We start from the raw sequence: 119,311 nt of genomic DNA, 5'->3' as shown, positions 1-119,311 counted from the left end.
CAGTCTAATCCGACCAGCGCAATCTGCAAAGAGGACTTACGCTGAATTTCATTTTGCTACTTTTCAAAGAGAGCACATTTAAAGAGTCATAGCTAATGTTTGTCCTGCTGACAGATTCTCCCACCTGAGCTGTGCGTCTCTTCAGCTTCCCTTCAGAGTTACAACCTCCTTTGTTGCCTTTTGGAATAATACAATCTCAAAATGTGGAAAAAAGCACTTTTTCAAGGCACTGTTATTGTATATTGTTGTCCTATTTTAGCAACAATGTACAAAGAACCAGTTTCAAGAAACTTTAAACTGACTCACAAAAATATGTTTTTTTTTTTTCTTAAACATGATGTCAAAATTTTTTATACCCCTACATGAGGAGCACAGAATAGATCCCTGTGGGAAGGACAGAAAACTTTAAGTGATCCCCAGACTCCTAGTGCTATCCAATGTTCTCTAGCTTTCATGTGCATTCATAAAAGTTTGAATTTATGCTTATCCAGCATCATAATTTTGCAGAGGCATCACCGCCTGCAGCGGGCTTCTTGAACATGAAGGTTATGGGAAGGTCCTCGGTGGGGAGTGTGAATGCATCATCCATTTACCATCAACTAATCTTATCCTCTCATGCCATCTCTTCTTCTTTTGCTAAAAAAAAGAAAACATATTTCCATCTCTCCTCCTCTCACTCTTGTCAAATCCTATTAAATCCTTCGAAAGCCTATCCCTTGTATATCAACACGAGAACGTAGTACTTAACATCTTACAAAGAGAAATCTTGAGTTGCGGCTTCAGTAGTCCAAAGAGCAATTAGTGTGCTCCAGCCAGCTTAAAAAGTGAACATGACTAGTGGGATCATGAGCAAAAGAATCCTTAGAAGCATTATGAAGGACCGCTATTCAGTGTTCATGCCGACATGGGGTAATTACTGATCCTCAAGTAGAGAACAAGATGTCCCTTTTGGGATAGCAACCTTCCAATTTCACCCTCCCATATGACAACTTTAAAGGATGATCAGAAGAGAGGCAAAGTTTACATAATTTAGATTTAAAGGAGCAGGGTCACATTTTAGAAGCTGTCTGTCTGCCACTGGCGCTGCTCCAGCCTGGCAGATTTTTGCCCCTCAGTTGGGCCATGCTACCGGTGTGTTTACACAGGGAATCCCACATCTTTGACTACTACAACATCCCGCTTGGCTCGGACCAGTGCAGCTGTCTGCGAAAAGAGGCAGAGTTAGACTTCAGGACAACAGCTCAGGGAGGGGAGCTGCTCTTATCCACCCATTCCTTCATTCATTATTAATTGGATGACGAAGGGACATGGAAGAACTTCCAGGGCGGAATATTCTCTGACATTAAAGGAACGCTTCTGATTGGGCTGCTTAAAGACCAGTTCAAGACCACTAAATCAGCGCCGTAACAGTTTCCACACTTTTACGTGTTAGCATAAAAGTGCACAAAAAAAAAAAAAAAAAAAAAAAAAAATTCACGAAAAGATCACCGTGTCTTACTCAGCGCAGCAGGCTGGGATCCGAACTGCTGTCTCCGAGAGGGGTCCATCGGTCTTCACCTCTGCTGAGACATTGCATTGCAGTTGATTACAGCCGCCTGTGGATGACGAGCCGCTTCAGCACCTGAGCGGCGGACAGCTCCCGGAAAACCGGAGACAAGCTGCTCAACATCAAGCACACATCGATTCGACGAGCACGCCAGGAAGCGAAAGTGCATCTTGTGTGTGAAGCTCAGAGTGTGCACGAGACGAGAGGAGACTCTCTGTGATGCTCTGCACCTGAATCCGTCTCTACCTGTCCGCACTTAGACCGGACCAAACCGCCGCATTTTGCTGCTGTGGAGCGAACTGCTAAAATTTGCGGGGCAGCGAGGACGAGAGAAATAATAATTAAAAAAATAATAAGAAGAAGGAGAATAACAACTCACCGAGTCCAGCTGCGTCTTCCCGGCGCGGTAAGAGTTAATCTGCAGTGCGGGCGAGAAGCTACAGCTTGTATCCGAGCTCACCGGTTTGTTCCGCCTTTTCTCCCCCCACCCTCCCCCTCTCCCTCCCTCTGGTGACTCCAGCCCTCTTCTCTTCATCTCCCCTCCCCGCCTCTTCCTCGGAAACAAGGGAAGAGATAACAAATTAAAGATTCTGCGGCTCTTCGTATCAGCTCTGTGAGTGTTTGAGGCGGAATTACGAGCGCCCTGTGGTTTGTTGACAGGCTTGCAGCAAAATCGTCCACACTTCATCCTCTGCAAATCGATATTATTAAAAAAAATACATATTGCTGTAAATATTAGAGATTTGCTAATGCGTTGCAAATTAATCACGTTTTAGAGCTGTATTCTGTACAACACAAGCATTTAGCGCTCCACTTGGATCATTATTGACTCTCTAAGTACAAGCTGTGCGGTTCAACTCCTGTTTATTCGGTCCAAACCGCACGGCAGTGTCTTCTTGCCTTCCTCATAGGTTTATCCAGCCTGCCTGTCATCTCAGAATGCGGGACTGACCGTGGACACATGCAAACAAGGACTGGAAAAGACGCGTGTCATTCAAATCTTATGGGTGTGGCGAGCATCTTCACCCATCTTCTGTTTGTAGATGAGTCATTAACAGGTGGTTCAAGTTTCCTGTTTAGAAGAAGCGCTTTGAAATTACACAAGAGGAGTGGTGAGGGTTGGAGTTCTGGCAAGAAGATTTCATCACGACAGTGATAATAATTAAAAGTTTTAATATATGAGGAGGGGTTTTAACCTGTGCTTTTCCTGATGGTACAACAAGTTCAAGGATTTCTAAAACTGTCTTAACTAAGTTTAAAGTTATCCTAACGAGTAGGATTTTACTGTAAATATTCACTAGTCATCCTGTGTGGTTTCCTAACATCTTTGGACGTACAATCCCGAGCATTTTGAGTATTTTTAAAATAATTTACAATGTGCAGTTTATGGAGAAGTACGTTGGGACATCTCCACATTCACTCCCAATTAAAATAGCTAAAAATCAAACATCAGTATTTCTCCTACAGAGCATATCAGTTGAGAAAGTCATTATGCTGCTTTTTGAAGGAGCTTCACATGTAGATGTTTAGGGTGTGTTGAAGAGAGAGTGAACACAATGGTACTTTGAAACAGCTGTCGGGATCCTTCAGAAAGAAGATTCTAGCTTATGTCTTTGCTAAGAGATTTAAAGACGTCTTATAAGAGTTTGAAATCAGCCATTCCTGTCCAGAACAAGTGACTAATACTCAATGCCACTGGGCCCCAGTCTGGCTTTCTAAGCAGGTTCCATCTGAGCAGTCAACAAATGGTAAATGAAATCGCTGAAAACCCTAAAATCTCATCACAGGATCGACAGCAGGTTTTTGCCGCAGTCAATATGAAAGTACACTCACTGCACTGTTAGAAAAAATAATTCTGTGGTAGATGAAGAAAAGATTTGCTCTCTTGAAAAAACACAGAGAGCAAACTAAAGTTTTCCAGACAAAGACTGATTGTAGAGTAATGTTCTTTTTATGGATGAGTCTAAAATTTGACACCAGAACATGGAAGATGTTTTGCCTGTTGTAAATTTTAAGCGAGCACAGGATTTTTTCTAGGTTGGTATCCTTTCTGTGTAATGATGACAGACTCCTCTCAGTGTGGATGGAGATGCTGAGGTTCAGCATGTTTTGATTCACATAAAGTTCAGATTTGGGTGGTTTCTTGTGAGTCCGTGAACACACTCACTGATTGTCCTTCATTTGAGGCCGACAGGATGGGTCTGCTGATTAAAAACTGAACATCTTGGTGTTCCAGCAGGATGACGATCCGAGCACACTTTAAAACTAGTTGGAATGATAAAGCAGAATAATATTAAGTTTTTGGAACCCACTTGATTTTAATCTGATTTCAAATACATGAAGCCAGACTGTTTTACTGAGCTCTTGCAATTCACAATAAAAGAATAAAAAGTGCATAGATATGCCAGATGGAATCGTATCACAAGCTTCTTGATGGCTTCAAACTAAAACTATGAAGTTTCTCTGCAACTTTCAGGATAGTTCATAGCAAAATGGGAAATGACCTGTACTTGTACAACACTTTATCCAGTTCAGAGGACTCCAAAGCACTTTGGAGCTTACTACCATGTGTGTAGCTTACTACACACATGGTAGTAAGCTACATAGCAGCTACAAGTGGCCAGAGGCAGTGTGACAGAAGGAAGGCTGCCACTCAGCTGGCGTCACTGGGCCCTGTGACCAGCAGCAGCAGGCGAGGAGGTGAAGTGTCTTACCCAGGGACTCGATGACTGATACGGACAAAGCGAGGGTTTGAACTGGCAACGCACTGTCGCCCCACAATGTGTTGAAATGTCAGTGGTGGTGCATGGAGACGTCACGAAATAGTAAATACATGCACTAATTAATTCCCATCAACACTTATAGGTCTCACTCATAAATCAAATCAAATATTGCACTGGACACATGGGCAGTGGATATGTTTAATGGTGCTTTCTTACTTTTTTTTTTTCCGCCTCAGAAAGATTTTTGGCTCGCCGCTGGGATCATTTTGCTTCCGTCTCGCTGTCTTTGCGTGTCAAAGTGGGGCACACCCATCAGACTGAATGTGCCAGCCCCTCCAAGCCAGTTTCTGCCGGCAAGGGAACCCGCTCCTTACCACGCATTGCTTCCAAATATAGACTCCTTCCCTCTGTCTCATCCCTCCTCCTTCCTCATACTTATGTTGCCTACAACAAGCAAGCTGCAAGATGTAGTTCCCCATCAGCAAGAAACACAAATATATAAAATCAAACACAATGCTTTCTAGCAAAATTTCACAACCTAAAAAAAAAATCTATTTCAGTTTGTAGTGTAAATATTTGGGCCTCTTCATGATTTAGGTCTTGAAATGAGAAATAAGCTGATTTCTATTTGTTTCCCCCTTATATATACCATTTCAGTAAGATATAGTTGTTTTGTGTCATATGTACATATTAAAGCCATGAAAAGGAAAAAAACATCAGTATTTTTGAAGTGTTAAAGCTTATTGAGCTTGTCACTGGAAAGGGCAGAAGATGCAAATGTCGCTCTTCAAACCTTATCCTGACAAACAGCAGTCACAGACGCCTCCAAGCCTCCTCCTAGAGCTCTGCAAGTAAAAGCAACTTGACGTCCATTATCAAGGCCGGAAAGACTGTAAGAGGATAGTAAAGGTTTTTCAGGCAGACTGTAATGTGATTAAGAAACTGAGGTTACCCGTAATGGTGGAAGTCGAGCTTGGCTTTCAAAACCACACAAAATAAATCACAATAACAACAACAACAACAAACTCTCACTGTGAAAAGAGGAGGCTGACTGGAAGAAGTGCTCGTCCTCAAATGCTCTTTGTATTTACTCAAGTTTTTTTTTAACCAAAATAATTTCTTTGACGATTTGAAATTTTTATGTTTAACCCAAAAAGAAGAAGAACAACAACAACAAAAACCCCAGAAGAAATCTGTAAAAGCTAGCTCAAATGCTTTTTCGATCAGAGTTAGCTCTGTGAGCAGAACAATGTCTTGACAAACAATGGCCTACGCCTTGAGATGTTGCTTCAGTATTACTCCACCCTTTGCTTCCTTATGATGTCATCTGTTTTGACAAGCGCACCAGTCCTTCCTGCAGCAAAACACTCACACAACACGACATGATGCAGCCACCGCCACACTTCACAGATGAAATGGTGCTCTCAGGTTTTGCTAGTTTTACCCTTTTTTTTTTTTTCCAAAAATGTAAAAATGATCATTATAGCCAAACACTTTCCTGTAGTTTCATCAGTCCACAGGAAATGTCTCCAAAGAGGCCTTAATGTTAAACTGCAATAAACTTCAAACTGACAGTTTATGTTCATAAGAATGGATTCTGCCTTACCTAGCAGACTTTCAGCCCGCGTTGGTGCAGTTCTAGACTGGCCATTGCCTTCCTGCTCAATTCTGCTCGATTCATTCCAGGCTTTCTCCCATCCCCTTGGATTCCTCTGGTAGAATTTATACTGGGCCAATCAGTGTACAAAAGGAGAAGTTGTGAACAAAAGTGCAGCTTTTCTATGCTGTTGTTTCGGAATTGTAGTCCACCTGTAGTTTTAGCAATTACAGAGGAGGAAGTTCAATTGTTTCTCGATAACTCTCTTCCTCACATCTTAGCTGATCTCTTTAGATTTTTTTCATGATGTCACTCAGGGTAGCAGTGTGTTTGAAGTCTTACATTAAAATACATCCACAGGTGTGTGTTTCTGTGCAGCTTAATTAGATGCTTAGAAATACATGATGTCATCATCTGAGCTTCCCTAAATGGTCTAAAGGCACATTAATCTCAAGTGTGTGTAATGTAGGCATTGAGGGCATGTGCAGACATTTAGTCATAACAGAATGATTAAACTGGCACCAAATTACCTCAATAATTTCCAAACAAGTTTTATTTGAAAAAATCATCTCAGCCCTTTCTCTGTGCATCACATCGTTGTGCCTGCAATAACACATCAGCTACTTTGTAATAAAAAAGTTGCAACATCTCAAACCACAAGGACAAAGAAGAACAAAATCTGCTAGGATATATTATGAGTCATTATTCTAAATAAGGAAATCAGTAAACATCTTTATAAATATATGTATCACATTAGAGAACAACTTTTGAAATCATTCTTTCAACTGAGGAAAAAAAAAGTTATTGTATGCATCAAAGTGTAATTTCAAATGTCTAATGATGAGTTGTTTGTGGACTCAAGCCACAGAACCACTTGCTGATTACTGCCTCGGTTGACTGTTATACATTCTTAACAATAACGTTTTTTAAAATTTGTGATAAAATACTTTCTAGAAATAGTTACAATTAATTAATGGTACAAAAAATATCCCTAAACCGAAAAGACGAATGCCCACAACATCTTTATGCAAATGAAAAAGAAGAACAACAAAGCTTTTAAAGACTTTCTTATTAGTCTTTCGTTCTTTATTTTCAGCTCCGCTTTTCTGGTTCATTTCTTTTGCTTTTCTCATTCTTATGGGGTTTTCTTCATTGTTCCCTTCTCTGATTTTTCCTTCTGCCAGGCAAACCTCTGTAGACAAGACGAGATTTCTCACTGGGCCATTTGGACCAAAACCGCCTTCCAGGCTCTGTCTTTGTCGTAATCCTGCAGCGTCCCATTGGGTGTTTGCTGCTGATGCATCAAAACACAAAGGAGAAGCACAGAGGTTAAAAGAATGAAATGAAAAACTCTTCATTAATCACGTTGACTTCATGTAGATTGTCAGTTAACTGTCAGGAGGAAAATTTACAGCTGTTAAAAAGAAACAGAAATAAAACTGGATGTGACCTGTGGCCTTTTGTGTCCACAGCCTCTCATACCTCATGGTAATGAGTCGCAGTCTGTAAGCTGTCCTCACACTCTGGAGCCCCCAAGCGGAGCCGACTCTTGTATGTTGCACAGTGCACCACAGTGGCTGAAGTAAGTACTGCCTGCACCAGCAGCAGCACCATCAGAATCAACAGCAGGATGTCATAGGATTGCTGGGAGACACACACACACACACACACACACAGACACACACACGCAAAAAAATCCCCAGATGATTTTATAAAGTTTCTCAAGCTGCTTTTCAAACCTTCGCTAATTTGTTTCACGGTCACTGTGAGTTCAGGACTGCCGCGTTCTAGCTCTGCACATTTCTCAGTTAAGTTCACCTTGGCTGTAGGCACGTCATGCAGAAAAATATCAATAAAACTGATCACGCTGCTAGAAAGAAAACCCGAGGCTGAAAAGAGGAGGGGAGACGTCACGCTGCTGATGGCAATCAGCACCTCCACCTGAGACGACACAAAGAGCAAAAACACAGGAAATGCGACAAAAAAAGTGAAAAGCATAGGAAATAAGAGGAGGCAGACCAGAAGTGTAAACCAATCATAACTTCCAACATGATGATAGTCTGGAGAAAATGGCACAGAATTGTGAAAACTGAAAGTTTTGGAATTTAAATTAATGTCAGAATATAAAAAAATAGTTTAACTGATCAAAATACTGTTTTTATTCTGGAAACCTTTGTTTTGTACTCACCAGGCATTTGTTGGGATATTCTGACACAACATGACTGGCGATTGCACTTGGAAAACACTGCAAAGGACAAGAAACGAGCATTAATCCACATCTGGCTTTCTTTAAAATGAGCTTTAATTTGTGTCAGTGCAAAAGGGCTAGAAAACCTACAGCTACAAGGATCCAGAAAAACGTGACAGACAAGTATGGACCAGGAAGCAGAGCGTCCATGTTGAGGGCGATAATCCCTCCGAACACGGCAGAGATTCCCACAATCACTTCAATAACCTGTGATAACCGTTTTTTAGTAATTAAACTACAGCCAGTAAATGAAATGCAACGTCATTTGCAGCAAAAGTGAAAACTATACTCACAGAATATGCTTTAAGGAGTCGAGTGGGGAACACCGCAGGTTTTACCACCACAGGTCTGTCATAGGACTTTAAGATTGAGAGGGGGTTAGGGCGGAGGCAACAAAGAAGAGGGCTCAGTATTATGCAGGAAAAGAACAAAAGCAATCAGTCACACCTTTCTGTGGCAGCAGCAGTCGTCTGCAGAGCGGGCCGACAGTATGACTGTGGTGGCCATCAACACCTCCAGCACGATCATCAAGATCAGGTTAAAGTTTATCTTAGGACAGGAAGAGGAGTGTGAAAAGGGATGGAAATACAAATGCTGGCAAAGACGAGAAAAAATGTTCCTTAGAAACGACAACACTGAGGATGGATTTACATTGACAGCAGAAGGATTCAAGACCAGTTTGCAGCCAAACCAGACAAGGCAGGTGGTCGTCACGGCAAATGTCGACACGTAGACCACCTGGAAGTCTGACACCTGCATCCGCAGTAAAAAAAACTGATATTGTTGCAATTTTTAAAAAAGATCTAAGTTATATCTTTTTAAATGAAAAGTCGTAGCTCTTGTGCATTCAGCCTTCACTCACTGCAACACGTCGTTTCTTGGCAATAGCAAAGCTTGCTATTGCTGCAGGGATACCCTGTGAGGATTAAGCAAATTATACCAACGGAGATCATTTTAAAAATGAAGATAAGGCATTTTGCCATAAAAAATGCCTCATTGAAACATTGAAACGGTGTTAATAAACTCAATAAAGGTGACAGAGTCCGTGATGGCCACTCACCGAGCCTGCAGCACAGCGCAAGTAGTCCATGGCAACAGGAAAGACATTTCCCAGGTACAGGGAGAAACCAGATGTGATGAGCAGACTCCCCTGGAGATTTATAAACACATACACAGAGGGGCATACATATATGCATATATGCATTCACAGATCAATATTGTACCAGTCAACATAGCAATATGATAGAAATGTGATTGATTTGGGTTTTGAATTATTCATCTGGATCTTCAGGGTGAAATTATTGCCAATAACTTCAATAAACAAAGATAAAATACAAAATTAAGAATTGCATGTGTACATTTACGTTTAAGGTGAATACAGTCTCAAAAATATGCATACAGCTTTGATGTTTGGCTAAGAGTTAAAGTATTATGTTAAAATTCCCTTAGCGAGTTGCAGTTTGTTGGATTACAGACTTTTTAGAGCATCGACAAGCTTCAGGTATCGTGCTGACACAGTACATACCAGATTCTTAGGCAGAAGCAGTAGAGTTTGTTTAAACCGACTGATTTCCTGGCATCCAACTTTTCAGTAAAGTTGAATTGAAGACTCTCCAAAAGCTTAACGTAAGAGGCAAACTTGTGCTGTCCATCTGCAAAATGCTGAGGGTTCTTTAAAGGATTATTGTTCAAGCTCCAAAACAGATTCTGTGAGGGATTGGAGGAAATCTACAATAAATTCAAATGGTTGTATTAATTCTTGGTTATGAAACTCATCTAGGATGATTCTGTTTTATTTTATTTATCATTTATCAAATATCATTTATTTATTTTTATTTATCATTTCACTTTGAGAAAAATGGTGTTAAAATGTATCATTAGAAGCCCTAATGTAAAACGACATTAGGCAATGATGATGCGTGTGTTTAAACTTCTGACCAGCACTTCAAATTTATTTTCAGATAAAAGATTCCTTAGAAATCCTTAAGACATAAAAGCTAACTTGGAGAGATTAAAATAACCCTGAACCTGAGATCCCGGCCAAGAGACAACTTACTTCATTTATTATTGACCACGTTTCCTCACTTGTAAAGTAGAAGCACAAAACAAGAATTTTGTTGCCAAATTTCACTCAAAACTCATAAACTGGGATGTTCACTCCTTAACGGAATAACTCAGTCCCAACTTTATAAGCTGTTGTGATTTGGACTGGACTGGCAAACTCTTCATTGTGCTCCTCTTTCCCTCCTTTCCTGACTACGTCTCCTCTCACCCCTATGAGGACACTGTAGAGCCAGGCCCTGTAGCTGAAGCAGGGATGCTTTAGAGGCTCCGGCTGGGCCAGCTGCAGGTCACTGGCCCTCACGTCCACTGTATAGCTGTCACGCTCCGGCCTCTCCCTCTCCCCCCGGTCTGGCCTTCTCTCCAGACTCCTGTCGCCCCTCCGCCCCAGTGTCCCGTTGCTCCTCTCCAGTGTGGACGTGCGGCTGTAGGTGAACTCTTCTCTGGCAGACAGGTCTTCACGCTGCATCTTTCGAAGGAGCTGTCGACCAACTTTGGGGCGAGAGCGGAAAACAGTGAAAAACAAAACAACTGCAACTCAGAGTGTCCTGCAAAAGTCGCCACATCACATCTCTTTAGCGTTTATGTACTTGGCCGCGTTTCCACCACTGAACGTGGCATAGTTTTGAGGTAAAAGGGAAAAATGCTTTTCAAGAACTATGAATCTGAAAAGTGTGGTGTAAATTTAGATAGCCAATCCTCTTTGCTGAGTCTTCATTGGAAAACGGGTCAAGCTTAGTTAGATTTGAAGATGTTAAAAACCCAAGAGGGGTTCTTAATTGGATTTTTGTCTGGGCTGTTCTAATGCATAGAAATGCTTTATTTTAAACCGCACCGTTGAGGCATTAGCTGTATGTTTGGGGTCATCGTCCTGATGCATCCCCCTTCACAACATCCTGGATGAACTTATATTTAGTCCCATATACATTCCCATAATTTCAAACCAGCTTCCCTGTCCCAGTTAAAAGCATCACCATGGGATGATTTTGCCTCCGCTTTGTGCTAAAGTTGAGTCGGTATCTTCAGGATGAAGTTCTGTTTGTTTTCTAAAACATTACATTTTAAATAAAGCGAGATTTATAGATGTTCTGTAAACAGATTGCATTATCTGAACTCTGGACCTCTGCAGTTCCTCCAGAGTCACTCTTTAATGTTTCTTTGATTTAATCTCTTCTTGTCTGGCCTGTTAGATTAGGTAGAGAACTATGTCTTAGCAAATTTGCAATTGTGCCATATCTATACATTTTTAGACAAGGATCGGTGGATATTCAGAGCTTGTGTTAATGTTGTTCCCTGAGCTATTTGTTTTGTTCCCTGGCCTTCATCCTACTGCTTGTCCACAAATTTCCTGTAACAATTAAAGCACCGAGGCCTTTACATAATAGCTGAATGAGGCAATTAGTCTAAATCACTTAATTTAGGGATATTGGACTGGAAAAGACTGAATACAGAGAAACAACTGTTTTCTATGTGTTTTTAAGCTTCCACTTTATAAAAATGTAATACTTTGCATAAGCCTGTGACATAGTTTCCCAATAAGATAGATTCAGGTTAATAGTTGTAAAATATCAAAACAAGTTCAAGGGATACAACTACCTTCGAAAGGCAGTGCACATCCTCATGTAAGTAACTCTAGACTTTTTCACGGTCAGATGTAGTTTTTACTTGAAGCATTCCAGCATTGAATTTCAGAAAGAAAAAAGAAAAAAAAAGTACATAAAATGCTAAATACACTAACTTTCGGCACACGATAAATTATTGAAAACTAGACAAACAACATCCCTGCTTTTATGTTAAGACAAGGATGACAAAATATTTCTCTCTTTATGCTTACCTGTTGTGAATTCCTCCAGCTGAAGTGTCTTCTATCAAAACATCACATATAAAACGCGGCTTATTTATCTCTCTGGCCTTTCCTGCCTCATCTTCCTCCCACACAGATTTACTCCTTCTTTAAGTTCACTCCCTGTTTCTCTACTCTCTCTCTCTCTCTCTCTCTCTCTCTCTGCAATGCTTCTCAGAACCAGTTCTGAAAAGTTTTTGGTGCCCTTCAAAGCGCGGAGCTAAAACACATGGCTGTTGTGTTGCCAGCCTACTTTGTGCCAGAGGGAGAGCGCTTGTGCATGACAACAAGGGGGAGGATGAAGGGGCTCGCGCTGGGGGCAGAGTTAGTAGGGCAGACACCCCTATTTTATCCCTCCTCCTCTTTGCTCCTGCACACAAATACACACTCAAATATGCGCACGGCAGCCCACTTAGAAAACTGAACAATGGGGCCTTCAGACCCGAACAACTCCGAATGTTTTCACATCAGCAAAATAAGAGTTTCAGAGAAATCTCTTTGGGGACAGTTTGCAGTTGTCCTCTTGCATTACTTTCAGTCACAACTTCCCCCGGTGTTGCTTAAGTGCTTCGCTCACAGTTCACAGCTCGGTAAATTAAGATGCCCAGCAGCGCTTTAGAAAAGCGGCAGCAGAGACATTTCCACGGCTTCGTCACATGCTCTCCCGTCTGGCGGAACTAATACAATGATGGATCCTTTTTCCCCTCATCGTAAAAATGAAATTTAGGAATAAAACCCCGCCAATGAGGACGCGCTTTGAGTGAATGTTAATTGTGTCTACGTGTGGACATGTCCCTGGATGCTGCGCCCCAGGATTCCAGTCACTCTTTAGTGCGGCGCAGCATTCCCAGCTTCATATTGTTCTCAACCAGCTGCAACCATGGTGACGCCTTAACAACTGTCCCTCAATTACAAACACCGCGCACACACACTCAAAGGGAGACATGCACTTTGCAACAGTCTCCAGAAACATTGGAAGGGATCTGTGAAACTGGCTGACGGAAACACTCCGGCATTCGAATACTAATGCAGTCAGTGAAATGATATTTATAATAATAATAATAAAAAAAGCATAAACAAGTGAGTTCAAAATCATAGAGGGAAATGAATCCAGCATTTCAGACTGTGGTTGACGATACTGCCACACTGGCAAATGCTGAAGTTGGTGGGTTCAACTTTTCACAGTCTCAAGCAGATCTGCTGCTTTCAAAAAAGAAAAAAAAAAATTGATGCACCGTGTATAGAGGACAGTTGAATAGTTGTTTTCACAATTTCCTTCACCCTATCCTTAATAACTGCATTAATTAGTGTGGAAAGTTTGAAGTAATTTACTTTTGGGTTACAAAGGCAGCTCAGTTTTGAGACTCACACATGGAAACAGAATCCCCAAACCAGCAATACACCTTGCCTGGCCTTTGGTAGCAACAATGCTAACTTTTATTTTTATGTCCAACTTCCAAAGTATGTCACCGTCCAGGAAAGCCAACGAGTTCCCCATCAACAGCCAACAAGAAAGGCTTTGATCTCTTTTATATTCTGGTTGAGGTGAGAAGGCGATGGACCCAAATCCAGCTCTGAAATTTGAATTCCTTAAAACTCAGAGCTGTAGACTCAACTTTTGATTGATACCAATTTTATTTATCACTTCTATATAACAGAAAACTCTATTAGCAAATTAATTTTCAAGTTGATTAGATCTCTTTAAGTCAGCAAATATGAATGGTTAAAGTCTCCGGGCTAACGTTGTTTATGAGGTTCCAATAATGCTCTGTTCATTTAGGGGCTCCCAAAAAAGAGAATGCTGTTAGTGAAGTGTTTTACGTCTTTATTTTTGTCACAGATTTCAGGCTATTTGGACCCTACTGCCATGAACACTGCTGGATCTCACATTAAACCTACCACCAGCTGAGATCTGACCTTTTGCTGCAGAGAACAAAAAAAACAACAGGGCTGCCCTCAAAACTGCTCTTCAAACAGAATTAAAGATAAAGAGCCACACCAGATAAAGTTAAAAGCAAATTCTCCGGGAGGAAGAAAGAAAAAAAAAAAAAAAACGCCCTGTAGCATAATGTTCAAATAAACATCCCTGCAGCCTCTCGGAACATAACAAAGACATTTTTCCACTGCGACACATTAATAGTGACCCACGCTAATGACAAAAGACAATTCCCAAATGTGAAAGCAGCTCCTTAGGTTCCAACATGCAACACTTAAACATTAATCTTCATAAGATGAACAAATTTCTCTTTTTTTTACAGCAATGTAAAACAGTAAAGACACATGAGAAAAAAAATCTGTGACTATATACATTAACTTACATTATCAATATCTCTGTTTTATCAACAAAATTTACAAAGCTGTTGAGGAAATAAAATTCCCTCTTTCATAAGTTCCGTTTCTTCAGTCTTTTCATTGGTTTTTGTCTTTTGCTCAGTTTGTTTGGCTTTACAGAGTAATCTGCACAGATCTGACTCACAAATATACAAATGATCCTCTTTGTACAGGTTGTAGTAATTCAGCAAACAATCACAAAATGAGGCAGTGAATCGTCCTCATATTCAGGGATATTCTGATGGCTTATCACATTATGTAGAAATTGCTTACTGAGCCATAAGTGTGTTTGATTTGCTATTGGCAAGTGGAGGTTTACTACATAATATGACAGTGGTGTTAGTAGACATATATCAACAATACAAACAGATTTTCTCTTTTGTTTATTTTTTACCATCTGTGCTAAGATAACAAGAAGCATGTTAGCAAGTAATGAAGAAGAAAGATCACAACACGGTAGATCTGTGATTTCCAGATTTCCTTTTTTAACAGGAAATGATCTCCCTCACAGAGATGCTTTATTTTGTGTCTGATCGTTTCGTTATCAATAATCCCTGCTTTTGGGTTAAAAAATAAAAAAATCAGGAGGTCTTGTTGAAAAGAAGTTATTCCAAAATAAGTTCATGTATTTTAAATGTAAGAGTAAAATTCCTCATGATCAGTCTGTTGTAATGCTTGCCCCCAAAATTCTTCTCTCAAACTCAAAAGCTAGCGCTCGCTTGCAAATATGCTTTGCTCAGCCGTACTATATTTATGCAGTCGTATCCAGAGCTTCCCTCCTCCATTTTGCTTCCCCGAGCTCGCGTTCAAACTTTCTCCCTGCATGCATCTAAAGTCTGTACTCGAATCTTTCCTCTCTGCTTGTGTATTAACATTTCCAGCCAATGGAAAGAGTGTGTAACTATCATCTTTGAGGTGCAAATGATTTTTTTTTACTATGGAATGCACTTCATTTGTTAGATAGTGCTGGACCACTGCATAGAGTCCCTGCTTTGTGCCTCAAGTCAATTCAATAGCAAAGAGGAAAGACTTGAGCATGCAAGTTTAAACTGTGCAGAGAGAAAATTTGACCTTGAGGAGAAGCACGGAAGCAGGAGGAAACGATATTTGTGCAAAAATATATTCAGCGTGAGCACAGGAAGATGTTTTGTTCTGTTTCGGGTTTTGACGGCGAGCATTACATTTTAGGCTAAAAATAAAGAATGCTACTTTAAATTAAAATATTTGTTCTTAAATTTTGATTAAAAAAAAAAAAAATCCCTATACAAGAGTTCAGACAATTGATCCTTTGGAGGAAGACAAGTGGATGGACTGGATGCGGATGGCTAGGGTTTTCTCCAAGGCCTGCAGGATGTCGCTGCCAGGGCTTTCAGGAGGAGTGTCATAAAGCAGCTGTTTGAACGGCTCCAGCTCAATCAGCATGACCATGTTCTTCAGGAAGAAGCCTTCTATGTAGGATGCCAAGTCTGGAGCATCAAGAAACTGAAATGAGAAAAGAGTGCCTAATTTTAATCATATTTACTGCTTATCTTAGACAGAAATATTCCTCCAAGCATTAAAATTCTTGAAATGGTGTGTTTTAAATTGCATGCTTTTTAAATAACTTTTTTTTTTTCTTTTTTTTTTACCTTTGTGTGATTGTAGAGCTCAACACAGGTTTCAGTGTTAATGTTCTTGGAGCAGATAATCTCACAGTGCCTCTGTAGAGCTTCCAGCTGGAAGAACTTGGCTGCAGACAACAGCTGGGAAGAAGCCAATGACATTAAACCTGATTAATGCTACCTAAATTGATTTTCGCTTGAAAAGTTTAGCAGCTGAGGGAGTGGAATTTCTCATAGTACATTACAGGGTAGCGGTCAAAGATTTATTGTTCATCTAACCTCCATAATATCTGTGCTCCTGATGTGCAGAGCGTCTGTTCCTCCGAAGTAAAGATACTGCATTACCAGCTGCCAGACACAGTTACATTCAGAACAAACACAAAGCGTAAGTATATAGATAGCAGGATAAATACCAAGGATATTGACATCGGAGGTGTAAATCTGAGATTATTTGAATAGGGTTTTTTTTGTGTGTGTGTGTGCAGCATCCTCACAGCTACACACACAGCCTGCTAAGGGGCATTCGTCTAAATCTTAGTGAGGAAGCATGCATAAATTTATCTTAATATGTAACATTTTCACTGCGGAGGTTTTATTACTATACGTCGCACATACATAGGAACACTTTTAAGGTTAGTATTTACATACCTGGAAGATATGATATTTGACGTTGCTGATTTCAATGCAAGTATTTTCGCCACAAGGTCTGTTTGCTAGAAGAGTTTTAAATCTTGAAAAAAAAAAACAAAAGAGTAAAAACACAGCAAAATTAGAGCTTTGAAATATGAGCTTGATACATGCAGCATTGGTTTTGATTCACAAAATAGCAAATTTGCATTTTTTTTTCTTTGTTTGTTTGTTTAAAGCGAGGCTGAACCACACAGAGTTCTTGCCTTTAGAACGATCTGATCTGAAAATAGCAAGACTGAAAAGGGTAATAGTACCTGTTGGATGCTGTGAAGAGCAGAACTTTGTGGGCATAAAAGGGTTTCCCCTCAACCAAAAAGGTCACATCAGACATCTCCTTATTGTTCAGGAAGTGAGGATCTGAAGAACACGTAAACATAAATGTTATTATTATTATTATTATTATTATCAGTTTGAGAAAAAAAAAATCAAGTAGATACAATACCCGTCAGGGAAGATTTAAATCAACATTTCTGTTCTAGTCTAGAGCACTAGGTGGTGTTATGTGATTTACAGTCGCAGCCATTGTACAGCGCATACAGCAGTAAAACCAGCTGAAACCAATGGCGCTCAAGCTCTGCTGGGGTCACTGGGGAGGGGCAGTGCTGACCAATTGTGACTTAAAAGTCAGGAGGCTTTTGAAGCGGCTCATTTTCCAGATACCAAAAAAAACAAACATTTAGTTATTGCCATAAAGCAGCTGGGTGTGATTTATAGCGCTTGGAATATTTCTTGAAGCGCTAAAGACCCAAAAGGAAATACAAAAATGTGAAAAAATAAAAGTAAAAAATACAATGTTGCATAAAAAGTCCTCTTTAAATAATAAAACTGCTTAAGAGAGATGTTTACCCAGTCGTGATGTCTGTTTCCTCTTGATCTCTGTCAGTTTGGGGATGGGATAAGGACCATAGCACTGAGTGAAGATTGCAGACAGCTGCTGGCTAATCACTTCATTCTGGCGACACATAAGCAGATTGACAAAAGAGGTTAGCCCACCGCACAGGGAGGCGACTTTAACTTGTACACCTCTCTCTATGTTCGAGCAGACTGTTCATTAAGCCTCATGGTCACAGTTACATCATATCTTTGGAAAGAACTAGATGAATATCAGACCTATTTCTAACACCCACGTTACTGTAATGAAAAACAGAGCGACACCTCGGGCAAATGCAAGCGCTTGAGAAAGAAGAGCACTGGAAAAACCACCCAGCCTTTTTCAGTCCTGCACAAATTTCCACTTAGGCATTAGGATTTGTGTTTTTAATGTGGTTGTGTGCGTGGAACGGTCAGCTACACTACAGAACCTGCATGCATAGACAGTCTGCTCATGCTCACTGGAGACAGCAACAAGCATTTATTACCAGGCAAAAACTCCAACAACCACAAGCTCGGACAGACAAAAGGACGGAGCGCTTTGGGTATTGAGAGCCCTTGAACTTTTACACATTTTGCCATGTTGCAACCAGAAAATACAATTTACTATAGATTGTGTTTCATATGAGAAGAAATTTCTCAAAAATCAGACAACGGTGCTGACATATCCAAATAAAAACAACATCGTATGGAGAAAAAAAGAATTGCCATTGGATAACCCTGAAACCTAATGTATTCCGGAAATCATCAACTCTTGAAGTACCTTGCTGGCTCTGAGGATCTGAAACATCAGAGGCAGACCATGTGTGATGAGCTCCTCTGTGTACTCCTCTTCCTCAATGCAGCTGAACTCTTTCAAAAGACCCTGGATCAGAGGTCGGCGGTGCTGCTGGAAACATGTACGCAGAGACTCGACCCAAGTGTGTAATGTCCACGGGACGCCTGAGAACCAGTTCAGAAAAACCTTAACCACGAAAGTTTCTGCACAAAGATGGTGTATATGCTGCATACTGTACACACACACAAAAAAAAAAAAAATGGTATGAACAGAAACCTACCAAGGCTCCGAATATCTATGGTGATGTCGACGTGCCCATGCTCGGCACTGTGGTACATGGCTTCTTTTAGAGCTTTAAGTTTGGCCTTTCCACTTCGGATGAGGTCAACCTGAGATGAACTTCTGCTTTCTAGCTCTGAACCTTCAGCCAGAATCTCTTCCAAGGACAATACATCACCTTTTCCTTTATCCGTGTGAGATAACAACCTACGAAACACATTTCTGGAAGCAAAAACAACAAAAAAAAAAAACAAAACACAAAAACTGAAGTTATATCTGAATGGTCGACACACACTTCAAGACTTGATTAACTGCGTTAGGGAGGATTTTTTTTTTTACCTGCTCTGTTTATAATACAAACAATGCAAGAAGATAAAATGGATGCTTTTAAAAGTACATTACAGTCACTGCTCACCAAAATAAAACTCTTTGGAGAGGAATGACAACAAAATCAATGCAAATTAATTTATAAAAAACTCAAATCATATCACGAAATGAGCAATTTGACTTATTGGGATATGCTATCTTTATTCTGTGCATAATCCAGATTACATTCTGAATAAAGCATGAACTGAGCAAAGCCAGTACATTGCTGCCTGCTGACTGAACATGGACATGTGTCGGCTACCTGTGCCCGTGAGCTGCAGCCAGGCTGTAGGAGTTCATGTCTCCCTGCGGCGCAGTAGAAATCCCGTTACGGTACATGGTTCCCACCATGGGGTCGGCACCGCGCTCCAGCAGCAAGCTCACCAGCTCAAAGTTGCCTGCACATGAACAACCACCAATTGAGTCACAGCACACACAACATTTTACAAGAAAGAGAAATAGAAAGTCATTATTTTTCTCCCTGCCTCTAGATCAAATTATCCTCTAACGAGGGAGCTCTGCCAGTGACCACACTGACAGTCAGGTGTTGTGTTGGGCTGCATGTAGACGGCCTCCTGCTGGGAACAGCATCTGGAGATGGGTTTGAGAGAGAGAGCCTGTGTGCTTGTACCTGCAGCGGCTGCCAGCTGCAGCGGGGTCTCTGTGTAGTTCTCCATCCCGTCCTGCAGGGAGCCCTCCACGTTAGCTTTGGCATCCAGCAGCAGCTGCAGGCGGACACACAGGCATGAAAATGATGGGGATGCAAAAGAAAAAAATAAATAGATTGGGTGGCAGGAATCAGACGGTTACTTTTCCAGAGTTTGACTTTTTTTATTTTACATCCACAAGTTTAAATGTATTTTATAATTTTTTATGAGAAAAAAAAAAAAAAAACGCGCTAAAGAGTGGAAGGAAACAGATGAATGGGTTTCACTTTCTGTCTTTTTTTTTTTTTTGACATTAAAATCTGAAAAGAGTGCATTTGTTTTTACCCTTCTTAAATCAATGCAGAACCACTTGCAATCACAGCAGAAAGACTTTATGGAGTATATCTCTACCAGCTTTAGAAATCCGGACAGTGAAGTATTTATTGACTCTTATTTGCAGAGTAGCTAAATCCCATTAATATTGGATGGACGGCATCAAATACCAAATCCTGCCACAAATTCAAAGTTGCATTTAGGTCTGAACTTTGACTTGTCTATGCACTCTGTATGCTTTGAGCTAAACAATCCCAGTCTAGCTCTTACTGTTACCGTTTTGTTGAATATCAGTCTCAAGTATTTAGCAGTTTCTAACAGGTTACCTCCAATAGTTTACCTGTTTTTAGCTCCATCCATCTTCCCAGAAATCTCAACATATCTTATTACTGTCCCATTAAAAAAAAAGTCCAGCTTTGTGGAACAACAAATAGATATCCTGTGAAATGATTTTCCCACCTGAGCTCTGGGTTTCTGCAGCTCCTCTAGAGTTACCATGGGCCTGCAGCCTTGGTCTTACTGATGCTCTCAGAGGCTTTTACACTACAGTTTATTTGTACTGTGATTATCAGACTCTTATGCTTTTTTTTTTTTAAACTGCCTGAGTGAAGACCAATCAGTTCATCAGAACTGTTTCTGTTCTGATGAACTAAGCCTGGAAAATGTATTATAATGTAAGAAGACAGGGTTTTTTCAGCTCCTGAAACACAGGCTGACATTTTTTACACCGGTTGAAAAAAAATTGACATTTACAAATAAATATACATCTGGGAACTATAACTCTGAAAGTTTCAGTTTATAAGGAAAATATAAAAGTATTGATGGAAAATGTAAGGCCGTCTTATAAAACTGAACCTTCAGTCTTTTTCTATCTAGTTGTACACTTCAGGACTTTACTAAGAAATAACCTTTCAAATTTCATTGTTCCCTTTATTTCATGCACTCGAACACCAAATTACACACGCCTGGAATAATTTCCATTACAATTTAATGATGCCTTAATCCAACTGACAGTCTACTTAGGGCAAAGTGAATTAGTTAAACGAGTTCAATACTAATTAGGCTGCTGAGTTTCCACTTTCCATTTCCTAAATACAGCCTGAAACCATTTGTGTAAAAGTTCAAACTTGTAGCAGGAACTTCTGGATTCGAGTGACTTTTTTTAAATGTCCTTTTTTTAAAATTTAAAAGGCTTTCGGTTTTAAATTACACAGACAGCACTCGAATGTTTGAATATTGAACATTCTGAGAGGATTTGATGGCAGAAATGACAGCAGTGACCAATCAGATGCTGAAGCACAACAAACGGTCCACGATGAAAGAGTCGCAGATGAATGTGTCACTACCTGCACCACAGGCACATGTCCATGTAACACAGCGAAAGTGAGGGGCGTCGCCTGCCGTGTTTCGGGAAAGACTGAGGGGTGCTTGTGCACTGTGTTTGGCACCTGGGAAAGGGACACAAGGAGGGTGGGATGGACAGGCAGAAGGGGTTAGGGGATGGAGGGGGATGGGAAGGAATGGAGGGGAGAGAGATACGGAGCCATTAAAACTACTTCATGGACAACAGAACACAAGACAAGCAGCGGCAGGGAGGACAGAGGGGAGACAGGAAGCTTCACAGGAGAAACATGAGCAATTAAGCAGAAACCCCGAGGCTGTAGAGGACAGCGTGCCCTTCGTGTTCACTTTCTAATGAACACAATCGACTGATTTGTGACGTCAGGCCTTGTTCAAGTGGTTTCACTGTGATCTGTTGTTAGTTTAGGTGCTGGGCCTCTAAATTCATCTCTTTTGAAAGGCCGACCAAAGGAAAGCGTGGAAATTTCAGCGATTTCCACCATTATCAGAACATGGGTGAAAAGTCATGAGCTGAGTTCATACACTAGGACAATCTCACACTCAAAAATCCTGAAAAACAAAAAGCCAATTCAATATTTCACCAAATCACAGTTTTGTGGCACAAGGTTTTGGCACCGTAAAAAGCTGTAGCAAGAAGTGCTGGACTACAACACTTGATATAGTTGAACTTTTATATGATGGCGGTCTAATTTTGTATGTCATTTCAGTTTCAAGTAAGAAAATATACACACATAATAATATATTGGTCTAACACAACACATGCTGTGTTAGCTGCAAAAGACTACAATTTCTCTAACACAAATTATATAAAAAAGGAGTACAGTTGTTTCATTTTAAATACGTTTTGCTGCTGTTGCAAACAAAACAATAAGATAAATGTGCTGTAGGATTCTTATCAAAATTATTTGCTGACAACATTATGTAATATTTCTGAGATTTTTTTAGTTTTTCCATCTAACCAGATGCTGTGTCCTTTTATCTTTTAATATCTGTGTGAGGTATTGTCCTTACAAAATAAATAAGCAGCGGTGCAACTGGTTGTTATCGCAAAGAATGTGGATCTTTAGTGGAGACAGTCAATAGTGTCAGACTTTGTTAAGAGGATGCTAAATGTATTTATTACAGTGAAAATTCTGTTTGTTTTCATGGATACACACAATTTTATTTGTATGCTGTGGATTTAGTACCGAGTTAAAATACATATGTATTTATGATTCACACCTTGAAATCTAGAAAGAACCAGGTTTAATTGGGAGAATAATTGAAGATTTTTCCCAAAAAATAAAAAATAAAATATGATGGAAATTCGTATGTTCCATTGTGTCGGGAAGAAAAAGCCTCCATGAATTTCTCACTGGAGGTTTTTCCCAACTCTGCTTTACTAACCCTCAGTTAAACCAGTGACACAGCAGCTATTCTGCACATTAATGGGACTTCCCAAAGTGCAATCTGGAGGTACACAACACCAACAGTCTTTCTCTGAATTACATTATTCCTGATAACAGTTCATTCTTTCCTCTGTTCACGAAGCAATTATCCACACGATTACACTGCACAAGTTCAACCAATTAACTCTCAAGCTGTAGTTACATCATGCTCAGACATAATAACAATCATTAACTTTTACACATCCTCAGAAGATCGATACAGCTCTTTAATACATCACATACGATTTCATTAAGACAGCAGTTATTGCTGTGTGGTCGTCGGCCTAGTTACACAAGTCAGTGAGAATGCTTTATTGTTTTGATGTTACTGTACTACCCACATCACTGTTTGCCCAGAAGTGCCTATTGGAACTGATGGCAAGAGCACAAAAACCTATGAGGCACGTGGGACAGCAAACTGGGGCAGTCGGCTTCAAAAGACAGGCACAGCGGGAAGCTTAATACATGTTCGGTCTTTAACTGCCAGCTTTATGACTATGTTTAATAGCTTGTACCTATTTGTACCTTTCCAAGCAATTGGGGATCTAAGCATTGATATGGTGATATTCAGGCTGGCTATTAGTCTTCCCAGTGTCAATGATGCCTAATCATTAGTAGGAGTCCTTCTTAGATCGACTTGAGTCTATTAGAAATTCACAGCAAATTCTAGTCTGTTTGAATAAACTGTTGGTAAATCACACTAGCTTTGATCAGCCGTTAGTGGTAAAATATAAATGGATGAAATTTATAAGTTGTACTAAATGCAACTGGCTGCGAAGCAAGTCTGGCAAATGGGATGTGAAAATGCTGCAAAGATCTAAATCACGAGGCTTTAAATGGATGAACAAGTCAAAGAATTTTACCTGGAATCTCTGATCACTCTGACAAATTTCTTTTACAAATGCAGATTATCCTTTGCTGCCCTGACAGAGTAAAAAAAAAAACAAAAAAACGTGACTCCACAGTCAGCCTCACAGTCTCAGTCCCCACTCTTAATGCTCACAGCGGGTTTCATTGACCGTTTGAGTGAAGTCGTGATTCATGAGACGCGACAACAAATGGGAAAGAACATGAGGAGATGAGGGACAGCATGTTTAGTTTTCTCCTAATTTAACAATACAGTATTATTATTATTATTATTATTATTATTATTATTATTAGTAGTAGTAGTAGTAATTATTTTTCAGCTATGAAATTAATACAATTCTTCACAGGTCTTTTCTTGGCATTTTCATGGTTAAGTCAATAAATCTAACACATTAATCTAAGTATTTCGCACTTGAAAATCCAGTCCAAGCCTTTCTAAGTCATCAGTAAGAGAGTCTGTGTTTGTGATTTTCATATTGGTCCAATAGCACACGTGAACAAATCTGCATGGGCAGTATTTAAAAAAAAATCCTTGGGTATTTTGCTGTGCATGACTGACAAGGCTTGTAGGCCACCTTTATTACTTTGTTTATTGGATAAATCTGAGCTTTCCTCGTAACTTATTTCTGTCGTCCTTTACAAAGTGTTCACTTTATCAGCTGCTGCTGCTGCTCTGCCTGTTGGTGTGATGTCTCCTGCTCTGCACTGTGTGTCCCTGTGGGGGGAGAGATGAGCAGAGAGCAGCTGAAAAACCAGGCATTAAATTTTATGAAGCAAAGCGAAGCGCAAGCTTTGTGAGCCAGCACAAAGAAGTTTTTTTTTTCTTTCTTTCTTTTTCTATATTGTCTTTCCTTGAATAAGTCAAACCATGGAGCATGTTCTAAGTGAAATGAATGATGAGTCATATCAATTCAAAAAGTAAAACCATAATCAGACTATGCATTATATACTCTGGGGGCGGGGGCAGTTTTCAGGGATACTTCCTCCCTTCCTGCCCCAACTCAATATTATCTTTAATAAAAATTAATCAACTGAACTCAATTCATATTTTTCATGATATTGAAATTTACTGAGAGGCAGCCGTATTTGTTGCTGTCGAAAAACATCAACACTGCAGAGTCTGGAGCATCATTGGTGGGACACAATCACCGTATTAATGTAACGCTGATGACATTTAGTGTTATTTTACTGCACTTTGGATCCAGTGAGTTTTCAAGCATAATTATTACAAAGATTTTTTCCTAACTGGCTTGGATCAGCACAAAAACATTCTGATCGAGACATCTCTAATGTCAATCGTTTTTTTTTTTTTTTTAAGTGCTGACTTTAATTTGTAAAACCTGAATCATTTGGTGGTATTTTTTTCTGTTTTTAAGCACTTACCTCACTGTTAATGTCAGCCCCTGCGTCCAGTAGCATCTGTACCATGGCCTCGTCTCCACGAACGCAAGCGTACATCAGCGGGGTCATCCCCTACACAAGCAATGACACACAGGAAGACTACATGAGCCATGATTCCTATAAATATTAAATTCTCCTGCTATATTTATGTGGGAAGATCAAACCTTACCACACATTTTCTAAAAGGAAAAAAAAAGCACATAGTCAAACTGTTGCCTGTCCTAAGCTTAAATCCTTAAAACCTCCAGGCTCGTTGATTTTTTTTTTTTTTTACTTGCATCCACTCAATATCAAATGCATCAATATTTCCTCAGGGCCGTCTACAGTGGAAGGCCAGTCCCAGTGAACCTGGAGTTCAAGATTCTTGTTTTGAAAAGTTTAAGCCCTTGACAGTGTGTTAAGTTTTCTCATGGAAACTCTGGAGTTTCACTTGCAGTATTCCCCAGATGATTTACTGCCCAGCAGGTCAGTAGTCATGATATAATGCGGAGTGGCTTGGCAGGAGAGCTGCAGGAAAAAACAAGCCAGAAGAAGATTTAATACGTGCTGCTGCTTTTTTCTCACAGGGTGAGGCAGCCGCAGTTTACAAAGCCAACAAAACATGTCCTTCCACAGGCTGTGTGTGTGCGTGCGTATGTGTGTGTGTGTGCATTTGGGTGCAGATACACTAGGCTATGCATTATTAAATATGTTGACTGTGTCCCTAACCTGCTCATTCATGCTGTTGATTCCATCTGGCCCGAGCAGGTTGACGGCCTGCTTTACCAGGTCTGTGCGTCCACAGCTGAGCATACGGAAGCCCAAGTCCTGCAGGAACTTTGCCTCAGCAGAGGCAGCATCTAGTTTCCTTGAGGCACAGAAGCAATCATCCGTTCTGAAGGGCAAAGCACACCCACACAGATTATTAGCGCAAGCTTAGGGGTATGACTTAGCGCAAGCTTAGGGGTATGACTACTGTCTCCTTAAATGTGACATTTAAGGAGACATTTCTTTTTTCTTTTTACCTTCAAAATGAAAAGGGGGAAATTACAATTGTATAAGAAGCGGTTAGATTGCGGGGTTATTTGCAACACACACTCTGAAGCCTGAAGGCAGGGACGGTTTTCTCTGCCCTACCGGAGCTGGCGCGGCTCACAGTCCACTCCGGGCAGAAGCAGCCTGGCGGCCTGCCGAACATCGTCGCTGTCCACCGAGAAGCTCCGCCTGTGCTCAGTGTGGACCACGGCCACTCGCACCCACTCCATGAGAGGCGGCAGCACCATGAACGGCCTGTAGGGGGAGAGAGAAGCACATATTCTGAACATCACGGAAGGAGTGAACTTCAGTCAGACTGAGAACTATTTGTACCTCAGCTCTGACCAGGAAAATCTGCCTCACACAGAATTTTTGCATGAGATATTTTGCCTGGTGCAGTGGATGCTTAAGGAGAGGATGAACTCTGCAGAAACCGAAGATATGTTGGATGTGAGCAAATATAACTCAGATGTCACCATGTAACATAAATATTTTGCAATTAAAAGAAACATCTACGCTGGAGCAGATATATATAGATATATATACTTAAGTACAACAGTGCCATAGACAGACCGTCTCTCTATGGCACTGAAAGACATCTTGAAACTATAACATTCGTGGGAAGCCATCCATCACACATTATCATTTCTTTCCTTATCACTTTTATGGGGCTCTTTGCAAACATGATGCATGGAGTTGCTGCGTGTTAACATACATTATTTATGAGATCCCAGTGCCTGCTGGAGGTAAACTGAAGGTGCAGTGATATTTTCTTAAACATACAGTGGCACTCGCACAGGAGCGGGAGGAATCCATCACACAGTTCATCCAGACATAAGGGCTTTCGCTGAAAAGCTTGAGAGAGTGTGGCAGACATTTAAAGCCAGACTACAGCACAGAAGAAAACCACAGTCTGGGCTGGATAAGGCAAAGTCTCTGTGGCCCCAAAACCCAAATAACCCTCAGATTTATTCCAAATCATCTCGACCTTTTTGTTTTAAATAAACAGCCAAAATGTACACATGCTGAACAAGGTCACCGGTGAATGCTTCTCAATTTGTTGTCTCAGGCTCATACTGGAAAGGCAGCAAGTGAAGGTGTAAAGTTTGTCTTAATGCATATAGTGGCCTTTATAAATTAGAAAACCCAGTTCTTAAATGCCAGTCGTAACAGAAAATGTCCAACATTTACTCCTGAGGGTTTGTTCTCCTAATGGGCATGATGCATTAACTATAAAAGTGAAGAAAATTACTATCTTCTTATTTTGGCTCCCTGCCTGCTTCTGAAAAGCTCTTGTGATGATTAACCGAAGAAGATTTCCATCTTCTGCCTGTAGTTGTAGTTTGTAGTGAAAGAGGTGGACGAAGCCAGTCGTTCCATGTCGGTCACACTTCCAAATGTTGAGCAATTAAAGTTGGAACAAGATGAATGCGTAAGACATTTCGCTGCTGGCAAAGACGCCGTGGCCTCACTCCCCTTTGGGGTTGTTCACAGCGCACGCAATTTCCGGTGAGCTTCATTGAGCTGGCGCGCCACGTACACCGCGGCCAAATGTTAGCGACCGGGTAAAATTTAAAACCTCAACAGAGTTCACGCCTCCATCAAGTGTTTCTCAACGGCCAGGCCTCCAGACCGTCTGTGCAAAGCAAAGCATAGAACAAGAGGCTGTTTTTATTTCTTTACCAGGCTAGTCATCTGTTGTATGTGTAACTATGCAAAAAAAAAAAAAAAAAAAAAGAGCACAGTTTGTTCAAGGTAAAGTCTTAACCCCTAGAACCCGACGGACCCACCGGTGGGTCCAGCTGCCACTTGACCCCGGCTCGCTCTGTAAACAAAGGCTCCACGTGCCTTTAAATTTTTTATTATCCGCTAAAAGAGGCTTTAATCTTTCAAAAACTATTCCGCATAAAGGTTTTGCCCAAAATGTTAAGATTTAAATTTATTTATACCCCCTGAGGGTGTTCTGTCATTTTCTTTGCATGAATTTGACATTTAAGAGGAAGCATCTCATCACATCAGTGGTCATCTTCTTTCTTATAGATCTTCTTGACTAAATGGGGAAACTTGGGTTCCACTTCTCTGGGATTTATTGATTGGTATATTACTTCACTGTGGGTGAATTAATGCCTAAACTCTCTTTGATACGCACTCAGCGTTAAGCTGTCAGTAAAATTAGCTCCTCATCTCTGAGCTAATCAAGAGCAAGATAAGCTAAGAGCAGCAAACTCCTTTCATTTACGAACTTCAAAAGGAGTTTGACCTTCAGCCATGTGACCTTACTGGTTTCACAGACTTTCTTAAAGCAGCCTCATCGACAGGCAGGGGATGTACAGAGTAAAGTTTATGTATGTGTACAGTGGAGGAGTTGAAGTATCTCTCTGTTTTGTTCACAAATGATGATGGGAGACAGACTGGTGATTCCTCTGCGGTACTGGTGAGGACTGCCATGGTGGAGAAAGAGCCGGGGGGTATCCGGGGGCAGCTTGGAGTCGAACTACTGATTCTCTGCATCAATAGGAGCCTCTTGAGTTGCCACAGGCATCTAATCAGGATGCCTCCTGGGTGTCTGCCTGTGGAGGCTTTCTAGGCATGTCCAACTTGACGGAGACTCCTGGGAAGACCAGAATACGCAGGTGGGACTTTATATGTGCATTTATGTCCCTTTTTGTCGTGGAACACTGTGGGATCGCCCAGAATGTGCTGAAGAGTGTGGTTGGGGAGAGGAATATCTGGGGTTTCCTCACAAAGCTAATGCACCTTGTGACTCAATCTTGATTAAGAAAGAGGACAATCGACAGAAAGATGAACAAAACCAATGGACTAAACAACCTGAGGTCTTGCTTTCTGAGCAATAAGAACAAGAAATGTCTTGTGGAAACATGTTTTATTTTCTAACACCATGCTCCAAAGGGTTGAATTCAATGTACGGAAAGGCAGCAAACCGAGTCAATCCACACATAGGCCGTTCACCTGGGACTCGCATTAGCTGATAAACCGCTCCATTGCAGGTGAAAAAGTCTGAATTCAAGCCCCGGAGGAGGAGTATTCAGGCTCAGCTGTCAGCTCTGTTTTTAACTGAGGGAAACCATCAGCAGAGGTTCAGGAAACTATGAGCACAAAGTGTGTGAAGGGAACAAAAAGGAACACCTCATAAAATCAGCAAAAAATTTGCTTCACGTGTTCAAACTCTTAGATATACAAGAACTCTTTTTGTCCATTTCCCACACGAGGAATGAGGTGTGAATTAACACCAATGAAATCCTGACCTAATCCTGATGTCATTTAAACAAAAAACGACTCCCAAAGGTTCAGTTACTCCGACAAGCCCGATACTAACCCAGAGTACTCTTTTCTTTTTCTGCCCAGCACATTGACAGTGTACTTTTATAAAGCCCAGGTCCCGATCAAAACCCTTGGTGTGCCATTTAAGAGTTAAGCTCAGAGGACCAGAAACGCAATAAAGAGACACGTCTGCAGAGGTGTACAATTGCAGCAGAATGATCTCTCCAGCTCTGATGGAGCTGCGCCTGTAATATGGGGTAAAAAGGACAGACGAGAGACTAAATCTTGGACGTCCGCAGGGAATTTCAACCCTTCGTCACAGGTTTCATAAAGTGTCTCTTTATTGTTGATGCAGAGGACAGTAAAAAAGGCAATATTTTTGACTTCCCTTAAGAGGATGGCAAGGTGAAAGTCTCGAAAGGAATAATCAATACCAGACACTTCTGCTTTCCTTTTTTTTTTTTTTTTGGCTTGTTCTGTGATGCTGCTTTTAAGGGTTTTTGCTTCATTAAAAGCAAAACCATCTTTCACAACTTATATTTGTATCTTTGTGCCTGTAAACCAGTTTTTTTTTTTTTTAGCTGTCTTTTGCAGCCTGAAAACTAATCAATGCTATATTATTTATGGTCTGAGTTTAACATTGCATATTTTGGGTTTGTTTGTTTCTCTCTTAGATAATTGCCTTGGGACAATAGTTCCTAAGAATCTAACACTGGTTCATTTAAAAGCAATAGAAATCAAAGCAGAAGTACCTGCATTTTAACAGCCTTATCAGAAAGCCGGTGGAGCAACAATGGTTTTAATTGCAGCGTGTGCAATACAAACACATAAGTAGTAAATACAATTCATTTGATGCAATGAATTACATCAGATGAATGTGATTCATTTGATGTATTGAACATGACGTGAATTATATATATAAAAAAAATCATATGTTTTCTCTCTTTTTTTAACATTTAGAAAGTATGGTTTTATTTTGCTACCCTGTCTTCAGAGCCATGTTTTTGTGGGTAGCTTTAACCTGTACTTCTTTGCAAAACAGCACGAGTTCAGCCAGACTGGATAAATTCTTGCCACAGGTTCTCCAGTAGAATTGGGCCTGGATAAAAGCATACAAAGATGCTTTAATCTAGGTTTGATCAGCTCTATCAGTATGTTTAGGATTGGGGCCTTGCTAGAAGCTCAGACTCTGCCCCTCATCAGTCTTTTTTGCATCCTCTAACAGGGTTTTCTAATAGGACTGTCCTGCATTCAGCTCCATCCTTTACGTCATAAAACGTTACGGTGCAACTTCAGTACACTTCAGTGAAGAAGAAAAAGAAATAAAGACAAGCGTTTTATTATTATCATTATTATTATTATTATTATTATTATTATTATTATTATTATTATTAGTTTTTTGTTGTTGTTGTTTTTTTTTTACTTTGGTCTAAAAATGTCTTTTAATCTTCTAAAATCCACCAGATTTTAAAATGTTATAAAACTGAAAAATGTGAAAATAACTTTGATTCTGAAGATTTAGTCGGATTTTCATTAAGTAAAACTGTATAAGCAGACACGGTTACTGCATGGTTAGATACGCTTTGCAACCATACTAGCATCTGAAAACAGACGATCTGAATGTTTGAACGTTGTAATAAGACTTTGCCACTCTTTCAAAATAGAGCTGTGTTGTTGTTTTTTAATTAAAAGTATGTGCTATAACGTGTAGGTCTGTCAGATAGTTTGCTAATAAAATACATTTAAGTTTGTGGTTGCAATGCAGTAATGTGGAAAGGTTTCAAAATCCATTTTGGTTTGAGGCAGTTGCACAAATACTGAAAAATTCAATCTCTTTCTTTCCCTTTATTTTGCTCTGTAACCTTTCTTTCAGTTTTGAAAAGAAAACCTGCATTTAATCAAGTTTGTGTCTCACCTCTCTATTTGTAAGGTAACCTTTGACGGCTCAACATTGGGGTTTTCCCACTCCATGTGAGGGCAGTGCATAAAGTAGCACAGTGTGTAGATGGCTTCGGGTGCCCAGTGAATCATGCAGCTCTTGTGGTGAAGCGGCGTCCCGTTGCTGTGATTCTTCATGTACAGCGGCTGAAGGTGGTGCATGGCTCTGGATACCAGGTCGCCTGTACAAAAAAAAAAAAAAAAGACAAAACACAGGTAAACAGGAGAGCAGTGAGAAAGGGATTTATGAGCACAATCATTAGATAAGACAGAAGAAAGTAGGCATTGAGAAACACGGCCTTTAAAAAGACATTATGAACAGAATTTGTTCATTTCACCTGACCTTCCAAGATCTCTCAGGGAAAATTGAGTTTCCACATTTCACAGTGTGGAGAAAGACAACATTCATCCTTTTCTTTTGTAATGTACAGAAGACATTTGGAAAAATATTACAGCCGCCATAGCACCACATAAGATGAAAACATTCAAAGATAAACAGGGGTTATTCTAAGCTGAATCTCCTGCATAATCTGCAAAGCTTATATTCAAATTTAAAAACTAACACTTGATGTTAAGAGCTCAGTTCAGCACAGTTTTGCTCCTACTAAATGCAAGATTGATTTGTCGTTCTGCAGCAAGCAAAGTTCATCAGAAGGAGAGGAACGAATTAAAGGATCCTTTCACACACAGGCCATTCCTTTCATGAAAACATGATGACTGTGGCACCTCAGTTATTCAGCCTTATTGAATATGTCCTGTATTATTACAGCGTGAACTCAAATCCCATTTCGCCGAATCCAGTCAGGTTTCCGTTGCTTCTCCTTCCTGTCCCGGACCCTCAGCCCAAGGAAATGTAATAACATTCAGAAGCACGGAAGGTAAATATATACATTAGAAAAACACGTACTGTGATGAATCACTCAGGACGCTCTGACACAAGGCACAGGTTCTGCGCCTATGCAAAGGAGCCTGGACAAAACAGTAATTTCAAAAGACAAAGCGGTTTGTTTAGCATTAAAATTGCACCCTTTATAGCGTGCCAAGACTCCATTTAGCCTCGACAATGTGTGAGGCAAGTGTGAAAAGGATGCCTGAATGAGGGAGGCGCATTCATGCAATGAAGTCAATCTCTGAGCCGTCCTTTGGGAAGACTGCTGCTGTGCTGATAGAGGAACGTGCTGGATATCATCCTGCGATGCAGTGAGCTGCAGACAGCGGAACAGAGACGGGCGCTTCCCATGCAAAAAGAAAAAAAAAGTAAGCTCCTTGCTTCATCTCCGTCTTAATTTTACAGCGAGTAACATAGCTCTGTGAGATCTGGTGACTCAGCTGCTTGTCATTCCTTATTTATGCCGGTCTGTGGAGTTTGTTATACAGGTAGAGGAGATGGGACGGTCAGGACGCTGTTAGGATTTTAGTTCGGTTTAAAAATAGATAAATAAATAAATAAATAAATACAATGCATTGCAACAATATTCATTCATCCACACTTTATCCAGTTTTTGTCTAATATTTTTTTGTCATGGGTCAGTACAAATAAGCACATACATGTGAAGTGAAAGTTAATCAAAAAAAAATAAAAAAATTATATATATATATATGTATATATATATATATATATATATATATATATATATATATATATATATATATATATATTTTTTTTTTTTTTTTTTTTTTTTTAAGATAGAAATATAAAGCGTGTCGGTGATTCGTATTGAACTCCATTTATTCTGTACTAGACGTAATCTGGCAAGATAAGGCTAAAGTTGAATGAAAGCTAACTGTAGCTAGCCACAATCCCCATCAATAGCTTTACTACCTTTTGATGTAATAAAGCAAGTTGCCTGGCTATGATGATTAACAAACTATTGGTTTAATAAAAGTAAATAAATACATTGGGCTTAACTGCTCAATGGAAAGGTTTAGATTAAAACATATTCCAGTTTTAGTAAGTTCCAGTCAAGGTCCAGACTTGAGCTGAGTGAATTTGTGGCAATTAATTAATTAATGTTCCTGGATGTATTCTGTCCAACTAATTTGCAAAAAGAATGCAAAACTTGCAAAAGTTGCAAACATAAGCTAAGCAACTGGCAGCTGTACTTGAATAATGAATGTTGAGTAATGACCGATGGGGGGGAGGAATAAAATACCAATGCAGAGCACGTTTTTCAGATTTTCTTTTTCAAATCAAATTTTGTTTGCCAATGGAAAATTGTTTGTGTCGGTCTACCACATAAAACACATAGAAGTTTGCCGTTTTAAAAAGAGAATATGGAAAGTTTAAAGGCGTGTGAATACTTTTGTTATAATTTGTACGTCTTTCAGATCAACAATATAAATCATCAATAGATGCGTGCACCTCAAAGCCTCTAAAATGTTATTAATTCACCATGAGGAGAAGAAGATCATGCAGCTGATGTCTTGATTCCAGTTGCCTTTTATTAGTGCCTTTTCAATAACAACAAAAGAAATTCTCTAAAAGTAACACTAGACATAATGGCTCCTTCAAGGTCAGAACTGCAAAGCTGCAGCCACACACACTCAATTAACAATGTCTTACTTTAGAGATTGATGGAAAAGTGTTTGACACAAAGAGTGAATGATCTTTGGATACCTACAAGTTTTCTTTAAAATGCAATGGAGCTAATAAGTTCCTTCCTCTGCAGTGAAATGAACAGATATTAACCAGGCTTTCTCTTTATGTGTTGATTAATGGTTGGTCCCTGCACTGTGCAGCTGCTGAAATGGTCACAGATTCTGTTTCAATTATTTGCCGCCATGCAGCCATGATTACGGCTAATGGGCGCCTGCGGTTGTCCCGCCTCAACAAGATGCAGAGCCATTCCTCCTGCTGCTTGTTTCTGCAAAAAAAAAAAAAAAAGTTGCTTTTTTTTTATTTAATTCTAACCTCAAAATAAACAGATTCTTTTGTGTGTGTTTACTGTTAAACATATCTGCTTTGTTTGTTTCCACTTCACATCAATTTAAAGATGTGCGGTAGGAGCAAGAATACAAACGTTCTTCCTGCCAGCAACGGGACTCGAATCGCAGCATCCAGTTTTCATCATTCTTCAGCCGGGGGTCTCTGGTGTTTTTCATGTCTTTTTTCTCACTTTTACCACAGCCTTCAAGTTTTTAACATGAATACAGTTGGGGATAGGATGCAGGGGGGTTGGGGGAGGGGGCAGTAATAGAGGCTTTACTTGTGAGAACAAAAATATCTGCAACGTTTACTCCAACGTTTGCTCCTCTGTTACCTGGAAAAAATCTCTTAAAAATAACAGCATCTTTGTTCAGTGTCACAAAGACACTGAAAATCAAAGTGCAATATCATAATTACAGGTCAAACTCATCTTGAAATAAAAAAAAAAGTTTAACATTTTGAACCAGAAATTGATTAAAATTTTCATCTTCCTATCGGCCTCTGATGTTTTTCTTTACCTGTGGTTTCAGCATATTACTGCTTCCGCGGTGAAATTATCTTTTAAAAGCCACTACTGAGAGAACTGATGGCCATTAGCAGCTCCTTGGGGAGAAGCTAATAAAAAAAAGTGTCCTTTTTTGTCCCTTTAGACCAGAGGGGGAAAAAAAAGAAGAAGAAAAGCGAAAACTGCTGGATTAGTCTACAGGAGGCAGAGGAATCAATTTTAGCAAATGGCAAAAAACAAGCTCTGAGTCAACATCCACTAAAAGATAACAATGTTAGGAATGTTAAGGAGCCTTATTAAGTGCTCAAAGGACACAGTGGCGATAGAGATAATGCATTAAACTTTTCAGGAAACTCTGATAAATACATGGTGTTAAAATTACATTGTTTTAAAATTACACATTTTACTGCCACTTTTATTTCCCAGTTGTGTCTGTAAGTAAAAATTACTGAAGAATAAGAAGTATTTTATTGTTATTCCAATAACTATCAGGAAATCTTTTTTTTTTTTTTTTTTTACCTTTTCTCTTGTCAACGGTGAATGAATTTGACCTGGATGTCCTCTAAACCACAAAGGGTCAAAAATATACATACAGGCTCGGAAGTATATTTACACTTTCTCACCTCTTTTGACAGAAATTGTGATTTACAATAGCTGGTTTCCTGCGTTGGGCCCCGGTTCATGTTACTCCTAAGCACTGCCCATTCATTTTAAACATGCCGATGTCCAAAAGCTGCATTTATCTGTTAGAAAAGCAGTTTGTATGGACATTGTCCTGTTAGAAAAACCAACTGCAGGTTGAAGATTGAAGAATTTGGAGATGCAAGTAGAAAACATTCAGAAGAAGCAGATTGCAAAACGCTATATGAAGTCTCCAAAAACTCCTAAAATTTCATCACAGGACCTAAAGCAGGTTTTGTTTTGTTTTATTAATTTTGGTGTGAAAATACATTGCACAACATTGGAAAAAGACTGAACTAGTGAACAGTGTGACTTATCTCACCACGATATAAATCCATCACAGTTTCTACTGTGTGTGAAACGGTGTCTGAGGAAAATATGAAGTCATCTACCTCGAAGTTTCTAATAAAAGCTCAAATAAAATGTCAAAAATTAAAGATGAAGCAGGAATGGATTTGGAAGTGAGGAGTGAAGGAAATATCCGCGAGACCAATGTCTGGAAGACGGCTACGCGTCTCACTTAAGTAATTTAGTCCAAAAGGGGTAGCAATTATTTGATGTCTGTTCTTTCATAACTAAAAAAAGATTACTTAAAAATATAATAAAATATCTGCTTTATTACCACTGAATAAATATGGTCCATTCAGAATCTCAACATGCAAAATAATAATAAAAAAAAACTTCAGTATCATCATATTTTATTGAACTTGTATGAACCTTGCGTATAGATTTTTACTAACGTGAAAATAAAAATATAACATATATAAAACATCCACCTTTGTTTATTCGGTTTGTGCAAATTAACTAATAATGTGCAACAATATCAGATGCAGTTTAGGTTGAGTGTCAATGACAAATTTGCACAATTTGCGTGGCTACCATTTTAAAATATGCTAATGTGGCATTTCAGCTGAAGTGAAAATGAGCAAAATACAAAGGCGGGAAAAAAAAAAAAAAAGCAAAAGGAAATTAAACTAAGCCTAAATGCCAGCGCAGAAGACTGTCGAAGATCAAGCTTAACCCCGTCTCCTCCGTTGGTATATTACATTCTTGTTATTATTCTTTTTCTCAATTATTCATTTTGTCTCCACTTGATCTGTGTGACAGCAAATTTGTCTAAGTGGTGGTGTCATCCATCAGCAGCTCCGTAGGCGCACTTTGCTTTTGCAGAGCCAAATCAACAGAACGGATCTCGGTTTGACCTCATCAATAAATAGGACTGGCAATTTACCCTGTTGCGGCTGCCTCTCCGTCCCGAGAAAAAAAACACACAGAGAGGAATTGGCTCCCTGTTTATTGTCATGATAAATGTTTACCCTGCATACACAGGGAATATTTTCCCAGTCGTTTATAGAGAGAGACCCCACAACCCGAATGCTTTTATCTTATTCATGAGGCGGTCTGTTCCTTCGAAGCTCGAGCGACGGATTTTTAACCTTCCCTGAAACAACACGCAGAGTTGCATGCTGGCTCTGAGAAAACGTCTCAAGAGTGCTCTGATTCAGAGATTACAGTTTATTATTTCAAACTGGAACATCTGTGCATTAAATTGTTTGCAGCACAGATTGCAACTCTGGGTTTATAGCAGTGTTATAAAGACTTTCCCTCACAGGAAGGAAGAAACTTTCCTCTTGTTCTGAGTGCTGTCAGCACAGTTTAGTAAATAATAATCTGTAACTTTAGATTTTTAAAATGATGTACAAACATTCTACTATAATCTAAGTGTAAGTCATAAAGCTTATGCTAATTGATTCATACTGCACAAACATTGCCAGAAAGGATTGTGATGCCAATTATTCTTTGAACAATGGGTACATTGTAAGGCGACAGATATTCAATTTATGTTTGGAGGACTTGTCGAATGTATAAGCCAAACTCATTCATTTTAATGAATGCCTGTGATTCATTATAATGGCTGCCGCTGCCAATGCAACTCACTCTAATTCCCATCCATTAAAACAGGCCGGGCTTAGGCCTCTATGATAGAAAACACTATTTAGCCTTTATTAGAAAAATAATTGTATGGTAGTTTGTCATCCCTTCCAAATAGGCATTTTAGTAGAAAACTGGCAGAGGGGACATAATTTATGATCCTCTAAATATAATATAATCTATTGTTTTCAAGGGAGCAAAAAACAATTTATTTTTTACTTTATTTGCTGCCAAACTGTTCCCTCCAGGTCAGGGTCACTTTTGGTCCGACTCAGAATTTTTAGATGTCATTAATGGCTTTTGGAAAGAATTGGAAGTAAGTAGAATAAACTGGAGTGTGCTGGTATCAGGTCCGTTTAAATTACTGTACATAGCAAACTCCTTGTGAAAGATGTGAAATTCATATAAAAACACACACACACACACACACACACCTACACACACACACACACACACACACACACAAATAATTTTCAACCTGCAGGAAAGAAGTTTACTTACTAAAGCTACAAAGTGGAGCAGTTTTTTTGTTCCCTTACACCAAGAAGGTCCTTTGAATCCTGACTGGGGCCTTTCTAAGTGAAATTTGCACGTTCTTCCTGTTCCTGCCTGCTTTGCTCTTACCTGCAGACCAATCTGTCCTGATGTGGAGGTTTAGCCTGGATAAAAATCAAGAACATTCGCCGTTACCTGAGAGCTTCACAACCCTTCCTTACAAGACAGGCTTAGGACTTGGCAGCTTTGCCAAGACTCAGGTTGCAGCTGGTTGTTTTAGTCCATCACAAAGTTAACGATGACTCCACACAGATGGTGCCGTGACCATTAAAGAAAGGGCTGTCTTGCATTCAGTTTGCTTCGGAAATCATTGGGAAATCAGACTCAGAGTGGTTGGAAAACCAGTGGACTTTAAACGCTGTTTCTGCTTCTTTCTCTAGATTATTCTATTTGCAGCATCATTTCCAAATTTTCATTCTGATGTCAGGGAAGGTTTGTGTAATTTACTCCACTTGGAAATTGTTAGGCTAAAAAAAAAAAAAAAAAAAAAAAAAAAAAAGTGTGATTGCAACTACTTTCTCTAAAGTCAGAGTTTTTATGCCATACCCAGTCATCCTCTACCTATATCTCACAAACAAATCCACAAATAAATCTCAAACTTACTGAGTTCAGAGATGCTGCCCACCCTCGTGGCCAGTAAGCATTGTTCAATGGAGCGCAGCTCGGATTGACTGAAGGAGTTTCCCTCCCCGCACTTCGCCGCTCTCTGCTGTTGCTGCTCCTTGTGAAGAGTCAGGCCCTCGGGAAGGCTGAGCACACCTGAGGGCACAAAAGGAATAGACCGAGTGTTACATCAGTGCAGTTCGAGCCGTCAGGAAAAATTTAAATATCGCCCCAGGAATCTGCTGCAGTGATTCGCAAGTGTGCTCATGGTTTTCTAACTCTGACCCCTTAAATCTGATAAGTGCGGTGTGATTTTGTGCTCTGCGCCCCTTGAGGCAATCATTTCTGAGGCCACATTTCACTCCAAACTACATCAAATCTCCTCAGGATTGTCCTGGATTTAGCTCCACCCACCTTCCCATAAAATCTGAACATCCCTGTCACAGCTGCAGAAAAGCATCCCAACAGAATGATGCCATCACTACCGTGTTAGACCATAAGGGCGATGTTTTCAGGGTGTGTTGCAGTCTAAATCTTCTGCCGCACACAACATTTTGCACATGGGGTTAAAACGTTTCATTTCAGTCCCGTCCGAGCAGAACGACTTCGTTCGCGTCTTTGCTGTGCCACTTGCATGACTGTCTTGCTGAGCTCTTTTTTAGTGTTTGTATCGTTTCCTCTCATGAAACAGCAAAACCAATCTCTCTTTGTTTATCCTCGTAATCAGTGAGAGAAAAGCAGCTTCGGTTTCACTGTCTCCACTTTCATAATGTGCTATTAAAATAATGGGCATGCTGCCTGTGGCAAACATAGCCTTCTTTATTCAGTTTGATTCGGTTTGTGAGAAAGGACAGACGCTTATAAAACAGTTTCTCAAAAAAGAAAAAAGAAAAGTTGAGACTCGCAGCCTAAAATCTAACTAAAAACCTCAGGCAATGATCTCCAAATGAAACGGGAACAGATATTCAGTGGAAATTATCTCCTGGAGTCACAGTGCCGTTTATCAACCCGGCTCTCGGTAAACACAGTTTGTCACCAATCGTGTAAAGACTCACACTGTTAAAACAAAAGATTTATTTTTATATATTGGGTTATGTGCAGATTTAAGAGTAGGGACAATAACTGTGTTTGGGGCTGGAATCATTTTGTCTTTGAAGTTTTATTGTAATTTTAATCAATGAGAGAGTGAAGCAAGACAATAAAACAAGTGACATTTGTGTTAAAGTTGTGTTGAAACTAGGAAAAACTGGAGCCTACCCAGCTGCTTCTGGAAGCAATATTGTTTTTTTTTGTTGTTGAACTTATTTTAAATGTAATCTGAATACAAGAACGATTTGAGCTTGTTTAGCAACTACAGAACTTCAGCAACTTGCAGTCATTGACTTAAACGTAAACTCCTACATACATCAATGCTTTGCTTTAAATGCATATAGGAGACCAATACGAGTTCAACGGGACAATGAAACCAACAAATTACATTTTCAGTGAGTCGAGGTTCAAAGACATTTTATATGGACAAATGCTCACAAACAACACAGGGGAAGAAAAGTGGGGCAAAGTTTATCTCTGGAAAAATCAAGCATTTTAAAATCAATTCTTGTCTCAGTCTGCATAAATTCCTTAAAAAAATCTTGGTTAAATCTCCTGCAGTGAAATAAAAATCTTCAGATATATTCCTTTCACCCTCGAGCTCTTGACTGTCAACCTCCTTAACCTTGGTTGGTGGGAATAAGAGGCCCGGGTGACAGTGAAGTGGTGATTGCTATCAGGATGGACTAAGGCAAGGTGACTCACTGACTCTCTGCCTCCTAATGCGAGGCTCAGTCTGCCCTCAGGGAGGAGCTGATGGTGCTCCCCCTTTCTGCCTCTGTGAGTATCCACCAACCTGGACATCTTCCAAGAAATGCATTGTCCTCTGGCTTTTCCAATACAGTGTAATGGCACAGAGCTCTCAGTTGGTTTTACGGCCATAGTGGCGCAGTGACAGGTATTAATTTACCTTTTCGTAATGTGCGTATGGTGAGGATTAAACACCTGATTCTCTTTAAGTGAACCTGGCCTGTTTGCCATATGGCAGATACAGTATTCAGTGGCACTGAAGGAGAAACACGGGATGATCCCTTCAGGCAAGAGACTGTCGCTGGAGAAGAAGTAATGAGTACACAGGAGTTTCCATTAAGATGTCACTGAATGTCTTATTCTTTGATGGACAGCTGCATATAAAACATGCACTGTCTGTTCAAATTACCAAGTTATTTTCTTTATAAAATATGTAATTGAGGGTTAATGACCATAGAAATTGGTGTAATTATTATTTTTGGGCTTCATTTAGCATTTTAATATATATTTTTAAAAAGTTGGCATGATTAAACTACAAACAAAATGAATATATAAAAAAAGAATTGGGTGTAACATTTACACACAAATATGCTGACACATCCATTTCCACATGCGGATAAAATCGGTGGTACGCCTCTGTTAATGGCTCAAGAGCCCACAGTACTCACTGAAATAACTCGATACTGACAAAAATAATAAGACATAAAAAAATGACTGAAAATTAACTGATGAAAATAAGAAAAAAAGCTCCAGTTTTGTCTGGTCTGTCCAAAGGACATTTAATTCTCTCAGAAGACCTGTGGCTTGTCCATGTGCATTGTGGCAAATTACAGTCCAGATTTTCTGGGTTCTTTGGTTGCCATCAGCATCGTCTTTCTCCTCAGTTTGTCGTCAATTTTCCTCCTGAAGCCACAATAAAGTAGAATACATTTCCTGATGAATCATATTTGTCAGATTAAAAGCATTTTCGGAAAATAACAACTTTTAAGCAAGCAGGTATTAAACATACAATTTTTTTTATGAAGACCATATTTCTGTTTTTAAATATAGTTTTTGTATTGGTGTATTGGCAGAAAAGTCTCCTGATTAACAAAAATTAACGTGTTAAAACCCATGTAATTAATACATATAAAGTGTTTAACTTGGTGTTGGAAATTGACTGAAATAAATTGACTCCATCATAGTCTAATGTATTGCATGGGTCTGTTTATGTGGATGTCCTTTAGAAGGTTGCAGGAAAAACACGTCCTCTCTGCAGCCATCAGCAAGCATCGGAAATTATTCTGGCAGGATATTTAAGCATCTTTCTTGGCAGAAACGGTTAATTTAAACTGGCTGGTTTCCAGGCACAAACTCAGCTTTTAAACAGAAGCCATAAATTTTCAAAAGAGTTGAGGAGGTTATTGAAGAAGCTGAATACTGTCCTCCTTTATCATTCTCAAGCTTGTAGCGCTTTTATTTTATTTTTTTGGAGGGAGCTATCTGCCTGTCTTAGCAACCAAATGAGCCTGATTTTCAACATTTTGGCTCACATGATGGAGCCTATTCAGCAAAAAAAAAAAGAAGCTTTTATTATGCAATTTACCAGAAGGATCGAGAGCTGAAAAAAAAAATATTGATCTGGTTGATGTCAGATTAAACAAATAACTAAAAGATAGATTGAGATCTATAATGAGTTGTGCAGAGATAGCTGCAGAGAGTAACATGTACACCACACACACACATTTTATAAATATATTTTTAACCACCTGGATTTACCTAAGTAAATAGGTGCATATCACTTTAAAGCACAGTGGACCTTAATTTTTTTTTTTATTTTTTATAATTGCATGGGTTTAATAGGTTTTTTTCAGATAAATATGACAAAATATTAGTTTCTTGATTTTATTTTTGTCCTTTGTTATCTGTCACCTTCAGTTCTCAAACAGTGTAAGTGATTTATGTGAAGCAGCAAGAGAAAATGATTGATTGCATTGAAGCTTATGAGGCAGTAGCTGCTTCTCAGTTAATTTAATGCACCATCAAACTGTTTTATGATACAGTAAAAGCAGCTAATTAAGACTAGCGAGCTGCTGGTGGAGGCCGAACGTGGAAACAAATAATCATTATGTCAAAAGCTGATAACTTCAAGCTGGAGGTGAGAAATTGGATCTGAATGGTAAATGAATTGTTCATCACTGACCACTTTATCAGCAACTTTCCCAGCATATTATGAACAGACTGAGGCTGGCAATAAGCAAGCGTGGGCAAGGCATCCACAGGACGGGCCAATACTAGGTTTGGAGTGCATCCATATTTAATCCTTAATGCCAAATGCACTGAATGGTACAGAGCGAACGATGAAACGATTGCCTACATATCAGAGTGAAATATTAAATAAGAAATAATAATCCTGCATAGATTGACATCATTTTCACATTTATTCTTCATATTTTTCAATTTATGGATGCATTTAGTAACAATACTTTTTTTTTTTTAAATCCACCTTTCAAAGTTGAGGCACTTTGGATTTTCACCAGCTTGATTTTTCACATATGATAATTTTTTGTTTGTTTGTTTGGCTGCACTCAAAGTTGGACATGTTGTCATTTAAATGTTTCTAATCTTTTCAGTATTTTTTTTTTCCTTTGGACACTAGCGCAGAAAATATCTATTTTCATGCATCTTTGCGCTAAATTTCAATTTGCATCGACTTACAAAAGAAATGTTCTGTGAGAGCAATCAGTAACTGCATCAAAGTGTGGAGCACGCAGCTCTTCCCCGCTATGCTGGCCACATTCTCACAGCTACCTTGTAGGAAAAATAACATTAAGTCGTCCTAAATGCAGCTTTCTCTTATTTCTTCTGACTCCGTCTGTCAAAGAACAGATGACTGCAGTTTAGACGACTTGTCGAAGGGTTGGCGGAACCAGGAGAGTAGAAACCGTGACCTCAGTGTGGCTCCTACCCTGTATTTAAATCTATTTTAGTTGGACACACAGCGAAGTGAACTTCCCCAAAACATGGCTGAACTCTGCAGACGCTCTGGCTTTTGGCTTCATGCAGAGATTAGATGCATGGGCAGGAATTTTGATTTGGCAAACTATGATTAGACTGCATGAGCAGGTGCACCAGAGCGTATCTTTGGGTATATTTGGGAACCGACTTGAGCGCCACATGTGAATCAGTCTGGAAATAGAGATAAAATAAAATAGGATGAAAGTTACAGGATCTTAAAAAAAGAACACTTTAAGCAAAATGGTGGGAAGCATGTGAGTTGAGCATGCGTTTGATGCCGAAAGAGTTAATCATGTTATTGCTGCTCATGGAGCGTAGTAGTGCAACCCACTCCAGGCTCCAGTGCTGTTGTGCCAGGCCAGATGGCTACCATATGCACACCAAGCAAGTGATCATAGAGGGAAACATAGCACTCTGGAAAACAGGAAGCATCGCCTCGACACGATTTAATGAGTTAGAACGCCTTCTATCCACCTTAAAGTTACATACAACTGTATGCTAAAGCGCTGGACAAAAACGTTTGAGGAGAAGAAATCCTATGTTTCTTCAAAACATAGGATGAAGCTTAAAGGAAAGCTGGAATAACCCCTACGCACTGTAAATCTAAAGAGATACGACTTGAGTTTGGGTTCCTGAGGTGACCACAGTTTGGTCTGAAGTAGCCGCAAGCTTTTAATGGTTTAGTCTTGTTTTAGCCATAAGGATTCAAAGGACTCCACGAACATGAGCCCTGTGAGAAAATATGTGCACACTTGCATATGTTTGCTCAAATTAAGGAACAGGCAGATGAAGAAGGCATGCCAACACCAGATAAGCACAACCAAATATAGACACAGACACACATAGCGTGTCTTTCTGTTTTCACACTGACTACCATTCATTTTCATTCATTTTATAGCCTAACCTCGAGATTTACACTAAACCTAATCATTACTGCTGCATGCCTAACCCCAAACCTAACACCTTAGTCCTAAACTCTAACTCAAAATCAGCACCTCTTCTTCTTCTGATGACTGAGCTTTGGGTCCCTAAAAGAGGACATACTGCTCCTTTGTATGTTGGAAAACTGGTCCTTACAACGTAGCATAAACAAGGCCACACACAGACAGACACAGCTCCACACAGTCAAAATCTGCAAACAAGTTAATAACAAGTCATGCTGCTTACAACACAAAAGCGAGTGTACAGAGAAGCAGATACGTTGTGATTACTGCTTGTTAAAAAGTCTTAATTGCAGCCACTTCATGTCTGCTTCAAGTGAGATGTTTGGTGCAGCTCAATCCGAACTGAATATTTCCTCTCTTGCTCTGGAGAAGTTCCTAACAAGCAGGCCTGAAATAGCCTGCAAAATTTCATCATGTCACGAATCGACAGAAATACAAAGACCTCCTGAAAAGTCCTTAAACAATACTGGGGAATCTGCCTAAAGGACGCAGAGAAAGTGCATCAAACCTTTTTTTTTTTAATGATTTTTAAAAATCCTCCTGGATTTAAAAGGTTCAATGCTTATAAAGATCACAAAGAGGAGGTGTAGACAAACTTAGACAAAATAAATAAATACAAAAATGTAATCAGGGACAGAAAACTAATTCACTGGGCACCAAATCAGAGTTTCATTTAGGACCAGTGGAGACCTGGACACTGCTGGGCTGATTAGTGAAGTGGCTGCAGGTGAGCAGAGGGGCGGTAAATGTCTGCAGCTGGCAGGAAGTAGGTCGAGTGAGCAGCCATCTTGAAACAGTATGAGAGGTGATCAAGGGAAGTCTGAGCTCATCAGACTGAATCAAATCAACCAAATCAAATTCATCTGTAAATTGGATTTTCCGGACATACTGTTTGTGACTGATCAGAATAGATCTGAGCATCCAGACATCACAAACCCATCTGCAGACCGCTGCATCAGCGAAGAGAGCAGTAACTTCATATTGGAGATGTTTTTTTCTTTTTTTTTATTCTTCTTCGCCTGCATCCGTCCACACACTTTTATTTCCCATTTTGTGCTCCACGAATGAACTCTATTGCATTATTTTTGTTGCATGCTGCACAGTTAAGTTTGCATAAGAGGCACTTTAAATTCAGTATGGCAGAATGAATGTGATGTGCAGCCATCGCTGCTGGAAATGCTCCAACGTGCATTTGAAATAAATAAAGCAATAAAACGATGCGGAGACACACTTGAATGACTTCTGTAAAAGAATTGGGTAATAACTAAGAAAAAATACACACGGAATATTTCTAATAATTGCAGAATGAAACATAGTTAAAACATGGCTTTAAGAGCACAGATAAAACTATTCATTATTAAGAAATAAACTGATTTACAAATGTAAAATGTTGCTCATGTAAAATCTTTTGGAACAAATTAACTTCTGATCCTGTTGGAAGCTGAAGAAAAAGTTGGGATACTTTATCTGTTGCACTTGTAAGCTGATAAACTTTTTTTTTTCAGTTATTACCACAGATATTAAAACATTATTGGATTTTCGACTTCTTATTGGTGGAAGAACCCGCATGTAACTACAGGGACCATTCCAGTTAATTTTCCAAACTTAGAAGCTCCAGTTTAGAGCGATATTTAGAACACGTCATAAAAACAGCACTCAGCAGATTGTTTTTGTGATTAATGAGAAAATGGTTCACCGAGTCCGCAGGGCTTTTCATTTATAAAGCCCTGATTTCCGATGAAAAATAACAAAAAACGATTTCTGTCTGTTCAACACTCAGTCGTGTTTGAGCAGTGATGTAGTGCCATGATAAAGGATGCAAAAGAGGCGTCTGAACAAACAACGGTTATGACACTTATAAAAAAAAATTGTAATCTCAAATGTTCTCATCAGTTCATCCCTAATAGTTACTCTTCCATAGCTAGTCAACCTAGACAATAACTACACAAAAAATCTGAAATTATTTTATAAAAAATAGAGAGTGCCGCTCTCTGAAAGAAACAAAAAAAAGTGCATGATGCAGTGTTTAGTTGTTAAATTCCTCTTTGGTCAATTTAATTAGATGAACTCTCAGTTTGACAGACTTTTTTTCTTTGGTACCTTTGTCACAGATATGCCACCTGTGTGCACGGTGCACTCTGCCACTCAGGTGTTTCAGCTGAGATGGTTGCAAAAATGTATTTTCTGCTTCATCCATAAAGCATCTTGTAAACATAAGTAGCTGTGCAGCTTGCGCTGTTTGTTCAGTCTTTGGACGGATAAAAAAGCCATCCACTTAGCAGCCACTCATGATGGTGAGGACATCACATGAATAAAAAACTGTCGTATTTCATGCATTACACCAGTCAGTTTAAGAATATGTTGAAAACTTTGACATTTTCATCAATGAAAGCTCCCTGGATGGAATGCGAAAAGTGGACATGTCCAGGGAAACGTGGACGTTTGGTCACCAAAGGTCTGGTTCTCTGGATCAGAGATTTTCTATCCCGTCATCCACACACGGTCTGCAGCGGTGGAAACATTTCTGATTTGCGCGCAGTGAGCGCCAGATGCCCCCACAGGCTGCGTTCTCTCTCCTGTGTTATTCTCTCTTTTTACAAACAAATTTGTGATTAATGACCAAAGCTGAATTTTAATTAAATATGCTAATGAAATGGCTCTGGTTGGATTAGTAAAGAAACATGATCCCACAAGCGAAGCTGTTTATTTGTTTTATATGAAGGCCCTGGTGACGCGGCACTGTCAGAGCAGGCTGGATATGACTGTAGCCAAGACAAAAGGACTAAACAAGACTTTAAAGTGGAGCAATCTTTACTCGATGGCTCACCTGTTAAAACTTTTGTGAATTTTAAATATCTGTTCTGTCAGCTCAGCTTTTTATTTTAAGAAATGCTCTCAGAAACTCTGCCTTTCAGGAAAACTCAGTGTTCTTGGGATCAGCAAACTGTAGCGCTTGTGTACAAAGTGTTTTGTTTTTTTTTTTTTGTTTTTTTTTTTTACTTTTCATCTCCTTGCCTGAGTTGTAAACTAAAAACAAATTTCTGAGAATTGTGTGAATGGCCAAATCACACAAAGCTCTATCACAATTTTTTGCTGAAAGAATAAGGAAGACATCAAAGAATATTTAAGCAGATTGTTGCCATTCTCTTTTTTGCCAATTTGGGTCTATAGGGTCGCTGCGGCACAATTTTAGATTTTTACTACACATTAATATCAGTAATTCCTCATATTTAGCTTTTATATTGGTTTGTCTAGGACCTAACGGGTTGACTTAATGTTCTGTTTCTCTTTCACACTGACCTCAAAATGTTTCAGAATATTCTGTGTCATGAAAGATGACATATCAAACACTGAAAAGTGAAGAAACTAAATGGATCTAAAATCTAAGAGAGGTCAGCCCGGTTGCGATGTCGAAATCAGGACGAGAGCTAAAAAAGGAAGCAACTGTGAGTAAGTCAAAAGAAAACAGAGACGCAACACTAAACAAGCCAACGACACACACACACACACTCACACAAAGACGGACATCTTGTGACGGGTGACCGATGCACAACAAGGCCACAACTGAAGTTACACAATCTTGTCCAATCAGAGGGAAACCAGCCTCCCTGCAGGCTGTGAGCTATTCCACCCCAAGGTGGTGGCTCTTTCTATTATTTCCCTCTTTTCATCTCATTTCTTCTGTCAAGGGTAATAAGTCTGCGTGTAATATCCGTGAGTTGCACACTTCCCGCAGGATGCTTTCAAGAGTACGCCGGCAATCATCAGCAGCAGAGAAAAAAAAAAAAAATCTGAAGCCACTGAGCCGTAATCTCTCTGCTCATCCAGCGATGCGTCTCAGGGAGCTCTTGGTGGTGTCTGAGGGAATAAACTCTACAGTATTTACCTTTTTGGAGCTACCTCCAATAGCCTGGGACAGATAATAACAATAATAATAAAAAGTGTCTTTTTGAGGGCTGTTGCATTGGAGCAAATCATAGATGTAGTTGCAGCGAATTACCCTGAAAAACACATTAAGGTTCCGAACCTCAGACAGACGCAGACTTACTGGTGAATGCAACAGTGCTCTCAAGTAATTGTTCATTTCGTACTTGAGGCGCTGGGGTAATTAAAGGATATGACTAATTTTTATAAAATGAGACTTTCTGCTGAGAGGCATTTTCCTGAGGGTCATTTTAAAAGGGATGGAATCGTTTTGAGTTGCAAGACAAAGCTTTCAGTAAAACACGCTCCTGGACATCAGAATTTCACAAACGTTGAAATAAAGAGCAAAGGAGATACGACGACCGGAGAGTCCTCAAGGCCAGATGCGTACAGTCACTGCCTGTGCAAGATGTGCATGACTAAATGCCTGCATCCCCGTGTGTTTTCATCTCTGAGTCTGTGTGAGGGGGGGGTGTCTCTTTAGTGTGCGTCAGGTGAAGCCACTGCTCTAGATCTCTCGTAATCACATTTAATGACAGGCTTGCAAAAGTTAGCTTTCAAAGAAGATTTCTGTGATATTTTACGAATGCCACCTCGAATCTTTTGCCTTTGGATAGACAACACACCAGGTGCCCCCCCCCCCACCATCCCATGTTACCCGTTATGTTTTCTCTTCTTTTGATATGTTTTGAGAAAATGGCTGCTTTCATGGAAGCAGCAGATGGAAGATGTGACAAAAATGCATTGCAGCGCAGAGTGGATGATTCAATGTATTCTGGGCAGAGACGGATGTAAGGAGCAGTGACGCATGATGACACCAGGCTTTGTAATCCATCAGTAAAGCCTTCCCAGGGGAGGTTTGAACTGTACTTTTTAAAGAATAAATATTGTAATGTTTCTTTTTTTTTTTTTCCACAGTGTTAAGTGTTTTAGAGAAGGACCAGAGTGAAGCAACAGCTGCGAGTCTCGTCAAAACCAAAGATCGTTTTTCTACTTTGCTGAGAGCAAATGATGCTGAGACATTTCACATATTAAAATATCTACTGGAGCAAACTGTTGCTGCAAGTATGCAAAATGAAATGTGAATTTTTGGGTGGAATGAAACATGGACAGACTCAAAAATGCGGCCTCTCCCTCAAGGGTTCCTCATGGGGCCCGTTTCAGAAAGCGGGGTGAGAGAGGACTTAGAGTAAACCCAGGGGTAAACATGTGTGTCCCATAGGTTTCCGGTCTCCGAAAGTCAAGTAGCTGTTACTCTGAGTAAAGTTGCTACTGCAACTTACTCTGTGAACCAACCCTGCTGGGCAGCCGAGTCTATCCTACCATTTAGCTGAGGGCTGGAGCAAGGAGAAAGTCAGAGAAACCTGAACATGTTGGAAAGTACATGATATTCTGCAGAAATCTCCACCAGAAGACGGTGATCAGCCTACGATTGGATGTGTGATCATTTTAGAATTAATATATCTTTCAATAAAAAATCTCACACATTTAAACCAACTAAGCCAATTCCTGTAGTAATGATTGTAACACATTACTACAATCTCTGCATCGACTGTAAAGATGTAATGAAGTCAGAGTTTCCTCATTAGCAAGTGATGGATTTCTCTGCCTGGGGTTCAAGCACTGGCAGGTGTAGTGTCATTGTATTTCTCCTTTATCTTATTATCAAGCGGAAATAGATTAGTTTAGACAAAATTTTATTTCATAGCGTTTTAGGCAGGAGTCTCCCCTCTGTCCCACAGTTGATAATTGTGGCTTGGATGTTTATAAGTGTGCAGAACTTTTTTTTTTTTTTGTTAAAAGCCTTGAAGACTTGACAATCCTTTATAATAGTGTATGAATGAGAAACAAGACCATAAAGAAGAGGAGGAAATTATTTACCTTAACAGAGGTGTGATCCTTTTATCAGAATAACAGTTTTAAACATCTTATTTTCACTGACATTTGCAAGGTACACTAAGCAAAGAATCATATTATTGTTATGATGACAAAATTGAAATAGCTCAGCTGTGGTGAGAATTCAAAACAAAGAGCATAAAACAATCCAGAAGCAGGAATATTTAGTTGATCCCCAATGATTAGTGTGAAACAATCCTCCAAGACTAAACACGTTTGTTTATTTTGCTTCCCTTGCTGCAGTTCTCTTTCCAAACCACAGGCGTCACTGCTAAGAAAATATTGCGACACAGGAGATCAGTCCTACATCAGTTACTTCCTTCACAACCATAACATTCATCTTTCATCCGAAGAGATCGAACACACAACACTTTGCAAAAGCACCGTAAAGTTTGAAAACATGCTCTGCGGCTTGAAGTTTTCCACGAGGGACTGTTGTCCTTTACAAAGTGGCTCAAGGACAATGAATTCAGTGTTTGCAAACATCTCAGGAAAGAAAAACCAAAATTCCAGCAAAACTATAGTGAGAGATTTATGGAAGGTTACCCAAAATGTTTGACCTAAGTCAGAGAGAGAGTGTAGTGTAGTTATACTTCTGCATTTGAAAGAAGTAAAAAAAATGAATCTTACTTTTCTCACATTTAGCAAAGAATTACTATAGAAATGCTAGGTATTTTTATTTTACTTCACCCTCAATTACATAGGTAAATCTCACTGAGACACAAGGTCTTGATTGATATTTAACAGAAAATGTTTAGTGTGATTTAATTTCAGACAGGTTTGGTCCGGCCACAGTTTGAGCACGTTGCATCTTCACTTGGTCAACTCTTTCAACTAACGGCCTCCCTAGTGGTCAGCCATGCAGCTTCTTTTCCTGTTATCTTCAGTAAATGTCCAAGGATTATATTAATCTCTATTGAAAACAAGAAAACCAAAATATCGTCAAAAATAAGTGCATTGCTCCAGGAGCAAAGAGGGCCACAGCCTGTGAGTTTATTTCTCTTCTAAAATGAAACCAGATTCAGTCTTTATTTGTATTTGTCCAAATTTTATATCTTGGGGGGGAAAAAAAACAAAACAAAAAAAAAAAAAACAGAAATGCTGACCTTACTTTCTCCAGCCTTTAAAGTTGAAATGTTCCCTGCTATTCATCTGTCATCTGTTCATTTACGTAATTAACTTCAATAATAAACATTGTTACGCTATTATAATATTACGCTAATGAAACTTGCACAAGATAAGGATCAATCCAGTATCAACATCAAACTCCAAGCTAAAAAACTGAATTCATTTTCCCTTTGCCCCTCCTGTCCTGCCGCCATGCAGAAGTAATCTGATAACTGCTGCCATCCCAGCAGACAGGCAAGACTCCTGCCACGCTGTGCGTCACTGCAGCATCAAACGCAAACATGCCTTCTCGTCTCAGCTCTAAATGTGAGTTTATTGCACACATAGCATGCAGATGACTCTAAATTCAATGGAAACTGCAAGATAAAGCTTGTTGCACTATAAAAGCGCCTGTGTGATGATGTAATTATGTGCTCCTGTTTATATTCGAGTGAGGGTGGTTTTCCCCAGCCTGTGCATAGTGTGTGTAAGACATTAAACGTCATGACAAGTGACTCAGAGTCCCTGTAGTCACAAAGCACTCTTCTACCTAATGATTTTATTATTACCTTCAAAAAAAGAAATTTTGGGAACTTATCTGTCTCTCTTACTAAAAAAGTTGACACGTAACTCTTCCCGGAGTTGCTTCATTGTGTCAGGACACCACCAATTTTTCAGACACAGAACTCCAAACTGCCCCGTGATTGTTTAACATACCTCACGCAATCAATCACTCTGACTTTGCAAAGTGGCCTCACACAGCAGAGGCATCGACTGGAAGCGGGCCATGACTGGCAGAGAATGATGAGGCCCGGTGCTGCGAGCAGCTCCCTGTTGCTGCTCGGCCGTCGGTGCCTCGGTCCTCCCAGCGGTGTCTCACACTGCTCTGGGCTTCGGTTAGCAGACACCCCTTGTCATTTTCCTAATGAGGGAACACTCATATCGGCGATGTAATCTTTCAATTTTCAGCACTTTGCAGAAACCTCAACTGACTGATGAGTCCCAGCGACCTCAACGGTTTTCCTCATATTGGGAAATGCACAGGGTCTAAGGAAAACAAAGCCCCCTTTGTCAAGACTTGCAAGTGAACGATTGCATTCAGACCTGAAGCTAAACACCAGCCCGAAGGTAATTGTGCAATTTTCATTATCACTCAATAAATCAGTAACACAAAAATCTTCACTCAGAACCCATTTAATGGGAAGCTTGTATTTTTTTAATTTTTTTTCAAGTGGGATCCAATGAATCTATCACTGCTAATTGTTCCTTTAACTGTGGCGGATAGATGGTCTATCGCAATGAGCATCTATGAGGACAGAGTGATGGAAAGCCATCAGCTTGTCAGTAGGAGGAACAAACTAAACATAGCAAACATTGAAAATGTTAACAGTGGTTAAATAGGGTTGGAGAATTTTTTGATGCACCGAGATGTGGACTTACAGGTATATTGAGTCTAAATTCTTTAGCAATTTTTCTAACCCATTAATCTTTATGTTAAGTTTGAGGAATGTAAAAGGCAGAACTCAGATGTCCATAAGTGCCTAGAAAGTCTATGTAGAGCTCACAACAGAAACACAAGAGGCTGTCGGAGAACGAAATGCATCCTCCCCCTCCTGTCGGACAGAAAATATGACACGGACATAAGCTAAACCATATGCAGGATTTTCCGACCTAAGCTGAAATATTTTTGGAACAAAGCAAACATTAGGAGCAACCTTACACATTTCCACGCAGTAGCAGTATGAACGGGGATCTTACCTGCTGTTGTAAACCAAATGATAAGGCGGGGCGATTTCCAAATTTAAATGCAGCTCTCGCCTCAACAGATTTGTGATGACAAGAACCGACGCTTTCATGCTGCGGGGAGCTCAGGACGCAACGATAAAGACGCAAAGTTACAGGATCACTTAACGCAGGTAGAATAGCTGCAGCATGTTCTGCCTGGACAGCTGTTTCTACTTAATCTTCTCCCCTTAACTGAGCATTTGCTGATGCGTGGCAGCTCCAAACGAGAGAGTGACAGTTGCACAAGTTCAAATATGAATGAGCTGTAGCCTTCATGTTGATGCCATTTGGCTGGAAAAGAAAAAAGGTTAAATTACTCCAAGGTAAAATGGTTTCATTTGTAAGGTAGTGGAGATTTAACATCTGGAACTACAGTGCTGACCTACAGCAGCGGTGCCCAAGTCGAGACCTCGAGGGATCTTGGAAATTCTAGATCCATCCCTTCTCCGACACACATGAAGCAAATGAACGGCTAGTTACCAAGCCTCTGCAGAACCACATAACGTGTTGATGAGGGAGAGCAGTAGGACAATCGCACCTGACGGCTGGAGTTTGGCATCCCTGACCCCTGACCTACAGGCATGAGAACTTTCAGTTTGAGACATTTTAAATTGCCAAAGTTTAGCTAAAACAGATGGTTCATCTGACTTACAACAAAGTTACACTGGTTCCACTAAAGGTTCAGAAACGATTACTGGTTGTAACTTTAATGAAAGTCATTTAAAAAAATCTGAACGCCGGAGCTAACGACGGGACACACACATCGTTCCCGTCAGCTCATTTTGTATTTCAGGTCATAACCATCTCACTCGCTGTCAACACTTCATCTTATACCGAAAACCTTGCCAAAGTAAATATGTCTCGGTGCAGCAGCTGATGCTAGTGGGCTACAGGGAATCAGCCAGACTGGGTTTCCCTCTGATTCCTCTGGATTTCCCCTACATGTGTTTTCCCTGACCTCTCTCCAAACAGCTCCAGCTATGCTGCTGTAAAATGTATGGTGGGTGGAGGGGGTCTGCTGGGAGAAGGGAACACTCCATTTCAGGTCCAAACACATGGGCAGGATGCACATCACAGTTACGTGCACATGCCTGCACGCTCTTAAAAAATCCTCTTTGCACGTGGAAGCTTTTACTGTAACCCCCTTTTTCTCTTTTTCCTGTCTTACTCTCTAAGAAGGCAATGCATGCATAGCTTATAAAAGAAATACTGTGAAAGAGAACTATGAGTAATTCAGCTCTCAAGCTTAGATTTTGAGGTGTGGTCCACTTTAAAGGCTAAAAAAGCACGAACGCAAACAAGGAAGTTGCTTGAAGACACAAATATTGCACGGAACACCAAATTTAGCTCATATTTGCTCAGGTTTCTCAATGAATCTAAATGGCGCCATAAGGCTGGAACTAGCACTTGTAGAGGATCCTTTACTACTCTAATTCCTCTTAGTGAAACTTCTTCCCTCACTAATTATTTATACACCGTCAAAATGCATTCAGACTGCTACACCCCTCCAAACCAGCCCAGCCACATTCCCTCACATAACCCATCACAGAGTTGCATCCGATGCTCGTCTCTGATCTGTGCAGAGAGTAGTTCATCATCAGGCCACTCATGCTTAACTCGTTAGTGGTAATTAATGGTGGCTCGGTCCCAGGCCGCCGCAGGCACTACAGATTCTTTTTGCAACCCAGGCCGGCTCTCTTCCACCTAGCAAAGATATCACAAGTTGGAGAGCTGTGGCACTTAATGCTCTCACACCTCGATGCGCTCGACTGTAAAGCCAAAGATGGAAACTGGCCAAACCCAGAGACATTGGGGTCAAAGGAAAAGAGACAACCTCCTTTAGAAATAAAGCCAATCTTCTGTGTGATGTACATGAGGGTGTCCTCATGGAGAATGATAGTCTGACTTTGAAGAGAAGCAGCCTTGGAGTGGCTGAATGTGAGATGCACGACTTTGAATCTGTTTGTGTCTGAAAGTGATTCACTGAAGCTTGTCCAATTGTGTTCACACCACTCTTAACAAAACGCTCATTTAGGTATGTTGGGACACTACGTGACCGAAGAATATGCATGATTAAACGGTGCTGGCAGAACACCGGCTCTCTTTTTAAAGTCTCTCCTTCTCCTCCCTTGGACGCCAGCTTCCATAGCCGTAAAAAATCAGTGGGGCTTTAATTTATGTCAACTTCTGGGAGTTCCAGTAAAGATTAACACAGAAATGTCAACATTACTGAAGGTTGACTGCTATTATACAAAAACCCTATTGTTTCTGTCACCATTAATTGGACAAAGTATGTGAGTCACAAGAATTTGTGTACTTAAACTCATTATGCAAGTCTTATGAGTCCATGACTGGCTTGCCAAAATGGCAGAAATGTGCTCAGCTCTTCCATGGGATAATGTCACGCTGTCAAGAGTCTTGTGGAAAAATGTTTCTCTGAACACTTGTGACTCCATTGATTGACTCTGTCCTGTTGCACTGCTTGCAGTTAATGAGTTTTGCTCATGATTTTTCTCTGTTTATGTTAGGCTCCTTGTTCCATTAGCAGCAGTCTGTACTCTTTTCACACTAGACACTCTTATATGGGTTATATAAAGCCGACCAGGCAGCCAGAGGTAGTACAGTCAGGCTCTTGATGGAGAGCACAAGCGTGAATAGTGAACCTACGCCTTGAACTCAAGTCTGCTTTCAAGAGTTTCCAAAAGACCCAGATGCCTCTTTCAATGAGAAACTAGATCAAAGTTTAACTGCTGTGCACTCGGTTCGACTCAAAGTCTTGATTTATTTTCTTTTAGTTTTCTTACTTAATTCCTCTTCTACAGCAGCAACTCTGAGTGACCCTTTATGCGTCTTTTTCCATTAGAGCTGAACGCAGAAAAGTGTGTCATAGCAATACTACCTTTGGGCATGTGTGCTGCTCCTTAAGACTTGGACTTGTTTTCTGACATACAGCAGTTTATTATACATGTTTACACATAACTTTGCTAATCGTCCTTTCGTGCAAACGGGTGTGTGGTAGCTGATGTGAATGATTTGATCCCATGTCACGTTAGCTACCTTTGTGTTATTCAAGCAGAACATGTGGTCCACAGCATTCACCAGGTATGTGAGAGTGAAGATTGAATGACAGTGAAGAGGCCTTTAAATGCACCACAGGCCGTCAACAAGCTGGATTACAGAAAAGTATTTTTACTATTTAAAGGAAGACGTCTAGAATTTAGTGACACCTGAAGACAAAACTGCAAAATGTCAACAACAACATTTTGTATGTTCACATCTTGTGTGTCTCTATTATTTTATTGTGTATGAAGTTTTGGTATTTGAGCTACCTCCCATTAGCAAGCGTTGAAAATAAAATCATAGACTTATGCCGTACGCCAATTAGAACTCCACTACTAACATTTCACGTTATTTTATACAATTTCTTGAAGGGATGTCAGATTTTTTGAGACAATATTTTAGCTACTCCAAATCTTGTGTTGGTTTAATTGCACAGATAATACGAAGAAATAAGATTCAATCTGAATATGATTTCAGCAGTAAAGAAAACATGCTACTGCATCAGAAACAAATCATATTTTCAATACTTGAGCCTAGATCTCATAAAAACCTTGAAATTATCAAAAGCCGTAGAAGGAAACATCTAAGTATGTCTGTTTGGTACCACTACCATAAACCCATCTACTTGCACAAACTGGAGAAAAAAGAAATACTTGTATTTTGTGCAATCGTGCATCACAATTTGCAAGACATAAGCAAGACACTTGTACAAAAAAATAGCCTATATGATACATAATATGTCTACTGCTAAGAAAATCTCACAAAATAGTTTTTCTTAGCACAATCGCTTTTCTACAATTTCCTTTTATGCTGCGGTTCCACCATATTTCCAAATATTCTTTTTCTTTTTCGTCCTGCCATACTAATACTTGCACATTGAGCCTATTGGAGCTTTTATGTGTTGAGCGTGATTGACGTGTAAACAAGTCACGCAATACCGAGAGCAAATTTTGTCCTCAGCAGCAGCTTTGACTAAGTGTGCGGCTGCCATGAAAAGAAGCAAACATGTTACACAGAGTGCTGCACACTGGCGTCTTAACAACAGAGCCAGTTTTCAGGACTGCATGGACCAGAGGAAGGATCATGAAAAATGGAGACAAGTAGAAAAGAATGACTGGTGATATGCTTCCACATGTATTTGTGAAACTGCACAAGAAAGCAGAAAAGCTGTTTTTATGCAGCTACAGTTTGAAATATGTTTTCCGTCTCTGTGCCACTAGTAGCAAAACTGGGGGCAGCTACATCTAAAAGGGAATCACTGTCACAATTTTCTCTCCCCCCCACACACACACACCTCCCCCGGATAAATAAACATAACATTTGTTGACAAAAGTTGGTAAGGTAATTTAAAAAGAATGTAGATGGTGAGAGAGAAAAAAAATCTTAGAAGATAACATGTGCTATACATAAAATCCTAATAAGGTGTGATGTGTTGACAAGCACATCACAGTTTGCTGAAGGGCTGATGGGGAGCTCCAGGGAAAACACAGGCAGAAATGAAAGTGGGAACAATTTGCTGGAGGGAGGAAAATGACACGAGAGAGATTTTCCATTAGGACTTAATGCAGTAAAGGCATATTTGTTGGGCTTTAACATGTTTGCTTAGGCCACCTTCAGGCCAGAGAAGAACACATCATTAAAATTCAGCCTCTTAAGGTCATTTAGAGGCCTTTTGGAGGGTCTTGAGAATGCTTCTTATCATATGTAATGGAGATATGACTGACTCATTGACTGTTTTGAGCATTTCTGATATAATTTTACAACAAGAATTGAGAAAAAGATTCAGAGTGATCAACTGAAAACAACCGGTGAAAAATCATAGGGTGGCTGCTTTGTGCATGATTCCCGTTGTAATAAATAAGCACAAAAAACCCATAGAATAAATGAAGATAGTAATGGTAATTTATCCTCCACATCAGAGCTGAAATTGTATATATATAGGAGGTGCAGAAACCATTCAAAGTATCTACTAGTCACATTTACTTCAGTGACTCTGGGGGAAAAATTACTTTTGGGAGTTGTTTTACTGCACCATACGTTTTACGTTTATTTGAATAAAAATATCATGAAATAGAGCAACTCCTACTTGAGTTCTGATTCTCATCCTACCCACCGACGCTACTGTTAGCATTACAAACCACCAACAATAGTCTGCAACAAGTAGATAATTCACAGAACTATGTGAGCCTCTGATCTAATGACACATAAGCTGTCAGAAGTGCTTAGTTTGTACTTTATTTTTAGTTTTTATGCAGCCTTATTGGATAGTGAACCTGGGCAGTTCACTTCCCAGGTGGAAGGGTTTTTCTTTTTTGCTTTTCTGCCTGCGAACATCAAAAAGCCAACTTCCCAGAGCAAAGATGACACACAGTAGCAGAGCAGTCCTGTCATTTGTGCATTAGAACTTTTGCCAAAACATTTCAGTACAGGTGAACTGCAACCAAATGGTATGTTTGTATATTTGTCTGGTTAAATGTGTTTTTGAACAGGTCTAAATGCTAATAGATTTTGAAAGTTAAAAAAAAAAAATGAGATCATATAATTTTTTGTACAGATGGAAAAAATCCCTCTCTCACTCATCTGCACACAGATCTCTTTGTCTTTCGAATGAATGGTATGGGATACATGACACATCCGAGCTAGAAAACGGTAAATGATTCATCAATGTCTCAATTTTTTTAAGTCCCTACACTCTGAAATTTTAACAAAGGCGCAAAAAATGTTTGAGAGCCGTCAGACAAGTGACAATGACAGGGTGACATAGAGGACAAGAGCTGTATGTCCCATCCTTCAATGAACCTCTCCAACACATATCTGTCTAATTGGCTCTATAACAAACCTTCGCTGCCAGTTCCGGGGCGCATCAGCCCAATACTGCAGAACATCTTCAGCCGGGGATGAAAACAGGAACCTTGACAGCCTGCAAGATGTTGTAGTATTGTTGCTAAGATGAACAGACTGCTGCAACAGTCATACGAGCTGCTCCAATCTTCTCACATTCACAAGTGCAAAAACAACATTTGACAAATGTCTGTCTCTTGATAAACCACACTCAAGGTGACAAGAAGACTGCAGGAAGTTACCGCTCCCTGCTGAGGAAAACATTAATCTGTTTTTATACAGATATAAACACAGAACAGGGGATTTTCTTGCCTCCCTTTCCTATTTGAAAAGCTTGGTGTTTTCTAAAACAATATAATAACTTAAAATTGTCAATATGCTATGAAATGAATTTAGAGCTGACAGTATTTTGGAGGCTCCTCCACTCGACCCGTCCTGGGAATGCACGATGGTTAAAGCTTTTTTGTGATAGAAACCTAATATAAAAACACAATAACAATTGAGTAACAAGCTATGATTTATTTTCAATTTGAAAAATGAGGGCTTTATTTTCTATTTGTAAAAAAAAAAACAAAAAAACACTGAATTATTACTTTATCCAATATATGCTAATTGGCGTTAGACTAAAATCAGAAAATATTTCATATATTGCACACATTTACTACCAGTCAGTGTGTAGAAATGCTCAGTAGGTCGATATTTCTTCTTGTTATCATCCTGAATAGCCTAACTTCCATCTAGCCTTAGTAAACAAAGTAACTGGTAGTTTGAAACCTTTCAAAGAGGCTATTTTTTTTGTTTTCGATTGGGGTAATTATGTCCGCTACTGTACTTGATGCACCAGGCCGACGGGGCTAAAGTGTTTGACTCACTGTACAGGAAGTAGTTTGTATTCAAGTTTCCACCCAAAATGTTTTATTCTGCAAACTGCTTGATCTTTTGGGGAGCATTTTTGATCAATTAGACGCCATCTACCTTATAAAGTCATTTTCTCACATTCCTCTTACCCAGGACATTCCTGGGTGAAAGACAAATTAGACTTCACTCCAGAAATGATAAACAACCAGTGATCTTCACAAAAAGAATAAATGAAAATGTATTGATTTGCGATAAAGGCTGACAGCCGGAACAAGAAAGCACACCCAAAACAAACCATCCTTTTCAAAATGATTATTTCAGGTATTTGTCCAAAGTTGAAAACATTGATTTACCTGAAGCTGGGAAAATAGTATAGTTACAGAGAAGGGAACACTTAATCAAAAAAATTTTTTCTCAGAAGACAGAGGGTTAAAACTGACTAAACCTCCCAAGTTTATTTTATTTCTCAGTTATTTATCTAAACTAAACAAAGTTTTGGTTCATCTGAAGTGGTCAAAAACAAGCCTTGTGTTTCTGCCTCTAATGAAAATATAGATTTTTTAAAATCTTTATGTAACATTCCATACAAGCAAATGTGTACAGAACATGTAAAACTTAACAAGCCAAAAACCCCAGGCTACAAAAGACGTGAGACTGGAACAGAACTTAACCTTCCAGAAAGAAAATGGCTGTAACATGGAGCCAGAGTTACAATAAAACAGTTTAGATAAAATCCCTACCGACAGGCTGACAGTAGATGTCTGAAAATAAGGCAGCATATTACTTTCACTTCACAATAATACTACTTTGAGATTTGTCTCAAAAAATTAGAATAAAATACAATTAAGTATGTGTTTTTATCATGATAAAATGTGAGAAATGTCAAGTTTTGTGCTTTTAAAACGTTTTTAAAAGCCACCAAAAAGTTTGGAGTCACTAGAAAGTCGAGTCACCAGAAAGTCGAGATCACCAGAAAGTCGCGAGTCACCAGAAAGTCGAGATCACCAGAAAGTCAAGAGCCACCAGCGACTGAGAGCCACCAGGGAGCCACCAGTGACTCGAGAGTCACCAGTGAGTCGGGAGCCAGCAGTGAGACGAGAACCAACAGCAAGTCGAGAACCAGGAGCGACTTGGGAGCCACCAGACAGTCGAGTCACCAGAAAGTCGAGATCCACCAGACAGTCTGGAGCAACCAGAGAGTCGGGAGCCACCAGAGAGTCGGGAGCCACCAGGGAGTCGAGGGCCACCAGAGAGTCGAGGGCCACCAGAGAGTCACCAACGAGTCAAGAGCCACCAGAGAGTCGAGAGCCACTAGTGACTTGAGAGCCACCAGCAAGCCACCAGTGACTCAAGCTCCCAACTCAGCAGTGAGTCGGGAGCCACCAGAGAGTCGGGAGCCACCAGCGAGTCGAGAGCCACCACCGAGCCACCAGCGAGTGGAGAGCCACCAGAGTCGAGAGCCACCAGAGAGTCGTTAGTCAGCAGCAAGGCGTTAGTCAGCAGCAAGGCGTTAGCCAGCACCAAGTCAAGAGTAACCAAAAAATCGGAAACCACCGGCGAGTCGGGAACCACAGGCGAGTCGAGAGTCACCAGACGGTCGAGAGTCACCAAAAGGTCGAGAGTCACCAAAAAGTCGAGAACCACCAAAAAGTCGAGAACCACCAAAAAGTCAAGAGCCAACAGACAGTCGAGAGCCAACACAGTTGGGAGCCACCAGACAGTCGAGAACCACCAGACAGTGAGAACCACCAGACAATCGGGAACCACCCGCGAGTCGGGAACCACCCGTGAGTCAAGAGCCACCAATGACTCATTAGCCAATAGCAAGTTGAGAACCACCAGAAAGTCAAGAGCCACCAATGAGTCAAGAGCCAGCAGCAAGTCGTTAGCCAGCAGCAAGTCGAGAACCACCAGACAGTGAGAACCACCAGACAGTGAGAACCACCAGCGAGTGGGGAGTCAGCAGCGAGTAGGGAATCCAGCAGCGAGTCGGGAAGCCAGCAGCGAGTCGGGAAGCCAGCAGCGAGTCGAGAAGCCAGCAGCGACTCGTGAAGCCAGCAGCGACTCGTGAAGCCAGCAGCGACTCGGGAGCCAGCAGCGATTCGGGAAGCCAGCAGCAAGTCGGGAAGCCAGCAGCGAATCAATAAGCCAGCAGCGAGTCGAGAAGCCAGCAGCGACTCGGGAAGCCAGCAGCGACTCGGGAGCCAGAAGCGAGTCGAGAAGCCAGCAGCGAGTCGGGAAGCCAGCAGCAAGTCGGGAGCCACCAGACAGTCGAGAGCCACCAGACAGTCGAGGGCCACCAGAGAGTCGAGGGCCACTAGCGACTTGAGAGCCACCAGTGACTCAAGAGTCACCAGTGAGTCAGGAGCCACCAGAGAGTCGAGAGCAACCAGAGAGTCGGGAGCCACCAGAGAGTCGGGAGCCACCAGAGAGTCGAGGGCCACCAGAGTCGAGGGCCACCAGAGTCAAAAGCCTCCAGCGAGTCGAGAGCCACCAGAGTCGAGGGCCACCAGAGAGTCGGGAGCCACCAGAGAGTCGAGAGCCACCAGAGTCAAGAGCCACCAATGACTCATTAGCCAATAGCAAGTTGAGAACCACCAGAAAGTCAAGAGCCACCAATGAGTCAAGAGCCAGCAGCAAGTCGTTAGCCAGCAGCAAGTCGAGAACCACCAGACAGTGAGAACCACCAGACAGTGAGAACCACCAGAAAGTGAGAACCACCAGACAGTGAGAACCACCAGCGAGTGGGGAGTCAGCAGCGACTCGGGAAGCCAGCAGCGACTCGGGAAGCCAGCAGCGACTCGGGAAGCCAGCAGCAACTCGGGAAGCCAGAAGCGACTCGAGAAGCCAGCAGCGACTCATGAAGCCAGCAGCGACTCGTGAAGCCAGCAGCGAGTAGGGAAGCCAGCAGCGAGTCGGGAAGCCAGCAGCGAGTCGGGAAGCCAGCAGCGACTCGTGAAGCCAGCAGCGACTCGTGAAGCCAGCAGCGACTCGGGAGCCAGCAGCGACTCGGGAAGCCAGCAGCAAGTCGGGAAGCCAGCAGCGAATCGATAAGCCAGCAGCGAGTCGAGAAGCCAGCAGCGACTCGGGAAGCCAGCAGCGACTCGGGAGCCAGCAGCGAGTCGAGAAGCCAGCAGCGAGTCGGGAATCCAGCAGCAAGTCGGGAGCCACCAGACAGTCGAGAGCCACCAGACAGTCGGGAGCCACCAGACAGTCGAGAGTCACCAGACAGTCGAGGGCCACCAGAGAGTCGAGGGCCACTAGCGACTTGAGAGCCACCAGTGACTCAAGAGTCACCAGTGAGTCAGGAGCCACCAGAGAGTCGAGAGCAACCAGAGAGTCGGGAGCCACCAGAGAGTCGGGAGCCACCAGAGAGTCGGGAGCCACCAGAGAGTCGAGGGCCACCAGAGTCGAGGGCCACCAGAGTCAAGAGCCTCCAGCGAGTCGAGAGCCACCAGAGTCGAGGGCCACCAGAGAGTCGGGAGCCACCAGAGAGTCGAGAGCCACCAGAGTCAAGAGCCACCAGCGAGTTGAGAGCCACCAGAGTCGAGAGGCACCAGCGAGTCGAGAGCCACCAGAGAGTCGTTAGTCAGCAGCAAGGCGTTAGTCAGCAGCAAGGCGTTAGCCAGAACCAAGTCAAGAGTAACCAAAAAATCGGAAACCACCAGCGAGTCGGGAACCACAGGCGAGTCGAGAGTCACCAGACAGTCAAGAGTCACCAAAAGGTCGAGAGTCACCAAAAGGTCGAGAGTCACCAAAAAGTCGAGAACCACCAAAAAGTCGAGAACCACCAGACAGTGAGAACCACCAGACAGTCGGGAGCCACCAGACAATCGGGAGCCACTGGCGATCGGGAACCACCCGCGAGTCGGGAACCACCCGTGAGTCAATAGCCACCAATGACTCATTAGCCAATAGCAAGTTGAGAACCACCAGAAAGTCAAGAGCCACCAATGAGTCAAGAGCCAGCAGCAAGTCGTTAGCCAGCAGCAAGTCGAGAACCACCAGACAGTGAGAACCACCAGCGAGTGGGGAGCCAGCAGCGACTCGGGAAGCCAGCAGCGACTCAGGAAGCCAGCAGCGACTCGAGAAGCCAGCAGCGACTCGGGAAGCCAGCAGCGACTCGTGAAGCCAGCAGCGACTCGTGAAGCCAGCAGCGAGTCGGGAAGCCAGCAGCGAGTCGAGAAGCCAGCAGCGACTCGGGGGCCAGCAGCGACTCGGGAAGCCAGCAGCGAGTCGAGAAGCGAGCAGCGACTCGTGAAGCCAGCAGCGACTCGTGAAGCCAGCAGCGAGTCGGGAAGCCAGCAGCGAGTCGGGAAGCCAGCAGCGAGTCGGGAAGCCAGCAGCGAGTCGAGAAGCCAGCAGCGACTCGTGAAGCCAGCAGAGAGTCGAGAAGCCAGCAGCGAGTCGGGAAGCCAGCAGCGAGTCGGGAAGCCAGCAGCGAGTCGAGAAGCCAGCAGCGAGTCAGGAAGCCAGCAGCGAGTCGAGAAGCCAGCAGCGAGTCGGGAAGCCAGCAGCGAGTCGAGAAGCCAGCAGCGAGTCGGGAAGCCAGCAGCGAGTTGGGAGCCACCAGACAGTCGGGAGCCACCAGACAGTCGAGGGCCACCAGAGAGCCACCAACGAGTCAAGAGCCACTAGCGACTTGAGAGCCACCAGTGAGCCACCAGTGACTCAAGAGTCACCGGTGAGTCGGGAGCCACCAGAGTCGAGAGCCACCAGAGTCGAGAGCCTCCACCGAGCCACCAGTGAGTCGAGAGCCACCAGAGAGTCGTTAGTCAGCAGCAAGGCGTTAGTCAGCAGCAAGGCGTTAGCCAGCGCCAAGTCAAGAGTAACCAAAAAATCGGGAACCACCGGCGAGTCGGGAACCACAGGCGAGTCGAGAGTCACCAGTCAAGAGTCACCAGACAGTCGAGAGTCACCAAAAGGTCAAGAACCACAAAAAAGTCGAGAACCACCAGACAGTAAGAGCCACCAGACAGATGGGAGCCACCAGACAATCGGGAGCCACCGGCGAGTCGGGAGCAGCCGGCGAGTCGGGAGCCACCAATGAGTCAAGAGCCAGCAGCAAGTCGTTAGCCAGCAGCAAGTCGAGAACCACCAGACAGTCAAGAACCACCAGAAAGTGAGAACCACCAGCGAGTGGGGAGCCAGCAGTGACTCGGGAAGCCAGCAGCGACTCGGGAAGCCAGCAGCGACTCGTGAAGCCAGCAGCGACTCGGGAAGCCAGCAGCGACTCGGGAAACCAGCAGCGACTCGGGAAGCCAGCAGCGACTCGGGAAGCCAGCAGAGAGTCGAGAAGCCAGCAGAGAATCGAGAGCCAGCAGAGAGTCGAGAGCCAGCAGAGAGTCGAGAGCCAGCAAAGAGTCGAGAGCCAGCACCAGTTTTATAGACCAATCCAGTGGAACTAGAATATCCAGTCTGGCAGAAAATATCTGAGAGTTCCCGACTGGTACATGGTCCATAAAACTGTACCTGCCCACTTACCTACTCTCAGAAGTGATGCTGGCTCCTGGCACTCCTGTTCTGCCAGCCTTTCCTGAAGCAGAGCATTTTCATTTAGCAGCTCTGCATTCTGCTTGGTCACGTTCTTGATTTTTTGACGATTGCTCCGCTGTATGCTGCGCAGATTGTCCAGCTCTGCCCAAAGATCATCTAGCTCTCTAGCCTGATGATGTACCGTCTCCTCTGCCGTTTTCAGCTCCGTCCTTAGATCCTGGACTTCTTCTCTCAGACGTCCTTGGGCCTGTTCTAATGCCTGCGTTTCTTTTCTGTTGTCCTGATATTGGTGCTCTTTCTGATCCAGCTCTCGACAAATGGACACCAGCTGCCCACGGAGAGCGTTGTTCTGGCTTTCCAGTATGTCATATTGTGCTTGCAGGCGACTAGGCCTGCAAGCCCGAGACTTTAAGTCCTCGATTTTTCTCCGGAGGTTTTCAACGGTTTGTTTGAGTTCCTGGTTTTCCTTTTCTAGTGTTCTCTCCATCTTTTTTGTAAATGTTTTTCTGAGCAATGCTGTCAAAGTCGTCACTGAAAGTAAGTGTTCTTCTGACAAATACAGCAAATGAGTTGGCATAAAGGGAGTCATCAGTGATGTCATAGAGCATGAGTGACATCACTGGTACATCAAAGCCACTAGAAGCCTGTTGTGTGTGGGTGTGTGTTCTGTGTTTGATGCCTTGTGGGACCATTTTACTGGCATACAGGGGCGCGGGCTGTCTATTCCTCTTCCGTGCATCAGAGCTCGCTCTGCAGCCATGCTTATTTTGACACAGACGAACAAAACTACTACAAACACTGCACACACGCTCACGAACTCCAACTAATACACTTATCGTCTAAAAAGCTCATCCGAAACACTCCTAGTAAAATCCAAAGCGTCACTGCGCTATTCCATATTTTTCTTCCGTTACCATTAATGCGGCTCGTACCGCTGCGTGCCCACCCACAAAAGTGGTATCAAAATGTGTGTCTCAATCCCGGCATTGGAGCTATTATTTTTATTGTGGATCAGAGTTACGATGGCGACGTAAAAAGCGAAAAATGAGCGAAATTTCCACCTGCCGAAACGCAGAGTGTAACTGACACCAACTGCCGCTTTTTTAGAGTGAGAAACAGGGTGGAATTTTGACCCCAAAATAATTTTGAAATCGCTCTCATGCATGCAAAAATTGCTCTATTTGTATGAAAGTCGGTCATGACATTGATACGAATGCCTGCTCCGGTAAAATGTTTTCAAAATTTGCCTAGGGCTTACGGTTTTCGGTCCAGGTGCCTCAGAGCAAAGTGATGGGACAGGAAAAACTGACGCTCCTCCCCAGTGTTTTACATACATTTCTGAAAAATTTCTGAGCTCAGCGCACACCATTTTTCTCTCATCACTGCAATTACTGTGAATGAGCTACAGATATGAATCGCGGTACTAAATGAGACGACAAATAGCCCTCTTTTATGCTTTTCTAGTTTTACATTACTGTACACCAAAGTCTTACTTGAAAATAAACTTAAACATGAAGCAGATACCAACACAAATGACTTTCAGAGGCATTATAAATGTTGGAATTTATACCTCCATCAAATTTCACACTGGTTCTCACGATCTTTCCTCAATACAACTTATTAAAGCTTGTATGCACATCAAAAGCTGTGCTTTCAGCACTCTCAGACTTTAGGATTGTTGCATATAATATGCATCATCCAAGTGAAAAAAGTACAGACAGTGGCAAAACAGACCCCTTATTTTTTGCACATCACAACACTAACATAAGCAAGTCGGTGGCAAGTTCTGATTGCTGGCAATGGTTTTTTGCCTATCTCATATCGATGTAAACAGAAAGCAAAACCCCAGATCCTGAAACATTTTTGCTGCTGTGTTTAATTAAGAATCGATTGTTAGCAAAATGAGGATAAAAGCTGTCTACACACAAAGACAAAAAGAGAACAAAAAAGAACTTTCCTTTGCAAGGCAAATAAATTATGAATAAATGTTGCATAAATGTTTCAATAAATCCTCCAGCTCTGACCGAAACGACAAAATAACATCAGCTGACGTGTGAGAGGGCCTGACTGATAATTCTCTGATCCCTGTCCACCTCGGATGATCAATAAAGCTAATTTAGATGAAGAGAGACTGTGGAGCAGCTTTGTGTTAGCGCCCTAATGAGAGAACAAAGTGTTCGATTTTTAAAGCTCTGCTTTAATGGCCTATGTACTTTGAGCAACGTGACTAAAACACAATTCAGTAATTACATAAGAACCGTTTACTGAATGCAGCACAGATTCTTTGGACCTCGTCGTTAGCTTGTGAATGGAAAGAGTGCCTGGACTCATGTCAGTGTAGCAGATTGTATGACACCGGTGCTTCTCCTCTCCTGCAGGGATATTTTACTTGCCAATACATGTGAGCCATTCATAGCTTGCCCAACAGGATGGCGTTGGTGATTATTTACTCTTGGTTAGAACAGAGGAAAGACACGCTATTATGAGAGGAATTATCTTTACCTTGACATGCAAGGAAGGAAGGCTTTGAACTCACAAACAAAAGAGAAAAAAACTCAGGCAAGAGTTGTGTTGCTATGTTGATTTGACTCCTTGTCAAACACAGGAGTCTCCTGAATGATGGTTAATCTGACCAAGCAACAGATGCCATCACACAAAATGTGGGAGAAAAGAAAAAAATGGATGCCAAAATCTAGCTATTATGCACAAAATGAGTTTTTCTAAACACTGGAAAGATAAAATAAATATTTAATTCTATTTTGGCACTATACAAATGCAACTTGTGATAATAAAAAAAATCCAATACAGGTTTTCTTTCCTTTTTATTGAAAAAGAAAACAAAAGTAATTTTAAAATGTCCTTTTCAATAGCAATAAGAGACTTAGATTGCTTATGTGAATCTTGAAAGATCCCACATAAGGAAGAATAAATTAAGAAAAGAAAAAAAAACACCTGCATCAAGTGGGCGTGTTGCATGTTTGTGCTAACAGAAGCTAACAGTAGCATAGGCGTGTAGCTGTCAGAGAGCAGCGATGCCATGGCCTGGAGTTGGATGTATTATAGTAATAATAATACATTTTATTTAAAGTATCACAAAGTGATGCAACACAACATCGAGAATTTATTAAGTTCAATCAAAATAAAGCTCTAAACAGCTGTATTTACACATTGTGTCAAGGCCTAAACATGCATCTCCACGTCTGTGAACATGAGTCTGACTCCATTTAGAGATCTGCATTTTCTACTACAGCATCAGATTGCGTGGTAGTAAACAAAAGAAAATTGAGTTTTGCTTTTGTTTTCTTCCTCTGTTAATGATCTGACCTACTCTTTCATTGACTTGTTTTGTGTTTGGCGCCACCTTTAAGTGGGTGGTGTAACTGTTGTTTTTAGTGTTCTCAGTAAACAGTGTGAGAGAAATCTAGGCAGCATAAAGACGACCAAAGAAAGTCATACCAGACCCTTTGTGGGCAGGTACAGGCATGAATTACGCCTTATGCATTTTAGTGTTGTGTACATAATGTTTGCACTCGCCTGCAACTTTCTTTTTTTTTTGTTGTTGTTCTTAACTGTTGCGTGCACAAGGTAAAACAAGAAAGGATATTCCAATCATATTCCAACTTTAACTGTGTGAATTAATAAAAACAGAAGTATGAAAACAACTAAAAAGGAACGTGTATAAAAGTATAAACTCTTTTTTCTCTCTTTAGTAACTTGCAAACACTTCCACTTACTTTACTTTCTTGTATTACAAAAAATACACAAAGGCTATATTGGAAATTCAAATTATGTGAATTAATTGATGTAAGTGTGCAAAGGTTGTTGTTTCATATTGACAAACACTCAAGTTTCTTGCATGTAGAAGGCTGCTAAAAAAGTACACAAGTTATAATGCATTTTAATGTGATGAACAAATGAGTCAAAAAAAGGGTCACCATTCACAACACTGAGGCAAATGACAGACAGCCAGGACTTGGGAGGATTCGGAGACATAAGGACACTTCCACTTCCATCAAATATTATGGAAATGCTGCCAGGAAGTGACTATCAATCATCGGCAAAGGGCTTTGTGTGTTTCCTGTGATGACCTTGTGACGCTCCAGTTCAGACACGGAAGAGACAAACTTGTAGTCTGAAGGTTGAAACTCACTTCCGCAGCTTTTTGGGTGTAAAATGTGATAATGTGCTTTGCCTCGGCGCTGTGGGAGCAGGACAGAACGCCTCCAGCAGCATGTGAAACACAATCGGTCCTCGTCAGCTGCGGGTCAGCAGCTTTTACAGCACAGAAATAGGCCTTTACTGTCAACCTCTGTAATCAGAGTTTTAAACCCATATCACAACTCATACAGCATTTGTCTCTCATTTACAGTTCTTTAAGCTATGTTTAGCTAGGCTAAAAGGGGACACCAGCACAAAGAAAGTCTCTTAAAAATGAAGGGGTCCAATCGCGACTTGCAGTTGCCCTGCAGAAATAAACTACTACAGCTGAGCTATTTCCTAGGGGGTGTTGATACCAGAAAACCCGCAATGACATCAGTAGCTGGAGGCTCTTGCAGCCACTGGCCTGCAGCCATCTAGTTAAAGACTCCAGGATGAAGAGCTCCTGCCTCCCCAAAGAAGCTGCCCAGCCTCAATCAGCGGGCTGACAGACTACCGTTTCACCCATCCAGAACATTGCACTGATTGACCAGAAATGTCCATAGACAAATCAACCAGAGGCGCAGAGGGAGTAAGAGCAGCGGAGCACATTGTTGGACTGGTAATGGAGTGGGAAGCTATAAAACTTCTCTCCATTCAAGCTAATGACTACAGCATGTGAACTGCAGGCTTTCTTTCATATTCCACTCGCACCACATTAAAAGAAAAAAATAATAATTCCAACCAAAACGAAGGAAAAGTTGTGCTATATAAGAGGAAATTTGATTGCAAAGTTGTTTTTTAGTGTGTGTGTGTGTGTGTGTGTTCGCACACCTTTAAAATGGTTCCATCTATTACACAAATCGAACTCCCAGTGTCTCAGATACGCCAGAGAAAACAGAATCATGCTTATGCACATTCAATGGCTACCGCTGAACTAGGGTGACCTTTTTTTTTTTTTTTTCCTGGCTGTACACTTTTCATCTGTGAAATTATTCAAGTGATTTATCCAGTCGCCTGCAGGGAGCATGAAATCTGACACCAGCCGTGGCACCTGCAAGGCTGCATTTTCAATGTGTAGACTGCTAAGAAAAACAAAAGGAGCGATAAAAGAAACACACCGGGTAGGCTGAGAGAGTTCAGCTTTTTTTTTTTTTTTTTTTAGGTGTGACCAGTTTCTGACCTGCAGGGTGTCCAGGTGCAGGAAGACCTCCTGCCCTTTCTCAAACACGAAACGCCCAAACGCCTGCAGGCCTTTCATGGAGGGCAGGACGAGGCAGCAGGTGGGAGCTTTCACCTTTTCTTCTAATAGACTTACTTATCATTAAAAAATAATCAGCACTTTGCATAATTTCCATCTAATAATTTGCTTTTGTATCTCGGCTTCCTCCCACAGTTCAAAAACATGAATTAGTCTCTCTAACTTCTCCTTGTGTGTATGTAGGTATGCATAGGTGTGTGTGTGTGTGTGTGTGTGCGTGTGCGTGTGTGCGTGTGTGTGTGTGTGTGTGTGTGTGTGTGTGTGTGTGTGTGTGTATGGTTGTTTCTCCTGTCTTCCTCTATGTTGGCCTGTGATGGACTGGCAACTTATCCAGGGGTTTTCCCCGCCTCTCGCCTGATGACTGCTAAAGAAAGGAACCAGCAGCGATAAGTACGCAAAATGATGCATGGACTGACAGACTGACAGACGGACGGATAGATGTTTGCCACACCAGAAGCAAAATTCTCTCTCTTTTCTCAAGTAGGTTTTCTTTACTTTTTTTTTTTTTTTTTTTTTTTTTGCCCTGGTGAAGAAGTTAATTGTATCACGATACAGTAACTATTCTATTCTGTACAGTTTCAGGTATCAGAAGAAGATATTTGGCACCAGGCTCTTTTTAAAGTAACTTTTCTGACACAAATTGTTTGAGACCCTTTCCTGCTTTGCACCCAATTAAGCTGATAGGAAGTGGGTGAATTCCCAGACACGCTGAATGTTTACAGCATTTTGCTCAGTATCGTAACCAGAAATTTTCAAAGTAGTAGTTTCCTTGTGTTGATGGCTTGATGTGAAACCATTAAGAATGTGTGAAAATTCCAGGTTGTTTTTCAGCAAAATAGGAAAAAAAAAAACTGCTTTCAGAGTTTGATGAAAATGTTTGCAGGGTTCTTTATTGATGTTTTTCTCTAGACAAAAGTGAGCTATGGAAATGTCCCTAGTGAAAAGTTAAATCGCTGTCACGTTTTTATGAAACTGTTCCTCCTTGTAATGTTTTAATTTTTGCAATATTTTGATGTTTTCATTCTGGTTGCTGATATAATTTAAGTTTTGAATCAACCGTGGTTCTTATTTGACACTGTTTCTCTTTAAAAAAGAATAGTAAACCTTCTGGTCAGAAAACCTGCACATTTTGGATAAAAATGGAACAACAAATCAAACTATGGATGTGAACTGAAATCCTCTGAATTACTTTTAGACATAACATGATAAAGAAGTCGGGGGGAAAAAAATCATTTAATAAAATTTAAAGATACTATAAACTGGTTTCCACCGACACACAAGCACTACACTACTCCAATATCTTTTACCTTCTTTCTGTCCTTTATTTCATACTTTCTATGACACTTGGATCAAATAAGAGCTGCCTCAGGGAGTTAACCCAAAAACTAAAAACAACAACAACTGCCCAATATGAGTCAGTTTATCAACAAAAAAACTGCAATAAGTCCAAACTTCGCCACTGCAATTGATTGTGTCAGTCATACATCGAAGTCTGTATGTTGCTGTGTTATGATGTTGGACCGCCCTGTTGTATCCATATTTTTGTTGATCCAACCACTTAGTGATATGAACATCCTACGTCTGAATCTTTGTGTGGATCCTTGAGCGCTTGAACACTCATAATATGATCCTTCGACGATGCAATGCAAGTTGATCAAACGCTGTGATCAACTTAAATAAGCTAGAGATCTGATTGGAATAGAAAACTGTTATAAATCTGGATGGTTTGCAGGAACAGGGGAGTTTTGTTTTCTTTATTTTTCCTCCAAGTGATTCAGAAAAAAAAAAAAAACGGATTCGCTTCCTCATGAAAGCAAGAAGTTGAAAACTATTTTCTGGTAATAATTTCAATTTTTTTTAATTTATTTATTATTTTTCGAAAAGCCTCCATTTTACCGGCCACATAAGTTAGGCGAGATCAAAAGCTGAGTAAAACCAAGCTTGTGAGAAAAGGTGACACGGCACAGACTGTTTACGAGTGCACATAGGGTGAGAGATCAGAGACACAGCATGACATATTAATCTCCTTTCCCCCTTCGGGGCAACCTGACACCACCACAACACAACAGGTAGGTAATTCAGTTTGCAGCTCTCTGCCCAGCCTCTTGGCTGCGAGATCGTTTGATCTCCACAGAGCTGCCTCCTCCTTACGCAAATGAAGTACTCACTCATATCTTAAAGTTCGTTCAGGAATCTATTCCCTAAAGCAGCGTAATATAAAAAGTCAAGTACGTAGTTTCTGTTTAATAGCAACAAGGACTAACATTGGTCTGATGTCTGCATCTAAAAGTGTGTTTTGATTATACAAACCTTCCAGCCAACCAAAACCATTTTCACATGCTACAAAGTTTCTTTTACTACCAGACTTGTTACTGATTCAGCTTCAGTGATCTGGCAACACAGACTGCTGACCCTTCAGAGACCAAAATGACTAAAATCAGTGAAATTAGACCTTTGAGGCACAAATATCATTTTGTTTCCTCACAGTTGCAGGTTAAAAATTCAGTAAAGTCGCCCCAAACCTTGTGTAAACATAGTAACGAGAGGAAAGGAGTTTCTGTCGTGAAAATATCAGTAAAACTACAATGATTCTGTCACAAGAATTACGCTTCATGACTTGTCCAGCATAACTTTAAATCTTTTGGGAAAGCGTATCTGTGAAAACAACTTTAGATGCATTTTATTGTTTACTCAAGAAGAGGGAGCTCTGGTCGAGACTACAACCTGTTGGTCTGTGGCCAAAATTCATGAATATTCCCAGCTGTCACGTTCTGTCCAAGGATGCTTGCTGTAATCCACAGATCTTTTACAATTATAGCTGGTGTAACCTGTCCAAAACGAGCGGCTCACACATGCAGTCGCAGTATGTCTGCTTCCAAACCCGAGCATCTGTTAATGATTCCTAGTTTAGTATTTAATACTTCCAGCCAACCAAGACCATTTTTGGGAGGAAATTGGTCTTGATAATATAATTTGGCTCTGGTTTCTGTGGTGAAAATGACTGTGGTAGAAGATCGGTCATTAAAAAAAACACAGCAGGTATAGGTTTGGACAAAGAAATGGGCCAGGCACTTTCCTAGTTTTCAATAGCATGGTTTCATATTCTAATCAAAAGAATTATACAGTTTTCAGGATCATTTTTACGTTGCGTTTTGACCTAAATTAGTCATTGTGCAACAGGAGAAATGCTGAACTGTTTGCAACATGGTTCTAAACTTGGTAAACTATAAATCTGGAGCCTGCTGCTTCTTTAGCAAAAAGAGAAAAGTGCAACTGAGAAATACAAAAAAAAAAGAAAGAACTGAAAGTGGAAGTAATTTCTTGTTGACATTTTCACACTATCATCAAAAGGAAAAAAAATGGAGTAAATTAGAACTTTATTTTATGGACGCTTGTTAAATGCAAGCATCCATAGACCTTCAACTTTAAACATGAAGATAATAGATTATGACTCCATCCCAAACATGAAAGAAGGTGAAATTATGTGTCTGAATTTAAAAAGTGACATGGTGAATCTGCACAGACAAATTAAAACAAAAAACAGGAACGACGGTGCAATTATAGGCTGTGACCGACTGAAATTATTTCGAGGAAAACAGCTGGACACTCCGGCTAGGCGCCGCTTTCTGCTTTTTAGTTATATTTTCACCAGGGTCAATCAACATCTTGTGAGAAAATTATGTGCTGGCAAACTGTTAAGCCTCTGAACCTCAAAGTTGTCAAAAAGAAAAAAAAAAAAGATGTTGACACAGAAAAATGCAATCCCATCACAGTGGGAGAAATACTTATTTGATTATGTGCTGAATTTGTTTTGCTCACTTACAGAAAATGAACAGTGTTTTACTTTATTGTGGGGAGAAGAACATCAAGGAAAAATCTAAAACAAATAGCATGTACGCATGTCATCTACAGAAATAAGTATTAGATATACAGTAGGACAGAAAGGCAAAGAGTGTGTGGAAAACAGATATTGATTACTGCAATCTGTGACAAATTTCTGTCTTTCTTGTAGGGGGATGGTGTACTTATCAATGGGATACATGTTATAAATGTTAACTTTAATGTAGTATGCTTGACCGTATTTTTTCAAATTTGACGACAAGAAAATGTGGAAAAATCAGCACACGATGAAATAATCATTACTTTCATGGAAATTCAATATGATTTCACACAAAGATTACACTGCACCAACTACAGCTAACGTATGAAGCGTATGAAGTCCCAATGCATATTTTGGTCACTGACATATTTGGCCAAAGGCTGAGGGATAAAAATCTCCTAGAGCTCCCTGTCATACTCTGCTGTCAGCCTACAAAGTGGATTTCTTGTTGCTGGAATGCCGCTCTCGTGGAATTTTTTATTTTATTTTTCTTCAATCTGGCTCTCTGTCCTTTTTCCTTCATTACACTGTAGGCCTAAAACCCCAAAACCAATACAACCACAACCTCAAGCGCATGGGTCCCTGTTTGCTCACTCTGCTGTCTCATCTGAATAAGTCTGACGGGGTGCTGTGTGGTGATGTCATGGGGTGATTTTTATTTCCAAAGCCCACGCGATCGAGTGAAATCCACACTGGCTTAGAGACAGATGAGCAATTAATGATTGGGAATGAACTCTGTCCCCCTGCAGCTACATCGGTGAGTGTGAAGGAGCAGCTCGCAAGGACATACATGGCTAATTAAGAGCTGTTCACTTTATAAACACTGATCAGATAATGTGATGTGACAAACTTGTGTAAGAAACGAGGGCGCTCTTTAGCTCTGCTCATCCTGAACTGCATCTGCAGCGATAATATCGCTGCTGCGGTTTGAACCCCCAGAGATGAGCTGTTGAAGACGGCTCATCTCTGAGCCGTCTTCAACAGCTCATCTCTGTTGAAGACAGAGATGAGTCGGCTGTCTGTTGCCCTGAAACAGACAGGCTAAAAATTGAGGAACATATTCAGTTTATAAAAGCTTGTAAAGCGATTTGCAAATCCAGCAAATATACAAGATATAGAAAGATTAAGATCTTTCTTTGTTCAGCAAAGTTCCAACTCGGCTACCAGGCCTTTTTCATGCAGCTAATTTTGCTTTTTGGCAGAAATAAACCAAAATATGGGTCTTAGAAAGAGCTAAGATTTAAGGAAAAATATGCAGTTCTTAGAAAAAGCAACCTGGTAAAGAACTAAAATCTTTCTATCTTGCTGTAGCATCATCTCACGCTGAGAAATTTTTGGGGAAAAAAACTATGGAAATATTCCCTACTCCTCTAACTCCTCCTGACTGCTTTTCTTACTTTAGGCTTGTTTCATACATATAATCACTTCCTGGTGGTCAAATTGTGCCCGTCTGTAGAATATTTAAGAGAGAAAGAGATCTAACTTTCGCTACGCTCAACAAAGACCCACTGCAGTCACATTATGTTCCATAAGCAGAACAAAATAAAGTGACTTGGGTTTTCAAAGTGCACTTCAGCATACGTTAATCGTTCCTTAATGATGCTTCAGCTCCTCTGGGGATCTGCCAGCAGGAGAGTGACTCTTTATTAGATGACTTTTTTCTTCTTCTTCTTGTGATGGTTGGTTTTAGGAGTAAGGCAGATCGAGATTTCTTTCGCATATGACTAATTCATTCAGAAACAAACAAAAGAAATCTTATAGCCCAAAAAGTAGCTGTACTTCAGCCTTACTTGTTAGGCTGGAGTACAGTGAGTACCCAGTGAGTGCAGAGGAGCTTCAAGCTCCTAAAATCACAAAATAAGACTCTGATGGAGCGTGACAGACATCTAAGCTTTGCTTTATATTTAAAGTCTGCGCTTACAGGAGCCTCCTGCTGTCACTTGTAAACTAATGAAACTGAGGTGTGAAATCCGAGTCAATATGAGACGACTGTCGTCTTAATCAAAACAACTGTGAGTCAGCAGGGACAGGAAGAGCTGCGTTACGACAGGGGAGACGGGAATGAACAACAAACTTCTTGTCCAATAAGTCTGAAATGATGACACAGCGAGAAAGATATTTATCAGCTCTTAGCTTTTAAAGTGATTAACCTTATCTGGTATTATAAAGCTGAGCACATTCCTCTACAGAAGTCGAACTATTCGGCCGTTAAGATGAAGAGTTTAAAAGCAAATCCCAGAAATGTGTCATTATCATCAGGAGGAGATATTGTCTGTCCTTGACTGATCAGACTCTGTACTCCTTTTTCTTTCCTCCAAGACGCATTCCCTTCTGTTGCAACTTGGACATGACTTATTCGCTCGGGCCTTCATCACAAAGAGGATAAATGTGTTCAAATTACACAGCTTATTGCTCCCTGGCTTTGTTTACAAATTAAAAAGGCAGCTGCTGTCACGCCGATTCCTTTCTCTTGCCATGTGTGTTGATCTATCTGAAGATCTATGTGGCTCTCAATGTGAAGACGTTTTCACATTTTGCTCGCTCGTTTGTTTTTGCCACATTATTAGGCACGTGTTGCCGGCGCTGATTTTGTTTTCTCTCTTTTTTTTTTTTTTTTTTTAACGTTCGAAACTCAAAACCGCTTGTGGCATTTCAACAAGAAATCAGGTTTTTCAACCGTCCTCACATGAAAGCACCTTGCATTTGCTGCACATTTATCGGGTGCATATCTATAATTTGAATCTCTCATCCCAACACGTCCCGAAGGAGCTCTGCCTGCTGGATTGAGTTAAGGTGACTGCGGAGGACACCGAAGTACATTGGGCTCGTTGTTGTACTCAAGGGAACAGTTATAGCTGATTTCAGATTTGTGACATTACGCATTGTCCATCATAAATACACTCTTTTTTTAAAGGAATGGACATGTTTAACAATACTCAGGTAGGCTGAGGAGATCAAACAGTGCTGAGTTGGTACAATATGGCTCAAAGTGTGACAATGCCTTTAAATCTGTATTTTTTGGTGTCAGTCAGCTTTGCTCTGTTTGTATTGTCTCTTCTTCCTCAGATTTTTTTGCAATTTGAATCTAAACATTTCATTTTCTTGTGCTATTAATAATAAAAACAAAACTGTTCTATTCTTTTTTTTTTTTTTTTAAGCTGCGTGGTTCCTCAGTCTGGGCTTGAACCATCGCCACTCCAGCAACCCTTAACCGTAAAACAGTTAAGGGCTCCATGACTACAGGGGTAAATATTCTGCATCACTCTTTCCCGCCACTAATCAAGATCCTTCTGAGAGGAGAAATAGCGAAGCTGTCAGCTTTTTATCACCTTGAATCTGACCTCATTTTATTCAATAAAGCTGAAACACACCCTGAAATTGATGCCTATGGAAGACTTTTAGAGCTACACTGTGGACAAAGTTTCCGCAGGAAGCAGAATAACGAACAGTGCTGTTTTGGAGCACACAATTAAAACTTTTATTTCAGAATAGACAATCAGCTTGAAATGTCATAATCAAGTTAAGTACTCACAATTTTTTTTTTTTTTTTTCTGATTTACAAAACCATTGATGAGTATGTAAGCAAGTAGATCTGTAATGAGGAAACACGTCTACATAAGGTCTCATGACCGGTGAAGCAATAATGTCACAGGCAGTTGCAGGAGCATCTGACAGTGAAAACAGTGAGCAAAAGTCACCAGGATGTCTTGTAGAAATTTTGAACAGGTTTCAACAGGAATCCAGTTTCGGTTTGAAATGCAGTGTTTGTATGTAGTAAACATGTGGTTTATACAGATGTTGCAGTAGCACAATGTGGGAACCGCTGGGTATGTAAGGGCAATACAATTCAGACTAAAAGTACTATGATATCCAGAAAACAGCATCTCTTTTTAGATAATGTCTCTGGACTGCACCTCTTGCAAAAGGCACTTGCCATTTCACATACACACATGTCAGTGGCTTGGTGTATCATTGTGTCTTTGTGGCTTTCTCTTAGTTGTAATCATTCGAATTTCCAAGTATTCCGCATCACAGTTGCTCTGGCAGCGCTACTTTTAGGCGCCACTTACACAACATCAAGCCACAGTCGAGCAACAGGAAGATGAAAGTGGATGGCACAGCTTTCCCTACAACAGAGTCGACCCTAATAGTTCACTTTAGATCACTGCTCACCCTCGCACCTGAGACACACATGCATGAGCGCATACACACTCTCTCACGCGCGCACACACACCCCCACACACACACACACACCCCCACACACACACACACACACACACACCCACACACACACGCATACACGCACACACACACACACACACACCGGATCCCAGCAAAACGTGAAGTCTATTGTTTTCAGGCTCTCGGTTCCAATGTTTTTCACCTTGTTTTCGCATCCTGTCCTCCGCCTCCTCCTCTTCCTTCCTCGACCCCGACAACTTTGTCTTGATGACGGATTTCACAAAGCAAGCAGCACATGCTGCAGCGCAAAAAAATTCATGCTCGGGGTGCAAGTGTGCAGGTGGGTGAAAGTGTAATTTAATTCCTTATAAAAGTTATGCAGGTGTGCAGAAGGTTATAATTACAGGAACATGCTTTTGCAATTACAGGAATCAAAGCCTACGGACCATTAATAATTTAATTTCATGATGAAAAAAGAATATTACTTTCACTTTTGCACATGTGGGACCATTTGCTTTTCATTTCTGCACACTCAGGTGCTGCGTTCCTCCACTTCAACGTATGATCACGGTTAACGATTACAACCGGAGATCAGAAAGCTTGGGCAGGGACTCAGCTGGTAGTGCGGGGCATTCGATTAGTTTGTTTAAAACAATAGATGAGCGAACCAAAGTTGTGCCTCCAAAATGAGTCAGTTCCAGTAAATAGTTTTGCCTCACAAACATTCTTTCCAGCTTGCACTTTTTAGTATGTTTGGAGATTAACGCAAGGCAAGGACCATCTTCTCACTCAGCTCTGCAGCTCATCCTCTACGGCAGGGGTCCCCAAACAACGGCCCGCGGGCAGGATCCGGCCCGCCTCCACATTTGGTCCGGCCCCCTGAACAATACCAGAGAGCATTCATTCATTTATTGTATTTTCCGGTTTATATGTGGATTTTTCTTCAAACAACAGGGGGCTCTTTAGCAGGAAGTGTGTCCTATAAACTGTGGGTGTTTTGTTTTGTATGGCTGTCATCTGTTGGACTTTTAGGGAACTGCTTGACTTTCATATTACGGTTGTTTGCTAGCGGTAGAGCAGATGAACACACGTGTCTGGTATGAACACCGCATTCCAGGTTGAATTCTTCGAAGCGATGCCTGTAAGTAGCAGCTTATACTTCAAAACGAGCCTTGATGTTAACATATGAGAAATTAATATATTATAGTTACATTCCCTCAATGGAATATATACTAGTTAGTCCCAGTGACCGTTTCACTCATGGTTTTTGCCCATGTGCTTTCTTGGGTAAAAATCAATCGAGAAATGCACCCCCCCCCCCTCGACCCCCTCACACCCCCGCCCCCATTCAACAATTTCCGGCCCCCCACCAGAGAAGGGAAAAGTTATGTGGCCCTCACAGGAAAAAGTTTGGGGACCACTGCTCTACGGCCTCATCCTGTGCTTTACAAAGCAGACTCCCAGCTGGGAGCGAGCCCGCGCGGATCCGAGCTGCAAGGTGATGCAGCATTGTGCCAGGTGGACAACTGACAAACACACCTGTTTCACTAGCAGCTCCTCGTCCTTTCGACTCCTCTCCATCGTGTGAGTCAGAGGGCGCTCTGATTTACTAGCGAGAAACTGATGGAACTGAAAGAACAGAAAATTATAAAAGTGGGTGAGTCATTCATAGTGGCCTTTATTCGCAGCTGTCCTGGATAGTAGTGTGGGTGTTTCCCAGAAATTACTTCTGTTTATTAAATGTACCTGTGGTAGATTCACCCTCACATGTGAAAACAAAATTAAAAAAAAAAAAAAACATAGATTTTGTTGTTTCCAGCATTTGGAGTTTTCTACTTTGCATTGGAGGCAACTCAAAAGGGCATCTTTGAGCCTCGGATGAGTACAGTGAGTAATTTAAGTACCATATATAATATTGTGCAAGGTATACGCAACTACAGTTTCTCTTCTTTTTACCACAGTTTGATGTGGTGGGACTCAAATAAAGGAGCTGAACAAATGATAAAACTTTAATAACAGAGGAGCTGCCAGGCTGGGAACAAACATTAATCTAATAGAAGCAAAAGAAAAACAACCAACAAAAAAAATATAATTCTCCATTAGTCGAAAGAAGCACTGAGAACGAACAGTGCTTCTTTCTTTTATACGAGAACATCGTATAAAAACAGAATTAATTATTAATCTGTTTAGGCCAAATTATCTCTCATTTTGGTGTCCAAAACAATAAAAGTCTCTGCAGAAGATGAAGACGGGCCAGAGGCACAGCTTTCTAACCTTCACAAAAACAAATGTTGAGTTTTTGTTTCCAGCAATGCTTGGAAATAATAGAGCAAACGATAATCTTCAACTCGCATATGTTTCTTTTTTTTTGTTTCTGTATTTTTGTTCCAATATTTACTGTAATGTCTACTTTGAAGTGTTGCAATATATTACATTTGGCATGAAAAAGGAAAATTCCAGTCACACAGAATTCACCTCGTTTGAAATGTATTGATTTAAGTGCGACGTCTATTACTGGTTTTCACAATTGTTGACTATACGATGAGTTTATGATGTGTGTTTATGTTTTCATGATGAAAAGCACTTTGAAATGTGTTATACAAATAGACTTGATTGATTATTTAAATTTTTACCAACAGCAAACTGTGAAGGTCAGAGATAGCTTTGAGAGTACAGCACAACGGCAGACCTACAACGACACGACCTTCCACCTAAACTGACCAACCAGGCAAGAAAATCAGTAATCTGAGAAGCAGCCAAGGGAATTATGGTAAAGACCAGCTGTAACGACCTGAAACGTTGTGTGATAGAAAACGAATGCTACTAAAGCTGAACATCACCCTAAATGCGCAATAGTTTCTCTGTCCTTGCATGGACAGAGAAACTATTCAAATTCAATGAGCTAAGATTGAGCGAAATACAAGGGAAGGAAACCCGTTACAGGCTGAGGACACAGGTTGCAGCTTGCATTGGTCAGTCACATAAAATATCCCAAAATCCACTGAAGTTTTGGTTGTAAAACCTCAAAATGTGAAAAAGCACAAGGGCTATTGATGCAGTTCACTGTGTACAATTGGCAGAAGATCGTAGGGGGGGCAGGGGAGGGGGTATATGTATCTTATATATTTAGGCAGGGGGTCTCGAGATAAAAGGTGTGTAGTACATCAGATGTCAAGACTGACTCAATGAGAGTGTAGTTACTAAAATACTCCATAGCTGTTGCCCTGGTAACAGCACTGCAGAGTAAACATTCTGTGAAATCTTTGCTGTGTTGTTGTGAACAGTGGTGGAGCCCTTTCCTCCAAATCCCTCACATTTATCATTGTTTCTCCTTTCTCTATCTGCGAAAGTTGTAACAATGTGTGATGCAAAGCATCAGCTACTGTACAGGAACGACCCGGTGCCATTACACATCAATCACCTGTAGGGGGGGGGGTTTGGCTGGGGGTACCTGCAGGAAATACAGGGGGCAGTCCCCACTCTGCACTCACTCTAGCTTCACCCGGATTGTAAAATTATGAACAAGCATAAAGAAAAACAAAGCATGCAACAGAATTCTAAGAAATGTGCTTTGGAGAGAGGGAAGAGTGTTCTCAAAAGAGAAAACAGAGGCAGCTTGTACAAGGCTGCAAGAATTTTTTTTTTCCTTTGTTTGTTTTCTACACTGATTCTGTTCGAAAGCTCAAATAAACACGTCCACACTTCAGCACACCTCCACACAGTCTCGTGGGAAGGAGCTGAATCTGCAGATTTTATGTACAGTCAGAACGTATGTGTTTAGCACACAGATAGAGAGAGCGCATTGAAAAGATGCGAGAAGGTTATTTTAAAGGTTGCAGCCCAAAAACATTCGGAAAAGCAGCTAAATAAGAAACCAGATAAATCCTGGCATAAAACCGTGTCTCAGCAGAGATATGCTTAACTGCCTACATGAGCTTGCATAGGTTTGCTCTCAACGCTATGCCTATCCTAAATTTCATATTTTGAGACTTGCAGCAACTGCTGATTAATAGAAGTACTTCCGAATAGTTTCAAAAGAGTTATCTCTCGGAGTCATACGTCTTTTTGCCCTGCAGCAACTTTATAATGCATTAATATTTGATTAGCTGAGAACTGGGTCCACAAATGTTTACCAATCCCAGCTCATTTCATGACATTATGTTGTTGGGATTGGAACAAGTAAAGTTTGTGCAAACTGTGAACTGCAAAATGCAGCTGTTTTTCATAAAGGTAATCAAGCAAGACTCAGTAGTCACATCTGCATCCTGCTGCAGCCATAATTGGTACAAAAGCCGAATCTGCAAAAATGTTCCAACTGGGATAAAGTCACGAACAAAATAGACATTTACCTTCTCCTCTGGTAATCTGTACCATATGTCCCTAGTTCAGATGGGGGTGGAGAAAACCTAGAAGAAGAAGGAGTCAGAAATTGGGAAAATGTCCAGCGATCATTTGTTTTTAGCACTTTAGGTATGGACATCATGTGCACAGCTCTGCCCACTCTGCACTGTAAACTACAGTTGCAGAGCGTAGTTTGATCTGAAGGAGATTTGCCATGGCTCAGACGCGCAGATATTGTCTGTCTCTGCAGCCTGTAACGCAGTCAAGGCTCCTCCACTTTCAAAACTCAGATTGACAGAACGATTAGATCCCCGCAAGACACGTAGGATGGGACAAGGTTACCTCACCTCTGCATTTACTCCTCGTCATGCTGTTGGCTGACTGTGAATATGTGGAGTGAATAGAAAAGCTGGACCAAAACAAGAGCGAGAAATTGAAGAAGGAAGGCAGAGGGAGGGAGAAATTGGGAGCAGAAATGAGACAAAGGAGAAGTGACAGAACAACGGCAAGAAGGCACAAAAAGTCGTTCTCCTGAATCTCTCAGGCAGCGCATCGGAGCTGATTGTGTTCTTAAAAAATAGAAAGGAAATTGCGCATTCACTTAACTCAAACATGTAGAGCGGAGTGTAGAGTGTGCTGCAAGCAGTGACACAAACATAGTCTGAAGGTCAGTGGTCTGAGCTCTCATGGGTGGTAATGGGATACTGGTCCAGTGGAACAGAATTGGTACTGCATCAGCAGATTTAACACTTGCTTAAGAACCAATAAAGCCCTGTTCTGAGCATGTCTTTATGCTAATTTAGTTTTCATGTGCAGGAAAAAAGCAACAAAAAAAAACATCAAACATAACATAAAGCAGTAAATTTAGGACACTTCCATATTCACTCCTGTTTAAAAGTGCTAAAGTCACACAAAACAATCACCTCAGGTCCACTTGATTGAAACATTAAAGCACTCAGTATTCTTTGGATCTTTAACCTTTTTCAAACTCAGACATTTAGTTTGGAGGGCTTCTGACTGTTGAAGTGAGATGGAAAGACATTATGAGACGAAAAGCGCTGTCTGATGCGTCGAGGAAGAAGAATGTAGCATTTAGAACGGTCTCAAATGACTGCAAATCAGCCACTTGTATGGAAAATAGTTTCAAAAACAACTCACAACATGCACAGATCAGACAATCCAAGCAAGCAAAAAAAAAAAAAAAATCTTTCCACAAACCCTAAAATGTCATCAAGCAACCTACAGCAGGCTCTCACAACTGTTGATTTTAAAGTTTGTGTCGTTCTATCAGAAACTCAGCAGAGTCGTTTAATTGTGACTGAAAGTGAAGGAAAAAAAATGATGTCAAGACTAAAGTTTGGTGTTTTCATGCACAACATTTTCATATCCAATCTAAAACATGTTAAAGCAGCTCATGTAATCAGTACTATACGATTCATTAAACCATGTAATCACTATTGGTTGTTTATACCAAAGAGCACGGTAGGTCATGGTTCACAAAAAAAAACAATTGGTTTAAAAAAAATAAATAAATATTTTTTGTTGAATCCAGACAAACCACTCAAATAAAGTGGAGAGAAAATTGAAAATATGACAATGACTCAAGCTGATGCTAAATTTATGCTGCCAACCAATTACCACAGACTTTAATGGTCATTTAGACAATTTCTGTTTCATCAAAAATCAAGATGCTAAAATGGTTACTTCAGAATCCACCAGTCGTAATTATCCGCTTCAAAAAAATATATAAAAAAAATCCAAACTATTCCTTTAAACTTCAAAAGGTTTGTCTTTGGTGTCTAAGAAACCCACTTCAAATGGCAAAGCCACTGCTGTCACAGAAGATATGTACTCTGGATGTTTTTGGTAAAGTGCACAGTTATTCACAGCCATCACATACATGTGGAGGAGCAAATTAGAAGCTGTAATGTTTCCGGTCCCATGCAAGATACAGACCCCATCCTAAAGGCACTAAGAACTATATTTATCTGAATTGCATTATTTATTTAATATCTTTGTAAGCAATCCATTGTAGACATACTTGTAATAAATGCTGTTTTTCTTTATGGGATTATGCTATCTCAGTGAAAGAGCAATTTGTTTAAAGTTTTTTTTTTCTATATATATCCTTATCAGAGGAGCCGATATATGTGGAGGTTGGTACAATTTTGCTAATACAGTGGGACTCCTTTTTTTTTTGTTACTGTCCCACTGCCTCATTCACATGCAAAGTGAGTGAAACACACTCGGACAGAACTGGGGTTTTTCCTGCTAAGATAGTTCCTGATTTGTAAGCGCTCCAGATGAGGCAGGCCGATGGAGAGTGGATAAAATCATATGTGGCAGTTTCTTAGACTTTAAGGTTCCACGTTTATTCAGGTCCAAAGCAGAGAGCGGCAGAAAAAAGGATCTGTAATGGCAAAGGATAATTCTGTCCTCCAGTGAAAACAGAGGGTATATAGTGTGTGTGATTCATAAAAAAAATATAAAAAAACAAAAAAAAAAAAAACAAATTGAGAGGAAATGTGTTTCTATCTGCCACAGGAACAATAATATCTGTCCAGCGTTTATTAAGCTATAAATAGTTCTGCGTTCCTCATATATAATATAGTTCATCTGTTCATGGCAACTCCAGAAATCCCACATAAGTTTGCACCCACACTGCTAAGCGTACTGAAGCCAAGGATTAGTGAAACCTGCAGAAGGCTTGACATTGGCAGCTCAGGGAGGCAAATAGTAGGAAACCTTCTTCACCTTGAGTAATCCTCTGATCATGATGACGACACCTAAGGGTTTATAGAAGGAATATAATGAATAATCCTTAAAGGAATTAGTTTGACATTTTCAGATGAAGGGTTCTCTTAGCTTGATAAGCGTTAGCCAAACTGTGAATATAACAGAGCAAGCACTTCTGTGATATCTAGTATGATATGAAACGGCAATCTTTACCAGATCTGCCAGCAGGTTTGTCTGCGTCTGCAAATATTTGTGGTTTTGCATGTATTAAAGCTCCATCCATCCATTTTCTTACACCCTCTTCCCGTTGGGGTCGAGAAGGGTGCTGGTGCCCATCTCCAGCTGTCAGCGGGCGAGAGGCGGGGTACAACCTGGACGGGTCACCAGTCCATCGCAGGTATAAAAGCTCCGACAAATGAATATGTGTCTTGATGCATACCATCACACAGCTTCCCTAAGCACATAAGATATTTTCTCAGAATTTCATTTAACTTGCATGAAAAAAAGCAAGTCTAAAACTTGTTTGCCACAATCTTCCCTGTAATTTCCAGGCCAGACTGGATGCTATTTAAGAGGGATCATTTCACTTTATGTAAGAAAAGGTATTTGGAGCTCCAAAAGAACGCGGTGATACTGACGCTTCACCCAGCTAATCCACTTGCTGGTACTTGTTTGCCCAGACTTTCTCTCTTGCTATAAAAAGACATAGACACCGCTTGTTTGGGTCTCATCTGTCACCCACAGCATCTCTTATGGATTTTCCTGTTTTGATCCTTGCCATCTGTGCCTCTTTCTTTCCTTCTATTTTCCATCCATAGTCAACATAATGAACAATTCATGACTTTGGCTATGCATTTATTCTGGTCTAGAAGTGCTGTGTTATTCATCAAAGTAAAAGCTCGTTCAGAGTAACAAGAAGGTAATGGTAAGCTTCAAGGAAAACACAACAAAGTTTCTCTAGAATGGAAAAATAAAACACTCTAAAAAGAGCTGGAATTGTGTTGATTCTATGATAAAAATAAATCCACATTTGGGGTAAATGCATAATCTATGGTAATTTAAAAGCAATCGTTGGGTTGACAGTGTTAGACCTATTATGGGGAAAATCTAATTTTGGTATAAAAGGTCAAGCATGAAAATGAGCGAAAGCTCCTAAATTATTCTTAGCTGCGGCAGCTCCAGCAGTAAAACGACTTAGAACAAAGACTCTGAGCTTTTTACCTCATGATTGACCATAATTGGGCCGGACTGCAACGTTTCCTTCAAGAACACGAGCTCCGATTCGATGACTGGTGAATGTGTGTGCTCTGCAAAAATGCTGCACTCATTTGAGCAGCATGTGGATAAGAATTAATGAATGGCAGCTCAGCAGCTGCACACACCAACACACAAAGAAATGAAGCAAGCTTCTGCGATGGGAAGGTTTTACAGGAGCAGATTAGCACACTTTTAATGGCTATCGGTTTTAGTCCTTGTTGACATGTCGATGATCATTAAGTGTGATAATCGTGTTGACGCGTGTGACTTATGCCTTGACTGTCTTTGACTGCGGTTGTGCACAGAATGTCCCTATCTGGGACAATAAAAAAAGAGTGAACTGAAGTGCATAAGAATAAGGCTTTGTTACGGAATTGAAAAATGAAGTGCAATCTATTGCAGGCATTGCCATCTGGGTGCGGGACTTACTGTATTCTATCACTTGTCGCTCCTTAATCAACTGGAGTAAACTTGGCTGGTGTTCTCCCTCGTTGTACCAGACTCTGCGTCTCATCAGCATTTCTCATTACGCTCAGAAACTCATAATTTATCCCACATCCCCTCGTGGGTCCTGTGTGAGTCTGAGTGTGCTTGCAGCAGGTTTCTGTGTGCGACTGTGTGCTGCTGTGTAAGGGTTTCCCTTAGTACAGATATGTTATGTTTCACTGCTAGACATAATGGGGACCGGTCTCCGCTGGTACAGAGTGGTACTGCTGCTGACTGCAGTCATTCCTGCCTGCCTGCTTTCACCACATCACGTCCACCAGGCGTCCACCTCGCACAACACTGACACACAGATAAGCAACAAAAGACTTGTGAATGTGAGGCGGGGGCCCCACTTAATCACCCCAGAAAAAGGCTCTTACAACAGAACAAACAGTGTGGTGCAATTATTCTAAAAGCACACACATCATACCCTCGACATGTGCCCTGATGCTATCTAAAATCTGTCTTTTCTCACATTTTTTATGTTGACTTTAAAAGGAAATCCCACCTGGGTTGCGCACTTCAAACTGTAATGTTCCCATTGTTTCCAAAGGATGTGCTTCAGCACAGTAATTTGCCATTTTTGTGTGGCCACTTTGCCTTTTCTGCTTCCCAGAGTGGGTTAACCTCAGGAAGGTGCATTCTTTGTGTTGGAAAGAGCACACATTAGTGACAGCGAATGTGAGTTCCTGGCAAGAAAAAGCGCACAAGAGTGAACACAGCACAATACCAACGAGCAGCAAGACGGTTGTTCAAATTGTCTCAAATTACCTCTCTGCAGTGTAACAGTTCACAGGTTCGTGGCAACTAAACAAAAGGAAGAAAGGTGTTGCTGTGGATCATTTCTATAAACTTTGCAGGTTGTGCAAGATGAGACTGTGAAAGATGCAAATATTGAATCAAAACATGTGTAATTGATTTAAATGCTGGAATATGGGGCTTTTCAAGGGGGCGGGGGGTACCACATGAGGAAAAAATTAAACCAGAAAAAGTAACTTCAGATATTTAGCCAACTTCACCAAACCTATGTCAGAGACAAATGGTTGGATTTTTAGTACCTAAAGCTAAAACACAATATGTCTGACTTATGTGGAATGGTTGCCAGGAAAAAGTCTTTTCTCTGACCACAGTAGGACAACACTATAACCTCTAAGGGTAACTTAGAGGTCACTTTAATTGATTAGTTTCCTGTTTATCAGGTACTTTCCCATAACTTACTGTGTATCTTCCTGAAATGAACAGTTACTAACCAGGTACATTCATGACAAGTTCTGCAAAGTAACTTATAAGTGCCAGAAAAATATCTAGTAAGAGCCATAAAAGTAAATTCTGAAATATATCCTGGTAAATCCCAGATAGTACCTGGTAAGTGACCAGCAAGTTCCTTGGTAGTTTAAGGAAAATGTCTTGCTAGTGCTGGAAAGTAACCTCTAACAACCAGGAATGTGCCCGGTAAGATAAGTAGCAGGAAAGTACCCGTTACTTCTGAAATGAACTTGGGATTTTCCTGGAAAGTACTTTGTTACTTTAACTAATGAACCAGAATGTTTTACTAAAGTTCCAGAATGTTCTTGGTAAGTTGTAGGACAGTAACCAGCAATTCAATACAAGCTCCAGAAACGTACAGGATAAGACAAGCTTCAAGAAGGTAAAAGACAAGTTTAGTGAAATAACTTGAAGATTTACAGTAATACATGGGCTATTTTAACATAAATCTCCATTTGGCAAACAAATAAACCTCATATTAGCTGACAAGCTTGGCAGCGAAAGGTGCATAGCTTTGTTCTGTGAGTCGAAGCACATAGATGCTTTACCGACATCTTCTTTAATCAGACATGGGGCCTTCTGACCAACAACTGGAGCTCATGTGTTGGGTTATCAACAGGACAATTATTCCAAGCATAGCAACATCATATTGAAAAGGAAAACAAGCAAGGTGTTTTAGTGTTGTAGTTAAAGTCCACACCTTATTGAAATGCTGCAGTTGGAGCTTAAGAGAGTGGAATTTAAAGAGAAATGTCAGGAAACCTAAATGGAGTGAAAGTGGATCTGAATTCATCCACACATGTGGGAGGGATACAGAGAAAACCACTTCACAGGGTATTGCTGCTAAAGATAATTCTTTATCATTTCAGTAGAATTTCTTAGCTTGATTAATGCATAATTTAGTTACCTTTCCCACATAATTTAATGTAAGCATACTAAGTATGCACACCATCACTGGTTTCTGAATATGGAACATTTTTGAGACAAATAGTTTAAAGACTTTTCTACTCATACACCTTAGGCATATGTATTTTTTGTCCACAATAAAACCTTAAGAAATAACACCACAGAAGGTGGTTCTGTTCTCACACAGTTGGTTATGAAAACTAGCATCTACCCTCATTCACTTAACATCAAGGTACAACAATAAAAAAAAAAAAATGTAAAAAAAAAGTGAACAGCTTCAACCCAGTCAGCATTGCCTGAACTTGAAAGTCGTGTCACAACTGTGAGTGAGATTGAGAACCTGTCCTCGGGGTGACACAGATCCCTGAGCGCTGGATATAATGTTCCGCTAAATTCATTTTCTGTGACATGCACATGCCTTCAGGAATATTAAAGAATCCCTGTGCCCTGGTTCTGATAGGAGTCAGAAGAAATTGTTCACTATATGGAGCAGTTTCCTGTTCTGACAGGAACTCGCAGCTGAAGCAGGGAAACCCAACACCCACTTGCAAACAACACTGAGTCAGACATGGTGAGGAGCCCCTGACGTCTTGATGTATATATGCGTATATGGCAATGTGTGTTTTGGGTTCGTGTGTAGCAGGGCAGCTGGGGGGGAGCTGCCATATGGTGGATGTGCCAAAGCGTGACTGCAGCAGTAGGTGAAAACAGACTTTATAGAACATGGTAATTATGGACTCTGTGTTAAAGTCTGACATATCAAGTCACAAAACAACCAAGAACAAGCATTTCCGCATGTGTTTAAAATTGATCAAATGCAAAGAGAAAGAGCCATGCATATTTTATAATGTACTGTACATCCAGTGCCTTACCAATAGTTTCACATTACAAGGAATAATCAAATTTTTAAGCAAACTGACAATGAAAAAAATTATTCCCGAAGCATTGTTTTCGGCATTGATATAAAATAGCCTCCTTCTGTAATTTAAAATGAATTTGCCCACAGAGGGACAATAAATGACATTTCTCTCCTGTTCTCTAATTAGGAATTTATATTGCAGAGGTAGACCTTTCCCTCGCTGCTCCAGTCCTAAAGTTGTACTAAGCTATTTTTATATTTACAATATGAGTGTGAAGGTAAAATAAAAAAAAATCGTAAAACTCAAATTTACTTCAAACAGCGGAAAAAGTAACCAGCATAGCTTATCTGCAAACATAATCTGTTAAAGATTATATTTGTTTTCACTTTTTGTCACATTCATAAATGTGTCAAGAAATCAAACAAATTTTAAAATGAGTTTGCATCTAAAATACAAAAGGCAGTTGTCAAATGCTGATCTCATTTACTAAGGAAAAAATAATCAAGGCCAACTTGTGTGAAAATATAATTTTCCCATGTTCAATATTGGGTTGAAGTTCATCCGTAGCCACAAGCAGGTATATTATTGTCTATAACTCACTGTAACTCACTGAACTGTAACTTTTTGTCTAACAAAAAGCAGGCCATGAACCTGAAAAGTAACATCTAAAGCACTGCAGCATCACTTTTCCTCAGTTAATGTCACTGTTTATAATTCATCAACAGGAATGAGTAGGCAAAATCCATGCCAGGACTTCCCATGTAAAAACCACATCTGACCAAAAAGGCCTGTCTCAGATTTCTCAAAAAAGAGACATACATATATTTCATTAAAATACCGATGCAAACCCAAAATTGGCCTTTTACGCTGAAAAACCCTGGATTGTGGCTGAAAAGAAACATAAATGAAATGTAAAAGAACTGATTTTCAGTTACTTGGTGGCAATTGTTCAAAGGGCAGTATTTAATTTAAGTGTAAGTTAATATCTTTACAAAGTTTTCAGATGTTATAGTGTAGCATGCAAACAATAGTTTTTGTAAAAAGAAATTAGAAATGAACTTTTGGGAGGAAATATTATCATTTGCACTAATCATGCACTGAACCAGCTAGTTAACCATTTTAACCTCTCTGATGTTCAAATGCTTACACTTGACTGTTCATCCTGCTTCCATCACAACCAGGTGGAAAATAAATGTTTACTTAACCTCTTACATGTCATAATATTATGCCTGATGCTGGTGGTAAAGTGCTAATTATTTATTTATTTAAGTTATGAAAGTTGCTTAAAGGACTAAAATTGTCTTTGCCATCTGTTTAGACAATAAAAAGTATAAAGGAACACAAAAACATAATTGGCTTTCAATGAAGATAAAGCATTTGCTTGTTGAGGGATACTTGAAATTGTTCGGGGTGTGTACTTATTTTTTTCCAGTGTAACCTCATTACTAAGATAAAGACAAGACAGGAAGGAACCCGCCGAGGTAACAACCTTATTGGATTTGTGACAGCACAGAAATGGAAATCGTCTTTGGTGGATGAGATGCAATAAAGATATTCATAAGAGCTTCCTCACAAAGCTGGGTCACCAGCACCATTGCCTAACACAAAAAAATCACCTCAGTAACTCCCGCTTGGCAAAGGGAGACAGATAGAATAAATGGAGCGATGCAGGGTTCAATTTGGCGGGCAGAAGCTCTGCTAAGGTCAATCCAGCCTCTGCTTTACTGGTTTGGTTTTGGCAGAAAAAAAAATGGCAGTCTTTGCTTTCCCCATCTCTAAAGATGAAAGCAGAAAGGCCACTTTAGATTACTGAATAACTCAGAATAAATCTTACATTTTTTAGCATGTTGGCAAATAATATATCCAATAATAATATCCATCTTAACCTGCAATATCTATTCATTAATAGTAACCTGCATAAGCTTACAACAAGAAGGTACCCAGAGACTAAAGCTTCTGAAATGGGATTTTTTTTTCATTTATAAAGATTTCGTTTTTTCAAAGTTTAACATTCAGAGCTCCAAAGATAACAGGGCACTTAAATCATGATGTAAATGATGAGATGAGACACTCCTTCATCTTCTTTATTTTCTTTAACAGTGCTACCAAATTAATCGTTTTTGCTTTGCGTGTTTCTAAGACCTCTATAATGTAAACAATGTTTCAACACTTGTATTGAATTCAATACTTGTCTAATGTCCTCTGATAGAGGATTTAAGTAGTACAGGTGACAAGTGCCAGTTTAATTCAAAGTCTACAATGGCCAGAAGCAGTTTTCATGGAGTGCAAAGTTTTGAAAGACTTGCTGCAGAAAGTTAAAGTGAAGTGATTAATCTTGACCCCTTATTAGACTCACAAAATAATAACTTCTTGTTAGTGTTTTGAAGTAAAACTGACAAAAATGTGAGTATAAACTGCAAATTGTTTCCTCAAAAAGGACAGGCTGTTTTCTACATTTGACAACAGTCTCCTGTATTCTCTATATGTCCAGGCTACTAAGTAAGACTGTGAAACAGAAGATATTTTCCTATTCTATTCTGTTCTATTCTGTTCTATTCTGTTCTATTGGAACACCATGCTCACAGTGAAACATGGTGGTTGCAGTATTATGCTCTGGGGTTGCTTTTCTTCACGGTGGATGGAATAATGAAGAGATGTCAAGAACAGGCCAAATTAGATCCTTTGATTGATATCCTGAAATGAAGCATGCGTTTAAAGCAGTGCACATTTACTATATATAATGTTAGAGCTTTTTCATTCATTTTTAACTTCTCAAAGAATTTTTTTATTTTTTTGCAGTTAAATTGTACGGGATATATTTCATGTGAAAATATATGAACAAGTTCTGAAATAAGCGATAGCCACTGTAGCCACAACTAAAGTGAAATAAACTGGAATCTCCTTAAAGTGTCTTTTGTGACTAGAACTCTCCACTTTGATTCCTAGCAGCATCCTATGAGAACAACACTGACCATGATTCCTTAAGATTGACTTGAATGATGTGAATGACAAAATGATCGATAACTTTTATGGGGTTCATAGTTTATGGAAATAGGATCTGGAAGTGCCTAGAGTTTCATTTGCAAGTCAGAAAACTTGGGATTTTTGTTAACTGTTGTATTTAGTGGCCGGGCTATTAATGGCAGGACAAGTTAAACAAACAACATCCAAGATGGATGTTGTACAATTCTACATGTCCAACTGATTTAATGAGATACAAACAATCAGAAGTGCAAATACTGTTTAATAAAGCCACTCTCAGCCATATTGAATTGAGTTGATAAGGGATCTCTGACTTAACAAGTCTGCAACTCATGAAGAATTCAGACGTAAGGGTCAAGCTCCAGTTGATTTCTCGGAAGTAGAACTTGTGAGATTTTCGCTACTAAATACAAATTGGAGAGCACATTTTCTGAACTGCTAATACCTGATTATTCTGCATGTAGCGCGGGGTTGGCCATTATAGAACCTTTGACTGAAAACTCTCAAAAATGACATTAGAGCATATCAACCAAAGGAGCAACAAGGATTCCACACAAAACAATGATTAAACGCTATAGAAGAATCTGGTTCAAAAGCACAGACAACCTTCCCATTTAAATGCCTCAATTTATTCAGCAAAGTACCCAAAATGTGAGTTTGGTTCTACACTACAGTCCAACACTCATTCAAGTCAGCAAAACAGTGCTCACACTCAACAAATATTGCATTAATGTCGAACTCCATGGCACTTGTCTCTAGATTTTTCTGGTATGTGTCATAGTATGTGAGCAGTGCGTAAGTTTAACTTGAGCCGTCCAAAGAAAGTTAGACAATTCTGCACTGCTCTCAGCAGCTAGAAATGGAAACAAACGTCTAACACGTCTGACATATAAAACCAGTGGAACAGTGAAGGTAAACCGTTCTCGACACAATGACAGGTTCCTCTCAGTGATTCATAAAAACAGTCAGTCTTTCTAGCTTCCTGTCTGTTTGTCTCATCCCTCTCTCATTCACTCTGTAGCTCAGTTTTATTTACATCAGTCTGCATAATGCATGACAGCACACAAGTCCCACAAGGCTTTTCATTATGTAAACCTGTTGCAAGAGGAACATCCATCATTACACGGGCGTTTGTTTGAGTAGTTTCTGATTGGTAAAGCAGCAGTAAACTCTAAATGAAATTTTACATTTCCAAATGTAAAAGACAGAAGCGAACGGATAGAATCTGTAAAGTGTTTTGCGGATCTGTTTGTAGTACAAATGACTACAGGAATGAAAGAGAACCGCCCCCTACTCCTTGGGAGGAAAAACCCACTTCTGCAGGGAGTCACTGATGGACACCAGCAGGGAGGGGCCCTTTAACAAAAAGCTCTGAGAATGAATCACTGAACCCGAGTGTATTGGCTCTATCCTTATCAGTATGCACATTAAGAAAACAACTGCATGTAATTTAAGATTAATATCAGGCAGTTGTCTCTGCAGTGCCTGGAGAGAAAAAGGAGGCAATGGTGATAAGAAAAGAATTCTCCTCCTTTCTCCCCCCCCTTCACATTTCTGTCATTCATTACCTGCCTGCATATTCCTGTAGTCTGAGCAGCATTGCAGCTGAACGCACTAAGAGTAAACGTCATCAAGTATCATGACGACGAAAAGGCTCAAACTTCTCCTGCACTCGGAGAAAGGACTTGTTAATTTGCGAGTTTCTCTTTATTCACTTGATAGTCACCAAGTGAAGATATATGTAATATATCTATTAGCTATTTTATACATTGAGCTGAAGAGTAGTAACACCCTGTTGCACCGACTTCCAGCCTTCATAACTCACCACTCGCATTCTTCCCGCAGATCAGGTGTTGCCAGGGCTGCACCGACCCCCACACCTCTGCGTCGCCGTTGACGGCCTGCTCCAGGACCTCCACCGTGAACTTGGGGATCCCGTTGTCGCGCTCCAGCAGGGCGCTGCGCAGCACCCGCGCGTACACCTCGCGGAAGAGGCTCTCCATGCATGCGGCCAGGTAGATGGCCGCGTGCTCGTGGATCCTGACCGCGACCCTGCTGTCCACCATCCACCTGAAGAACTTCCCCACGTTGAAGATGAGCCCGCAGCGTGCCGACTTGCCGCGGCTGAACTTGTCCTCGTCCGTGCTCATGTTGTACATGGACAAGGCACTGACGGCCGCGCCGATGCAGCTCATCGAAACGCTCCATGACAGGATGATCTTTATGGCACTTTGTACCTCGTATTTAGTGCATTTGGCGTAGCGCAAGCTCAGGCGCTGCGCCTCCTTGGCCACCCTGACCAGGACGCGGCTGACCAGCACCGAGAGCCTGAGCAGGACGTCCTGGGGGGGCGTCGGAAGACTCATCTCCTCGTCCTTGCACAGCGCGCTTGCAACTTCCCCGAGGCTCCATGGCACATCCTCAAGCTCGGGTAGTTTAGCGCACTGCCCGCTGCACTCCAGGATCTCGGCGTCCTCAACCAGGACCGTGTTAACAGTGTCCAGACTGTTGTGTCGACTGTGCATTGAGTCGGTTAAATGCCAGTAATTCCCCCCATGTGCCTCTGAGCAGCACAGCGACGCACTGGACGATCTGAAGGAGTCAGCGGCTCCACCATAACCAGAATCTAGCGTCAAATCCTCCAGGGTCCTCGCTGCTGACTTGCTACTCCTTGCCATAACTGCACTTCATAGCTACTGTAGAAAAAGAAGAGCTTGGGAAAAAGTGGGGAGTGGGGGGTGATGCTCAAATGATGGTAGTTTGGAATCGCCTTGCACGGGTTCTGCTCACTGATTCGTTTTTGCCTTTTTTTTTTTTTTTTTTCCTTTTGAGGAAAGTCCATCCAAGCCTGAAGAGAAGAAAGTTAGATTGCAGTATTTTACTTCAGCGCATCAACGGTGCTGTACCAACGCAGAGCCTGACAGATGGAGGCGGGGCCCTGAAGAAAATGAGAGTACCCCTCAACCAATAGACTCTTGGGAAGGGACAAGAAAAGAGTTCTAATTGGTTTGCTTTAAAGGATCAATAAAAGAAACGTAGCTCATGACCAAAAAAAATAACGGAAATGATAACTGTAAATCATTAAAGGATTTTTTTTTCTTTTTAATTTAAATAATTTTGGAAAGAAGAAATAAACTTAATAATAACAATAATAATAATAACACTAGTGGAGACATATGAGCAGATCTTATCTAAGGTAAATGAAAAACAAATGCACTGCACCACGTAATGACTGAACCTCTGGTTCAAAAGCAGCTGCCTGAATGTGTTCATGGTTAAGGGACAAGTTCGAAAGAGTATCAGGCTATATGGGCCCATGTCTGATCGTAACATGATTCAGTACCATTAATAATAGATTGCATGCATAATGCATCGTCGTTTCTCTGAAGGAGAACTCATCGAAAAGATCCAATATTCTTTCTAGGACATGTGTTCTCTGGTTGATCCTCAAGGTCTAACTTGGACTTCAGCTTCTTCATGGACCCCGACCGCCTTCTTACCGCAGTGGAAGGACACAAAGTTCAGATGAGAAATCTGCAGGCATACTCGGAAAGACAAGTGTGGTAATTCAGTTTTGTGTAGTGATTATGGCAACAACAACAAAAAAAAGAGAGAGAGAGAAGAAATGAAGGAACGAACTACGTCAATGCAGAGAGAGTAACATGCTGAGGTCATGACATAGAAATAATGTAAACGAGCCGCAAGGACTGCTCAGTGAGTAGTCACTGAGCAGTGAGTTTGCATTACAGATGCAGTAGAAAGCTTCTGCATTTGACAGCAGAGTGCTTATGTGACTGAAGCAACAGTGATCCCTGGTGTTGAGGTGACTAACAACAGTTCTGCCCCCCCCCTCCTCCCTCCCCTCCAAACAACTTACATTCTGACAAATTTTAAAAATATATATAGGAAAATTCTATAGCTATAAATAAGCAGAGCTCTGAAAGAATATAGCCAAAGGACATTCAAATGTCAGACTGGCCCAGTCAAAGTAAAAATATTAAGTGATTGCAAATATACAGCTTTTCAGACCTTCATTTGTAAGAAATTTGGGAAAATAAAACCTACCATCTTACCTGGACACTGGTTTGTATTGATCCGTGCCATAAAATCAACATAAAATGCATGCGAGTAGTGTATATGTCTAATTCATAGCTGTTAAAATCAGCATAACCCTCTGCTAAATGGCTAATTAAAAAAAAACAACAACATACAATTACTAATGTGTGCAACATCAAACATGTTTGTGTAAAAAGAGAAGGAGGAATCTACCATACATCTGCTTTTAAACAAGTGGAGGCAAACACACTTGATTATAGTTTCATCAGCCTTGAATATTTGTGTCCAACTAACAGTGAAATCATGACTTTCATGCTGGTTTTGCTGACCTACATATGGTAAGATGAAATTACCTCTTTGTAGCTCATTAGAAATTACCACACATGATAATATCAAAAATGTGAAAATTGTGGATTTATTTCATTATAAAGAAGTCGTCAGCTTTAACATTTTTGAGTGCGTAGCAGACAAAAAGCTGAGGCGCTGATAGATAACATTATGAAGTGCTCCATTTAACCTAAATTAAATAGAAGTTTTTCCACTTTAAAAACCTTCTGAAATTAAAATTTTGTAAAAGTGTGACCATAAATCCAAAAGTTGATCTTTCAAACTCAATCAGAACACTGAAATACTTCTGGTGGGTCAGCAAAAGGTGAGAGAACAAAGCTTCTTTGGTAGAAAAATTGTTCATCTAATTAAAACCCACCACTAAGCAGTTTTGGCACAAACCAGTGACCTGGTTTCCAACCATTGTGCTGCTATTGTTTATGGCATGTTGGTTTGCTCTTCTGCCGGCTAGTTTGTATCAGAGTTTATTATTAGTAGAGTGCTATCTTTATACCATAGGAGGTGGAAGTAGTCATCTTCAATTAAAATCTTTACTAATGAACCTTTGCTAAGTGACACATTTGCTTAAATGTTATAATTTAAGTTAGCTGACTTACCTTGACACTCCATAGTCGTGGAAAAAAAAATCTAGAAAAAAAGCACTAACAAGCAAAGCATTCAGAGACAATCTTATTATTCTTTCAATCACACAAGTATATGTACTACTAAAATTTACAGGAAAATTTTAATTTTAGCTATAGAAGCAAATGAAGAGCCAAACCGTTCAGGTAAAAAGATGTTGCTTTAAAGCATCTGACATTATTTTCTTGATCACATTGCCATCTAGTGTCAGTTTGTAAAGCTGCAAGTAAGAGTTAAGTTTGTGTGGTTAATTTTGATCGTATTTATTAGTGAAAGAAATAAAATCTACCCGAAGAGGACCTGAAGCAATCCTCTTGACCAGAAATAGTGAGGGAACAAGATGTCTAAAGGCATAAAACTTGTTTTTCTTGTAACATGGGTGCCCCCTAAACCCGCCCCAATTTTCTTAATTTTGGCAATTGGCCGAATTTTGGGCAATTAGGTCATACTTACATGAGAAAACAGTCTTACCCACTGGTCTTATCCACCTCAGCAATGGACTGAATACCAGCAACTGTCCGCTTTTGCTCTGCCATGAGAGAGGGCTGACTGGCAGACCTGCTCACTGGGTCATGTCTAACTGGAGATTTGTTTTAGTTCCCTTACACTCAAAGACAAATTGTAGGGTTCTCATCCAATCTGTTGGTCATTGGCAAAAAAAAAAAAAAAAAGAATGGCCTTCTCTGTGTTGAAACAGTTATTTTTCAGGAAAAGAAAGCCTGAAGAATAAGTTGACCAGAGTTCTGAGACACTCTGAGAATTAAACCAAAAACTAAAGCTCTGTTTTAGACATAAAACAGAGCTTTTTTATGTCTAAGCATGACATATGTTTATAACATAAACATATGTTATATGTATATAACATATGTTTTATATGTATGTTATATAGATATATATCTGTTTTAGATATATCTAAAATTATATTTAAATTTTAGATATAATTGTGGCTTATAGTATAAGTGTGGCTTATAGTGCACCACTATATGCCACACTTATAGTGGTGCCAATAAGTGTGGCTCCAGTGATTTTTGCATAAACATGTTTAAACATGGATTTCTTTTCCACATATATTCTCAAATGTAATCTTTTGTTTGTTTCAGTTCTGAAAGTAACCAAAAGTATTTTCAAAACCATGTCTCCTGTTCTTGTTTTACTTAAATCTAATTTTTATCTCCAGATTTATATCTGCAGTAGAAACTGGATTTGAAACACTGAAGAGCAGTGTTGTTTTACACAGTAAACAAATTGTGTCAACAAAAATGTGTATTCTGAGTGAAATGTCATGACATTCCACCCCTGAATAATTGAGGTTGAAGAAACTTTGGTTAGATGCAAAGAACCTACTTATCTAATATTTTCCTGCAGCAAATTATCCCCAAAGCAACACACTTCCAACTCTAAGCTTTGCATTTGGCATGAGGTTTTTCTTGTGGAATGGTGTTTGGTTCATACCAAACGTGTCCTCTGTTCTGGTGTTCAAATAATTACGTTTCAGAATTCTTTTAAATTACTTACTAGAACATTTCTTTCTGTAATAAAAACAAATGCTCCCGTGTTACACGCCTTCAGTAGAATCCATGACACAGCTGACAGTTTTATGTAATTTAACGTGGTTTACATTGGTTTGAGATTATCGCTCCTCTGGATGGGCGGGGCTGGCCATGACCGAACGAACGTACTGTTCCTGTTTCACCCCTGCGACCGCTATGCTAAATCAAACGCACCAACTAGAATGAGCCTCGCCGTGTCGCGTGTGACCATCCGGGTACTTCTGCATAGCTATATAACTGCAACTAAGGCCTCTGATTTGTTGCGTGTAAAGTACGTTTCTGTAAGTTATTTCAAGGTTTTACATTACAAAAAGACGCTTCTACACAAACTATGTTGTATTTAGACATTAAATCTGATGTTTAACAAATGCAGTTTAACAAAAAACGCCATGAAATCGACGGTTGTAAAGCACATTACGGAAACGTGACGGAGAAAGTCTTATATAACTTCCAGTTCTGACCAATCAGGGCGCGTAGTTTCTTCCTCCGTGTGCATGTGGGTGGAGATGTTGACACAGAAGAGACATCTTGTAGGTAGTTGTTAATACGCGTAGTATATATTTACAGCTTTAGTTGTGTTCGTATTTTAAAATATTTGTCAAATTTGCCTACATTAATTATAGAGCTAGCTATAAACCGTAAACATTTGGACGTTTTGAAGTTTTTTTGCGTGTTAGCAACGTGCGTTTGAACCGTCTGAAGGTGTCGTATTTCTACACTCGCTTTTTCTTTAATTGTTGCTACTAGCTTGAAATAGTTTAATTTTAAGCTTATTTTTTTGTAAATGTTTCCATTTGATTATAACAACTGAGCTTGATTAGATTTGTGTGTGTTTTCACTGTGTTTCGGGGTTTATCTGCCGTCTACACATGCAGCCAGAGCTGCTCAGCAAACCCAACTCGGTGGATAAAGCCATGGAGCAAGGTTAAACTGGACAAACGTACTAAAAACTGCGGAGCAGGTTGAAAACTCCATCTTTAATTTTTGTCTACTGACAGAGAAAAACGTGAACGGACACCCTCTTTGGTTTGTTTTTGTTTTGCCACTGGAAGGACCACCCTCTTTATTTTCAACGCTGCGCTAAAGAATTCAGACAGCATGGGAGTCAACACCATCCATTGGTTTAGGAAGGGACTACGGCTGCACGACAACCCGGCTCTGAGGGACTCTATCCGGGGTACAGACACCCTGCGATGCATCTACATCCTGGACCCATGGTTCGCTGGTTCCTCTAGTGTGGGCATCAATAGATGGAGGTAAGAGATTGGACAGAAGGGGTCATAAAGATATTTATCTGAACGCCTCCTTGGAGAGTTGTGGACCAACTTCAACTAAAGGGTATGAATTAGATGCTACGAAATTACTTTTGCCCAGCTGAAGACTTTCTCTGTGGGGTTTGCATGTATGAGTTTTCTCTGGTATCCTTCCTCCATCCAAAGAAAACAATCCCCATGACTGCTATGAAGACCAGCCCTGCAAGGATTAGGCAGGTATAAAAAATAGATGGACGGATGGAGAATAAATATCTTATGAATCATTAACTTTAATTCAAAGTTTCAATAGAGACCATAATACCATGCATGTAACTAAGAATAAGAAAATGTTTACATGACTTTGTTTCTCATTTGCTGTCTCTTAGTCTACCCTGTGTCATCACATATAATATTTAAGAAAGCCAAAAAGTAGGGTGCTGCATAAACTGCCAAAAACAAGTGTTTGGTCACTTGGGTTCAGAAATGCGAAAAGGCAACAGTTTAACACGACTTAAAGTATCAGATTTAAAATCTGAATTTTATGGAATCAGTATAGTACTGTCAAATATTAATTATTATACTCCTAATAAGAGGTAGTGATGATCTCCTGTTTGACTGACTATTTAAAAACACTTTGAAATTTAGATGCTTATCCTACACTATTTGTTCAGCGGCACTTCTCACAGAAGAAGGATCCCAACGGGTTGTTAAGCTGCTATGCTGAAATACTTACTAACCTGGTATTCATCACAATCAAACATTTGTATTTTAGTTACTTCAGAACTGTAGATAATGTGTTTGACTTTTTTTATTATGTGATTATAAAAATGTTTCCCCAAATCTCGGTGCTATGCACAAAATAACATTTATAATCTGCCATTTTTAGAAATCCACATTTTTCATTTATAATCATAAGTTAGTTCATCATCTCATGCTCTTTCATATTATTGAGAAACACTACTTTCAGACTATCCAAGTGAATTTCTTTTGTAGACCGAGTTTTGTTTGAACCAGAAAATGGATACTTCACCACCCATACATTAGTTGCTAGTCTCCCTGGGTTTAGTCTTTTGCATTTATTGATAGAGTATACATCTGTAGACTGATAACTGTGCAGAATCACAGTACACGCACGATGATCAGATTTGCTGATGACACTATTAATGGTGTTATCCACTGCAGTGAGTCAGCCTACTTGGAGGGGATCAACCAGAGAACAGCTTGCATCTCAAAACCAGAACAAGAAGCTGATTGTTGATTCCAGCTGATTTGGAGGAAATCACCATCGTCTATGTCATTAATAAACACAAGTGGAAAAATTTAAAGATTCCTAGGTGAACCCACTTGCAATTTAATCATTCATCTTATTTGTATTTACACTGGTTAGTAAATAAATGATATCTTTGATACATCATGTTCCGCATGGAAATTGTAGATTTTCCGCAGTTAATCTGGTACTATGTGGTATTTAGTAGAAGCCATGTGCTGTTTCAGCCCAAATTACTTTTTGAACTCTGATTTCATTTGGACTAATGTTATCTGGGCACAAACAGTGTAGACCATTCATGTCTTGGTTAAGGCTCCAGGCAATGAGTTGCCGGCCTGATCACCGTATTGCTAGTTCTCTTTCTTAGCTGTTCAGTTTATATGAAAGACTCAGAAACAGTGTCAGTGTGCTGACACACTCACTACCTCATTTGTCATAGCTTTAGCCTACAATTACACGCTTTTATTCACCAAGGAGCTCTCCACATTACCGTATTTCTTCCTGTACACTTCATTTTTGTTTCCATAATTCCACATATTACATATTTCCCCATAATGTTCTGTTCATTAATGCTTGTGTTTGAGTCACTGTAACAAGTTAATTTGTTTGCAGTTAATCTATATTGTTTAATGAAATCAGTAAGTCAAATAAATACACTTTTCAATAGTATTCTAATTTAAGAAATATGAGTGGATAAAGTGGGTTTTTTTGGCATTTTTTCTTTAACTTAAGAACATTAATATTGATCCATAATTTTTGTGCTGAATCATTCTCTGGGTATGCCACGGTTAGTTAACATGTGTTCTTATTTTTAGCCACAGGCTAATATGAGAGTGCATAAATAAAACTTCTGAGAAATGTATTTAATATAAAGCCTTTCAGATCCAAGTTTTATGCCATGTATGTAAGAAAATTAGAACTTTCTAAGTGGAGAAATTATGGGAAGAAGCTCCATAAAATGTGTTTTCATCTTTTGGCTCTATATCGAATCAGATAAACAATTAAAATATACAAAAACACTTGAGTCTGCTTTCACCATTTTTATATTTAAAGATTAAGGACTCTTTCAATCTTGACAATAGTTTTTTTTTAAAGCAGGAACAAACAGTATAGATTTATTTTGGTTTTCATCATAATGAATATCTTCAGATTAGTCTTGAGCAGCTCAGCAGTATTTGATGTTTTTATGTGGTTTACTTTTTAAACTAACTTGTCAACCATAATTTCAGAGGTTCTCATTGAAGCAGTTAAAGTCTCCTATAATTCAGGGCCTTCGGTTGTTTTTCCCTAACATGGTCCCACATGACAGTCATAAAAATAAATGTCTGCTGAATTGCGTGGTGTATCTAACCTCTAAAGAGTTCGTTCAGATCAACTATGCTTGTCAGTACTGATCTTGTGATTGCATTCTGTGTATCTGTGAGCATGAAATATAAGTCATTTGGTAACGTCTGTCCTTCTGTCTTCTCAGGTTTTTGCTGCATTGTTTAGAGGATTTGGATGCAAGCCTGCGCAAAATTAACTCCCGCTTGTTTGTGATCAGAGGCCAACCCACAGATGTCTTCCCTCGCCTTTTCAGGGTATGAAAATTACTTCCGAGTTTTTGTTAATCTAGGTGAAAATGAGAATTAACTGATGTGTTTTTTCGAAAAAGTAAAACCATGAGGTTAAAAAAAAATGGTGAAATTGAATTAAGTTTAACTTTCTATATGCATCTAGAGCTTAATGCATTATTTGGAGTTCTGTCCTCCACCTGGTGCATTAAATAAGCTAACATAACAACTAATGAGTCAAAACTGATAAAATACAACATTAGATCAAGTTCACTCAAGCTTCAATAAAAGTATATGAAAATACAAACTTTAGCAGTATAATTCTACAGTATCGTGGTTGTTAAAAGTGATTCAAGAACCCATTAATTAAAACATCTAACATATCAGTACAAGGACAATAGAGGCAGCATTACGGGGTAAATCAAGTAAACAATTATAAGAAGTCTATAAATCAGATACTTTTTTTCATGCAAAAAAAATGAACTGATTACATTTTCCAGCAAGTCAAAAACATTTTCATTTGGATAGTTTTAAATTGTGTGCTGCCCTGTTAGTGATTGTGTTGATTATTCTACTCATCTGTTTTAATAAAAGATGGATCTGTGATGATATCTAAGTTTTTTCATATCCTTTTATAAACCAAATATTGACAGAATTCTGTATTGACAATCAGATTTTGGTGTTTGCACATTCATGCCGGTTTGGACAAATTTATGATGTTAAATAAAACAACTAATTGTGTTTAAACACACTCCAGTATTGTGTTTCTCAGTCTTTGTGTAATCATTTGTTTCCTAGGAATGGAATATTACGCGGTTATCCTATGAATATGACTCTGAGCCATTTGGAAAGGAACGTGACGCTGCCATCCAGAAACTAGCCAGTGAGGCCGGCGTGGAGGTCACTGTCCGGATTTCACACACTCTCTATAACCTGGACAAGTGAGTTAGTCTGGATTATTTGTTGGGATAATTTCCTGTGGCAATCAACCTATTTAAAGCTGTTGTTTTCATACTATGTTTGCATGTAAGGGCTTCCTTAAAACAGCTTTTTTGTCTCTTAAAGGATTATAGAACTCAATGGTGGTCAGCCTCCACTTACATATAAGCGCTTCCAGGCTATAATTAACCGAATGGATTCTGTGGAGCTGCCTGCAGAGACAATCACATCAGAAGTAATAAAAAGCTGCACCACTCCAATTGCTCATGATCATGATGACAAGTTTGGAGTTCCATCCCTTGAAGAGCTTGGTGAGCTGCTTCTTCGTTTTAACTTTGTGAAATGTGTTTATAGGCTCCGCCACCTATTTGTTTCGACCTGGAATGGTGATAAATGTATTTCCCGGTTCGTCCGTTACGCTAAACTATGTTTAGAGGAAGAAATACTATTTTATTTTTCATGCCTAATACATAAACCCCGCTGCAGAATTTTAATTTTGACACATTTCTTTGTTATTAATGAAATTGTAAAGCTTTTTAGCAAACCTCCCTCTTTGCTTTAAACCACAACTGTTAATACTCGTTTCATTACAGTATTAGTTTTTCTATTCTCAAGATCAATGAATATTATTGGTTGGTTAACCTAAAATAACCCAGAATGTTGCAACTAGGTATCCAAATCTAATTGATCCACTTCGTTTCTGAAAGCCATGAACTAACAACCCTTTTCCTCTGGTAGGTTTTGAGACAGAGGGCCTCAGCACTGCAGTCTGGCCAGGCGGAGAAACAGAAGCCCTCATGAGGTTAGAGCGACATCTGGAGAGGAAGGTAAAAATGTACCTTTTTAAAGTACTGACCCGATGAAATACATGTAATCATTGAACTCATATGGGAAAATAGCTTCTTTCACAATCTAGTGTTTGAATAGTCAATTAATTCATGATTTTAATTTAGTTTTTGGCTGTAAACATGTTGATATGAAGAGATAATTTTACTACTACTTTCAACATATGCATTCTGTTCAGAGAGGACAGCAGAAGGTTAGGGGCTTTGTTTTTAATACTCCGGTTCTTCATTACCTTAATGACGTGTAGTTGTATAAAATTAACAGCCTTTTTTGGTGTTTTTTAAAGTATACAACTGACCCCTGTTCTAAAACTTAACAAATTATAACTGTCAATTATCATCTGGGCATGATGGGTGTGCATAAAAAATAATCCACAGTCAGCAATATTTTAAAAGTTATTGCTGATTGTGAAACTTACTTTTTCACCACATATAATTTGAAGCTCAAATTCAAGTTTTTGAACAATTTTAAATCAGTAAAGGGTATCAGAAAATGTAGACTGAGTAGAGGAATTTCTCAGATGAATAACGAAAGGCTTATGGATGCTGGTAGAAGTGAATTTACAGTTGTAACAAATAACGGCTTTTACTGACTGAAAGGTCTTCTTTCAGAGCATTTTTATTTCTAATTAAGCCTCCAGTTTTGACTAGCATCAATTAATAACTATCATTTTTTATTTCAAATGTTTGTTTCTTCCTTGAAATTAACAAAACTCTTAAGTTTTCAATGATGCTTTCCAAATGCTTAAATCAACATTTTCACCAGAAACAGCTAGAAACTTGGCTATCTGTGCTTTTTCCCTTCCTGTCGGGTTTTTATTGTGGCAGAAAGCTGCTAAATAAAAACGTCACAGATTAATGCGTCCGTAAGGCATTGCACAATAATCTTTAAAAACTCTTTTTGATTTAAAAATGACTTGAAACAATTTTATAAGTAAGTTATTCTTGTCAGTTCTGTTTCTTTTGCAGTCAGCTATAAAAATGTTGCTAAAAGCAATAATAATATTTTTTACATGTTTTTGCAGGCGTGGGTGGCAAACTTTGAGCGTCCTCGAATGAACTCCAACTCCCTGTTGGCCGCTCCTACTGGCCTCAGCCCGTATCTGCGCTTTGGATGTCTCTCCTGTCGGCTCTTCTACTTCAAACTCACAGATCTTTACAAAAAGGTAGAAATGATCCTGACAGATGAAAAACATTTCTTTGCAATATACGGTAGCTAAACGTATATTCTGTAATAACTGAAAATGCGCCATTATAACAAATAACAGGCTTGTTTCTTAATTTATCAGGTGAAGAAGAACAGCACGCCACCTCTGTCCCTTTATGGCCAGCTCTTATGGAGGGAATTCTTCTACACAACGGCCACCATCAACCCCTGCTTTGATAAGATGGAGGGAAACCCTGTGTGTCTTCAAATACCCTGGGACCGAAACCCGGAAGCACTGGCCAAGTGGGCAGAGGGACGAACAGGTTATCCATGGATTGACGCTATAATGACCCAGCTGAGACAGGAGGGCTGGATCCATCATTTGGCCCGGCACGCTGTGGCCTGTTTCCTCACAAGGGGAGACCTCTGGATCAGCTGGGAAGAAGGCATGAAAGTAAGAATAACGAGGAGAAACAAAAAATCCACTTCCTTCCTCATTTGAACCAAGATCTGGTTCAAATGAGGAAATATTTCCTCAAATATGAGGAAATATTTCCTCAAATATGAGGAAATATGTTTAAGCTGGTTGGTTTCTGGCACCAACACAACATCAGAGCATTACCCACAAAGGTTTTGCATTAAGTTCAGGGCTTTCCAGAAGCTTAATGTTATACTGCTTAGTCCTTTGATGTAGATTTGGAATCATTTTTCCCTGCTTGAATGTTTTATTTTGTGTCTAATCTTCATTCATTAGCAGCAGCTTTCAAATGAAGCTGAAGACTCTTCCTTTGTTGTTTTCAGATTTTGTACAAAAATCACAGGCAACAAATAAGCCTCTCACATGATGCTGGTACTTACTTTTTTGGCACTTGCATATTGTTCTTTGGTTTAAACAGAGAGGCATTTTTCCTCTCTGTTTGCAGCAGCAACATTCAGTTTAGGTTTCATGTGTTTTTGGACCATGCACTTACTTTTGCATGGTAAAAGTAAGTGCATGGTCTCTTAGTCCATGGGAACATGGAACTTCTTCTCCTGTAGTCAGTGGCACTGATGTTGCAGTCGTTTCCCTCTGTCTGCTGCAATCCGTCTATATGGCTCAGGTGAAGGATGAACACAGTGGGGTGTTTTGACAGGGCTGTGATCCCAAACACACAGCGAAGATGGTTTTGAAATAGATAAACCAGGATAAGCTTCTGGAACGGTCCTGACTTCAGCTGTACTGAACACTTGGGAAATATTTTTAAAAGCAAAGTCTGTCAAGGAAACCGACCGATTTGAATAAACTGCACCAGTTCTGCGCCAGTAATTTGTCATTCATTCAGCCACAGCTTGTTCATGAAAGACTGTTAATAAAATATTTGTTTGTATATGAATGTGTAGATGTGAGGAAAAGCCCTCATAAATTCACATATCTGAATATAATTCCTGATTTTAGATTTCAGTGAAGTTGTTGCTGTTTTTCATCCTGAAAAAAACATCAAATTCCAAAGTCATGAGATTAAGTGAATGTAAACTTGTGACAGAATGCGTCACAATTAACTTCCCAGTTGAGTCATTTGAATAAACATTGGAATAAATGGAAGTAGTACAGTGTTGTTATTTGTTCGCAGGTCTTTGAGGAGTTGCTACTCGATGCAGACTGGAGTGTAAACGCCGGCAGCTGGATGTGGCTTTCCTGCAGTTCATTTTTCCAGCAGTTTTTCCACTGCTACTGTCCCGTGGGATTTGGTCGACGCACTGACCCCAGTGGCGACTACATACGGTCAGTCACTGCTTTCACGTGAATATAAAAACATTTGTCTTAAGATTAGGGTGTTTGTTTTGTGCTTCCCACAGAGATTAAACTGGGAAACCAAAATCTCATGGTTAACTTGTGCTTTTCTAAACTCTCACATGGGGGGGAAGGAATGTCAGATGGTTTCAGAAAATTGCAAAAATAGCAAGTGCATCTTGTATCTTCACTGTGCCTATGACAAAGTGCTCCTTAATACAGTGAAAACAAAGGGTGCTTTGTCCCTGTGTTTCATTTTGCACATCTTCCTTTTTTTTTTTTTTCAGTCGTTACTTGCCTGTGTTGAGGGGTTTTCCTGCAAAATACATCTATGACCCTTGGAATGCCCCGGAGGATGTGCAAAAGGCAGCTAAGTGTATCATAGGAACCAACTACCCCAGACCCATGGTGAACCACGCTGAGGCCAGCCGCGTCAACATCGAGAGGATGAAGCAGATTTACCAGCAGCTCTCCTGCTACAAAGGACTGGGTAAATGAGCTTAATGATTGTTAAATCTTCAAGCACACTGTAGATTAATATTAGATGTAATGAATGGCAAAGTTGAAGGCAGCTGTAAGAACCACTTAAATCTAGAAAAAAGAATGAGACAGATCTTCAATTTATTCCTACATCGACCGTGAAAAGTTGTCCTGCTCTGACACAAGCAGTCAGTCTGTCTTAGACACTAAGTCACATCGTCACATAACCTAGTAGATCTTGTTTCTTTCCTCTGACCCAAACTCTAGAGCAGTAAAACAGGTCCAGACATGTTCCCACTCATTGACAACTTCATCTGTTCTACTACTTTTAAGGTGTAGCTGTATTCTTCTAACATTTCTCACAGTACAATCTGCTGCTGTCTTCTCCTCTCTTATGAAAGTTGTAAGTTTTCATACAGATAAAACAAACAAAATATTTATGGGGAAGAAAATAAGTAAGTTTATAAGTACAGCCCCTTTCAAAATATAACCTCTATTTACGTTTTGTCACTTTACTACTCACCCATTTAACTCACTTTATCAGGAAAGCGGTAACACTTTATTTGAAGGGGTGTGCATAAGACTGACATGACACTATCATGACATAACACCTGTCATGAACATGAAGAAGTCTTTATGAATGTTTATGACAGTTGTCATGAAGTGTCATTCGGTAAATAATGACACTTAATGCAAAGTTGCTGTAAAAGTTGCGTTGAAAGTCCATTAAAAATGCCAACTTTGCATTGAATTATCATAATTTACAAAATCATGCAAAGTTGGCACTTGATTTTCTGGTTGTACTGTGACAAATGTGAAATAGTTCCAGGGCCATGAATACTTTTCCAAGGCAAACTATCAGTATTCTGAAAGGAAATTTGTTTTACTGCTGGTAGTAAAGCATGAAACACATAAACACGTTGTTCACTTTACCACTGTTTTTATACTTAATGTGAGTAATTGCTGAAGTCTTGTATCCAAGTCTCTGTGCATATCGGATGGCAGCATGATTGAACAATTTAATCCCCATGTAGGAGGCTACCAATTTTAATCTAGAGGTACACGATGAATAAGCATGAAATGCTGCTTATGTTTCAGGGCTACTTGCAACTGTTCCAGCAAATCCCAACAATGGCGTAAATGGTAGCAACATTGGAGGAGTCGACGCTTACTCTGCTGCAGGGTCCTTTGAAAGCCCCCTGGTGCAGGAGGGAACATCTCAAACAGGTACGGCAACTTTAAGAATACAATTAAGTTGCGCATTATTCTCAGTACGCTAAGATTTTTACAGAAGAATCATGTTATTCAAGACTAAAATTGCTTCTCATGAGACTTGAGCGTGATACCCAGCGTCTGAAATGTGGCCTGCAGAGCTGCTCTAAGTTGTTTACAAGTGGAAGAGGAATACAATGAATTATTATGGAGCATCACTAATACTCTGAGGAGAACATGTAATATATCCTCAGCACTATAATAGGCTGTAACAGCATTTTTTGTCACTCATCAATGAAAGCTGCTTGCTAATGTGTCTGAAATCTTGTCAATGTCTCTCCTGTGTCATATTTGATAGTTGGAAGGAGACAGTCCTCGCAGAAACGCCGTCATGAAGAGGCGGAACCTGAATGCAGCTTCAAATCCTGGAAGCACAGCAAATAGCTTGGATATTAATAATGGATATTAATAATCCGTCACATGGTTTCTGTTCCATGTCCTCCGGTAGCAACAACTAACTCCCGCCTAATGACGATGGAGATGAGACCGTTAATCTGCTGGTACCATTCAGTATTTCTTTTATGCAGGAAGTTGTAGACATTAAATGAATTATGAGTTGCTTGCATTTCAGATATTGCCTGTTAACATGTGTTAGTCGCAGGATGGGAGCTGGTTTACCTCTCAGGTACAAAGTCATAAAACTGTAATATATCAGACCAAACCATGCAAAAATGACATGAAGCAGCCTGTTGTCTTCCACTGCAGTGTGTAACTGCGAGCATGATGAACCTGCTAAACAATAATATTTCCTCACATAATTTAGCATTTTGATGGAAGAGTAAAGAATTTTCTTAAATTCATATACACAAATAAAATGCCTGTTGTTTCAGCACAACAATGAACAATTTGGAGTTTTCATTCCACAAAAGTTGAGATTTGTTTTCTAAGCTAATAGTCTTAGTAGAAGCCAGTCAATATTAATCATTTTGTAAATATTTGGAAGTGATTTTCTGTTTTTGTATATTTGGCTGTGGTCTGTGAACAAAGGTACTGAAATGTAAAGATTATAATTTAAATATATATTCTTTTGTCACCTCAGTGATCGTAAATGTGTTTTGTATAAATAACGGCAATTTTCTGAATGTTTTGACATGACAATAAAAGACAAAAAATGATAAAGTTTTGCATTTGGATTTTGTGGGATAAAGCTTCCATTTTTCTGTTCACCAAAGGAAATGCAGTAACCTGATATTGAAATGCAATGGTTGTTGGTGGCATTTTAGAATTGAAAATACTCCATAAAACAGCAAGTCAGGCCTTCTAGCAAAATGAAATGCAGCTGAAGTCATTCAAACACGTCTGCATTTCCTGCAGCGACTGGTCAGATTGGAGCTCCACTGAAGAGTATGCAATTCTACTGGAAGCATACCCAAAAAGTATACAGTAAAGAATAATTTTAAATAAATCATTTAACATCCCAAAATCCTGATTTCAGTTTCTTTAACTCATTTTATAATCCGAGAATTAATTGCATGAAAACTTAGACATTTTTTCATGTAGAAAAGTTTTTCACTTTTTGTTTTTATAAGTTTTCCTTTTTCAAGAAAAGATCACGAGAATTAACATATCTAAAAGTTGCAGGACTCTGGCTCTTGAAGAACATCACTGGAGAATAGGGACCTAAAAATACTGTACCAATCTTATAAATAATGCCCAATCTTTAGTCCATTCTGTATTGAACACAATGCCAACAAACCAACTGACGTGCCTCTAAATGTTTGAGTAGTAAAGATGAAAAGACCTTAATTGGCATTCATGGTACCGATGTGTAGAAATCCTAACAAGACTTTTTTTTTTTTTTTTTATGCAGTAGCATTATCACACACTGAAAACTAGAAAAATCCAACTTTGCAGTACAGTACATTTATTCAACCCCCCCCCCCCCAAAAAAAAAAAAAACAAATAAATTAATAAAATTACTGGCAATACTTGGGCATGTCCGTGTTCAGCATTCAGACTTCTCCTATGCCATTATAACGAAGTTGGAACATGCACAAAAAGATCTTTGACTGCACATTCCTTTCTCTACATAAGCCAGAACTTTTACTGAGGGCTGTATTTTATGTTTACTGGTAAAGTGAACTTCATTGTCATTCCAAATTTTTTGGGTGTCAAAGGATCCACCCGTGCACTTTAGCAAATTTCCCAAGACCTTTAGATAAGAAATAACCCTGCAGCACCACATACGCTCACCACACTCAACAAACATGCGGTGCTTCATTTTTGTTGTTGTCATTTTACACCAAACCAGTTGGTACTTCGAGAAAAGCTCATCATTTGGCCAAAGCAGCTGCGAAATGTCACATTTATGTCGATCATGGTAATAACTGTAAGCTAAATGACAGAAAACGTCTGTGTTGAACCTATTCAATTTTTTTCTTGTTCAAATATGAGAGAGAAATCAGAGAGAGTTAAAGGAATAGGCCGCTTTATGTGCAAGTGTTTTTTTTCTCTCTCTCGGCTTCAGTCAAAACAGAAACCATCACGTAAGGAAAACCACATGCAAGTCATTTTCATTTTCAAGTCATTTTTATCAACCAGGTCTAAACCAAACTGCTGCTATGCACGTTGTCCCAATTGCGTGAATAGGCAAACATTGCAAAATTGTTTGATTACGACTTGCGCTTCAAATACATATCACAACTCTAATCTTTGTAAGCACTACATTAAGATACATCACATTTGATCATTCTTATGTAATCTTTGCCAGCGACTCACTCGGTCACGGTTTTGTGACAAAAAAAAACAAAAAAAAACGAGGAAAAGCTGCACCGTGTCCAATGGCAGCAGCCGGTCGGTGGGCGGGGACAGCTCACTGCAAATTCAATAAAATGTTCGCTCACACACATGCAGCTTCTTGTTGCAGACCGCCGACCTGCGCTGCTTCCTGCTTGAGATTTTCTACACTGCCGGTTGCTGGAGATGGAGAAGGATCGGGAAAAAGTGCAGAAGAAACCCGTTCGCCTCATAGCGGCGACATGCAACAACATGGGGATGGGGAAAGACGGGACGCTGCCCTGGAGTTTACCGTAAGAATAGCAGCATAACACAGCTGCATCCATATCGTGCTATGTACTCAAGGCTGCTCGACTTTTGACTTTTTAATGCTGTAGAATAAAAATGACGAAAACGATGCTCTTACTGTTTTTCTACGTAAAAAGGCATGTATTGTTTTAATAATCATTAGTAGGAGTTTTATCGAAGCGTAACAGTTACTTAAAAGTTCCTTTGTTCATTTGTTGAGGTTTAATTAATTTTACCAGGATTATCCTTTATATTTTTTTAACAGTATTCCAAAATTTCACCAAAGGAAATGCAGTAATCTGATATTTAACCCTAATCACGAGTGTGGCATTAGTTAAGCTCTGTGGTGAAGTCGCTTTGGTATTAATCACCTTCACACAGCCAATGAATAAGTTATAGACTGATCAATGAACTTTAGAATAGCAGTAAAATTAAAGAAATGGTAGAAAATTGTGGATAATTAAAAAAGAACTGTGCAGTCACTCACAGATGGCAGTAGTAGATTGGCTTCAAAGCTCTCTAAGAATTATCAGTGTGCACGCTGATGCTAACATATTGTACTTTAATTTGCATCACATAGAGTATGTTATGAGCAACCCTGTACAGCTGTTAAACTGGGTGTCCTGTGTGGGATGGAAGTGGAGCTGCTAATGTTTTCTTTTCCACCATATTTTCTGCATGTGCAAAAACATCAGTATGTGGAATCAGTGAGCAAAAACTAAATGTTTCTGGACTAAATGTGGAAACTATGATATCCACAGATCTGAATTCCAGTACTTTTTGAACACCATCACAAGAGTGTCGCGACCAGGTAGTGCTCGTTACTTCAAGAAAACTGTTTTAAGGCTCCAGCTTGAACACATTTTTAGGTCATATTCTGTTATTCTGCAGGTAACATGAATTTGCTGATTTGGGGGCGACTCTGCTGGAATTCCCATCCCGAAAATATATTTCCACTGGCCAATTCGCTGCATGTAGTGCTCAGTAAAACATTGAGGTGGGTATTGTTCCACAAAATCCTCCAGTTATATGTAGATATATGAGCTTTAGCAAAAACTCCTGATTTTCATAAACAGGTTACTCTTTTTTTTTCTTCTTTTCCTTATTTCTGCGAATTCATTTTCCTCACAGCTCTGTCCCAGATCATGCCCACTTCTTGTGTCAAGACTTTGAGAGCGCTGTCCGCCTGGCTGCTCAGCCCCCCCTGTCTGGCATAATAGAGACCGTCTGGATTCTTGGTGGGACGCAGGTCTATGAGGTGAATCAACCTGGTCGATATTTTAACAACCGAACATTTTTAAGATACTTTAACATAATTTGGTATATTTTTTTATTCAAACGGGCTCAGAATCAACACAACTGCAACTAAGTATAGTTAGTTTCAGTAAGGTTTTATATTTATATTTGAAACAAGGTTGGAAAACTGAAGATTAAAATAAAATAACATATAATAGAAATAAACAACACAAATTTTCTTCTGTTTTCAGTATAGCAACTCAATGATGTCTCCAGAATGGCCTCAAAGTTTCATCATTTTGATGTTAGTATAGTGAACTGTGGTAGTTCTCCGAATTATGATCGACAATATGCTAAATACAGTGCAAATAAAATACTTCGAATAATATGTGGTACCATCTAGTGGCAGAATGATGCACCTACACCTTGTAGCGCTCAAGTGTTTAGCATTTGCACATTTGCAATGTCCTAGCATAGTTCTAAGCAAAAAGGAATTGATTGAAAAGGGTTTAATTACAATAATTAACTTGCATGAGGCTTTTCCTGTTGGTTTTAGAAGATATTTGAGTTGCATTGCTGATGCTTTAGCAAGTAGTGAAAATTAGGCACGTGTTAAGCTGAATTTTTTTCAACAATGTGCTTATCTGACTTTCTTTTCTCCCTTTTTTGGCCTCCTATTGTTAGAAATTCCCTCTTGTTGTAAATGGTTGAATTATTTATCCGGTTGCGTATAAATCCCGGCTTTGCCAAAATTCCTTTTCTAATCAACTAGAATAAGGACAGAAACTGTGATTTAGAGAATGGACTTAGCAGAACATTAGCAGACAGGCAGAACAACAAGTGCATTATTCTGTTGTTTAGGGTAAAATTGAAGCTTACTCTCAGAGCAGCAAGGTACATAAACAGACCATAATTTTTGTTTTCCATCTATCCATCCCTAAAGTTTGTGTGTTTTGCAATGGTTTTTAAATCAACAAGGTGTGGACTTATATTAAATATTAGTTTAAGTAATTTGAACCATTTCAGAGCTAATAATCCGAAGTCTCAGTGATGTATGTCGGATTAATATTTGAAGTGTAACTGTATTTTCTGCGGTCTGCTCTGCCCTACCAGGATGCATTGAAGCACCCGTGGTGTGACCTTCTTTACCTGACCGATGTCATGGCCGACTTTGACTGTGATGTGTTCTTTCCTGATTTTGACAGAGAATCATTTAAATTACAGGAAACGTAAGTTTTCGTCTCATTCTGAAACTGATGAGCATCTGTTTTTCTTTTCTGAAAACTGGAGCGATGCATTTGAAACCTGCCTGCTTTTAAGCTGTTTAGTGACAGAGCTATTTGTCCCGTGGCAGAGAAATGGAAAGCAAGAGTCAGCAATATTGTCAGTGAAGCTTAAAAGGATTTGCTGACCCAAACCAGAGCTTTGCCGCTGTGAATAGAAGAAATCTGAATTGCAAATTAATAACAATGTGTCCATCAAAGTTAGATTTTGTTCCTGTGTTAAGAAATAGTAAATTATCACTAAATTCAAATCATAAACTTAATTCCGTGAAAATTAATTAGCTCCCTAACAGTTGTGTTTTGTTTTTGATTTTGTGACACACTGAGATGTTTCAGATTATCAAACAAATGTTCATCACAACACATCTAAACCAACCTGGTCAAATTCTAAAAGGTGCCCTCTAAATCTAATAACTTGTATTGTCTAATATCTGATTGGCAGCAACAACTGCCATTAAATGCTTTTTTATAATTGACTCTAAGTCCTTTACATTGCTTTGGTATCATGCTGGGTTACTCTCCTTTAAAGAATAGTCCTATTTCAGAGTTTCAAGCATGGAAGGTCTTTTTAATATCGACCCTCTGCAACCCAAACAGGATCTGTTTCTAGACCACTTCAGAAACATTCATTTTGTGTTTTTTACCCATTCAGAAATGGACTTTGGCAGTTGGATGGGTCATGGATAATTTTTCAATTATGGTCAGGTTGGCTTGGACAACTCTCCTAAAAACAATGATCATTTCAAATCCTCTTTTTATATTTACTCTGGAACGTTTTCACAACCTTGTACAAGGATCGTAATCTGCATTTAATGTTTTATGTTTTCATACAGGTCTTCTTTTTAAGTTTTTACAATATGTAAGCATATATATATATATATATATATATATATATATATATATATATATATATATATATATATATATATATATATATATATATATATGTGTGTGTGTGGGTGTGTGTGTGTGTGTGTGTTAATTTTTGTCCCTGACTCACTTGTTTTTCTTTTGTTTCCAACTAAGATTTCCAGATGTGCCGATTGAAATTCAAGAGGAGAATGGGATCAGGTTCAAATGCCAAGTTTTCAAGAAGAAGACGGATGATACCATGTAGATGGAAAAACAATTGAAATAATTACAAAAATAGAAGCAGAAAATGTTTTTAACAAACTTATCTTTACACTCCTTGGTGAATCATGTCCTGACCAAACTGTGGAGTTTTAGGACAGCAGATAATATACATTGAATTGAAAAGAAGATAACTTTCATCACACACTGCACAGTAAATTTGTGCAATTTAATACTGTATTTTAATACTGCATAAAGTACATACAATTAATTAATGAAATGAGTTACAACACTTAATTTGCCTATGGAATCAATCAGTATTTTACAATTGAATAAAACCATTTTTCCATAGATTTGTAGTCTTCTTGTTTGGATAGACTCTGGTATTAAAAAGTTCATCCTCTTGGCCAGAGCTGTCAACTTTTAACTCTTTAGGTCCTTGTATTGTCCTCCCATAAAATCCTCCGCACCAACGATGGAAATGTGTGTCACTCTGCAGGTCTTTTCCCTTAACTGATTGACACTTTGGGGAGTTACACACATAATTCAACTTGTGTTAAATGTGATTTAAACAGATGTGGGCAAATGTTGCAATTTGTAATTTATTTTGAATAGAACATGTTCTATTATTATTATTATTATTTCACTCAGTGTATTCCTCTTTGAGATCGTTTCTTCAGACACAAACAGTTGTTATGCTATTAATTAAAAATCTATTTACAGCATGTCTACGTGAATAATTCCTTGTGAATAAAATGTTCCCTTACATTCGCGTAGTAGTTGCTCTTTTTAGCCACTAGATGGTGCCATCGGAGAGGACAGAAAGTGCACATTTGCTTGGGATAGAAGACCCGTGTGCCCTTTCAATGCAGACGCTTGACATTTTGCTCTAGCAACCCTCGTCATGAACCAGCTAGTTTGTGAAACTCGCCAAACTCACAACACCTCTGAATTATCCGGTCAATTCAAACAACAACGGTGACATTCAGTTGATTTCAGTAAATAAAACCTAGACACTTTCAATATTTTATCCGCCACTGTTCAAAGTAACCAGGAGAGGGAAAAAAGGCCAGAGGCTAGCTTTGTGAAAGGATAATCAGCAGGAAAAACTATTTGCGCACTACTAAAATCATAGTAAGCTGGACATTTCCTTCAGACTGAAGCAAGAGATGAAAATGTAACAATTTAACAAATGGTGTTTAAATAAGTACAAAAAAAAACTACAGATCAATATGCAGAGATGTATGCAAAGAGCTCCTAAAGAACATGTACATTTTGAAACTACAGATACAACTGCTTTGGCTCTCCACTGAGTTGATGTCTGTAGAAGTGTGTATTTTCTCTCAACCAACTTGAACTACCAGTTTACGTCATCAGTGTGAACTCGAGTCCAAACGAATCAAAAGGACTCACCTCTGGTAAATTCGTCGCTGAGCCGCTCTCGTGGCTCTTGACATCCGCTTCAATGTCTTCCATTTGTGTTCCAGCTCTGGTTGAAGCACAACAAAGCAACAGAATCAGAGACAGGAAGAACAATATGTTGTCAGAAAATTTATAAATAGACTTGTTTTCTTTTGAAAAGTGAACACATTTTATTTCACAACCAGTTTGGCCGAAAAAGAAAATCAAAATCAAAAACAGATGATAAAGAGAAATCGATTACAGGCCCTGTACGCCCTTCAATGTGATTAGTCATTTAATCAACTTTGGTTTTAACTGTAATTGTACAGCTACGTGACAATTCATATTTTTTAGCATGAAAACATCAAACACAAAACTACTCCCAGGTATTTTCTGCTCCAAACTAAAGAAAACAAACTTACCGTTCAGCAGTGACAGAGGTCCAATACGTTCTTCCAAGTTTGTTGTTTGTTTTGATATGATCAATCTGACTGCTGGTTTTGATTTCAAAGGCAACCAGTGGCAAAGACTCAAATTCAAAAAGTGTTTTGGATACAAGAATGGAATCAGAATTGGCTTTATTCATGTTTTTGAGGAATTTGACCTCAGTTCCACTTTGCTCGACATTTTAAACATAAATGTATAAAAGAAAGAACAAAAACTAATTTCTTTTGTAAATATGTATATGTATGTTTTTACAGTGCATAATCAAATTAAATTAAAAATAATTTATTAATGAGAATGACA

General features: G+C 40.0%; 4 protein-coding genes across 9 annotated transcripts; 2 read left to right on the top strand and 2 right to left on the bottom strand.

The window, feature by feature from the left end:
* Positions 1–6,406: 6,406 nt before the first annotated feature.
* On the bottom strand, positions 6,407–10,663 carry mlc1 (modulator of VRAC current 1). The gene is made up of 11 exons (XM_088006780.1): positions 10,387–10,663; positions 9,175–9,264; positions 8,977–9,030; positions 8,766–8,867; positions 8,562–8,663; positions 8,408–8,473; positions 8,205–8,321; positions 8,055–8,111; positions 7,685–7,807; positions 7,349–7,510; positions 6,407–7,160 (listed from the first exon to the last, which is right to left on the bottom strand). Exons 1-11 carry the CDS (start codon positions 10,642–10,644, stop codon positions 7,080–7,082), a joined length of 1,212 nt encoding a protein of 403 aa, XP_087862906.1. The 5' UTR covers positions 10,645–10,663; the 3' UTR covers positions 6,407–7,079.
* A 3,163-nt stretch (positions 10,664–13,826) lies between these two features.
* Positions 13,827–96,978, bottom strand: abtb3b (ankyrin repeat and BTB domain containing 3b). Its single transcript, XM_015000905.2, has 17 exons — positions 95,273–96,978; positions 38,407–38,562; positions 31,182–31,386; positions 26,087–26,239; positions 25,679–25,844; positions 24,953–25,042; positions 21,260–21,361; positions 19,565–19,658; positions 19,196–19,331; positions 18,569–18,789; positions 18,274–18,452; positions 17,487–17,592; positions 16,895–16,997; positions 16,599–16,680; positions 16,230–16,298; positions 15,978–16,091; positions 13,827–15,831 (listed from the first exon to the last, which is right to left on the bottom strand). The coding sequence occupies exons 1-17, from the start codon at positions 96,123–96,125 to the stop codon at positions 15,622–15,624; spliced, it is 3,039 nt and encodes a 1,012-aa protein (XP_014856391.2). The 5' UTR covers positions 96,126–96,978; the 3' UTR covers positions 13,827–15,621.
* Positions 96,979–100,219: 3,241 nt separating this feature from the next.
* cry1b (cryptochrome circadian regulator 1b) lies at positions 100,220–111,668 on the top strand. Of its 6 annotated transcripts, none has more exons than XM_015000909.2 (12): positions 100,220–100,303; positions 101,021–101,278; positions 104,014–104,122; positions 104,894–105,036; positions 105,161–105,345; positions 105,773–105,861; positions 106,905–107,045; positions 107,169–107,480; positions 108,637–108,788; positions 109,085–109,287; positions 110,376–110,504; positions 110,848–111,668. In XM_015000909.2, the coding sequence occupies exons 2-12, from the start codon at positions 101,121–101,123 to the stop codon at positions 110,931–110,933; spliced, it is 1,707 nt and encodes a 568-aa protein (XP_014856395.2). In that variant the 5' UTR covers positions 100,220–100,303; positions 101,021–101,120; the 3' UTR covers positions 110,934–111,668. The 6 variants fall into 6 exon arrangements, with proteins under 6 accessions (XP_014856395.2, XP_087862502.1, XP_014856394.2 ...); XM_088006376.1 differs by having other exon boundaries at positions 100,286–100,303; positions 100,898–101,278; XM_015000908.2 differs by lacking the exon at positions 100,220–100,303 and adding an exon at positions 100,468–100,552.
* Positions 111,669–112,990: 1,322 nt separating this feature from the next.
* LOC106926176 (dihydrofolate reductase) lies at positions 112,991–117,931 on the top strand. Its single transcript, XM_015000910.2, has 6 exons — positions 112,991–113,578; positions 114,335–114,384; positions 114,465–114,570; positions 114,705–114,831; positions 115,923–116,038; positions 117,119–117,931. Exons 1-6 carry the CDS (start codon positions 113,472–113,474, stop codon positions 117,207–117,209), a joined length of 597 nt encoding a protein of 198 aa, XP_014856396.2. The 5' UTR covers positions 112,991–113,471; the 3' UTR covers positions 117,210–117,931.
* The last annotated feature ends 1,380 nt before the right edge of the window (positions 117,932–119,311 follow it).

The sequence above is a fragment of the Poecilia mexicana genome, unplaced genomic scaffold (assembly GCF_051168715.1).
Source record: "Poecilia mexicana isolate PSO_F unplaced genomic scaffold, ASM5116871v1 scaffold_6, whole genome shotgun sequence".
Classification (NCBI taxonomy): domain Eukaryota; kingdom Metazoa; phylum Chordata; class Actinopteri; order Cyprinodontiformes; family Poeciliidae; genus Poecilia; species Poecilia mexicana.
This window is presented reverse-complemented; position numbering and strand designations above follow the sequence as displayed.

Coding starts and splice junctions, on each gene's coding strand:
- mlc1 (XM_088006780.1), bottom strand. CDS start 10,644: ATGCAGCGTGAAGACCTGTCTGCCAGAGAAGAGTTCACCTACAGCCGC. Junction 8,868..8,976: donor CCAAGAAACGACGTGTTGCA/GTGAGTGAAGGC, acceptor CTGCGGATGCAG/GTGTCAGACTTCCAGGTGGT. Junction 8,322..8,407: donor GACTCCTTAAAGCATATTCT/GTGAGTATAGTT, acceptor CGGTTATCACAG/GTTATTGAAGTGATTGTGGG.
- abtb3b (XM_015000905.2), bottom strand. CDS start 96,125: ATGGCAAGGAGTAGCAAGTCAGCAGCGAGGACCCTGGAGGATTTGACG. Junction 17,593..18,273: donor AGATCCTCAGAGCCAGCAAG/GTACTTCAAGAG, acceptor ATGTGTCGCCAG/AATGAAGTGATTAGCCAGCA. Junction 16,092..16,229: donor GGAGCACAGATATTATGGAG/GTTAGATGAACA, acceptor GCTTCTTCCCAG/CTGTTGTCTGCAGCCAAGTT.
- cry1b (XM_015000909.2), top strand. CDS start 101,121: ATGGGAGTCAACACCATCCATTGGTTTAGGAAGGGACTACGGCTGCAC. Junction 105,862..106,904: donor AGCGACATCTGGAGAGGAAG/GTAAAAATGTAC, acceptor ATGTTTTTGCAG/GCGTGGGTGGCAAACTTTGA. Junction 110,505..110,847: donor GGAGGGAACATCTCAAACAG/GTACGGCAACTT, acceptor CATATTTGATAG/TTGGAAGGAGACAGTCCTCG.
- LOC106926176 (XM_015000910.2), top strand. CDS start 113,472: ATGGAGAAGGATCGGGAAAAAGTGCAGAAGAAACCCGTTCGCCTCATA. Junction 114,832..115,922: donor GTGGGACGCAGGTCTATGAG/GTGAATCAACCT, acceptor CTGCCCTACCAG/GATGCATTGAAGCACCCGTG. Junction 116,039..117,118: donor TCATTTAAATTACAGGAAAC/GTAAGTTTTCGT, acceptor TTTCCAACTAAG/ATTTCCAGATGTGCCGATTG.